The 144,179-nt window shown below is 34.0% G+C and overlaps 2 protein-coding genes across 2 annotated transcripts; both read left to right on the top strand.

Moving 5' to 3' along the window:
* Window positions 1-35,487: 35,487 nt before the first annotated feature.
* LOC133193475 (uncharacterized) lies at window positions 35,488-110,344 on the top strand. Its single transcript, XM_061329439.1, has 20 exons — window positions 35,488-35,769; window positions 51,723-51,926; window positions 56,012-56,141; window positions 62,110-62,754; window positions 65,698-65,934; window positions 66,201-66,309; window positions 71,963-71,973; window positions 72,217-72,288; window positions 76,770-77,060; window positions 85,707-85,813; window positions 87,000-87,168; window positions 87,298-87,383; window positions 88,223-88,536; window positions 94,113-94,237; window positions 96,851-97,245; window positions 97,328-97,507; window positions 99,389-99,440; window positions 101,356-101,630; window positions 109,656-109,680; window positions 109,983-110,344. The coding sequence occupies exons 1-20, from the start codon at window positions 35,488-35,490 to the stop codon at window positions 110,297-110,299; spliced, it is 4,026 nt and encodes a 1,341-aa protein (XP_061185423.1). The 3' UTR covers window positions 110,300-110,344.
* A 4,776-nt stretch (window positions 110,345-115,120) lies between these two features.
* LOC133193349 (uncharacterized) lies at window positions 115,121-117,320 on the top strand. The gene has a single exon (XM_061329291.1). The coding sequence runs from the start codon at window positions 115,654-115,656 to the stop codon at window positions 117,277-117,279; it is 1,626 nt and encodes a 541-aa protein (XP_061185275.1). The 5' UTR covers window positions 115,121-115,653; the 3' UTR covers window positions 117,280-117,320.
* The last annotated feature ends 26,859 nt before the right edge of the window (window positions 117,321-144,179 follow it).

Below are 144,179 nucleotides of genomic sequence, written 5' to 3' on the forward strand. Positions count from 1 at the left end.
AAATGGGCCAATTCAGAGTAAAAAACATGAAAAAAAAAATAATTGTTTCAAATAGCAAAATGAACATCATAATTCTCTAAAGGACCTATCAGTGAACTTGAAATAAGGTTCCGTGGTCACTTTCAGATAAGTTTCAGTTCTTCTTGAAATCTGCATTCTATGCGTGAAATTTAAAACAAAATCGTTACGGAAGTTAATCGATTTTAAGCGATAAATATATTATAGATAAATTCAATTCCTCGCGCTTGCGCGGGATTTCATATAGTGTAGTCTATTTTTAGAGCGTTTTAAAGCAAAGCGAACCTGTACAATTCGTCCCCAGGAGAAAACGGACGAAACAATGGAGGTTTATTTTTCTGTGTCGTACGTCATCAAAAAGTGGTGTAATATGCATCCAAATCATTAATACCATAAACTTCTTTTTGTATCAGCAACTCAGGTCAATGCAAAAAATACAATGCATTGCTGCTATTAGAGATGTTTCTGAATATAAATCTAATACGAATCTGAATTGGACGGATCTCGATCCCGATTTGAAAACTGAGAAACATATCAGCACAGGTAAATTTCTTAATTATACAATGAATAAATAATACAATGTAATAATAATAAAATTATGATTATTGATAGTTTTATGTGATTTATTTTTCACCTGTACGATGACGAGGTATATATGGAATTTAAATTTGAAAAGCATTTGAGCCTCCTCCTCCTTCTTAACTAGTACATAATTACTTTTGCGAAATACAAGTACATGTATTTATGTTTAACATGCCCTAAAAATGCCATGTAACAACATGTCTCGCAGCAATTTTTTTTGAAAGTTTTCGGCGATTGACAATGATGTCTACAAGTTTCTAGCTTAAACGTTTCCTATCATTTCTCGGGAAATTTCCTTGATTGGCGCAGAATGTAGCTTGTTAAAATGAATGTTTAAAAAATAGTTTTTTGTCTCCTACATCTCAGAGATTTTTTCCTGCCTCCTCCTGTCATCCTTTTCTGATGACCACAATTCTCGAGAGGAACGAATATCTAGTGAGTTGAAAAATACAATAATACAAAACTGATAGGTTCGTATGTCTTGGAAAAACCCTTATTACTACATATTTTCTCCTCCCAGAAACTCGAGTTAACGTTCTCAGCACGAGTTATCTGTTCCTTATAGCAGGTATTTTAAACTTCCGGTTTAAGAGCGAATGATGTGGATGACTAAATCAGTCTAAAATGTTGAAATTTTTAAATTAAAACTAGTGAGTCTGAAATTAATCCCTGTAAAAATGTATGATCTGATACAATGTATTACATTTTCAAATTTGATCGAAACACAATTTTACAGTCTTAATGCCTATATCATATTGGTAAAGTTAAAAAAAAATAGATATATTGAAAACAAATCGCGAGACCACAGTCTTGGACCGGAATATCTCTGCAAATTATGTCAAAATTACGGCATCAAATTTCCACAATATTCTTCACATTAAAGATTAGTCTTCGCCTAATATGAAACTCATAACGTAAAAGGAAGAAAATGTCAATTATAAAATCAAGCATCCCTGCCATTAAATGGGCTTGTACAAGTTTCTAAAGAAGTAGCGAAAAGATAATATTAAAAACAGAAATATATTCAAATGTACAACATCCATATTTGAATAGAAGTAGTTTTATTGGAGTGTCTTTTATTGTATATATATGGATGCATACATAGAGACACGTAGTATCCCCCTTTTTTTCTCGGAATATGTTTTATTGTTAATCAAGTATGAAAATATTCATTGAAAAGCCGCCCACACACTTTTTGTTGCCGTCTGGTGATCCTCCAATGTTATTTTTTTTTCAAAGGAAAGGTCAAGGTCAAAAACTATTGATGCAGTTGAATAGTTCTCACCAGTATGTATCAGCATATGAAGTTTGACACTAATTTAAGAAAAGTGAGGTCAAGGTCAAAGGAAAGGTCAAGATCAAAAAATGTTGATGCAATTGAATAGCTCTCATCAGTATGTATCAGCATATGAAGTTTGATAACACTATCTTGAATGGTATCTTTAAAACTGAGCTAAACACTAATTTAAGAAAAGTGAGGTCAAGGTCAAAGTCAAAAAATGTTGAATAGCTCTCATCAGTATGTATCAGCATATGAAGATTATTAAAAATATCTTGAATTGTTTTATTAAAGCTGAGCTAAACATTAATTTAAGAAAAGTGAGGTCAAGGTCAAAAGAAAGGTCAAGGTCATAAAATGTTGATGCAGTTAAATAGCTTACATCAGTATGTATCAACATATGAAGTTTGATTACACTATCTTGAATGGTATCTTTAAAAATGAGTTAAACATTAATTTAAGAAAAGTGAGGTCAAGGTCAAAAGAGACGTCAAGGTAAAAAAAGTTTGATGCAGTTGAAATAGCTTACATCAGTATGTATCAACATATGAAGTTTGATTACACTATCTTGTAAGGTATCTTTAAAACTGAGCTAAACACTAATTTAAGAAAAGTGAGGTCAAGGTCAAAGTCAAAAAATGTTGATGCAGTTGCATAGCTCTCATCAATATCTATCAGCATATGAAGTTTGATAAAAATATCTTGGATAGTTTCTTTGAAACTGAGCTTTGAACAGAGCTAAACGCAAAGTGTGACGGAAGGACAGACGGTAGGACAGAAGGACAGAAGGACGGAAGACGGACATGACAAACACTTTATGCCCCGGCCATATTCATGGCGGGGCATAACAAAAGGATGTATTCGTTATAACAAAAGATATGACCTATAGGAGGGAACAATTTTCCGGAAAAAGTCACATTTAAAAATCAATGTTCTTGAGTTGTTTTCTATCGTATATTTGTCTAATTTTTTCAAATTTGCATTTTGAACCTAGATTTATTTTTTTTCAACTTTGAAATTAACCTCCAAAGTTAATCAAAACAGTATTTTGTCCGTTAAAACACTAATTTTTGTGTGAATTTTAGAATAGAAGTCCTTCAGAGCAGGCCTGCCCCTAAATTAAATTATGAAACTTTTGATAGAATTTGAACTAAGGAATAATTTAAAACAAGATTTTTTTCGGGGCACCCCTGCCCTAGGGTCGAAATTCGTAAAAAACCTACAAAAATGCGAAAACCTATTTCTATCATACTGGTTTATATCTATGACGTATGTATTCATAGTCAGTATAGCTCAGAAAAATAGACTCTCACCATGAACATTTTTAGTGTCCTGGTTCGAATCCACAAGTTGAAATACTTTTATTTTTTCAAATTTTCATCTGTATAAACACGAATTTAATTTATTTTATACAGGCTTTTGCATTTTACTTCTATTTTCTTCATTAAATGTATGTTTGCTGTTGATATAAAAGACATTTATAAAAATGCAGATCATAAAATCTCTTTAACTTAACGCAATCAACCGGAACTATACCTCAGTGTTAGCACACTTTGTTCGAGGACACGAATCATTCAATTTGTGTTTCTCGATACTGCAGGTCTCACGGAAAAAAATCATGCCGAGCAAGAACATCTCTGGGTAATAGTACTGTTGTGCCAGTGGGAGAGATACTGCGCTATGCAGAGAAGACGCAGTTCATTCCTCGGGAAAATTGTGTGCATTGGCGACATGTTATGCCAAAAATGCAGGAGAGAGGTTTACAGATTAGAAAAGAATGTGGTAAGGTCAGTTTAGGTTTTATGTCTCGTTGCCATTACCCAGGCATCAAGTAAGGACCCTCATACAAAGGATGTATCTGTAAATACCGAGGTAGGGTCATATGAACACACAGTTGACTACAACGAAAGCGATACATGAAAAACAAGAAACTACACGCATGTGGCCTAAAGTCAGCGACCGGAAAGATATCGATAACCTTTTCTAAAGACTGAAACCAATATCGGCCCTATAGGTCAACACATATATTTACCTAGAAGTAATCCTTTCTGGACCCAAGAATTTTTTCCACAAATTACATAAAACATTATTCTAAAATAGAGTCATATCATTTCTTGTTTGAGTGAAAAAAAAAATATTCTCAATTATGCCGATGACTTATTAGGTTCAACTTTTTTTTCTTTTATGTTGAAGTAATTGTCCTGTTTATTCAAGTTTGACTACGAAATGAAAATGACCAATAAAATTCCGAAGATACTGGTTCCTTGTACTTTATTTCCATATTATACAAAACCGTGCACCTCAATCAGGAATACTGTTTAAAAATTAACATTTCCCCCCACACATTATAATTACATATTAATGAGAAGCCATATTTTTTTCTTTTCTATCCAGTATGCAAGTCCGTAGTGCCCCCCCCCCCTCTTAAGAATAACTGGTCATTTGCTGCTTATTAAGTATGAAAATTATCATTCGAAGGCAGGTTTGCAGGTCCTCCTTCCCCTCCGCACTTTTGTTGCAGTAAAGTATTGTACTCGATTTTCTCTTAAATAAGGAAATTGAGTGAGAAAAACAGAGAGACCCCTACTCCCCCTCCCCCCAACAAAATATAGTCTTCGTTCTTTAATAGTTTCCAGTTTTCCCTAAAATATTTTTTTTATTTGCTTGTCAATTTTTTTTTCAATTCGCCTTTTCATTTTTTTTTCACCCCCCTTTTTTTGAAAAGAGATGCTACGACTATGTGCCTGCTATGTAGAATATCCTGAAAATGTGATGCAGCAATCAATGATGCAATATGTTCCTCGCAATTTCCAGAGACTTTTTTCAGATTAAACTCGAGTTTTGTTTCCAACACCGTCCACTTTCAAGTTACATAATGTATTGATTCATTAGCAATTTTGTTAAACTTGTGTGTTTCGGTCAAACCTTTAAATTTATAATTATGCATAAGATTACATTTGTCTGAGGTATGATTTTCATACACTTTAAGAAAAGAATTTATTTTAAACATTTAGACAGATTGTCACCAGTGGCATTCTTTTCCTTGTAACTTTTAATCCGGAAGTTTTACAATACCTGCTGTAAGGAAAAGATAACTCGTGTTAACAACGATAACTCGAATTTACGGGAAGAGAGAATACTATGTAATATGGATGATCTGTAGCATGCAATTATAGTACGGGAATGGTGCGCAACTGAACAAAGATTTCCTAATGAGCCAAAAACAAAAGTCTAGAAGCAATATTCAACCGTAGTTTTCATAATTTTGATCGATTATATTGCGTAGTATATACTACACAAAATTAATAGGAGAGGAAACTGCCTCCATGTCTCCCCAAGCTCTTAGGGGCCTGATGTCATACCATTAATTTCAAAGACTTGAACTGAGAGGCTGTTCAGTAGCAATCAAGTGGTGGAAGGTGTCCAGTAGTCCAGACTCCCCCCCCCCATTTTTCAGTTATTAAATTGTATGTAAATAGTAAGCAAAGGTGAACTTGCTACCCCCTCCCTCCCTTGGGAAACACGGACCCCTGGTAAGTTGGTCGAGGAGAATAGTACAAGTCCACTCACAGATAGGTTTTTTTTCACGTCTGGAGAGAGTTGGGATTTTTTTTTGGTCAAAAAATATCCGAGTCGGAGAAAAGGGGGTGATTATTTATCTCCCTGTTGGAATTTACTAGAATGTCTCCCTCCTCACCCTTAGCAAATTTCCTGGTTTACCCTTGCCATTTCACACTTCTTAGCCCCCAAGAAAAAATAAATCTAGCTTACTTCATTAACTTTTTTCACATTGTTACAAGCAATATTTAAATACAACAGCCATTTACGATTTAAATCATGGACTTATTACTTCAAGGATATGGTGGTGGTGTTTTTTTTTGGGGGGGGGGGACAAACACATTATTTTTTATACAGGTTACAGATTGAAATACCAATAAAAAATCAGTAATCATATTCTCAATGTATAGTTTAGAAATAATGTATAAACATGTTAATTTTCAAATCGGTATCGAAATTCCTCCGATTCAAATTCGTTTCATATTCATTTCAGATTCGGATTCGTTTCATTTTCAGAAACATCTCTACAGTTTTTTTTGTCAAAAAATATCCGAGTCGGAGAAATAGGGTGATTATTTATCTCCCTTTAAGAATTTATTAGTATGTTCCCCTTCCCGCCCTAAGCAAAATTCCTGGTTCACCCTTGACATTCCAAACACACTCCCTACCCCCCCCCCCCATAAATCTAGCTTACTTCATAAACTCTTATTTTTTCCACAATGCTACAAGTAATGTACAAATATAACATCCATATACGATTTAAATCATGGACATATTACTCCCAGGATTTGGTGGTGGTGGGTTTTTTTTTTGGGGGGGGGGTTCACAAACACATTTAACCTTTTTTATATACAGGTTGATCTACCAAAGAAAAAAAATCTGTTATCATACACGTGTTCATTTTCAAATTGGGATGGAGATCCCTCCGATTCAGGTTTGTTTCATATTCATTTTCAGATTCGGATTCATTTCATATTCAGAAACATATTACTATATAAAAGAACTATAGAATATGTTCAGACATTGTTGACATTATTTTGAGAGAAGAAATTCTTCGTCTATTTATGATCTCATAAGATATATATTAAAGGATCTATAGGAGAGTATTATTTAATACAAAAATGTGTACCGGGCTTAATTCAACATTTAAATAACATAAGGTACAGACTTATAATTATCTTACCTTTTCAGATCAGCACACTTCTGAGAAACAGACCGTGAACCCGATTAAAAAGGTTAGCTGTTCTCACTGGTAGGGTAGACTGGTTTAAACACAACAACAGACACACTGCTGGTCACGTGCGAATCGAGAAAATCTGGGTTTCGGACACTCCTACTATTGTCCCTGTGGCGTGTCTACTTCAATTTATACTTACACTATAAAAATCATTTTCCAGAAAGCAAATTTATTAAATAGTTAAGCAAATGAACCCGAAAAATGCATTACATGTAAATTGCTATTTACATCGTGTTTTCATGTTCTCGCATTTGAATGATACATACAGGACTGCAAGACTAAGTGGATAATTTAACTTTAATTAAATGTTATTCAATGCTATGGATATAAACAATATTCTTTATATGAATAATTGCCATGGAATTTTCCTCATTTTGTAGGTGCTACAACTGGTTTCTGTAAAACGTTGACACTGCGACTTTTTATTTGTGTAAATACAGAACTACCGACATTTAACGAACGAACGTAACTCGCCCTAACTTCTCATATCTCGGTAGTTTTTCCGGGACCAGTTATTGTATTCCTACATGTAATTTAAAATCGGAACAATTAAGTATAACGGAGAGTGTTTTAATCAGTTTGTAAATGATAATTTCTTTTGTCTAATTTTCTGTAATCACTTAACAACAGTACAATGTAATTAAAAGCGGAGGAAGAGGAAAAAAATAGGCCAATTGCCTATGACGGTTTAGGAAACACGTTTGTAATGCGTCAGTAATTATACGTATATATGTTACATTAAAAGTTTAAATATAAAGTTTAAACTTATCTATAGATAGTTATAGATAAGTTTAAACTTTAGATTTAAACTTTTAATGTAACATATATACTAGTGTGCACTGTGTTCATTTGGGGGAAAGATTACGTTTTATAACTTGAAACAAATCTAAACTCACATCCTGTATAAATCCGTGCAAAGGCAACAAGTTACTAAGTGATGCGCCTACCATGCTTATATAGTGTCTTGTATTAAAGTGTACATTTATGTGTTTATAAGAGAGAGAGAGAGAGCACAATGGACAATAAATTAGCATTGTTTTCCATAGTTTCATTAAACGATTAAAAGTCAGAAGATTGGTGGCACTTCTTTCGGAAAATGCAATATTTCAAAAGTGGGCGCGCGTTGATGTCTGTGTTGGGATGAGGTATAGATGTTTGTGTTTGGGGAGGGGGTGGGGATCTTGCTCAATTTATCGAATAAAATGTCCGTTTTGTTATAGTTAGTTTTAAATTCTCTGAATTCTAAAACATTAATGAAACATCTGTATAGAAATATGTGGATTATGAAAAAAGCTGCTAATCATGAGTTTTGTACTTACTTGTAGAACTAGTTTCTACTGATATTTTTTATACAGCCATTAATTTTCTGGTAAAAGTCGTATTGCTGCAGATTTATCGCGGCATTTTTTCATTAATCGAATCAGAAACACACCATTTTCGTTTTTAAAAGTGATAGGGGGTGGGGGAGCCAGAGAAGAAAATTCAATTTACCTAAAGAAAACTCTGACAGGCAAAAAAAAAAAAGGGGGGGACTGTTTAAACTCGACAATTCAATTTTATTGGGGGATCGAACTATTTTCCAGACAAAATTTTCTTCATACATAATCATATTACATGTAACCTAATTTGACTCATACTACGTTTCTGGAATTTACTCACCGACGCAGCGTTCATAGGAGTTTACTAAGGCCAATTTCTAGTCAGTTAATTTGCATTACATTTTCATTTGGAAAAATGAATATTTTGAATGAAATGTGCATGGGTTTCAGTTGCTAAAACATTCTCATATATCACGTCAGGAATGGTTATTGATTAATTTTCTATAGAGATATTGTCAGAGGTGATAATTCCTCGTAATGGCTTAGAAATAATTGTTCGAAATACTACAATCTGCGAAAATTAAACCCGGCTTCACTATACATGTATCAAAGCCATATCATGAATCCGGAGGAAAAATGCCCGTTCGTAATTTTTCTGTTGATAAAACTTCTTCTTAGATATCTTCATAGGCCTATCACGGATGATTGTGGACAGGACCCCCTCCCCCATCCCCCCCCATATGCATCCCGGGTCCAAAGATATTTTTATTTGTAGTCTTTCATACATTAATCTTCTAGTACACATTTACAATGTATTCCAAAGTCGGGGTGTACTTTTTTCCGAAAATAGTCTTTTGCTGTAGTTTTGTTTCCTGTATATAATTTTTTATGTACATGTAGACCTACTTGCCCACTCCCCCCTTCCCCACCTTTTTTGTAACCGTAAGGTAGCTGCAGTTCTGTAGCTCGCTGGTATGAAGAAAAAAAAGAGACGACCAAAGAGCTGCAGTGCCACCCATACAAAAATCTCAATTTGATAAAAAAAATCCTTAGACCTCTAGCAACTACCTCTCGTAGCTGACATCAGCACGAAGCGTGTTGAACCGAATTGTCCATTGTCATCTTAAAAATGCACAGGCACCTGAAGATTGGATCCCCCCTCCTCGAACTAACTAATAAAATATAAGGTGTCTTTGTTTTCACGAAAATATGTGATTTCTCCGTCAGTTCTATCTGTATATCATTCTGTGTAATTGGTTTGTACTTTTGTTAAGGTTTAAAAATTTGCCAAATACATGCACGGTATAATAAAAATATTATAACATATACAAGTAACAGCTTTTCAAAAAGCTTGCCTGACTATTCAATCAATATCTATGGAACGTATAAGCAAGAGAGGTGCTAAACGTTTACGTCATCAAGGAGCGACATAGTTGCGATACTTCGTTACACAAGATGTACAATTGACTTTCTCATATGTCATAACCAGATAATACAGATTAACGAATATCTAAGACATGCCACTATTTGGTCATTTATTAGTTAGCCCACGGGCTGACTAGTTACGTTGGGATGAAACTGCATAGAAACCATGGAAACTGCGTAGATTATAATTCTGGGGAAAATAGACGATTCGTTTTAAAGAAATTCATATTACATATACGCTCTTACTAGAGGGCGCGCTTCTTCATGCACACTCTCTGGTCAGTGATAGATTGATGAGACGGCCTCTATTTATAGACTGGTCTGTTTTCCGTCGTTCTCGACGACGAAGTAAATCATGAACAGTCTTAACTGGGAAAGTTGTCTTGAAGTGTTTGAGACAAAAATGCTTTAATGCTGCTCTAGGACACAAAGTAAATGACCGGTACACTTTACAGCTAGAGCAAAACAAGATACTAATACCCCCCCCCCCCGGAAAAAAACTCACGCGATAGATGGTCTTACCATATACATGTACATGTATTATAAAAGAGTTTAAAATACATCTTTATGTACAGTTTTAAAATTGTTTAGTTTTTCTTTTCAATCGATTTCAGGACCTTTCTCATAATTATAATAACGTGCTTTTTTTATGAAATGAAAACCAGTACAGATCATGATGCCTTCTTCATTTTGCCGATTCTTTACTTAGAACCTTACGGGAGTGAAGCCCATTCCTCTACATGTACTGACCTACACTCTTGTCACTGTATTAAAAGGAAACCCTTGTTCATCACAAAGCAAAAAATAATATGCTACTGGCTGACTTTCTAAGCTTTTTTAAAAACCTAACCTTGTAACGTACATTATTAATAAATGTAATATTGAAAGAAAAGGTGGAAAACAGACTGAATCAATAGGAAATGTCCCATTTACTAGGTGTAGGGAGTTTGTTTATGATTGGACTAGGGATAAATAGTAAGAATAATCAGCATATCCATTGCTTTAGTGTTGCCTACCCATATACAATGTGTTCTTTTAAAAAAATGAGATAAAATTTACTGTTAATAAAAAATCTGAAGCTTAAGAAACAGGTTAAAAGAATACACGTTATTTATTTCCATAGAAGTTATCACACCCATTCAATAGAACAATCCAAGAAAAAGGCGCGAAGATAATTTACAGTGACACTTGGCGCGAAATGACTTTGTCACCCCTTTCGAAGAAGGCAAATGGACTGATCCAGTAGTTTAGAAACGCAGAAATTTTTTTTAGACGGACATGTCCGTACAAAGAATCGCAAAGAATAAACATGTGCATGCAAAAAAACTGAAGGAATTAAATACATCATTATTTTGCATCAGTAATATGATTCTTTCTTCTGCAAACTGTATTTGTTTAAATGCAGGTAACAAATTCCGATGTAAATCAGCTTGCACAAAATCTAGTTCATTAAGAATGATCGCTTAGTTTCGGACCACGTGGCGTCAGGCATTGACAGTATAGGTTTAAACCTAAATAAAAATTACAAACTAATTGCACAGAATGACATACAGAAGAATTGACAGAGAAATCACATATTTTCGAGAAAATAAAGACTCCTTATATTTTATTAGTTGCATGTAGTTGGGGGATGGAGGTTGGGGTGGTGATCCACGCTTCAGGTGCCTGTGGCAGTAAAAAATGTGAAATTCGATGATCTCAATTTCATATCAAGGAGACAGTTTTGTTGTGGAAATAGTAAGTAAAAATAGTAATATGTTTTGAACACACAGAAATATTTTGAGATGACAGTTTGAAACATGGAGAAATAAATCGAAAAACACTTTTTTGGTCTTGTATTATTCTATTGCAATAGTTCTGCAGCTAACCTAAGATTGGACTCTGGCAAAGGACAAGGTATGGTAACAGCCGAATCTGGCCCCTTATTTGGTGTAAAAATCAAAACACAGTTAAAATTGTGATAGTTTGTAGATAAGAACTTAAAATGATGCTTGTTTTAAAACCAGCACTAATTTTGATTCAAAGCTTACACAGAGGCCACAGGAAGGTGGAGAAGTAGGACATTTTCCCGAATTTCCTCAATTCTGTTGAAATTACGTCCAATTTGAGATACTTTTCACTTCGGGGAACATAGAGCACAAGATTGCCTATCTGAGATTTTTATACATAAGATGCATCTGATACTAGTGTATGAAATATATAAATTATGTAGATAGGCAAGCTTGTGCTCTATGTATTCTGAAACCAAATGTGCTGTAAAATCGATGAAAATTTGTATAAAAATGAGAAAATCAGGAAATTGATATATTTTCTGACCTTCCTGTGACCTCTGTGTATCCCATAACTTAGAACTAATACTCATTTTGTGGCAGAGGTAACAAAAGGTTTTTATTGATAAACTGTTGCATCATTCTAAAAGACACCCCAAACCAGGGGCCATAAAGGGGTCTTAGCCTATCTTGTCCTTTCAGCCTTTGGGAAAATAGAAAAGTTAGAGAAACCCCTCCCCCACCCACACTAAGAAGTAGGATTGTTCTTCCGAGATTAGACGGTTTGTAGGCTTTTTTTTTAAAATTGGCTTGTAAATCAACACTGCCCCTATCCTTACCCTCCAATTACATACTTTGAAAAAATAAAATTTCCACGGGTCTGCATGTTTAATAGCCATTCTCTGGAACCACTTAAACTTTTGTGGCACGCATGGTCATAAATTTTTTTCAAATTTGGCTGGAATTTAGCACCTCATAAACTACTCCAAAAAATATTGTTAGATCATATGAATGTTGAGTTGTTACCATGGAAACGGTGTCTAAAGTTGATTTTTTCTGAAAATATGCAATTTTTAGGAATGTTATTCAATGAAATGCGGCTACTTCAATTCATGATACTCACAGAAACAAAAAGTATGACATCTGATTTTAAAAGGCATTTAAAAACATTGTTGGTATTCAGTCTATAAATATGAGAAATCTATGATTAAAATAGCAGACATTCATTTAAAAATTGAATTATCTCCCTTTGTTAATTGTGAGCTCTTTAGTGTGAGAGATAAAAAAAATCATTGGACAAAACTGACTGGAAGTTGTTTACAATTGTCAACATATATCCTGGATTTCAAGTAAAATCAAATGTTTTTTCTGTTTATTAAATGTGCATACAAATTTTTAACCTCTTTGTTTATTTCCTGGATGCAAAAGAGTAATTTTGATGTGTGAACATTGGCGACATGTACATGATCACACTATAATGTGAGAGAAGTAGGCTATTGATTTCACCTAAATGATTAGATTCAAGCTACATTTAAATGATCATACAAAACTGGAAGTTGAAAGTTGGATAAAAAATAGACTTGGCAACAACAAAGTACAGGTGTATCAAGTTTATATTGAATGAAGTGATGTAAATTGATGCCTGTCATTAAAGGGAGGACCATTTGATTTGTTGGGGGGGGGGGGGGGGTTGACAGATTTTAGAAACTAATAATCTGTTCTTGAAAATGTTGAAAATAAATAATCTGTCCTCTACTGACAGGAAAATAGACAGGAAAATAAATAATCTATCCTTGATAAGTGCTACACAAACCCCACCTCCACCCAAAGGCACTTAATTCGGTAATAATTTTTTAACCCATAGTATAATAAGTATTATTATTATACTATGGGTTAAAAAATTCTTACCAAAACAAGTGCCCCCCCCCTTCCCACGAAATAGAGTTTGGGCGTATTCCTTTTGGGGGGGGGGGGGGGGCTCTTCAGACTTTTTTAAAGGTGAAACAGAAAATAAATAATCTGTCCAGGATCATCTTGGAAATAAATAATAAGGATTTCACTACCACGAAAATAAATAATCTGACTAGGAAAAAACAAACGCTCTTTACACCCCCATCTAAATTTAAAGAACGAAAAAGTATATTTTATCTCTATTTAAAGGCTACATGTAGAAAAAAATCCACACCTAAAAACCAGTTTTTAGTGAAGGATGTAACAGAAAATTCAATCTTTTTAATTCCTCTTACTGTTTGCCTTTATCTGTATCACAAAGAAAGAGAAAAGTTATGTGTGTATATTTCAGATTTTGCTTTTTTATTCAATGATTTTGAAAACATTTAGAAAGAAATTGATAATTTTGCTGAAGCAAGAATTTTCTTTAAAGGAAAGATCTTTACCCAATAAAAAAAAAGAATAAATTGTTAAGGCCAATAATAAAAATGTTTTGTTTAATTCCTGTCGAACAGTCAAAATTATACTTTCATTTTTATTGGGGGGGGGGGGGGTGCATAGAAATACAAATTGTCTGAATCATATTTAAAGTTAACGGTTTATCATTTCTCTAGACTAAGATACATTTAGATTGAACCTTGTAGCAGTAAGATTAATTTTAAATCTGTCTAGCTGTATTTTATTTACAACGAAAACATAAATAAATTTCTGACAAGCCCCCCCCCCCCCTTTCTACCAAAAAAAAAATCATAAAATTAAATTTAAAAAAATCTATACCCCGGGAATGGGGGCAGGGTGGGGTTAATCACTTATGAATGAACCACTTCGGAATCCTTTAATATTTATAAATAACGCTTCTTAACGTTTTACAAGGTTTTTTTTTTTTTTTTTTTTTTTTTTTTTTTTTTTTTTTTTTTTTTTTTACATGGTTCCTGGAAGGGGTGGAGTAAGTCCTGGTCATTGGTTACTTTACTATATTCATTTTTTAAAATAAAATGAAAACCGTAGGAATAAGGCAGGGACAGATTATTTATTTTCAACATTTTCAAGGACTAAACTTTTGAAATTATGTTTACATTACACACCATAAGGTGTACGATTCCATCAAGCTTACCAACCAACTCAAATTAAGCAACCAACATAAATTCAAGAAAACACAAAAACAGATTATCCGGACAGGTTCAGCAGATTTTCACAACCGATTATTATTGATTAAATTTTGGGAAAAAGCAGATATATTATGTGTAAACCCATGCATATTTGGGTTGAAATATTCATCATCAATGTCTCTAAATTTTCAAGTTTTTAAGAATAATATTGCAAAGTAATTTAAAAATGGATTTAGGCTTTTTCTGTCAATTTCTCTGGAAAAAAGTCACAGGAAAACATAATTTGATTGTCACTGGAAAAGAGTGGGCTGTTGAATAGGGTCAAAAATGTACATCTTAGATTAAGGACTTAGTCTACAAAAACAACAAAAGAGTTCTTACATGCATGTAGCACAATTCTCTACGTACAAGTCATTCAATATGGTAAGTGTATAGGCTTTCAATATTTTGACTTGGCTACATTTTTATCAATAAATGACCTTTAAAAAACATTCTCATAGCATTTTCACATTATATATGCATCAAGCTAAAGGTGAGAATGTGATTTATTTACCAGTTTCAGTATAAAACAGGATACGCTTTCACAATATCCAAGTATAAATGCAATACTAACAAGCTAATTCAGAGAATCTGTGTCCCCTGCTTAAGGAAAAAAGAGCATGTACGGATCTAGAGGGGTGGTGGTCGTAGGATGGTGGGGGTGGGGGACGGGACACTTTCAGAGGAGCGGGCTGGACCATAGGGAGTTATGATATAAAATTTCATTGCAAAAGCTTAAAAGCTTCTTGAGATATCGCTCAAATATGAAAGTTTTACACACAAACAGAATGTATAAATTTTTGACATTGACCTTTGACCTTTTGAATAGGGGTCTTCTTTAGTTCATGTGGTTTAAAATTTCAATGCAAAAGCTCGAAGGCTTCTAGAGATATCGCACAGAAATAAAGTGTTTAAACATACTGAATTTATGAATTCATGACCTTGACCTTTGACCTTAAAATCAATGGGAGTCTTCCCTAGGCCACAGGGATTTTTTATGCAAAGTTTAATTGCAAAGGCTCAAAGGCTTCTCGAGACATCGGGCCGAAACTAAAGTGTTACAGAAAGACAGACTGACGGACAGATGGACGGTCAGACAGACCCAAATCAATATCCCCCTTTTTCAGTGAAAGCGGTGGACAAAAAGGCAATTTTTATATACCATTGTGACCTTGAACTTTGACCTTCTGTCTGTATTTACCAATTCAGGTGATGCTACATGTAGTTATTGCCCACCAGAATGGTAATTTTGTTTATTCATGCTGTTTAAAACAAAAGTATTAGTTGGGACACAGAAAAAAATGTGCTCAGTTTCCTTAAATTTCTATCTAAATCGAGCCATTTTGACCTTGACCTTTGACCTTTTGTCATGAAAATTGATTTTTCTCTTTGTTTTTGCTATTGTGTACCACATAACTAGATTTGGTTTCAATTCATTTTAAAATACTCAGGTATTTATATGGAAACTGATTGTAAATACCTATTGCCCTTGTCTGGAATTCTTTAAAAAAAGCATAAGTTTGTAACCATGGTAACACGAAAACAAAATATGAATACCAAGTGTTTCTTTGCAGTTTATATTAGAACTATATATGGACTTTCAAACCAATGTATTTAATTTTTCCCATATGTCCGCAAAATTTTACACCAGGCTTTTCAAAAGAGCCTAAAATCTACAATTTTTCCACAGAAAAATCCTACCTAAAAACGGGCAATATTTTTTCTATTAGGTAAAGTTGCTCAAATACTAGAAATTATCTAAAGAACTATAGAAATGATGTATTTTGGCAAAAAGATGAAGTCATGTAAATATCTTGTTGTGTTAAAGACTTTTAATTAGTCAAAAAGGGTCATTTTTCATCAAAATTTAGCTTTTTTAGGCCATGAAAAATGTATGTTGGTTGCCATGGTAACCATGGACCATAGCAACCATTTTATTATGAATTTTAGTTTCATACATCAATATGGGAATGTGTGCCAAGTTTCATAAAAATCTAAGACCTAGCGTGCCACACTCCCTATATAAGAGTTTAAATGCTTACAGAGAATGGCTATTAATAAGTAGACCGGCCTCTATATGTCATTCAAATATGAGAATATTTTTGTTGAAATTTTAAATATTCCATACAAGTTTATTATCGCAAATACTTATGCTTTCCAAGTCAAAGGTTAAAAAAAGTTAAACACACTTAACAACGCCTATCACCTTCAAATACATGTACATGGCTCTCATTCTTAATTAAAAGATCGAGGTCATCCTTTTTTTCCTTGGTGGGGGGGGGGGGGGCAAGGTCTTTTTCTTGTTTCTTCTGCATAGAAATTTAGTAACTTTGAAGTTCTAGGCAATTGACAATGACTTACAAGATGAAGTGGAATGCATATATATACTGATTAAAATTGAACTATGGAATAGAGCCTTTATGAACATATATTTACATTTCCAATGTCTTTCTCTGGGATAAATCTACAAATAAGCTAATGGCTTTATAACCCCATAAATCGATTTGCTCAGTACTTGACAGAACTGCATGCTTTTTTGCTGCGTGTTGCTTAGTAATACACCTGGTGGAGATGCTGAGATTTCTTATTATTGATTTTTTTTAATTGAATCAAGGATCAGTTAAAAATGTAAATATAAGGAATAACTGTCTGTTTTTTTGGTTTTATGATGATGATCAATAAATTTGTTCGCGTGATAATTTTACGCATAAACGCCTTCGGCGTTTATGCAAATTATCACGCGAGCAAAGTGATTGATCACATCATAAAACAATAAAAACTAGACAGTTATTCCTTAAATAACATTTTTTTAGTGAAAAAAAATGATTTTTAAGGCTGATATCCAATGTAAACTAACCAGAGTAAATTCTGTGCGTTTTTTAATCCTTTAATTTGTTTTTCACAAAATAGAATAATATAATTTGTGCGATTTTTTTTTGTATTTGATAGAAGCTAAAAAACAACCCATCCGGAACCAGGAGGTATATGTATTGGGGTGTATTAAAGGACCTTTGATTTATACCCACTAGCTGTTACGCTATCTAATCTAATGTGTCGATATTAAATCTAAATGTATTTTTTTGGAAAACGATTAATTCATGATACAGTAGTAAAACGTCACACCTTACGAAAGAGAACAGAAGCCAAATGTAGCAATTACAGGTGCTAAGAGTCGCAATACAGCAACCATACTCGCACTGTCATCAGAAAACTATATTGCATCAAAAATTTTGATCTTGTGAAACATTACAAACACGGAAATCATATAAACGATTCAAATTTTATATACTCATATCACTTTTAACACAAATAATGTAGTGTAAATCGTGTTTATCATGTTAACTGCAAATATGAATAGATCCAGTAAAATACATGAAACGGGTGTAACCTAAAGCAGTTACTGGATTGCACCTTACAGGTGTTCAACCAACAAGCAATTCTACTGCATAAAATCATACTGAACATTAATAATTACGTCTTAATCAAATGTACTATCATTTCTGAACCAGCAGTGAAACACAGTTCCTTTTTCACACGACAAATTAATTGTGTATTAAGTATGTTGTTAAAATTTTCACTCTCTATGCTCGGTACAAAGTTGTACTCAGATAAAGTTTACCAACATATATTTTTTATAAAGCTTAAACTTAATTATAGCAAAAGCGCTATACGTGTATATTGCTGAAAACCTCACTGCTGTAACGAGGAAAAAGGAATTAGGAAATGCACAACTATTGGCTTGAGCTGTACGCAACTGGCCACATGTAATTTTGGCAGAGTTTTAAAAAAATGAAGTAAATACACAAACATCAAAGCCAAAACTGTCGCGCATTGAACAGCATAGGTAAAGATTTTGGTGTTCCGTCGGCGCCACTCGCACTTTCGCTTTTAGGGCGAAGATGAGAGAGTGCAAATTTGCATAGGTGAAAGTGCGAAGATGCAACGGCAAAGCGCGAAGGTGCGATGGCGAATGTGCGAAGGCGAAGGAGCGATTCGCATTCTCACCATCGCCTTATTGTGTGGAGCTCTCTATCGTTAGACGTTTATTTAAATTTTGCTTTACATCCATTTTTGTTTATTTTGATAACAAATACGCAAAACCTTTCACTCACCCTTTCATACATGTTGGAAAAGAAGAAAATAAGTATATATGCAATAATTATTCAATTAAAGACACATTAAATAGACATATCAAATTGGACAATCTATTTTTGTAAAATCTCCTTTCTTATAATTTCTCTTCTAAAGTATAGTAATTATATAAAAATCTCAAAATATCATTGAAAGCAATACAGGATTTTTTTCTGGATTGTTGAAATAAGTATTTCTTCACTAACAGAATTATCAAGTTTAAAACTACATGTATGTGATCTTTTTCAAAAATACCAAAAATAACAGTTTTCACATCAAATTCAATTCTTTTACCAGACTTTTGAAAAATCCAATTTAACAATGCTAGCCAAATCATATAAACCTGTGGACAGTAAAAAAAAACGATGTTTAATTGTTTCTGGTTCTAATTCACACAATGAACAAAGTGAAGATTTTTTAATTTTAGACATGTGTAAGTATTTATTAGTACCTAAAATTCTATGAATAATTCTATAGTTGAACTATATCAGTCCTGAATCTTTGGTTAAGTGTTTAAAGTTTGTATAAATATGCTTCCAATTAAAATTTGATTCTTATTTAAGCCAATAGCCCAATTGTTTTCACAAATAGGTCTGTGATGTATTTTTGACATTAAATGATCATAAATAATTCTAGAACCTTTTTTATTCTGACAAAGTATTCTAAAAAATTTAGGTTGGTATGGTTTAACATAAATATTTTTTGACAATTGTTTGACATTTGCCCATGAATACAAAACTGCCTGCTTCAGTCCCTCATACGTGGTGAATGGCAACTTAACTAAATAATCAATTGTGATACTTTTATAACTAAATATATACATTTGTGGTATCTCTCTATTATATAAACATACCGAGAGCAAACATCATACCTGTATGAAGTTTTTCGAAGGTCATAGGTCATTACATGACCTAATCACACAGCGCAGTAATATCTACATAAAAAGACTTACTCTACTTAGCAATTAATATATACATTTGTGGTATCTCTCTCTTATATAAACATACAGAGAGCAAATATCTTCATACCTGTATGAAGTTTTTCGAAGGTCATAGGTCATTACGTAGCCTAATCACACAGCGCAGTAATATCTACATAAAAAGACTTACTCTACTTAGCAATATAGTATATGTTTTTCATGTATAAAAATGTACAAAATACGCAAGTAAAATAATAATAATTTTATTAACAATGTTAACGAGTATTTAACACAGTTCTTGATCGATTTTACATATAGAATAGAAAACTACGTGTTATAAGTTTTATGTCAGAGCTGCATTATGTTTACCCTTATTTTTCTTGTAGACCTCTGAATGCTATAATTTTTTTTCATTAAACTTTACTCAATAAATTTGAAAATCTGTTGGAAAATATCAATGTAATGCAATCACGCCATAAACAGCTGACAAACACTGCACTTCGGAAGTTCGGTAGGCACGCCTCCATCATCGAGATCGTTGTCTTAACAATGTAAGCTGTCGCCAGTGTCTCCATGTCAACATCATAATAAATATGCCTTACTGAAATCGTAGATATTATGTTTCTGATCCAATTTTATACTTGATTTCAATTTAACTGGTCCGGACAAGTGTCTCCATCCATCCCTTTCCGACCGAAATTCCTCCAACATCTAAATATCAAACATCGGACGTGTTTCTTGTGTTTTTTAACATCGAATATGTGTTCTCATGAATACAAAAATTCCCAGACACCAATATGCTCACTATAATTGATCACAAGTAGCCTTTCACAGAATATTCCCTTCAAAACACAATCCTTTGCCAGATGAATTTGAAGCGCTTTTCAAGCCGATTTACACCTTGCGTAATTTGTCAAAATCTACGACGAACAGTTAGTGCAATATTTATATTCGATTGTCCGTCTCAAATGTATATATAAGTAATAAATAACAAGTTTAAAAACTTCACTGGGAAATGAAGTGGGTCGGTACGTGATCAAATCTTCTGAGAATGCCTTCGACCTTCACAGGAATTGATCACGTGACCGACCTACTTCATTTCCCAGAGAAGTTTTTAAACTTGTTATTTATTTCTTAAATATAGCATGTTTTTCATGCATAAAAATGTACAAAATACGCAAGTAAAATAATAATCATTTTATTTACAATGTAAACGAGTAATTGATACAGTTCTTGATCGATTTTATATAGAGAATAGAAAAAATACGTGTTATAAGTTTCATATCTGAGCTGAATAGTCTCAACGTTACTCTTATTTTTCTTGTAGACATCTGAATGATATAATTTTTTTTCATTAAACTTTACTAACAATAAATTTGAAAATCTGTTGGAAAATATCAAAGTAATGCAATCACGCCACAAACAGCTGACAAACACTGCACTTCGGAAGTTCGGTAGGCACACCTCCATCATCGAGATCGTTGTCTGTTAATTAACAATGAAAGCTGTCGCCAGTGTCTCCGTGTCAACATCATAATAAATATGCCTTACTGAAATCGTAAATTTTTTTGTTTCTGGTCAAATTTTATACTTGATTTCAAGTTAACTGGTCTGGACATGAGTCTCCATTCATCTCGTTCCGACCGAAATTCCTCCAACGTTTTATTATCAAACATCGGACGTGTTTCTTGTGTTTCTTTTTTTTAAATCGAATATGGATTCTCATGAATACAAAAATTCCCAGACACCAATATGCTCACTATAATTGATCACAAGTAGCCTTTCACAGAATATTCCCTTCAAAACACAATCCTTTGTCAGATGAATTTGAAGCGTAACCGCTTTTCAAGCCGATTTACACCTTGCGTAATTTGTAAAAATCTACGACGAACAGTTAGTGAAATAATTATATTCGATTATATTCGATTTTCCGTCTCAAATGTATATATAAGTAATAAATAACAAGTTTAAAAACTTCACTGGGAAATGAAGTGGGTCGGTACGTGATCAAATCTTATGAGAAGGCCTTCGGCCTTCACAGGATTTGATCACGTGACCGACCCACTTCATTTCCCAGAGAAGTTTTTAAACTTGTTATTTATTTCTTAATAATTTAATTTGTTTGTATTCTAGCCTTTGGTTAATATCCAAAAAGGAACACAAATTATTTCTGTATAACCTGGTTTGGTATGGGGACACACCCCCCTGACAACCAGCTGAATCGCCTGTATCCATACAATCCTCTCATTTCCAGTCCTTGGGATTCATGGAAAATTCCAGATTTAATGAATGTACCTTTAATTTAAACAATAATTCGATCTTACCACATGTAAACAACCAACATGGCTGCTAGGCCTATGTATCAGTTTTTACCTCCCCTCGATTCCCATCACTTCCGTTACTTCCGTTACTACGGTTGTATTATTGAGCGGCAAATTTGAACTAATAAAAAGCAACGAAATTTTACACCCATAGTTATTTAATGATTTTAAAATTAAATTATAAGGAATGACTCTAATTCTTGGCCAAATTATTCGAGTATATCCTGGTTTGGGTCAGTTTAAGCTGTTTTATAATCCGCTTCGCGGATTATAAAGCGTAAACTGACCCAAACCAGGTTATACTCGAATAATTTGGCCAAGAATTAGAGTCATTCGCGGATTATAAAACAGCGTAAACTGACCCAAACCAGGTTATACTCGAATAATTTGGTCAAGAATTAGAGTCATTCCTAAAATAAAATTGCCTTCTGTATCGAATAAATCATGTAATATGTGGAACCCTTTATCATACAATGTCTTATAAAATACAAATTTATTTTAAATCTTTATTTTATTATTATACCACAAGGGTTCACAAAATGTATCTAAATCAATAAAGTTAAAACTTTCTAAAAATTCAGCAAAATAAAGCAATGTTTCTTTCCAGAAAATATTTTGTATGATTTTTGCCCTTTGTTTACAATACTCAGACCCAACTTGACATAGTTTATTATTATTATACCTCTACTGTTATTAATCTATATAAAATTAATACCATAAAACTGTCTATATCCCTGAGAAGATACTATTTCCTTCATCTGAGGACTACTCCCTGAAAAAAAGCTACTCCCTGGAACTACTCCCTCATGAATATTTATTAATAATTTGAACCAATTAAATTGAACAGTGGGCAGAACGTTCAAGGAATCTCGAGTCTGTGACGTAATGTTATTAGCAATGTAACTATGACGTCAAAACATTTCGACATGCGATGTCAAAATCATTCTAGCAAAATGAAGATAACGATAATCCTTCGAAGTTTCAGTGAAATTATTATATTTTTTTTTTAATAATTTCATTTTCCTCGGTATTGATGCATTAGTTATCTTACATTATTATACCTGAACTGATTTTTTTCCTATATAACATTAGACAGTTACATGTAGACATGACTAGATGTAATTCCCTAGAAATCATTAAGAATGGACTATGTTAGTCAAGTGAGCTAATCCCTGCTTCGAAAGCTAATTCCCAGATATCCGTAATCCTCTAGATTTTACTTTTACATTGGTATGATATGTGAATGGACTAATCCTCGTGTGTTAGTTCAGTGAGCAAACCCCTGCTTTGAAATCACGCTATCTGAATCCTCTAAATTTAACGTTTGTATCGGTATAATAAAACAGTTAAAAGTATGTCATTGCAGGAGTTAGCAAGATTCCAGTTTCCCTCGACCAGGACTATTTCCCTCGGTTTCGCCTCGGGAAAAAGTCCTGGCCTTGGGGAACTGGAATCTTGCTAACTCCCTCAATGATATACTTTAACTGTATAATATTTTTAATCACATGCATTTGTAATTATTATTTAAATGCCTCTATATTGTTTTAAAAAATGTCTGAGTCTCTAGTTTAATAAATCTCCCATGAATGTTTCGGTATAATAAAACAGTTATGGAATGGGTACTCGGGAAATATCAAATTTATGGTTCCCCTCAGCAGGAAACTATTACCCTCGGTGGCTCTGCCGCCTCGGGAAATAGTTTCCTCCTTTGGGGAACCATAAATTTGCTATTTCCTTTATCCATAACTGTATAATATTACAACCAGTAATTTCAGAAATTTTTTATCCAGTTTGAATTATTCGTAAATATTCTTCTAATCCATGTTCATTTTAGGGATTTAATAAATGTTTCTATATTAGTCATTATGCATCCATATTTTATCAATTTTATTTCCACATATGAATTTATACAGAGCTTTTTCAAGTTGCTTTATCTACTGCACACTTGGTTTCGAATTCGGAAGAGAAATAAATAAATGTGCAAACTTTGATAACACTTTTTTTTACTACTGTTATTTTTACTAAACATGAAATATTTCTTTTAGACCAATGATTTAATTCTTTCTGAATAAGTTTAATCTTATAATCAAAATAAGCTCTTCCTTTTTTTTTTTTTTAAAGATTTGTAACATATGTTATGCCTAAAACAGTAAATGGTTCAGTTGTCCATTTTAATCCTGTATCACTAGATAAAGTATTTTCTGTGTTAATTTTAAAGCCAATCCAGACTGCTTTTGTTTTTGAAATATAAGGTTTTAATCCTGAAAATTTTGAAAATTGAAAAAGAAGATCAAGTTCACCTTTAAAACTCTTTTCAGATCCATCCAAAAAACAAAAACAAAAAAAAAACAAAACAAAACAAAACAAAACAAAACAAAAAAAAAACCAAAAAAAAAAAACCCTGAGTCATCTGCATATCGTAATTAACAAACTTTTTCCTTCTCTATTTTAATGCCTTTGATATTTTTATTTTGTCGTATCGTATGTCCTAAAATTTCTACACAAATATTAAGTAAGTAAGGAGATACGGGGTCACCCTGACGACATCCCCTGCCAATTTCAAAAAAAAAAAAAAAAAAAAAATTGAAAAGATACCATTTTGAATAACACATATAATTGGCTTTATTATAAAATACTGAAACCCATTTAATAAGGTCAGGGCCAATATTGAAAAATTGCTAAGTATTGTACATAAATTTCCATGATATGGAGTCAAATGCTTTCTCAAAATCTATAAGTAATATCATGTTAGGAATATGGTTTTCATCTGTGGCATTAATTACATCATAAATCATTCGTGTATTTTCTCCAATAAATCTATATCTTAGAAAGCCCTTTTGATTATCATGAATTAAATAGTCAAGAGCATTTTTAATCCTATTTGCTATACATTGTACATGATGAAGCAATTTTATATGTTGTATTTTAAGGAGGAACAGGGCCTTCAGCTGAAAAAGATCTAGTCAATGAATTTTTTTCATATTTTGTATATTTTTAATTTAGTATGTCCTGCATATCTTAAAGGAATTCTTGACTTGTTTAAGAGATATCGCCATACAAATATCGCTCCGTACAGTGTCTGTATTAAGATTTGGTTCTTCGTGTTTACGGGTCCATTATTGAGTCTTTAATAGGATTTTATGAACACACACACAAAAAAATATGTATAAGGACATGAAGCTCTTCAAATATTCAGAATATAAATAGTGTTTAGAATTCTTACGGCATTTTTTCATATTTTACAATGTATATGGACTGGATAAATTACGCACTTTTCAAGACTGCTTCAACGACAAAAAACGACTTGGGAAAAAATTTTGTCAATAAATATTTTAAAATTTACGCTTGAACTGAGGTCCTTCTTCATAGTAATTAATTGTAGCAATATCGTAAGGTGAAGCTTACCTCATTATCACACAGGACATAGTGGAACAAGACATAAGCGTGGTAAAAACGCTTCATGTTTACATTTTCCGAGTACGGGAAAACAACTGTGACGTCACACGAAAACTTACACAAGCGAAATGGAATATTAATTCAGATAATCTCTGCTACCAAACACGTAAAAATTATTATTGAGATTCCTGCTTCAAAAAAATTTATCACGGTGCATTGACTGTAATCTGTTTTAATATTTTAATGCTAACCAGGTAATCAACGTGTACTTGATCTCACTGCACTGAGAGATCATATATGACGTCACGGACATGTTAGATTGCAGCGTAAAGAAACAGAGGGGTGGATCAATCGATTTCACAATTTTTAAATATTTACATGGTCGTTTGAAATTCTTTAATATTTTACATAAAATGTTTAAGCTCAACAAGCAGCAGGTGATTATAGCAACGTTTAACACCAACATTAACGGTGACTGTGACGTAGTCAATTGAGTCATGTGACATGTGTCCTGTCTCCCCGTAATCTGAGTTACAGATAATTCTATCTCATTAAATCCACAAGAGTTTGTTTCGAAAAAACTCGCGATTATTCCCCATATCGAGAAGAACATTTCAATACCCACGACGCCTGAAGAGTTATGTCTAAATATAGAAAAAGCTACGTAGATGACTTTGAGTTTACGGCGGGTATTTCCAGCTTGATATAGCAAAACGTTTATTTCATGCATGGTTTTTTTAACGTAGGAACCGATCGGCGACCTTTTAATGAACATTAACCTTTTTATTTTTTATTTTATTTATTTTAACATGCATGTGTCACTATTGCCGTTTTGTACGAAAAAGGTTTGAACAATAAAAAGCACATGCAATGGCCAGTGCACCTTGCACAGTATTTTGAAAGATATACGGTAGACAACGTCCGTGAATATTAAAAAAAAAAATAAAACAGTTACTGTGTCCCATAATCACACTGTTTATGCTACATCCAAGACATTCCATTTGTTTCAGATCAAATCTTGGCCACTAAATAACAGACCAAAAATGAATCAAAATGAATAAACAATGTAAAAAATATATTATTTAAAACAATACTTTATTTTCCAAGACATCGCCTTTCAACTAAATAATGGCATTATGTCATTAGTTTTAGGTCACAATATCAAGGAAGACAATATAAATCTGCATGCGTTAAAAATATTACTCATTAACTTCTTGACATTCTCTCTCACACACACACCCTCCTCTCTCTCTTTCCCTCGCTCTCTTAAGATAGATATTTTATTGCACTTCCATACATGAAAAAAAGTGAAGAAAAAAATGCAAAAACGACCCATTCCAGGGTTCAAACCCATTCTCAGGTAAAATAATTCGTTAGGAGTCCACCGGCATAACCACTAGACCATTTCAGACACTATTTATATGTGCGTTATTATATGTACACATTTTGCATTTCGTATGGATAATATTTTTTATTCAATTTTTGTGTTTTTCAAAAATATGCCTCTTTGAAACAAAAATCGGAAATGGCAGTTTTGAAGAAAATCCCTGCCTCTTTGTGCATATATCAAATTTATTTTGTTTCAAGGGGGCAATTTTTCAGAACAACGGGGATTCCCTATTTAAAAAACAGAAAATCTGATATGTTTTGCTGTGTGACTAATTTACACTTCATTTAATGGCAAATTGGAAGTCAATATGTAGCTTCCAAATATTGTTCTACACTTTGCTGTATAAATACCGTTGTGTCTGAAAAAAAAATTAACATCGTTTTCAGTGACTTAAAATTCTTCTTTTAACCTGCTACACATTTAGGGAAAATAACAAAAGAACTGCAACACCCTCTTTATTGATCTGATTAGAAACACCCCTACTAATGTTATTGTGATTTAATTTCAACACACGTGATGTAGGTTGACCCATTCAAAGGTTATAGGGTAAGACCGGTTTTATAAATAAAATTGGCAGTAAACAGGAAATTGCTATAACCTGTTTCTTTTAAAAACATACCCTATGAAAAATGTGTTTCCAGACCTTTCTGAAAGATTTTCATAGTATTAAACAGAAAAGAGTGGGTAGATTAAAAATCACTATCTGCTTAATCTTTGCTTTTTAGATAATTTGCGGCGAAAATTGGAGCTTAGTAGTGACAATCTTTCCAAAATCGCCTGAGACGCTGGTAGAAAAAAAGTGTAGTATGTCTTCTAAAATGACAAACCTTTGTTTACCTTAAATGGCTATTGTTATTAATGCGCAAAGAGAATGTACTACGAACAATTGACCAATCGTTGAATGAATAGCAACGTTTACTGGACAACACTTATATGTTTCTATTTTACTTCGAACACGTGGTTCAGGTCAATCAGTAGACTGCTAAAAACCAATTGTGTTTCAAAAGGTTAGAAACTATAAAAGATCTCACGGTTGTTTGTAATTTTTTTTACGCTGAACTAGAAAATGTATATAATAAAACGTAGGCTGTGCCACGTTAAGAACACTCGCGCTTCAAGGATAAGGAAAACGAGCGGCATCCAGTTAAATGGACAACTCTTATTTACATTACAATACCCGTGATCACATGTTTTTGGCCAGGGAACCCACGTGACAATTTATTCACCGATAGTCAACAAAGGAATACAGACGAAAATCGCCTCACAGATGGTTTGAGAAACCTAGAATTCCACGTTTATTTAACAATAGAATTGTTTGTAATTGTGAGCATGGAAATAAAAATGGACAGATTGCTTTTCACCTACAAAATGCATGGGAAAAAATTCTTTGTGCCTTTCCGATCGCCTGTATATTTGTTTTTTTTTTCAAGCGTAAAATTCTGTTGTATCCGTAGTAACCCACAATGCAGTTCAACTCATTCGGCTGGATTGTTAGTTTAAGCCATGCTGCTACCTCATTTGCTAATATGACGCAAAAAATATAGTCCCAGTTCCCATGCAAGTATGTGTGTCCAAAAAGAATAATTGCAGAATATAATGACATAAAGAATACTAATTGAAGTTTGAATGAAATCAAGAGAGATTGAAGTATATTTCTACAGATATATATATATTATACAGTCGTGAAAACTGAAACGCAGCATAACTTTTCTGTTTACCATGTCTCCACGTGTTAGTCACTTCCTAGCCACATTTCCGTGAATAATTTACCTTATCTCGCTGTAGTCTCGCTAAATCTCGACAAAGCTACTGCGAACACCTCGGGTTTTATAATTTGCAGAACACCGAAAAATAAAAGGTTCCGAACACATAAGTAGGGGTGAGAAAGCTTCCAAGATCCTTCCAAAAAAGTTAAAAAAATTCTAACATAAAGCCATCACTACCTGGACTTTTATCATTATTAATTTGTTTTTAATGCAGATAAAGCTTCTTTAGAAGTTATACATCTTTCTAGGTTATTGAACATGTTGTCATTCAGCACCCTGATATCATCCTTATTAATTAGTTATTCAAGATCCACATCTTGTAGTTTATTATCATAGCAGGAGTATAAGTTCTTATAAAATTTTTCAATTTCTGATAAAATCGTAATATTACCGTTGCTGTGCATGAGTTGGTTCACAGTTTTATTGATAAAATTTCTTTTGTCTAAACTAAGAAAATATCTTGTTGGTTCTTCACCCTGTTCAATCCACTTAAGTTTTGTTCTGACAAAAAGCCCTTTTATATATTCTTTTCTTATTTCTTCCAAAATGTTTTGGGCAGCATTTAACTTTTCTAACATTTCTGTAGAACTACATTGGTATTATTATTTCTCAGTCATTCTAAATAGTATATTTCATCTTCAAGTAGAATTTGTTCATTTTTTAATTTCTTTTTTTATAGATCAATAATGAATTGTACAACCTCATACTCAGCAAAAAATTGTTAAAAAAACTATTGGTCATCTATGAGTAAAGATAATTGATCATTTTCTATTATATGTATACATGCTGGATTATACGGTGAGACAGCATACTGTTCCTTTACTTTTCGTGTTGTGTTTTTTACAATATTTACATAAGACTGATCCCTGAGTCATGAATTATTGAACTTCCAAAATCCTTTACCCTTTTCAAATTTGGCCAATTTAATTTCTATAAGAACCATTGAATGATCAGAATTTTACCCAGGTATACTATTGATTTCATCTAACAAAGCCATGAGTTCATTAGATAATAGGAAAAAGTCAAGTCTAGCTTTTTTATGAGGATAAGTTTTGAACCAAGTTTACCTTTTACGTTGTTCATATTTCACTCTCCAAGGGTCGGTCAAACAATGCACAATTTCATATTCAGAACCGTTTTCCTTCCTTTTTATTATTAACATTATTATAATTAAAAGTAATCTAAATTTACAACTTGAACAAAATTAAAATTTCCAGCCCAAATTAAATTACAAATTCTCCTTGAAAAGAAATTATGTCGGATACCGATTGGAAAAAAGTTTGGATCATCATTATTTAGTCCATATACATTTACGAATAAAATATTATATTTATTAAATACATTTATCTCCAGAACAAGCAAGAAACCTTCTTTATCCTTTTGTTCATTCAGGATTTTATATTCAAAATTATTGTTGAACAAAATTGCGACACCTCTAGAATTAGACTGACCAGGAGATATGTAAACATCGTAGCCCCAAAGAGATCGAACTTGTGTGTAGTCATCAAGAGTAAAATGAGTGTCTTATAAAAAAGTAATCGAAAATTTTTTTCTGCTTTAAATAGTTAAGTACGTCTCTCCTCTTTTCTAGTCCCCGACGACCTCTACAATTAAATGTAATAATATTAAAACACATTTCACTATTCCTTTACCGCCTATATTACACAATCTATAACTGTGGTTTGACATGCTCAATGTTGACATAAAATTAAAAACAATATTGTACGATACAAGGCATTTTCAAGCGGAATAAAATTTCTTTTCCAACAAACAAACATTCATACAGCTTCCACACAAAGACTAACAGACAAACTTGAAAATTAATTTGCATAATTCCTGGATGGCTAACAGGTTGACACGTTTACTGATATATGTACCTAGCTTTCAGTGTCATGGTTACAGACTACTAGTTTAACCCCATTTTCATTGACCACGCAAGTAGTGCCAGTTTAAAAATAGAGGTTTTTTTCTTAAAAATTCTTGGGGATGTATATGGGGTGGAATGGGGTTATTTTAGGGCATAGATGGAAAGGAGAGGGTCTGGAAAAAAATATAAAAATTAGAAAAATGGGAATTTGCTATTAAGTGCGTAGTAGGAAGGGTGTAAAGAGGCCTTTGTTTACCTGTTTCTCAAAGGGAAATGAAAATATGCAGGGTAGGGGTTACTTGCGATGCCATAGCAAGGCTTGTAGACAAAGGATTTTTCTGAGATCTGGAAATATTTTTGGCCTTGAATTGTTCTAGCTCTGTGCCAAATTTCAGGTGAGTAGAGGCGGTGAAATTTTTTAAATTAATTTTTATGTTATAAAGGAATGCATAGCAAAATAATTGGTAGTTTGTGTCCTATCATGTCCAATTTATTTCATCTATGTCACCGGATATGGATGTGTCCGACTTACTTAAGAAACCAAGCCCGGATCACTTCATCTTTTCCGTATTTTCTTATCGATGTCGTCGTAAATATCGAATGTAATTCTTCGACTGCCACATTGTCCATAAATGGATCCGTTGAAATACCAAGCAGTGGATATTCTCTAGTCTTGCAGGAGTCGTGTTATAAGAGCTGCGTTCTCTTGTGTCACGTCATCCGTTACTCTAACCTTGACTTCATTCTGTGAATTTAGGCCTTTACTGTCAGGTCGTTGCTTCATCACCTTTATTTTGGCTTCACTGCTTTTTAACTTGATTATAATGGGTTGGGGTTGGTCTTTCTTCCTAGGAATTCTGTGCATTGCTAAAATGTCATTTTTTCAATCTTTTCACCTACTTCCTCGAGGACTTCATTAAGAACTTGTAAGAGTTCCTCCCCTTACCTATCTTGAAAAACATGGAATTTTATATTATTCTTCCTAGAATATTGTTCATTATAATTTGCTTTAAAGACTGCTGATTTTGTCATCCATTCGTTTTCTTTTGTTCTGTTACACAAGTCATTTAACGCATCTTCTTGATTTCTAATTTCTTTCTGCAAGTCTTTGTTTTCTTGATGTAATTTCTCGTTCTCTTCCCCTAGTTTTGCTTTCGATCTTCTCTTGATAACTACTAAATAATTCTTCTACTACACTTCTAACAATTGTTTGAATATCACTGACCTTTATTGTCTTTTTAAGTTCTTTGTTAATTTCGGTCATTTTGAATTGAACCCATTGTTTTTTTGCATGGAATTTTCCTTCGTAAATTTTGGGGAGGATTCAGAGGGGAGAATTCCCCTTTGGCTGTCCTTTTGACTGACTTTTGGAGATTTACTAGTAACTAGACTCGCACCTTTACGAGTAGTAACACCAACAGTAGGCATCTTCAAATATTTGTTAATAGTATTCATGTTCTGCCTATGTACTGGTTACAAATAGATTTTACTCACTTCAATCGCTTCGATCTAATTCTTTGAAAATGCCACTTTTAGATTATACTTTAAGAAACCACTGCATGTACCAGCCCTCACCAAGCCTGTATCAGTCCCACAAAAACTTGTCAACTCGGCCGCTTCACGCTTCCCCACTCAAGAGCTCCACAAAAGTAAAGTGCGATATTAGTTTCGCTCCCTTGACTTCGCACCTTCATACTCTCGCCTTCGCATCTTCGCGCTTTGTCGTCGCATCTTTGCACTTTTGCTCATTCGCCTTCACAACTTCGCCATCGCAACTTCAACATTGCACTCTCGCATCTTTGCCCTAAAGCCGAGATAAGGAGCTTTACTAATGAATTTTTCTACACAGTGTTTTTTAAATTTAAGTTAATTGGCATTTAGAATAGGCTTGTAGACAGAAATTATATATTAGATGTTGTTACAAAACACTCTGAGGTGAACTTGATAGAAAAGACAATTGACTCTGTAAATATTGAATATCCTATGCTTTAATAATTTTAAGGTACTTTATAATTGTACTGCAAACCTACACTGTATATAGTAAAAACCTCATCTTCAATATTTACAATCCAGCTGTCATCATTTGCAATCATGCTTTCGTAATATTTTTTTCGAAAACAATTGATCTTGGTTTTATTATTTTTTTCCTTTCATTCTAATTTGTAGGGGAATCTATTCGATTACAGATACTTCACAGTTATTTAATGTCTGAACGGTCAATGGACCAGAATATTTTCCCCACGGTTTTGGGAACAGCTCAATGTGTTCTATTGCCAAAGGCCTGTGTATTTGGGCAATGCCAGTTCAATAGATCGCATGTCCGAAATTTGCAAACTATTGACTGGCGGTCAATAGATCGCCGGTCCAAAGGCGCAGACTATTGACCGGTGTCGCATAATATTTGGTCCGCCTCGTTTAAAGGTCCGGGGGGACCTAATGCGATAACATATAAGGTCCGCCTTTTATAAGAAAAGGTCCGGCCCGTATAAGAAAAGGTCAACCGAAGTTTTTAAGGTCCGGGTGGTGCAAAATGTTTTAATCTTGACTTAAACACATAAAATTAAATTAAAGAGAGTTTGTTTACATCATATGTAGAAAGAAGGATTTACCCTAGCTGTTGTGTTTATTTTTTGTACAATATATCTCTTAGGGCAGGAATTCCTACTCCTTGTTAGTGTGCTTTTAGCAATGCCGTTTAGAACAATGATTTTTTTTTTAAAGAAAATATGCCATTTATTGGGCTTGTGTTTGTTTTTCCCCAGGATTTGTTTTTTGTGAATTAGGACGATTAAAGGTGTGAAATCTGCTGGTGTGTATAGGCAATAAATCAATGAGGTGTGTGAAGTATTCGTATACCTGACAGGTACCCGCAGGTAGAGCCCGCGGTAGATAGTGCTCAATGACAATGTAATGGTCATGTGTTTGCATTAAATCAATAGATATGAATTCTTTATTTTAATAAATTAGTGTAATTTTAAATCAAAAATATATTTCTTTCAAAAAGCGCTGATTATTTATTTTATTCTTTTATGGAAAGTGGCAATTCACGGTTATCCGGAGAAAAAAATGTAATTCATGGGTTTTTCCACTTATAAAACTGACTGATCATGAGAGTCCAAGCTCCAGACAGCTCAGTATTACGTTACGCGGTCCGATAGATCACTCTGAAGTTCCTTTTATAGTTCAAAGGAATGAATATACAGAGAAAATATTCAAAATACACTATTTAATAAAACAACAAAATTAATTGTATTAGGTAATGCACTAAATTCATATTGGTTCTTATGTTTGCTATTATTCTTTTCTTTTCTAAAAAAAGTAAGATACCCGCATTAAATAACATTCCACCGTAAATCATATCTCGATACGAAACATTTCATACAATGGACCAGCTCCTGTCAGATACCAATGAAACTGTCCGAATTGCCCTTTAAATATGACAGAGTTTGAATGTCCTAAAGAAAAGGACGATTTAGGTATCTACTGAGCTATACTTAGTGTTATTACACCCCTGTGGTCTATCAGACGCGCCTTTATGCTTCTTCATAATAGATCAAAAGATGTCGGCTCTTATCAATCAAGTTTATGTGATACGTCATTTAAATGGTTTAACAATTAATTAACCTAATTAAATCTATCGCACTTAAAGCACACCACTGGCAGATCTCTTTATGACTGGAGACCATATGCTTTGGTAAGTACTTCGCCTAGATGAAATTTTATTAATTATTAAATTAAATTCTCAACTTGACAAAAAATGAATAAGAAAAACATGGACACTTTTCTACAATCAAATGGGGATTTACATTTTCGACTAAGGGGTTATACAAAACTAGAGTGTTCCAACGATCGCATTTGTCGCCTGCTTTGTCGCTTCATTAAAGATGTAATTAAATCTAAGAGTGGTCAGATATTTATCTACAAATGATAGTTCATGCATTTGCCTAAAAAAAAATCCATGGAGAGTATAAGACGGCGATAGAATCTGACAATCAAAGAAAGTATGGTTCCCAAACCCTCAAATGAATAATTAAATAATTTGAAATAATTATCTGTTATTATTTTATTAATACGCGTCTCCAACAATCCTCCATCAGATACTTCAGTCTGTCTTTACTGTAATTGTCAGTCTACACGATCCATTGTGGAATACCGATCCCGATGTATATTCATAGTATCTAAAGAAGATGGGTGAACATGACGAGCGAAAAGCCTATAGTGTGACAAACATGAAGGTGAAAAATTAAATCTCAATTATATCAAAATTTTCCTTGATATTTCATCTAACATTAAAATATACTTTATGTAAAATCTCTACAATTTGCAAAAATCTTACAAAGATTGAAATTATTTGCTTATGAAATATTGTACACGCACTAAAGAGGGCAAAAAGAGTCATTTTCTCATACTATAACACTATTTTTCGATATGAGTGGGTCTTCGTTCCATTTTTTTAAAAGTTAATCCTCGAAGTTTGCATAAAAATATACATTTTTTGGTTTCCTAAAATATGGAGCAAAGACCCACTATACCTTAAAAATATACTTTTATGACATATCATTCGCATCTTTTCGAGAAATACTTGAAGTCCATTAAGTCAGGGGGTCATATCACAAACATGATTTAAATGCCACTATTTATCAGATCTTGCGTAGTCTAGTGGTTAGCGTGCTAGTCTCGAAAGAAAATGATACTCAGGATTTTTATTGCTAGGGTTCGAACCCCCATGAATATCACATCATTCTTTTTAATAAAAGAATAAATTTTCCGAGAAAATTTCCCTCAGAAAAGTTTTGTTCATCATAATTTCATACATTTCAATAATGAGAACTTTACTCTAAATACTGAATTCACAAACTGAACATGATTTTTTTTATATATTTGAAGCTTTTTTTTTTGGTTGTTGTTTGTTTGTTTTTGTTTTTGGCAAAGTAGGAAAAAATGTCATATTTGACATGTAATATGTAATATATATGTAATATGTAATATCTTATGACAAAAAGAGCACATGCTAAATAGCATAGACTTGCCTCTTAAATACCAAAAATATGATGTATATCGGCACTATGAACTATTTTGAAAATTAAGTCAAAGGTCAAGGGTCACGAGATTGGAAACCATGGTAATTTACAAAATTCATAGTGCCAAGGAATGTATGTGCAAAATATCAAATCCATACTTTTACAGCTCTCGAGATATTAGAAGTGACACACAGACAGACAGATGCCGGGTAGAGTGATCCCTAAGTATCACTCTGCTCTGCAGGCGACATAAAAATGAACGACTACATATGAATAATTACAATATGTTTGCTTTTATTTTGATTTTAAACCTACAGAGCAAAAACATGCTTTAAGAAGTGATATAGATACATCATCAACTGATTAAAAACCTGTAATTGTAGGTGGTGAAATGGCATTTATGCCTAAGGTAGTTGCTGCGGTGGACTTCGGAGGGACTTGTATAGGTTATTGCTATACGTTTTTACGGGAAAACGCGAAAGGGTTGCACTTCCCCGAATGGGGGCCACACTGTTCCAGTAAAACAAAATCCTGTGTTCTCTTAAGCCCCGACAGACAGCTCCATTCCCTTGGTAACGAAGCGGATCGAAAATTCTTGGAATTACTGAAATCTGGTGAATCACCAGCCTGGTTTTACTGCGAAAACATCAGAAATATTCTCACAGAAACTAAGGTAAAATATACGTGTATTAATATTTCATGAACATGTCCCGCAAGAACTTTTTGTCGCTATATCTCTAGAAATTGATGTGTGGTTAAATGAATGACAGGTCCATTTTGAGCTTTTTAGCTCACCTGCGCTGAAGGCTCAAGTGAGCTTTTCTGATCAAACTGAAAGAGTGTCCGGCGTCCGTCTGTCGTCCGTCGTCTGAAAACTTTTCACATTTTCGACTTCTCAAGAAACACTGGGACAATTTCAACCAAACTTGCCACAAAGCATCCTTGGGTGAAGGCCGAAGGGGATTCAAGTTTTTTCACAGGAAGTGTCGCACCCTCTTTCAAGGGGAGATAATTAAGAATTCGTGAAAATTTGGTGGCATCTTTTAAAATTCTTCTTCTCAACAACCACTTGGAAAGAAATGATGAACCTTATGTGAAAGCTTCATTACATAACTGGACCACAAAAGGGGGTCAAAGTTTTACATAGGAATATACAGTGCTACCTCGGTATATTGCCAACATTTGTCCAAGACAGACTTTGGCATTAAAGCGAGGGTGGTAATATAGCGAATTCTGCCATTAATTACAATTCAGTGGGTAATCAAAACAAAATAAATAGGTAATGTAATTTATTTCAGCTACAATCTATTTATGTCACGTGTTTAAGGGAAGCTCTCATTTCTTTTGGAAAAAAATCATTATTGTATTATTTTTTGTTTACAATATTTTGACTGAAAAGAAATATAATATCAAAATATTGAACACATCAATTTCCTTACGTCATGCTCTAAGAATTTAATAACCCGATGACAAAGATATCAGTGGTCGTTATAGCTTCTTGGTACAAAAATGGTTTTGGAGAATTATCATTAAATTTCATGTAAATCGAAAGTAAATCATTCCACGGTCTCAAGAATTTCTGAATCAGTTAAAAAGTTCGGTTGGTGAAGCATCATGACTGACGAATGGTAAGTCACATGTCAGAATACGTCAACCTGTTATATTAAACATGTATTCTTATGTTTGCTAGTACCTGTGTACTTCTCTTTCGATGCTATTTTGATATTTCTCAATCAGACCAATATATGCCCGACAATTTAAGAAAATCTCAGTGCTAACGTAATCCCTAAAATTTTCAAGTGCGGAATTTTTCTAAAAATAGATATGGGGTTTCCTTTTTGATCGATAGAATGACTTCTTAATCTAAGGGGACATAAATGATTTTTGCATTTAATTTATTATGGTTTAGAGCATTATCCATAATACTAGTAGGTATTAATCGGCGATTTACAATCAAATAGATCGAATGTTGATCAATCTTTTCTTTCTTTTTTTCCCCCTAATCTAAATTTGTACGCTTTCTCTCGTCTGACGTTTCCATTATTGTGATGAAATAATTCTTCTATCTTATAAACACACGCCAAAGACATTGCTAACTTTGAGTTTTGTACAACGATTATCTTTAATTTAGCTGAATTCCCTGTCCAGCCAGTCATGCTTCACCGCAAGGTTCCACTGTCAAAGCACGGGTGTACTGTCCAAATTACCGACACGAGCTAGATAATTGGCATTGATATCGAGGGTTTTCCTTACATAATTTGACCTTTTGTTTCCCAAAACCAGTGGCGGATGGCAATAATATATCATACCGATGATTTCTTGTTTAATACTGTTCTCTGGTCTCTTTATAAATGTATCTTTTAGACATCTATGTGTTTTCTGTTTTTACTCCTCGGACATCTAGATGGTTGCGGTCCTGCTGTGTTGTTTACCTCCATCTTATGCCCTCTGATAGAAGTACACGTACAAAGTCTATGAATGGTGCACAAAATTTAAATGATTCTTATTTTCCGTTTTTTATATTCTAAATCAAAAATCTCAAACTTTGAACAAGTAAATTCATTTCCAGTAAACAGAATTTAAAAAAGAGCCCCATAGGCCACATCGCTGAAATCAATTAAGTATTGAAAAGTTTAAATACAAAAGTTGTCCCGACATTTGATCTCCATTGCATTGCCCTTCCCCAGGCAGATGATTTGAACACATTTTTATCTACACCACCTGAGGATGCTTCTCAATAAATTTTACTTATTATACATTACGTATACATAAATTAACGCATTCAAATCGTACACGTGTGTGTTTGTTGTGGGAGAGGGGGCTACAAAATTATCTTGACAAAATGACTGCTTGAGAACACAGTTTTCACAATTTTGTTATTTGATTTATTTTGTTCTTTTCAATATGAGAACATTAACATGATTAAGAAAAAAATCTCATAGGCCTGTCTGCAACAGGTTTGTTCTCTGATTCCAAAAATTGAGTTCTGGATTTTAATGTTCTGAAATTGGTGGAATTTGATTTTCACTTTCGAGGAACAAATTGATTTACAATTATCTACTCTTGTATTTTGTGATTGTGTTGGGCTTTTTACGCGATGTGGCCCATGGGCCTCTTGTTTTCGTCTTGTATACTGTCTTTCGTTGGATATACACTGTAGGTTCTTTCTATTGATATTCTGTCTCTTAATGGGTATACATGTACTGTCTTTCGTTGATTACACTTTCTTTCGGTGGGTACATGTATATACTGTCATTCGATGAGTATACTGTCTTTCTGTGGGTATTATTTATGGTTGATATACTTTCTTATGGAGGGCATACTTTCTTTCGATGGGTATACTGTGTTTCAGTGGGTAAGTGTGATATTGTCTTTCCATTAGTAAACTTTCAGTGGGTATACTTTCTTTCTGTGGATATACTGTCTTTTGGTGGGTATACTTTCTTTCTGTGGATATACTGTCTTTTGGTGGGTGTACTTTCTTTTGTAGGGTATAATGTCTTCCGGTGGGCATATTGTCTTTCCATTGGTAAACTGTCTTATGTCTTTTTTTGAGATTATACTGTGTTTTGGTGAGTATGCTTTCTTTCGGTGGGTTTACTGTCTTTCGATGGGTATATAATGTCTTTGTTAAAGAGAAATCATCAGAACCAGCAGCAATTTATCCTGAACAACAGTAAAAACGTCAGCAATATCAGAAATTATCAGTACCAACAGTATAATATTAGTAAATGTCAGAAATTATCAGTAGAAATTGGAACTATCAGTAAATGTTAAGCCAGTAGTGAGTGGATATTCTTAAAGTAACAATGTACATTAATGTAAGGTTCTTTTTATAATTGTATTTTAGAAGAACTTTGTTTTTAATTCTACGCCTGGAATCTAATTTATACTCGCAGTTCACTTTCATATGATGAAATTCTTCAAAATCACATTTCAGTGTTTAATACTTTTAACATTCCGGTTAACCAAGGTGAGTTCGATCTAACCTACCTATACTGGATTCCTAAAATTCATGAAAATCTTTACAAACAGAGATATATTAGCGGGTTAAGCAAATGTTATGCCAAGCTCCTATCTTTACTCCTTAAAAAAATATTTACTGTTGTATAGAATAAACTTCAGACGTACTGTTCTAAAGCAAAATTTAAAAGTGGTGTAAATCAGATGTGAATTCTCAAAAGCTCCAAAGAACTTTTAGAAAATTTAAATCGCCAAATTTTCAAAAGTCAGTAACATCAAAACGTACGACTTTCGACACTTTATACAATCCACAGGCAGCTAGCTTCTTCAATGCAAATGGAAGTCGGATTGGTCATCACCAAATTAAATTACTTTGTTAAAATCACTTTGATTCTACACACATGTACTCTGAAGTTGATCTTAAAATCATGTAGTCTTCGGAGATTAAGTCTTCCAACAAACTGTTGGAATCTCGATGGGCACTAATTGTGCTGTTATATTAGCTGACCTATTTTTTATACCCCCGCTTGAAAAGTAATGGGGATGTCTATCCGTCCGTCCGTACGTCCGTTGCGCTTTGGGGTATTCATCTCTTATCCGCAACTCCTCTTATACCACTAAATGAAATTTAAAGACTTTCACAGAGTCTTTGTTACATAGTTCCATTGTGCACCTCCTATTTTACTTTTTGATCGGACAAATATTTTGAGTTTTCCATAGCAAGACATGGACTGCCATTCATTCTGTAATATTGAGGGGTACCCATCTCTTATCTGCAACTCCTCCTATACTACTGAATAAAACTTAATTATACTTTACGGAATCTTTATTACATAATCCCATAGTACACCTCTTATTTGGACAAATATGTCGGGTTTCCCATAGCAAAACATGGATTTGCCATAATCATATGGGAGGTGGGGTATCATTTTGTTAGGTCAGTGCTCACAGTACCTCTATATTACTCTGGAAAAAAAACTGCTACGGATGTAAACACTTGCTATGGCTTTCAACTGGACATTTAGATATGTAGACGATGTATTATCAATTAAGTTAGGGTTAATGTACGAGTAGAGCTCCATTCCTTAAAAATAATGGAGTCGAGGCCCCGAAGGGGTCGTAGCCCATTGCTTTAAGGAATAAAGCGCTACGAGTATATTAACCCCCTTAAAACGAATCCACTGTTTTAGATGCTTGTAATTATTGTTTGTAAATATATAATAAAAAATACACAAAATATACACAGTAAATTTATATTTAACATATATGTAATTTTTAATATATATACACTAGGCAAAATTGCTAACGCACCACTTATTATTCTTATTTGTGAATTGACCATTTTCCTGATTGGTACTAGTATATAAAATATGCCATCTTTTCCAAAACAGTTGGATTGACAAATGTCTTGGTGTCATGTTAAGACCCTTAAAGGACCTTTTTGTCCGAAAACCAATGTCCCGACGTGCACTGCGCACCGTTTTTGCCAAGATATGAAGTTGGTGATTACCGATGGTGGTCCGTGACGTTGCGACGGGAGAAGTCTCCCACTTAAAAATGAAATGATATACCCTGATTGACTACCATATCGCTTAGTAGTCATCCAATGCCTTAATGTCCCTACCAAATCCACCCAACTTCCGGTTGCCCCAATTTTGTGGAACAATCTTGAAGTTATTGTGTGGTGCTTACTTAATGCCGTCCATATCTATTGTAAACATTTTTATGATCGTTAATTTATTTTCAACAATTTTTCAGCAGAGAAATGCATAATCTTTGAATTGTTTTAATTTTTCACAAATTTCTTCAAAGGAACCCCCTGCAGACACCATACTGGCTGCCTTAGCACGCTCTTCTAATGTCAAACGCCGCATACGGTGTAACATTTTTCTGAGTTTTTAATTAGTACAAACATAAAGAACACAACCACAAAGAAAAAATTAGAAATTTATTCCACCAAAAAAGTATGTATATGATTTTGATTTTTTCTATGAAGTGGTTACGCTTCAGTAAACATTGCTGCTATTTATCAGTTAAAACATTTAAATGCCTCATTTTTTTACTAAAGTAACATAATTATATATCAAAAACATCATAAACAAGTTTTGAAAAGAAAAATGTTAATTTATTTAGGTGGTGCGTTAGCAATTTTGTCTGGTGTATATATATATAAATATATATATATATATATATATAGAGAGAGAGAGAGAGAGAGAGAGAGAGAGAGAGTAGGGCGAGTAAAGTAATATAAAGTAATTCAAATCTGCCATCTGTCAACAACTTCGATAGCGTAGTGAGATGAGTGTCTGACTACCATGGTGAGGATACAGGGATCAATTCTCGGCGATACCAATATAATTTTTTGTTAATATGAAAATAAACTTAACGAAATTTTCTAAGTTCTTTCCTCGGAAGAGGCACAAAAAAAGAGAATTTGAACATAGCAAATACCATTTTCAATGTAATTTGCAACTCTCCATTCCTGGCAAATAATAGTGCCCTCAAACAATGAGTGACGCCACAAGTGGATTTTAACAATACATGTAGTTACTTCGATTCAGTGAACTTGAAATAAAAGACATCACAGATTCTGCCACATCTGTTTTATATATGGATGTTTTACTGACTATGGACGATAAACGCAAACTAACAGCTAAATTGTTTGACAAACGAGATGTCTTCAGCTTTTCCATCGTCAATGTTCCTTATTTATATAGAAATGTCCCGCTATCAACTGCATGAGGTATTAACATCTCCAACTTATTCAATACTCAAGAGCACGCTATGAGTACGATCAAATTTTCAACCAAGGCAGGCTACTGACAGATAGGTTGATGTCACAGGGATTTCAACAACCTCGTTCAATGACAGTATTTCGTAAATTTTATGTTCGTCATAATGACCTTGTTAGCAAATATAACATATCATTTTAGCTGACGTGTTTCATTCCAATTGTTTGGCCTTTGGTTTTATATTTTATTTGACTACGGGATATTTCTTCTATCTGATCAATACATAAGGTTCACGGCGGGTGCGACCGGTCAACAAGGGATGCACAGTCCTCCTAGGCATCTGATTCCACCTATGGAATATCCAGGTGTCCGTATTTTATGCACTCTTCACAGATTCATATCGCTTATACATTTTTTTTAGATCGATCACTGTTCGTTATCTTCTTTTTCATTCTCTCGTTGGGTATCGATGGAAATACTTTCTTTAGGTGGATATACTTGTCTTTTAAAGAGTATACTGTACGTCTCTTGGTGAGTATACTGTATTTCGATGGGTATACTTTCTTTCGTTGGGTAAACTGTCTTTAGGAGAGTACTCTTTCGACAGGCATCTAATGAGGGATATTGTCGTTCGGTGGGTATACTCTCTTTTGGTGGGTATAATAGAGAGGTTGAGATTTTAAACTTGTACGCGTACGTGTACGTGTGCACATGCAAACTTTGACGTACACGTACACGTTTTTTGTAATATGTCTGTTGAGATTTTAATGACGTGTAACATGAACGTGTAGTCTGTATTCGATGTCTCTATTTCAACTATTTAGGTACGTCTAGTAGGGGAATTCCCTAACTTCCTCGTGTATTACGTCATCAGTTTTAGCGTTGACAAGTTTTCTACACGTTCCTACAACTTGTAGAATTGCATCTACACGTAAGTGTAAACTTGTAGCTTTTATAGTAAAAATTAATCAAATTATGTGTGAAAATGTGATGGTTGTTAATTATTTAGGATGTTAAGTTTCAGGAACACTTATTTTAACCATGTTTTGTTCACTAACTTAAGTCAAACTAATGTCACAAAACTACTAAATAGTTGAAACAGAGACACCGGTTACAGTCTACACGTTCATGTTACACGTCATTAAAATCTCAACAGACAAATTACAAAAACGTGTACGTTTACGTCAAAGTTTCTGCACACGTACACGTACGCGTACAAGTTTAAAATCTCAACCTCTCTATTAATTTGACTTTAGTTAGTGAACAAAACATGGTTAAAAAAAGTGTTCATAAAACTTAACATCCTAAATAATTAACAACACTAACAGTTTCACACATAAATTGACTAGGTTTTGTTGAAAAAGCTACAAGTTTACACCTACGTCTAGATGCCTTTTTACAAGTTGTAGGAACGTGTAGAAAACTTATCAACACCAAAACGGATGACGTAATACGCAAGAAATTTAGGGAATTCCCCTACTAGACGTACCGGTACAAGTACACGTATGAAATCTCAACCTCTCTACTGTCTCTCAATTGGTATACAGTCTTTCACTTGTTATACTGTCTTTCAGTGGGTATACCGTCATTCGATTGAAATACATTATTTCACTGAAATGCTGTCTTTCGGTAAGAATACTGTCTTTTGGTGAGTATACTGTATGCCATTTAATAGGTATTCTGTTTTTGGTGGTATACTGTCTATCGTTGATTATAATTTTTTTCAATGATTGTACTATTTTTCATTGGGTATAATGCCATTTAGTGGGAATACTGTCTTTCGATGAGTGCACTGTATTTATTTTGGTGAGTTTACTGCCTATCGTGAGTGCACTGTCTTTCATTGAGTTGGATATACATGTACTTCTTTTGTCGGGTATACTGTTTTTCAGTGGGTATATGTCTTTCGGTGTGTGTACTGATTTTCATTGAGTATACTGTCTTTTGGAGAGTGTACTGTCTTTCGTATAGTACAATGTCTTTCGGTGAGTGTACTGTCTTTCGTTGAGTATATACTGTCTTTCGGTGAGTGTACTGTCTTTTGCTGAGTATACTGTCTTTCGATGAGTGCACTGTCTTTCGGTGGGAACACTATCTGTCTTTTGCTAAGTATACCGTCTAATAAGACCTGCCTACCCTTTTTATTGCATGTGTGTAATTCAGGGTTGGCAAAAAACTGGGAAATACTCATATTTCCCAGGACGGTGGGAAATACTGGTAATTACCGGGAATTACTGGTATTTCCCGGGAAATACCGGGAAATAAGAAATAGCTACATATTTCATTCATATTGACATGTAGTACACCTTATTGGCTAAGATATCCACCTGGTATCACTGTCGCTGATTTTAAAAAATTCTGGTTTCCAAGTAATTCATTTTATATGATCATAACACAGTATATTCATATACCAGTCTTGAGTGTCATTTGTTTCATGCTTGAGTCAGATCAGTAGTCTATAATTGAAAGGTCCATGAAAGAAACCCAAAGATCCCATTTGTTTTTTTTTATGTAACTAAACTAAAGAAGGATCTAAGAAAATTCTTAAATGTAGAGTATGGTATAAATATCAAAGCTAAGAAGAAGCCATTCAGTTCTACTCAAGGTAATTATCTCTCAAAACAGAAGCACAAAACTGTCCAGAGCAATTTGTTAAAACAACATGATTGTTTGTAATAACTACAGTGTTTATAGAGGGATTAAAACAATTTTTTTTTGTTCTTGGATTTATAATTAATAAACTTAATAATTTTACGAAAATGAAAAGAAACTTGACTTGGAAAACTTCAGTTTTAGACAGCAAGGGAAATGTTTCAGAATGCTTATGGGTATGGGACCTGGAGTAGTGATACATTCTGAATATGTTAAATTCCAATTAAGACATATTCCTTATTATTCATCTGTTTTTATGTTTATTTTATTTTTGAATTTTGTATAAGATTGAATGAATTAAAGAAATAAAAAAAAATTTAACTTTGTATTTCCAAGTATTCCCCAGTTACAGAAAATTTGTAGTATTTCCCGGGACGGGAAATACCGGTATTTACCACTGGTAATTCCCACCACCGGTATTTCCCGACCAACAATGGTGTAATTTCAATACACGTAAAGGCGTGATCATTCATGCTTCCCTAGTTTGATGTTTTAGTATGGTACTATATATTCTCTATTTTTTACACTGAGGTAGCAACAGCACACATTTTTTAAATTTTATTTTTTTAAAGAATTGTTTAAGAAAAGAGACAATTTGATTTTTGGTATGTTATATGTGATAACAGAGAAAGAAGAGTAAACGCTTCCCGATCATTTCACTTGCAAAAACATCTCTGGCTGACGTGACGTTAAAATGACGTAGCGATGCTGCTCCAGGTCGATAGACATATGCATGTTTATAATTTCACCGGAACTCGTCTAATTATCCTATAAATTAGAAATTTTGCACATTTCTTTTATTCGTTATTTATAAAATGTTGACGAAGTTTCATGAATGTATCTCTGGCCTTTATGGAGTAAAAGTAAATGTCTCAATAATTTCCGAACAGCCCTCGTATACTAAATCATACTAACATCATTATGTTGTTCTTGTCTCCCGACAGACGTATGTAATCTCACATGGTATCCAATGTGCTATTTATATAGTCTAAAATTTAACGTCACTTTAACATTGAGGAAGATTAACAGAAAAAAAATTATATGCGCTAGTACACCTGAAAAATTCAGAATATTTTAATATTCCTTTAAGATAAAGGATCATACACACAAAAAAGTATACCAACCAAAGAAAATAGCTTCATATTTTTCGATTGTGTAAATAAATTTTACCTACACGTCCTGTCGCCCGCTTGGCGCAGTGGTTAGAGCGTTTGCTCTAGAGTCGTGGAGTTGCTCTAGAGTCACCGGCATTGTTGTGGCGTCTCCATATGAGTGAAATATTCTCGAGAGGGACGTTAAACAAACAAACAAAACCTACACGTCCTCCACGTCTTATACATAAATCGAACGTAATTGATTCCATATCCATAAATTTGTACAGATTTCCAGATGTAGTAGTTACCCCATATAATATTGTAGGTTATGTGCAAATATCCGATGGGTGTGGTCATAATGACACGAGGGAGCTCCCGAGTTGTCATTATGACCACGTCAATCGAGTATCTTCACATACTCCACAATATTTTATGGGTAAGTCACTTGTACCAGAGTTTGCTTTAATTGATTGTTTCTGATTTTAGTCTTACATATAAATGTAGTACTAATTATTTTCGCATATTCAAAATATGACAATTAAGGATATCCGATCCTCAGCCAGGAAGGATAACTCTTAAATTTATCATTTTATTTAAAATATCTCAAAATGAAGCTTGAAATTGGGATCTTTTTGAGCAACATTTTTCATTTTATGCATCTCAAAAGGATTCAAGGTTTTTTGAAGTCTTAGAAACAGTCTTGTAAAAAGTTGACATTTTTACCCCATAAAAGACGAAAATATATTCATTTTTTATAGAAATTGAATTTCCTTTAATGTATCATTAGATACCAATGCTCATTTGCATGATATGAAATTACACATGCTATGTGATGTCTAGCAGTAATAGTGCAAACTTTTTACACTATGTATTATATAACAATTGAAGTAAATAGAAGCACTAAGATACTACATAAGCATAGAAAAGATGCAATTTTCTCCAAATGCCTGGATACCTATATTTTCTAGGTCACCTGAGTCACTCAGGTGACCTATTGCTGTTTTCGTCCGTCGTCGTGCGTCGTCAGTCGTCCGTCGTGTGTTAACATTTGAACATTTTCAGCTTCTTCTCTGAAACCGCTGAACCAATTTCAGCCAATTTTAGCATATAGCATCTATGTGTGAAGGGGAACAAAATTTGTGAATTTCATGGTCCCTGCCCTCCTTGGGCTTGAGGGGTGGGGCTAAAACCACCAAAATTAATGTAATCTTTAAAAATCTTCTTTACTCCTGGACATCAAGCAGTCAAACTGTTGGCATGGTGGTGATAAACATTGAGTCCTCTACCAAAATTTTGAAATTCATGGCCCCAGGGTCAGGGGTTCTGGTGCTAGGGTGGGGCTATATAGATCATGAAAATGCATTATTTCTTTGAAAATCTTCTTCTCTGATCCTGGGTATCATTTAAACAAACGAAGTACCTGGTTATGATAAGCAAGGATGCCTCTTTCAAAATTGTGAATTTCATGGCCCCTGAGTCAGGGGTTCTGGTGTTGGGGGGAGGGGGCTATTGATTATATTGTGAAAATGCATTAATTCTTTGAAAATCTTCTTCTCTGCTCCTGGGTATCATTTAAACAAACGAAGTACCTGGTTATGATAAGCAAGGATGCCTCTTTCAAAATTGTGAATTTCATGGCCCCTGAGTCAGGGGTTCTGGTGTTGGGGGGAGGGGGCTATTGATTATATTGTGAAAATGCATTAATTCTTTGAAAATCTTCTCTGCTCCTGGGTATTAAACAAAGTAACAAAGTACATAGTTATGATGAGCAAGGTTGCTTCTTTCAAAATTGTGAATTTCATGGCCCCTGGGTCAAGCGTTCTGGTGTTAGGGTTGGGCTCTATTGATTATAGTGAAAATGCATTAATTCTTTACAATATCTTCTTCTCTGCTCCTTGGTATTAAACAAAGTAACTAAGTGCATAGTTATGATAAACAAGGCTGCCTCTTTTAAAATTGTGAATTTCATGGCCCCTTGGTCAGGGCGGGGCTCTAATGATTATATAGTGAAAATGCATTAAAATGCATTAATTCTTTGAAAATCTTCTTCTCTGCTCCTGGGAATTATTGAAACAAACTAAGTACATGGTTATGATAAGCAAGAATGCCTCTTTCAAAATTTTGAAATTCATGGCCCCAGGGTCAGGAGTTCTGGTGAAACGAGGGGGGGGGGGGGGCTCTATTAATTATATAGTGAAACAGCATAATATCTTTGATGGTATTCTTTAATTTTCTGCTCCTGGTTATAAAGCAAAGAAACTAAGTGCATAGTTATGATAAGCAAGAGTGTTTCTTCCAGAATTATGAGTTTTATGGCCCTTGTGTCAAGTGTTCTGGTGTAAGGGTAATGCTTTATTAATAATAAAGTGAAAATGCATTCATAGTATTAAATAATCCTGTCTGCTCCTTATAGTGTTGAGCAGATAAACAAAGTGCATAGTTATGATGAACAATGCGCTTCTTACAAAATTTATAAAAGTTGTGTGGTCCCAGGGTCACGGGTTCTGGTGTTTCTCGGGGGGGGGGGGGGCTATTTTGATAATTGATATATAGAGTGAAAATGTGTTAATTCTTTGAAAATCAACTAAGTGCATAGTTGTGATGATGAGGGTACCTCTTCCAAATTTCTGAATTTCATGACCCTGGATCATGCGTTCTGATGTTAGGGTAGGGCTATGTTGAATCTATATTAAGAATGCATTGTTTCTGTAAAATTCTTCTCTGCCCCTGGGCATGTCGGAGGTAAACCAAGTAAAATTTTTAATAAGCAAGGGTATTTTTACCAGATTTTTGAACATCTGGACCATTTGGTCAAGTGTTCTGGTCCTGGGCAGGGCTGTATTTATTATCTATTCTACTGAGAGAAGTTATTCTCCCTTGCAATTCACTTTTGATAATTAATCACTGTAAATAAAGTATTTGAAAGGTTAACAGAATAAGAAAATTATGCAAGAATTTTTATTGTATAATACAAAAAAGTACTTTCAAAGTTTTAATGATCAAGTAGACTTGTACTTAATAGATAAATAAAAATGAGACAAAAATAACTTATCAAATGTTCTTCAAAGACCAAGAGAGGACAATGTGAGGAGTTATAATATGGGGTTAAAAATAGTACAGAAGCACAAATAGTTTCTTAATAGTCTGCATGGTAATAGTGATAAATGGGGGATTTAGAACTTAATTTATTAGTTGTTACTAAATACTAGACTAATTATTTCGTTGATCCTGATCATCCTCTTTCTCTTGCTTTTGGGAATAAAGCTTCATCTATCAGTTTATTTTATACTCTATGGATCCTCTAAATTGTTGTATTTTACTCAGGTGACCGTTAAGGCCCTTGGGCCTCATGCTTATCCTAAAATATATTTGTTGATCAATTTTCAATTAGAAAATGAATAGCTGTGTTTTTATTCGCATTTCCTGAAAATATATTTGAGATTTGATAATTTTCCCTAAATAAATTGATCAACTATAATGATGAACTTTGAAGAAATACCATGGGTAAATTCATGTTACTATATGAAATCAGGGACATTTTTGTGAGCATTTTCAATTACCTAAAAGCTGCTTTCAAAACCTGAGGACTGAACTACCTTAAATGATTCAAACCTTTTTCAACTTAATTTTGATTTTTACAATAATTTCAAACATTTGATAATGTAAAGAACTTCGTGTATTTAGAGTAGTTGCAATATAAACTTACATGTAATTAATTAAGTACTTCTTCTTTATATCTTAGGTTTCTTGTTCGAACTATTATTAATAGAACAATATTGGAATCATTAAGAAATACCGATGATGCCATTAAAGACTCGTAGAAAGTGGCGGAGGGTTGGGGGCAGGCCCTCCCCACTTTTTTCTGAGTATAATATTCTGATAGTGTAAATTTTCATTTAGATGCCCCCCCCCCCCCCTTATATCGCTATAAGGTCGAGCACTGGCAAATTCCAGGATTTGGGCAGTTAAGGAGGTTTTTCTTTTTCTTTTTTAATTTTAATTTTGTTTTCTGCTTGTCAGATTTTTTTTTAGGATATTGCCCCTCCCCCCCCCCCCCCCATGTTGAAACCATTGCTACGGGCCAGCATTACCAGGCAATATTCTCAATACTAAGGTTATGTCTTCAACAATATGAAAACCACAAGAATAGTTTTCAAAGATAAATTGTGCTTTTTGTGCATTCCTTGTCCCCGCTTTCGCGAAAGCGAGGGGAATTAAATCTTATTCGTCTGTCAGTCAATCTGTCTTTCTGTAAGTATGTCACAAAAACTTTAACCTTGGTCATAACTTTTGAATGAGAAAAAGATAGGGGTTTCATATTATATATGTATATTACCTGTGGCAAGATCTTTCGAAATATACTATGGTTTCTGACACCTTGACCTTGAAGTTTAACCTACTTTTCAAAAATTTTATCTTTGATTATAACTTTTGATTGAAAAAAGAAAGGCTTTCATATTTGACATGTGCATTATCTGTGACAAGATGTTTCCGAGCATGCTATGATTTTTTACCCCTTGACCTTGACCTTCATGTTTGACCCAATTTTTAAAAGTTTTAATTTTAGTGATTACTTTTGAATGACATATGATAGGGCGTTCATATTTGACAAGTACATTACCTGTGTCAAAATGTTTCCGAATGAGCTATGTTATTTAACCCTGTGAACTTGACTTTCAAGTTTGACTTAATTTTCTAAAATCCTAACATTGCTGATAACTTTTGATTGAGGGAAGATATGACATTTACATTTGACAAATCTTTTCCACAGCTAATTCAATAATTCATGGGGTTTTTATATGATGCACAGACAAGACAGGACACACAAACAAGACAGTTACAATATGTCATAAATAATAGCATCCAATCCACTAAGGCACCGAAAGCGGGTGACCACTATACTTTGAATTTGCTTGCTTTTGATTTGTTAACGAAGGTCAAAGTCTAGAATGTTTTCAATTAAAAATGATCTTTCAATGCTTTTCATTTTTTTTCTCTTTAATTTGGTATATCTAATATAGATGATTTTTGACTTTGAAAAATTGTCTTAGATCTTTGCAGTGTTATTTTGTCTCGACTCGACTGGCGGAATTTATCGAAAAATGCGAGTTATGTACAGATACCCCGCACAATTAACAAAATGAATCACACCTAACTTCGATACAATGATGTTAAGAAAATCGCCAATCTCTCACAAGAGGGCGCAACTACACAAGCTTTACTTACACCTGTTATCGTGTCCAAATTAGTTCTTATGGATCACATTTAGTTGGTGCAGATTTAAGGAACGTAGTTCCATACATGTGTATATCTGTTCAGAATGAAGGACTCAATTAAGATGATACATGTATAGGAGAAGTATCTTTACGTCAACCGAAATGAAATTTTTTTAAGAAAATTAAGATTTTTTTTTTACTTTTATGGGGATAAATATACAGATTGGTCATGTGATCAAATTCCATAAAGCCCTTCGGGCTGTATAGTAGAAATGTTTAAAAATGATAAATCTACCTTCTTAATTATATTTACATATGAATCTGAAGTATAACAAATATTTGTGTTCTAACAAATATTTGTGTTCTATGGTTTTAAACCCATGAAATGAAATATTTTTTGCAAACCTCAACGGTATAAATTGAATATGTTGAACGCGTCTAGCACTCATGATGTTACTGTGAAATTACGTCAATCGTTAGTGCGTTACGATAATTTGTCAGCACGGACAGGTTCTGTTATAGGACCGACGACATCTAAAAATAAGAATTCAATGCTAATATTTGCATATTCTAATTTTTTCTTTATATTTGTTAATTTCGTTAATCTTATAAATTAAGCGCCCATCAGAATTGGTGTGCTTAGAAGACGTAAGAGTCGAATCAATTAAATTAATTTCAAACGAATAATTGTTATACTTTTACAGTAGTTTAAAATAAATAAATTGATCCAAAACAATATACATTTCGGTGTTCCTAGAACACGCTTATTGCATATTGCATATAGTTCCTAATATTTATATTTTACCGCGCAGTGACAAGATTTCATGAGTGTTGTAGGGTACTGAATGTTGTAGATTTTCAATGGGTTACATAAAGAGACCTACACTGTAAATATTATCCTTTACCTTTTTACGTGAGTTTGTATAAGCGAAGCTTGTGCTTATTTCTAATTAAAGGATTTTTCCCCAGGATTATGTGACATGTAGGAACAGGCAATCCCTAGACGTGACAGAGATACTGTCTGGTGTTCTTCAGTTCTTCTTTAATCACCTATTCAAGAGATGTGAAGAGGCGGAGGAAACTGTTTTACCAGCCGATGTTCGCTGGGTTTTCAATCTCCCAATCAGAGCCAGAAGGGATATTATGATAGTTCTCAAATCTGCTGCAAGCAAGGTTTAATTGATTTACAATTTAAGACAGACAAAAAAAAAATAATTGTATATACTTGTATAACTTTTTGTAGAATCTTTTCTGTCTTGAAAAACTAGAAAAAAAAGAGTTACCGATTGTATTGAATTTGCTACAGGTGCGAATGACAAAACAATATTTTTCGATCATTCACTATTAATAAGATGTCCATCATCGCGCCTGAAGAAATTATCGGCATCATCACTTGGCATCATCAGTCCAGGGTATAATTATCAGCAAGTGGAACGTTTGCGGCTGATTTGATGCTTTGCATCAATATATTATCTTGTTTTGTATAGCAGTATAGAAGAAGTATTACTAATACTATCATTCCAATAACAGCTTGCCACTTCGCTTGATCAAGCGTGCTAAATTTTCACACGTTGATAACCATATTACTCAGTAATTGGCTGTTTCAAGGTATCAAAAATGCATACTACTTTGCGTATAAGATACAGAACCCCAAATCCCACCAAAAGTATTTATCAATCGCATCGAACACGTTGAGTGCATGATTGTTTACTTCACGGAAACACGTGGTCAGTCAAAGTCTTTTTACTTCCTATAATCATAAGTGTCATGTTAAAATTGTGAATTGATTAAATAAAGATGATTTGAGGAAATTTACAAAAATTAAACTATTAAAGCAACATAACCACTAGCATATAGATGCATTATGCAAGTTTTAGGTAAACTAGAGTGTTCCAAGGAATGTATGTCGCCTTCTTTGTAGCTTCATAAGTGTCGTAAGCTATTTATTTACTACTAGCTTGATAGTTCATGAAAAAAGCATCCTCTGATAGTATGACTGCGATAGAATCTGACAATCAAGGAAAATATGATTTCAACCCTCAAATGATTAATTAAATTGAAATTATCATAACTATTCATCATTTTACATGTATCAATTCCTTACTCCAATTGTCAGTCCGTACGATCCATTGTGGAATACCGATCCCGATGTATTTTCAAATTATTTAAATATCAGTTTGTGTGGTAACTGAATATTATATAATTTCAAAGTACACTATCATGAGCTCAAAAACATGCATAGATGCTAATTATCAACACCTTGCCTCTCAAAATTCAAAAGACAAAAGTTAGATTAAACTGTTCGGGGTATTTTTTTACAAAGAGGGTTAAATGTCAAGGTCAAGTGGAGTGTAACGCTGAAATTTTTCATAATGTTTCATGACAATGAGTGCACATGCTAAATAAACCTCTTAAATATAAAAAAATATTATGTATATTGTCACTATTAACTATTTTGTAAAGTAGGTCACATGTCAAGTCAAGGGTCACGAGGTCAGTAATCATGGCAATTCACAAAAGCCATGGTGCTAAGCAATATATGACTGTGCAAAATATCAAATCCATATCTTTTACTGTTTTTAAGATACAAGGTGTGACAGACGAACAGACAGACGCCGGGTAAAGGGATCCCTAAGTATCGCTCTGCTGTGCAGGCGACACAAAAATACATCATTTTATACATTGTAGCTGATGTTCCCTATATTCTCGTTCAAGAAACTCTAGCACTTTGTTGTGTGAATTAAAAGGAATTGAGATAAATCAAAATATTAGAAGGCCCTTTCCTTGTACTTACATGTAGAATATCTGAAAACTTATTTGGAAGGCTTGTGTTATTGTTCTCTATACGTACTCACCAATAAACAGACATACAATACTATTGGTCAGTGCATTTTTGTCACCCCTTGTATCTCAAGAACTGTGAGAGATATGGATTTGATATTTTGCACATATATTGCTTGGCACTATGGCTTTTGTGAATTGCCATGGTTACCGACTTCGTGACCTTTGACACACAATGTACCTTAATTTCATGTATTTCAAACACAAATATCCGCATACTCCTGGGTAAATTCCAATAATGCAACATCGGTCATGTGAAACGATCAGAAACTGCGGAGGTGTACTTTACAGAAAGTGAAAAGTTCCAATATACAGAATATTTTTGACATTTAAGAGATAAGTCTATGCTATTTAGCATGTGCACTCATTGTCATAAAACATCATGGATAATACCACCGTTACAATTCTCTTGACCTCGACCTTTGACCTACTTTGCAAAAAATATCCAAGACAGTTTAAATGAAGTCTTCTGAATTTTGAGAGACGGGGTGTTGATAATGAACATTTATACATGTTTATGAGTTCATGATACTGCACTTCGAAACTGTTTGATATTCAGTTACCACACAAACTGATATTTAGATACTATGAAATTACATCGGGATCGGTATCCCACTATAGATCGTGTAGACTGACAATTGGAGTAAAGACTTTGAAACACGTATTTATACATGTAAAATGATAAATAACGTACAATAAATTCAATTTAATTATGCATTTAAGGGTTGGGAATCATACGAGGGGCATTTGAAAAGTTCTGAGAACTGCTTGCTAAAATATCAACCATTTCACAGAAGTTAATAAATTTGATAATATTGAACAGAGCTGGAAAATTTGCACTTATATTGACTTAATTTTCTTATATTTATGACGAAATAGATCCAAAAATGACGTCAGAATCTCAAATGTTTAGCATACGGAAAAATCTCGAGTTTTATTCATATGAGAACATTGAAAAAGTGCTGTCAAAGGCTTCTTTGAACAGATATTTGAAAGTATATTTGCATGGAGGTAGAGTAAGACTGTAAAAATGTTTCGGTAAATCAGCAATTCCCTTTTTTATTTTTTTTGCATTGTTAATAAACACGGTAATGTTATCTTAGGCGTTCATAATTTTTTTTATATTTAGATGACATAGCTGGATTTTCGGTCTATTATATAGCTCTCCTCTATATTAAAAAAAGATATTCTATATAAAACTGAATGTAACAATGCAGTTTTCCACAAATGTAGCTTGAGTATCAGGACTCTTACCGTTTACGAATAAGATAAACAAAAGTGTTCCCCCGGACTTGTTTCTATGCGTATCATATCATATTATTTCAACTTCCGACAATCCAAAACTCACTATTGCTTTTGACTTTCGACTCAAGAAAATAAATAAATCAGAGTTTCATTGCCATGTACAATCTTATTTATTTTCCATGATTTAAAATCTTCGAACATATCGACTTACGGTGGGGTTAGAACTACACCGACGCCAATTCGGTTATTACAAGAAAATATGGGACACCCTTAGCTTAACCTCTCTTGAGCTTTAATCGTTCCCGCAAAATTGGTTAAAACACCTAAAGAAGTAATGTCAGCAAATTCTGTAACACCGTCCACTATTCTCTTGTGATTGTAAACTTTGTGATTTTCTCACAGCAGCGTCTATTTTTACCCAATATTTTGAGCGAGATTCGATAATAACATGCTATGTTTGACACACTCTTAAACCACCTTAGAACTATGAGCTCCCGAATATAACTCCATATGATAGACTGGTCGATGTAAACATTCTTCCAACTGGTAGTTGTGTCCGTTAGCATGCATCCGAGTAATGAACAAAAGTTGACTTTAAAATATTACTTCACTAAAATTGTGTCTCTTGTTACGTCATTTTTATGGTCAATATGCTAGACATTCAAGATTCTGACGTCATTTTCGGAGTTATTACGTAATAAAAATTACGAAGTGACGTCACAATATGTGTATATTTTTAATCTGTCCGATGATATTAATTAATATATCGGTTAATATTTTATCAAACAGTTCTCAGAACTTTTCAAATGCCCCTCGTATTTTCTTTGATAATCAGATTCTCTCGCAGTCTTATACTATGTGTGGATGCTTTTTTCTGCATGAACTATCATGCTAGTAGTAAATAAATAGCTAACTTCACTTAGATTTATTTACATCTTAATGAAGCTACAAAGCTGGCGACATATGCGTTCCTTGGAACACTCTAGTTATACCGTGTACATGAATTTACGTTAGAATTTTTTTGTGGATTTACTTTCATTTTTTATCTTAAATATTTTTTTAAGTTTATTTTTCTGAATACATTTTAAGCCTGAAAATACAGACATTATAAATATCTGGATTAGAGGTTAAATTTCATACATTTCAAGGTTCTAATTTATGGATTTCAACAGGCCAACATCGACACTGAAACAATCTACTTTATTTCGGAAACAGAGGCAATAGTGGTAGCAGCTAAAATACTTCATCAAGACAGAGTTATACCAGAGACTGATAATCAACTGTGTGTGTGTGATCTCGGTGGTAAGTAGGATTTATTATGTGTCAGGTGATATGTAGGATTTATTATGTGTCTGTCTCAGGTGGTATGTAGGATTTATTATGTGTCAGTGTCAGGTGGTATGTAGGATATATTATGTGTCAGTGTCAGGTGGTATGTAGGATTTATTATGTGTCAGTGTCAGGTGGTATGTAGGATTTATTATGTGTCAGTGTCAGGTGGTATGTAGGATTTATTATGTGTCAGTGTCAGGTGGTATGTAGGATATATTATGTGTCAGTGTCAGGTGGTATGTAGGATTTATTATGTGTCAGTGTCAGGTGGTATGTAGGATTTATTATGTGTCAGTGTCAGGTGGTATGTAGGATTTATTATGTGTCAGTGTCAGGTGGTATGTAGGATATATTATGTGTCAGTGTCAGGTGGTATGTAGGATTTATTATGTGTCTGTCTCAGGTGGTATGTAGGATTTATTATGTGTCTGTCTCAGGTGGTAAGTAGGATTTATTATGTGTCTGTCTCAGGTGGTATGTAGGATATATTATGTGTCAGTGTCAGGTGGTAAGTAGGATTTATTATGTGTCTGTCTCAGGTGGTATGTAGGATTTATTATGTGTCTGTCTCAGGTGGTAAGTAGGATTTATTATGTGTCTGTCTCAGGTGGTATGTAGGATATATTATGTGTCAGTGTCAGGTGGTATGTAGGATTTATTATGTGTCTGTCTCAGGTGGTATGTAGGATTTATTATGTGTCTGTCTCAGGTGGTAAGTAGGATTTATTATGTGTCTGTCTCAGGTGGTATGTAGGATATATTATGTGTCAGTGTCAGGTGGTATGTAGGATTTATTATGTGTCTGTCTCAGGTGGTAAGTAGGATTTATTATGTGTCTGTCTCAGGTGGTATGTAGGATATATTATGTGTCAGTGTCAGGTGGTATGTAGGATTTATTATGTGTCTGTCTCAGGTGGTATGTAGGATTTATTATGTGTCTGTCTCAGGTGGTATGTAGGATTTATTATGTGTCTGTCTCAGGTGGTAAGTAGGATTTATTATGTGTCTGTCTCAGGTGGTATGTAGGATTTATTATGTGTCTGTCTCAGGTGGTATGTAGGATATATTATGTGTCAATGTCAGGTGGTAAATAAGATTTATTTTGTGTCAGGTGATATGTTATAGTTACACTATAGATATTAATTGGTTAGCTGTAAATACACTCACAGTTTTTCATTCACGAGGGGCGGAGCCCCGAGTGAATAAAAACTGTGAGTGTATTTACAGCTAACCAATTAATATCTATTGTGTAAGTTACTTGTACCAGAGGACCAATGAAAGAAAAGCAAGTTGATAATTAGCCCCACCTACTACGAGGTGTCAAACCACGGTCCGGAGTCTGTATAAATAGCTGTCTCCATCTGCAAGGATCATACTTAGCTGCGTCACTGCTATTGCAAATTGTTGATAAAAAATTCGGAATTGGTGTACGTGTGAAGACATTGTACCTTTGGAATGTTGAAGATGCAGAAAACATGATTTTTGTCAGGTACAGGTACAGGGGTAGCGATTGTAGGCTTTTATATTCAAGTCGTGAACTCTGAAAAAAATTTATCTTTCTAGAAATTTTTTTAAGGGGGGATGGGTATGGGAAACATCGCCATTGAACTTTTTCTATATGGCAATCGGTGTACAGAAAAAAACTGAAATGATTTGTGACATTTTAATGAAAGTTTGAAATGGTATTGGAAGTAAAAAAAAAAATGCGGGGACTTCTGGTGTGAAATTGCTATTTGTATTTGGAGACGGGAAAGAGAATGACGAGAACTCGAGATAGGACGTATCATTTACTGATTAAGGATACGCGGAGAAAACATACAGAAACATTTATGAAGCGAACATCGACAAGCTAATGTTAGTATTTTTGAAATTAAAAATGTTGACTTAATTCATTCATCAGCCAGGTCTGGAAATTGACATCATTCATTCATCAGTCAAGGTCATGTCACGGTATGGCTTGATGCCAAAAAGTGGGCGTGACTTAAAAAACTGTGATTCTTCTGGCAAATACACCACAGCAACATCAAAGCAAAATCTAAATTTACCGCCAGTCCTATGGTACAAGTAGGATTTATTATATGTCAGTGTCAGGTGATAAGTAGGATTTATCATGTGTCAGTGTCAAGTGGTGAGTAGGATTTATTATGTGTCAGGTGGTAAGTAGGATTTATTATGTGTCAGTGTCAGGTGATAAGTAGAGTTAATTATGTGTCTGTGTCAGGTGGTTAGTAGGATTTATTATCTGTCTGTGTCAGGTGATAAGTAGGACTTATTATGTGACAGTATCAAGTGGTTAGTAAGATTTATTATGTGTAGGGTGGAAAGTAGGATTTATTATGTGTCTGTCTCAGGTGGTATGTAGGATTTATTATGTGTCTGTCTCAGGTGGTAAGTAGGATATATTATGTGTCAATGTCAGGTGGTAAATAAGATTTATTTTGTGTCAATGTCAGGTGGTAAGTAGGATTTTTTATGTGTCAGGTGATAAGTAGGATTAATTATATGTCAGTGTCAGGTGGTAAGTAGGATTTATTATCTGTCTGTGTCAGGTGGTAAGTAGGATTTATCATGTGTCAGTGTCAAGTGGTGAGTAGGATTTATTATGTGTAAGGTGATAAGTAGGATTGATTATGTGTCTGTGTCAGATGGTTAGTAGGATTTATTATCTGTCTGTGTCAGGTGATAAGTAGGACTTATTATGTGACAGTATCAAGTGGTTAGTAAGATTTATTATGTGTAAGGTGGAAAGTAGGATTTATTATGTGTCTGTGTCAGGTGGTAAGTTGGTTATATTATGTGTCTGTGTCAAGTGGTAAATAAGATTTTTTATGTGTCAATGTCAGGTGGTAAGTAGGATTTATTACGTGTCAATGTCAGGTAGTATGTAGGATTTATTATGTGTCTGTCTCAGGTGGTAAGTTTGATTATTATGTGTCAAGTGGTGAGTAGGATTTATTTTGTGTCAACGTCAGGTAGTAAATAGGATTTTTATGTGTCAGGTGGTATGTATGATTTATTATATGTCAGTGTCAGGTGGTATGTGGGATTTATTATGTGTCTGTCAGGTGGTAAGTAGGATTTATTATCTGTCTGTGTCAGGTGGTAAGTAGGATTTATCATGTGTCAGTGTCAAGTGGTGAGTAGGATTTATTATGTGTCAGGTGGTAAGTAGGATTTATTATGTGTCAGTGTCAGGTGATAAGTAGAGTTAATTATGTGTCTGTGTCAGGTGGTTAGTAGGATTTATTATCTGTCTGTGTCAGGTGATAAGTAGGATTTAATATGTGACAGTATCAAGTGGGTAGTAAGATTTATTATGTGTAAAGTGGAAAGTAGGATTTATTATGTTTCAGTGTCAGGTGGAAAGTAGGATTTATTATTTGTCAGTGTCAGGTGATAAGTAGGATTTATTATGTGTCTGTGTCAGGTGATAAGTAGGATTTATTATGTGTCAGTGTCAGGTGGTAAGTAGGATTTTTATGTGTCAGGTGATATGTAGGATTTATTATGTGTCTGTCAGGTGATAAGTAGGATTTATTATCTGTCTGTGTCAGGTGATAAGTAGGATTTATCATGTGTCAGTGTCAAGTGGTGAGTAGGATTTATTATGTGTCAGGTGGTAAGTAGGATTTATTATGTGTCAGTGTCAGGGGATAAGTAGAGTTAATTATGTGTCTGTGTCAGGTGGTTAGTAGGATTTATTATCTGTCTGTGTCAGGTGATAAGTAGGATTTAATATGTGACAGTATCAAGTGGTTTGTAAGATTTATTATGTGTAAGGTGGAAAGTAGAATTTATTATGTTTCAGTGTCAGGTGGAAAGTAGGATTTATTATGTGTCAGTGTCAGGTGATAAGTAGGATTTATTATGTGTCAGTGTCAGGTGATAAGTAGGATTTATTATGTGTCTGTGTCAAGTGGTTAATAAGATTTATTATGTGTCAATGTCAGGTGGTATGTAGAATTTATTGTTTCTGTGTCAGGTGGTAAGTAGGATTTATTATGTGTCAAGTGGTGAGTAGGATTTATTTTGTGTCTGTGTCAGGTGGTGAGTAGGATTTATTTTGTGTCAGTGTCAAGTAGTGAGTAGGATTTATAATGTGACAGTATCAAGTGTTAAGTAGGATTTATTGTATGTGAGTGTCAGGTGGTAAGTAGGATTTATTATGTGTCTGTGCCAGGTGGTATGTAGGATTTATTATGTGTCAATATCAAGTGGTGGGTAGGATTAATTGTAAGTCGGTGTCAGGTGGTAAGTACGATTTATTATGTGTCTGTGCCAGGTGGTATGTAGGATTTATCATGTGTCAGTATCAAGTGGTGAGTAGGATATATTATATGTCAGTGTCAGATGGTATGTACGATTTATTATGTGTCTGTGCCAGGTGGTAAGAAGAATCTATTATGTGTCTGTGTTAGGTGGTAAGTAGGATTTATTTTATTTTGTGTCTGTGTCGTGGTGAGTAGGATTTATTATGTGTCTGTGCCAGGTGGTAAGAAGAATCTATTATGTGTCTGTGTTAGGTGGTAAGTAGGATTTAAGAGGTATAATTTATTATGTGTCAGCGTCAGGAGCAACATAGATTTATTTTGTGCCATTGCTATGATTCAATTTGAGTCTGGCGGCAAAATTTTTTAAGTCATTGTCAGGTGGTTAGTAGGATTTATCACATGTCAATGTCAGGTGGTAACAAGGATTTATAATGTGTCAATGTCAGGTGGTAAGTAAGATTTATCACGTGTCAATGTCAGGTGGTACGTTGGATTTATCTTTAGTCAGTGTCAGGTAGTAAGAAGAATTTATCACGTGTCAATGTCAGGTTTTAAGTAGGATTTGTCACGTGTCAAAGTCAGGTGGTGAGCTTGACTTATTACGTGTCAACGACAGGTGGTACATGACAGTAGGATTTATCACGTGTCAGTAACAGGTGGAGAGAAGGATTTATCACATGTTAATGTCAGGTGGTAAGTAAGATTTATCACGTGTTAATATCAGGTTTGTTTGATTGTTGTTTTATCCCTCTCGAAAAATTTTCACTCATATTGAGACGCCACCACTTGCAAATTTATACATATACTCGGCACTCAGGGCTATTGAGCAGTGAGAGACTTTTTCGTGTCTTCACAGGACCTCAGTTTATACGGTCTCATCTGAAAGACCGGTCTCCAAGTTAATGTCAGGAAGTAAGAAGGATTTATCACGTGATAATCTCGGATGGTGAGTAGGACTTATCATATATCAATGTCAGGTGGTACATTTAAGTAGGGTTTATCACATGTCAGTGTCAGATGGTAAGAAGGATATATCACGTGCTAGTGTCAGGTGGTGAGTAGGATTTATCACGTGTTTATGTCAGGTGATGAGTAGGATTTATCTCGTGTTTATGTCAGGTGGTAAGTAGGACTTATCACGTGTCAATGTCAGGTTGTAAGATCCATTATGTGTCAGAAACAGGTGCTGAGTGAAATTTATAGAATGACATTTGAACGTTAGTTAGGTATTTTGTGTCAGTATCAGGTTGTAAAGCGTTTTTTTTATGTTTCAGTCACAGTTGGTAAGAGTGACTCAGTGTCAGGTAGTTAACAGGATATTTTATGCTTCGATGTCAGGTAGTAAATAGTTTATATACTAGATGTCAGGTAGTAAATAGTTTATATACTAGTATTAGCTTTATTATGTCGTATTCACGTAGTTTTGAATTTACTATGTTGGTGCAAAATTTAGAAATGATAGCTAGTTATCAATTTTGCATTTACATACACCTAGTAAATTTAAATTTACAACTTCTCAAGTCTAAGATAGCGTATGCAAGGCAATAAAATTGGTACGAGTACGACATATACAACTGTCCAAGACATCAGACTCACCATCTGTCCTAGAACTTTTCTGCGACGTATTTGAAAGGGTCTAAAACATGTCTACATTATGTAATTCATAGGTTCATCTGTGAGTGTCGCGAAACTTGATGTGGAAGAGGAGGGAACCATTAACATGAAGGAGTACGAATATACAGATAACTTTGGGGGTCAGAGTTTAGATAAACATTTTCTAAAATTTTTGAGAAATGTTCTTGGTTCGCACGTCATTCAGGCGTTTGAGGACTATTTACCGTTACAAATGCGAGAGTTAATGAGTTTATTTGAACTTAGCAAGTCCAATATGACACCAGAGTTCACCCGGAAGTTTGTTTTTGGAATTCCTCCCGTGTTGGTCAAAAGGTTTAAAGTGTTTTTTCCAACATTTCAAGAGGAAGAGCAGTTTGCTCCAAATTCAAAATACGGTGAAAAAATTATCATGTCTCAGAGCAGCCTGACAGCAGATGAAAAAATCGTGTGGCCCTTCCTTAAAGAGGCTGTGGAAAATGTCACAGAATACCTCCAGCATGCATTCGAAAATCTTCAAATACCTAAAAGCACGACAGTCCTCGTCACAGGAGGCTTCTCAAAATACTGGAAGCTGAGTGACCGCATGAGACGGAAATTCTCCACGAGGAGCATGCTATACATAGACGCGCCTGCGGAAGCGCCACTTATAGGAGCAGTTATGGTTGGCAGAGAGATAGAGGCTAATAAAATCTTTCAAAGTATGTGCATAACACTATTTTACGTTTTTTTTTACTTCAAAACACAAAGTGATAAGACATTGTTGCGGATCTTGAGAAAAAAAGGTGATAAACATCTTTCGGAAGTCTCAAGGGAATACATTTGTAAATAATAATCATACTATTAAAATCTTGGATTATACCTTTATAACGAGATAACGAGATTAACTCTATTGTTCTCTTTATTTTGTTGTCAGTATATATAACAGAGTAAATAAACAATATTTAAAACTGATTTATCGGCGGAAAAGAGAGGGTAACACCATTTTACTTTTTATATTTTCCTTGGAGAATACTTTTATAATTCTAAGAAAATTAAAAGTTGACACTAGATTTTCAATATTGAGCATGTTGATTTTTGATATGTTCCATGTCATGAGGTATGAAGACCGCTGCTACAGTTTGGTTTATTAATCAGTTTAAATCTATTTGAGCAGTGATCATTACGAATGATTTCTGAGTTATATCTAAATGCAAGTACCATATTTTGCAGCTATTATTGTTTAACTACAACTGTTTTGTTTCAGTTAACAAAATGCCTCAAAGGTTCTTGTAACATTAGTTTATTCAAGATTCAAAGGTCTGGAACAGACATCATGGTTCTCTTGTGAGACATTCTGTGAAAGCTATACAAAGTAAAAATACAAAAGAATTCATGTAGCTTCTGATGATGATAAAAAAAAATTCCAAGAAATCAATGTAGATTCACATGTAAACATTAGGCCTACCAAATTATTTTGACACATTCAAAACTTTGATTTAAGATTCTAATGTAAATTCTCACACATCATCAATAGTTAAACAGCACATAATCAGTTTGTATAGCTCAATTTTCCACAAATAAATTTACTAAGTTTAACATTAAACTGACTTATTAACAGTTTTAAAGATTTTAAATCTAAAAATAGCATCAATTGCAAGTTGCATCTGCAGCATACGAAAAATTACTAATATTATGCACAATAAAAGGTTTGCATAGTAAAGTATAAACATAACAATCTATTATTCAGACAATTTTTAACGATATAACTTACATGGTTGCCGCTATCTAATGACTAGAAATCTTTTCAATGAAAATGCTTGTGCATTAACCTCGTGCAGATTACAGGAAATGCAGATATACAAGAGAAAACAAAACTAAATAAAGACGGACATAAAATTTCCGGATTGATCCGGTGTGGTAACATTACAACAACTTTTGCCTTGCTGTAGTGTACAAAAACGTTAATGTTGATTTTCGAAATTCTGTTACTGATTACATTCAGAAAAATCAATCTTGACGTGTTTTATTAATTTTTCTGTGCTTTAATTTAAACAATATGGCATAAAATACATACGAATGAATCGGAACTGAGACAACCCTTAATCAGCTGGTAATTGGCGACTTCACTTAACGTAGACAAGCTATATAGATGTAGCTAAATATATAGTGATTGGACAAGTGCTGTTAAGAAGTAAATGTTTACATGCTTAAAAATATATCGACTATAATCGTAGATGCGTAAACCTGTAATTGGAAACGTCACTGTAGGTAGATAATTCAAGCTACGAAGCTAAATATGATTTTAACAAAAATTTCGAACCCGATTGCAGACAACTCAATTATAATTTACACTTGGAAAAGTAAAATACTGTATGTTATATTTTATTATCCCCTTGTTCAGTTTTACTTATGTGATTGGAATATGAGAGATTCAGACAATGGAGGAATAAATTAGAAAAATCAAGGCAACATATGATCCCGGTGCAAATTACGTCACTTCCGTTTCGCACACAGGACAAACTAACCCACTCACCAACACACACACAGCGCATGCTCCGTGATCGGAAGGTCTTGAGTTCGAATCTCGGCCGCGACTGACCTAAGTCGATAAAAAATAGGTAGCAACTGTTCCTTCGCCACTTTGAAGTGAAAGTTGCGGGTCCTTCAGATGAGACCTTAAAAACCGAGGCCCCGTGTCACGGCAAGCGTTGGCACGATAAAGATCCCTCACTGCTCAATAGCCCTGAGTACCGAGTAAAGGTATAAATTTGAAGCCCTTCACCGGTATATGGTGATGTCTTTATATGAGTGAAAAATTCTCGAACGGGACGTAAAACAACATACAATCAATCACACACACATCCTCACACACACACTCGCACACACCCACCCAACCACACACAGCGCATTACTATATCCCCTCTGGAACTCCGTTGAGAGGGGATAATTACATGAAAATATTATAGTTCTCTATTCATCACTAGATACTAGATGGCAACATAATAAATATTTAATTTCTGTATTCCTGACTACAACAGGTTTACGTGCTGTATATTACGGGTTTACATTATCAGACTTGCTTCGGATGTACCTATATTTGCAGAATGAGTAACCAAGCTAAACTTGCATTTATAAATGTACTATTAGATTTGGATGCTACATCTGACATATTTTATGGATGAGTAATTAGGATAAAATGTTTCCGAATTTTGCACCTGATTTTGTAAACGCCTCAAAATGACTCATTTCAGTGGTTATTTTCCTTGAGAAAATAGTGTCCACAGCCGTCGCCCACTTCGTATTCGGATATGTAAAATTCTTTTAAAAATCACTCTTCTCAAAATCTTTGCGGGCGATGTATGTGGTCTATAATCTGAAAGAAAAAATCACTGAAAATTGATGTCTACTGCAACTTTTTAAGATAGTACGGAACCATTAGCTTTACAGGGAAAAATACAGGGACAGATTTGTACTGAAACTGTACCTTTTTCTTTTTTCATTCAACATTATTCATTTAAATAGTTCTGTAAATAAAATATTTAACGAATAATTCACAGACAAACAAACATACACAAACGTAACATAGAATATTGCATTTCCTGGTGAAGGGAAATAATTCATTTTCCTCATAATTACTTTAAATATATGTTATTTCATCGTAGGCCTACCATCCGAAATCCGGCAGATGTCAGGTGACGAACAAGACGTTTTGAGTACTTCATTGCAAAGAGGTCGATTTGCTGTTCGTGACGTCAGTATTAATGTCATAGGTCACGTCGGATCTGAACCAAAATTACTAATAAGAAGCTTTGTCATGGGCCAGAAAAGAGAAAACAAAAATGTTAAGGAAGATTTGTGTATATTAATCGGTAGAAGAAAGCATTCAGTCAAGAAAAAAAGTGAGATATGGATTTGCTCAGAATATTAAAAGATCAAATTCAATATACTTTGAATACACTAATTTCTTGGGGATTTTATTTCGTTTTTTTTTGTGGTACAGGTACAAAGAGACCCATGTGCTAAATTTCTAAGATAAAACATCTTAACATTTCTCTGTTCACGAAATCAAATCCCCACGAATCCGAAGACCACAAAAACTTAACCATACGAAAATAAGTAATGTTACACTAGTCTTTCAAATGATTATTTTAAATTATTTTTGCAGACAGACTAGATTCTTCCTTTACTACATTTATGCTTCCTGTCCCACAGAATTGGAAATCTCTCTACATGGCTGGTAGACCTGTTATAAACACCCAATACAGTACAGCAAGGTGTCAATTTCAATGATTTTGTTTGCTCACCTGAGCCAAAGACCAAGGTGAGCTCATCTGATCGAAATTCGTCCCTTCGTCTGTCCGTTAACTTATATATATATATATATATATATATATATATATATATATATATATATATATATATATATATATATATATATATATATAAAGCACTAAAAACCAACAACACTGTATATCCTAAGTGTCGGATCTACTACGTAGACGTCACGCACGGCCAGGAACACGTTAAGTTCCTAGACAGTACCGTTGTCAGAAACCTTTAAAGTTAAGCACTGAAAGTGGTTCGTTGTCATGAACATACAGGTGAGGTTATGATAAAATCCGTCCGGTGTCATGCAAAAGATACAAGAATTTATAAATAATGCCTAAAATTTAACGTTTTTGACAAATTCTAAGAATAAATTTGAATTTTGGGAAACAGATACAACATTCAGTATTCCATACAAAGATTTATGTATTTGATATCCTTAATACATTTTGAGGAGTTTTGGTTGGCGATCATATGCCAATGTGTGAGGGCATGATCGTGAGCTGGAAAATTATATATTTCTTATATTTAATTCATCGAAATGGTACTTTTATTTTAAAATATGAAGAGAAACTTCATTTTAAATGTATTAGGCAACTGACAGCCTTTTGTAGCTAACATGTTTTAAGAAATCGCAATTTATAAGCAAAAAGTCCGTTGTCAGAACATGTTAAGTTTATCTGGTCCGGTGTCATTTTTCTTAACATGCAAGTAAATCAATAAAATGCAACAGAAATGATCAAATATATGCTTAATTTAAAAGAATACAAATCATATTACAGATAATATTGAATCTAGGGTTCGTCTTAAAGCAGCTCACGCGAACGTGCTAACTATTCTGCGATGTTTTTATTTTCAATTCATTTTCTCTAAGGAACCTTCATCCTAGCTAGTATGCGCCGGTGCTAGACCCGCCTTTGGTTATTGAGCAGATTTTTAAAGAATTTCTGTATACCGTATATTCCAACTTTTATCACCAATTATGCCCCCACCCTACCCATGAGGGTCATGATTTGAACAAAATTGAATTTGTTTTTGTTTGTTTGTTTGTATTTTTAATATCCCTCTAGAAAATTTTTCACTCATAAGGAGACATCACCACTTGCCGGTGGAGGGCCAAAAATTTAGACCTACATTGTATTCTCGGAACCCAGGGCCATTGAGAAGTGTGGGATCTTTTTCGTGCCAGAGTCTACAAAATTGAAAGTACACTATGTACTTTCACACAAGTATCATTTCTTCTGATCCAGAAGTTCTTGAGAAGAAAATTTGGAAAGAGTTATTCTTAAATATTCTATTTAAACTTTGATCACCTATTGTAGCCCTACCCTTCCCCAGATATGATCTGAATAAAAATGAATCTACACTTTATAATAAAGCTTTCACATAAGTTTCAACTTTTCTGACACAATGATACTTGAGAAGATTATTTAAAGATGTCAGTAATTTTACACTAATTCTTAACTATACATGTACTTCCTTGAAAGAGGGCATGACCATTAATTTGAACAAACTTGACTCCCTTTATCCACGTTTGCTTTCTGGCAAGTTTGGTTGAAATTGAAATTGGCCAGTAGTTCCTGAGAAGAAGCTGAAAATGTGAAAAGTTTACCGACAGACAGACGAACGACACAAAAATGTGATCAGAAAAGCTCACTAGAGCTATCAGCTCAAGTGAGCTAAAAATGTCAACCCCTACACCAATTATATCGGCACTCGTATGAGAATTAAGCAAAAAAAAAATGAATTCCAGATAACATTACTACTAAACAAATAACTTTCAATCTAATATCCATGTATATGTAATGAGAAAAAAGAATAGACTGATTTTTCAGATATCTCAAGAACTACGGTATTTTAATATATCATAGTTAAGTAAACCATTGCTGGACACAATTTTCTGAGCAACACCATTTCTCCCTATACAGTATTGCGAGTAATGCTAAATAAATACAACTTGTTTACTTATTTATCAGCCAAACACTTTGTCTATTCTTCTGTCTGTCTAGCTGTTTGTCTGTCTGTCTCTTTCTCTGTGTATGTGTGTCAATCTCTCTCTCTCTCTCCACGAGCTTAGGCTGTCCGAAGTTAATTCTATGTTTAACGTCATCCGCGCGCGTAGGTTTCAGAGAAATTTGGCACTTTGAAAAAACAAGCAAATCCACATTTTTTTAATGTTTCTGTTCCGGTTTGCCCTTACTTTTAGCACCTAAAAAACTACATTCCATAGAGATAGACAATACTTGGACCCTCTATGAGGTATATTTGAGCTGAGTCTAATCAGTCTATCATTTAAAGATACAGGTTTACTGAAATGATTATTTAACCAAGAGTCTGTACATGATTACAAATACTAACAGTATTTTAATTCATGTAGATGAGTAATGACTCTTTTGTTTGAAAATTCTGTTTAATTTTTTCCTCCCGCCCTCGTAGGTTTTGAAGTTTATAGGTGACGTTAAACGTAGAATTAATTTCAGCCAGCCTTAGTAAATATTCAACACAATATATCGGCGACAAAATGTGCAAATGTTCACAGTACATATTGTCGCCGACGACAAAACGTGCCCATGCTTGACTGTACATTTTGTCTTTCATTAAATAGGAGGAAGAAAAGGCTCGTCTCGGTACAAATTGTCGCCGGCGACAATATGTACTGATGGACGACGATATGTGCAGTCAGGGTAGGTACATTTTGTCGCCGACGACAATTTGTACAATACAACAATATGTACCGTCACACTCCTCTTTTTGATGGCATGCTTAACAATACCTAAAACAACATAAGATCGTCCTTCGTAGTGTATAAAGTACAGTAGCGACAACGGACCGATGACAACGGACTGAATTTTCGTATCTTGTCATGACAACGGGCAAAAAATGAAATAAATCAAAATTTTCAATTTTAATTTGTTCTCATTTTTCTGTAAAGGCTTACAACATGTCTTGATACTGTCTGCACCAGTTGGTGTGTATATTATATTTACGAAAAATATAACATCTCAATAGGAAAATGTATCAAATCCACAAGTGATTTCAACAGGGTTAATGTCGCCAACGCAAACTCTTCTTTTATTACTTCTTTTTAACGGCTGAAATTCATACAACACCAAATGAGGTGTCAGCCCTGTTTCCCCTTGTAATTTCAGACATTGTTATAGATAATTTAACTTGAAAAATGAAAAAATTCTCACAGTCTGTCTTCTCAAGTCATGACACCAGACAGATTTTATCATAACTTCACCTGTATGTTCATGACAACGAACCAGTTTCAGTGCTTAACTTTAAAGGTTTCTGACAACGGTACTGTCTAGGAACTTAACGTGTTCCTGGCCGTGGTCACGGTCACGGATAGAAATTTAGATAAAGTACTAAAAATGACCAACGACACGAACAATAATAATTGTCAAATTTTCGGGACGACCTGTCCCTTTCTCAGGACAAAGAAAAAAGTTAAGAAGTCATAAAAACAAAAGAAATAGAGAAACAAAAACAATTGGCACTACTACTAAACTACCAAAATATTTACAGTGTTAGCTGTTTAATTTGAAGTTTATAAACAGTTGTGAACAAAGAAATCCGGAGCGCTATGAATTGCGTCCGGTCTATCGGGTGTACTCTGGTGAAGTGGCACCCCGGGGTTGGATGCAAATACAAAGCGGAATCAAAGTTTAACATCAAAATATATAAAGTATGTAGGGAAAACATAAACAACTTTAGTATTCTTGACACAAAAAGCAGGACTTTTTTTAGTCATGTAAGTGTGTATCCTCATGTATACGTAGGCGTCGCGGGTTCGAATCCCACTGCGGGACGTGGAGACCGGTCCTTCGGATGAGACCGTATAAACCGAGGTCCCGTGTCGCAGTAGGTGCTGGCACGAAAAAGATCCCTCACTGCTTAATGGCCCTAAGTGCCAGGTATAGGTCAAAAATTTGTAGCCCTCCACCGGCAAGTAGTGGCGTCTCCATATAGGTAAAAATATTCTCGAAAGGGACATTAAACAACAATCAATCAATTAATCAAGATCATGGGTTCGGGCGTGAGATTGGCCCACAATAGGATGTTTCCTTCACGTCAAGGATTTTTCACTGAACGGGATGTCATCAATTGCCAGTAGAATGCTGCAAATTTATAACTGTACTTACGGTCTCTGAGTAGCAAGAGAATTTTTGCGTTCAAGCATCTACATGTACTTCGATAAGGGACCTCAGTTTAAATTGTCTCATCCGAAGGACTTATCTCAAAATTCCAGATAGAATTCAAACCTGCGACTCGAAAAAGGAAGCGAGAACTTAATTAACTATAATCACTGCGTCATGCGTATACAAAAGAAAATGATAGGGAGTTAATAAATTTAAAAAAAAAACTTGAATAATTTCATGAACAGCATCTTTCATATTAACTGAAGCATTCCCAGATAGCGCATATTTGAGTTGGCTCAAATCGTGACGTGGCCGGGGGCAACAAAAGGGGATCAAAGGCTACTGGGGACACATGTTGAAAATATTGATGAACAGTAAGGCCATGATCAGTTACACTGATATGCAAGCATCCACAGATCATGAAGTGCGAATTCAAGTTTGATGAAACCCCGGGAGTTCAATAGGGAATCAAAAATGTAAGAAATTTAAAATCATCTTTTAAAATATTGGTTATTCCTGGACATTAAGCAAGCAAACCTAATGCATGATGGCAGAAAGCTATTTGTCCTTACCAAATTTCTGAAGTGTGTGTCCTGAGAGCTCACCTTGTTCGTGGGGCTCATTTCATCATATATTTAATATATGCTTAATCTTTAAATATCTCTTTTACTCCTATGACAGTCTCACTAAAATGTAATAGTTTTGTCACATGATTCAAGAGGCCCTGAACCAAATGGGACAAAGTAAATATCAAGGGAAACACGTGTTACATGTTCTCAAGTGACGACCATCAATATTGATACATGTACAGCGTACTTAGGTGATGAGCAATGCATTGTACATGTACTTAGGTGACCAGCAATACGTGGTACATGTACTAAGGTGACGAGCAATGCGTGGTACATGTACGCAGGTGACCAGCAATACGTGGTACATGTACTCAGGTGACCAGCAATACGAGGTACATGTACGCTGGTGACCAGCAATACATGGTACATGTACTCAGATGACCAGCAAGGCCCATGAACCTTTTTGTTTTGTAACAATGAGCCTTATAGAGTCCGGATAGGACCATGTAGTTCACATATTGAATATGGATAGGACCATGTAGTTCACTATTGCATCATCGAGGTTTGGGTCGATGGTTTGTTTGGTTTTTTTTAATGTCCCTTCGAGAATTTTTCACCCATATTGAGACGCCACCACTTGGCGGTGAAGGGCAGCAAATTGAGACCTGTACTCGGGACTTACGACCTTTGAGCAGCAAGGGATCCTTTTTTTGTACCAGCACCTACTGCGACATGGGGCCTCGGCTTATACTGTCTCATCCGAAGGACCGGACTCTACGTCCCGTAGTGGGATTTGAACCCGCGACTTCAGGGTCATATTCTTACTCCGCGACTTGGGTCGATGGTGCAATGACAAAAGTGCGATAGCGCATTTTTAAAATGCCTAGTCGTTGGTGCAATGACACGATGGAGTAATAGTGCGACGACGAGATGATACGATAGCAAAAATGACGATGACACAATGACACTATACTAGCTAGTTATCGCACCATCGTCTTCGCACCTTCGACCCAATGGTCGATGCATAGTGGTGCGATAGTGAACTACATGGCCCTATCCGGACCCAATTATTGAGAGTCTTCTGTTAATAGATGATATTCAATGTCTTTATTATTTCTTACTTTTTACAGATCTCTTGGACCTAATGAATCTTATCGAGATATTCACAAATCACATCCACAGGCAAGTCCTAGACAGCAGGAAGTTACTGTTGGTAAATATTGTTATATAATCCTTAAATTACGGGGGGAAATGACTCAATTTTGATTACTGCGCAACTATAATCCTACCTCTAGTGCATGAGAGGTGTGAAAAATTACTTGTCAATGGTTTGTCATTAATATTTATGCGAGTAAAACTATAAGGATTATACCTTCATCAACCACATGTAGTTTGTGGTCACCTATGAACTGTTAAATTTTCAGGTGACCTATTGCTATCTTTTTCGTTCGTCGTCGTGCGTTCTGCGGTCGTAATTTTTAAAAAACATTTTAGCTCCTTCTTTTGAACCACTGAACTAGTTTCAACAATTTTTGGCATATGCCATCAGTTACGAAAGCCCATTGAGCTCATTTTCGTAGGTAAAAAAAATATATTTTTCGCGTTAAAACGCGAAACTTTCGCGAATAAACTCGAAACTTTCGCGAATAAACGCGTACCTTTCGCGTTATAACGCGAAACTTTCCCTGTAAAACAGAGACATTTGCATAAGTTTCCATTTTCTTTTACTTTAATGATCTAGTTTATTCATTACAATAAAAAACGAAAGACTATTTTGAACTTGGATTATCACAAGCTGAAATTTTATGTTTTCTCGCCATTGAGTGTGTCTCTCCTCTTTCTAAATCTTTTTTTGTCGTCACATTTTGTCCTTCTTAACGCTGTCCAAACAATTTCAAAGTCTATGCGAGTTTTTCCATAGTGAAACTTTCGGGAAAATGATCCCTCTTTTCGGCGTCATTTTTAACACCCTCTATAGAATTTGAAGTAAAATTAAAATCTCAGAAAATTGACAACAATGAGGTAAATTTGTATATTTTACGGAACAATTGTGTCACATCATATGAGTTACCTAATTATACGAAAATTGGATGACAAATATTCGTATCCAAATTAATGATTCATCTCCGGATCCGAAAGACTCACTGTAGAAATACAACATCATATTTTTAGGTTGCGCCATGTGGTCATACCATTACTTACACAATATTATATATATATATATATATATATATATATATATATATATATATATATATATATATATATATATATATATATATATATATACAAACTCTTCGCTGTATATATCTTAAGCAGTTTTAATTTATAGCGCTAGTCTTTTTAACAATCCCTTGTATAAATTATGGAGAAAATCAAGAAAAGAAGACCCCTTCTCCCTGATAAATTTGTGATTAACAGTATCCTATTATAATTATTCTTTAAAGCATCATATGACACGTTAAACTCATGAAATGATACATTGTTCACTCACTTTTAAGCAAGATTTCTAAAGTGTATGATTTATAGTCTAGAATTATGGATTTCTTTACTAGTAGTAAAGTTAGAGTGAACTTTAATGATAAAAAAAAACAGCCTTGAAAAAGAAAGCGACGAGTGGAGATCTTCCTGGAAAAAAAGATCGTCTAAAGAATTTCTGGGATTCAACAGGTGAAAAACAAGAAAATATTTTAAGGAATATTCATTTTATTAATTTGTAGGGTTTTGTGAGATTAAATGCAAAATCAACACTAATCTGTCCATTTCTCGCATCAATTCTTTTTTTTACATCTGAAGAAGAAATGTCATTTTATAAATTCATAGAAGTTCCCGTCTGCGTTCATGTTTCTTATCTGTCAGTCAAGATCACAGGTTCCTGAGTAACATGACTATATATGTATAATTTCGCGTTATAACGCGAAAGTTACGCGTTTATTGGCTAAAGTTTTGCGTTATAACGCAACATTTTTTAACCTATGAAAATGAGCTCAATGGGCTTTCGAAATCAGTAGGTGAAGGGGTTCAAAAATTGTGAATTTTATAGTTCCTGCCTCCATCAAAATTAGTGCTATCTTTAAAATTCTGTTTTACTCCTGAACACCAAGCCATCAAACAGATGGCATCGTTGTAATGAGCACTGAGTCTCTACAAAAATTGTGAAATTCATGGTCCCCAGGATCAGGTGCTCTGAGTTAGAACGAGGGTCTTATGACACATAGTGGAAAATCATGAATTCTCTGAAAAATCCCCCTCCCCGTGTATATTTATCAGATAAACTAGGTGCATGATGATGAGTAAGGGTGTTTTTTCCATATTGTAAAATCTGTGGCCCCAGGGGTCAGAGGTTCAGGTGTAAGGGTGGGTTTCTTTAGATTATATAGTGAAAACGCATTAATTATTTGAAAATTTTCTTCTATGCTCCTGGGTGTTTAGCAGATTGTGTATATGGTAATGATGAGCAACGATGCTTTCCAAAAATTATGAAATTTGCGGCCCCTGGGTCAGGGGGTTCTGGTGGGAGGGGGGCTCTTTTGATAACAATGACAATGCTTTATATCTTTAAAATCTTCTCTTCTCCTGGGTATTAAGCAAACAAAAAAAGTTCTTAGTTATGCTTAGCAAGGGTTCCTCTTCCAAAATTATGATTTTGATTTTCATGACCCCTGGGTCAGAGGTTTTGGGGTAAGGGTGGGTCTGTGTTGAATCTATAGTAGAAATGCATTATTTCTTTGAACATCTTCATTCTTCTTTGCTTCTTGGGATGTAGGGGGCAGTCAGAGTACAAAGTTGTAATAAGGAAGGGGTATTTTTAGTAGATATTCGAAATTCAGGACCACTTGGTTAAGTGTTCTAGTGCAGGGCAGAGCTCTTTTTTGTATTCTACTGGGAGAAGTTAATCCGCTTTGCTATTCACCTAAGATAAATAATCACTGTAGATAATGTAACCGAAAGGTCAATTGAATAAGAGAATTGTACAAGAATTTTTATAATATATAATACAGAAAATACTTTCATAGTGTTTAATGGTCAGGTAGACTTGTAAGAAATAGATAAATAAAAATGAGAAAAAAGTTCCTGTCTTTGTACATTAAATGTTCTTCAAAGACCGAGAAAGGCCAATGTGAAAGAAAATGAAGTGACTTTTCTAAAAGTACTCAAACTCTAGTGTTTTGTTTAGTCTGCAAGGTGATAGTGACAAATGGAGGCAAGTCAGGCAAGTAGATATATATACTTTAAGATTTTTTATTGAGTACAAGACTAATTACTTTGTTGATTCCAGATTATTCTATTTCTTTTGCTGAATGCCCTGTTCATACGGAGAGTTAAATTCAAATTAAACAAAGTTACTGTGAATTAAATTTGAACCGTGTTCACACGGAGAATTTCGCACAAATTGGTTTAATTCGAATTAATTTAAGTACTGCGCATCAAATTACTTCGCATTAGCACTGTGTGAGCGAAGCTAATTCGAATTAAATTCCGACGCATGCGTTATTGGCAAAATTAAATCACATGCCACATGTCAGCGGTCAAATATACGTGCTTATGCTTATGCTATTTTTTAGTGAAAAATATAGAAAAAAAAATGTTAATCTCCAAAATGTGTACAGACACTACCCCATTGTGTCAAATGGATCTACTGCTCTGCATAAGGTGACGTATGAACGCAATTTAATTCGCATTATTTTACTTCGAATTAGATATTCAATGCGCATTCGTGTGAACAGGGCATGAGTAACTGAGCTTTATCTACCAGTTTATTTTGTTTTATTTGATACTTCTCTGGATCCTTTACAGTGTTGTATTATGTTCAGTTGACCTTTTTACCTTTCAGTCCTTATTTGGTTATCATTACGTCAGAAAGTGTAGCTAAGATTTGAATAATATATATTTTCTAACGAAATGAAATTCCCACGAATCAGTATTTTTTCGTAAACCGAAAATTTGACCCCCACGAAAATAAGATTTAACAGAAGCTTTAATTTGATGGAAAAATAATTTCGAATGATAGTTTCTTCTAAGTAAATTATGTTGTCAAGTTTGATCCCGAAGTAAGATTATGATAACTTTGAGATAAAAAAGAAACATAGCAAGTAAATGTCCATTTCTTGAGTGTATTGAGATGGAAAAATCTACATGAAGCACATGGTCATATACGAACTATCCCGAAAGTCCTTGGTGTGGTGGAGGGAGAGGGTCAAGAAGGGTTGCAATAGGAGACCAATGTTAAAAACTATAGTACCTTGAAACATATTCTAATTCTAGATTTTAAGAAGGAACATTTTCAAACTATTATGGAAATCTGTTAAGTGGTACATGTACGATTTGTAGTACGATTTGTAAATGTGTCTCATAAAAAGCTTAAACTTTACTTATAAGTTTGGAAATATCCTTTTGTAATATGGATTCGAATTCAAATCATTTCATTTTGAACCATACGGGGATGATTAGGGCTTTAATGTTTTTTTAAATAGAATAAATACTAAAAATGCACATTATTATATTTTATTACATTATATGAATGACAATGCATGTAAGTGAATGTTAAGTTATTTCTTATATGATCCCGGTGTAATCATATATAGAAGGCGTATATCGCTCTAAAAAGACCAGAATAAGAAATGGTTACGTGACAAAGCTTTTTGATGCAATATATCTAACCGGTAATTGGAAGTACAGAATTCATTTTCCCAGGTGTATCTCCCGAGATTTATGACCAAGAAGTAACCCCTACCCCCCGTCCGCTGGATGTAGAAGTAGCCCCTACCCCCCGCCAGCTGGGTGTGCCACATGAGAAGAATGTAGATCAATTGTATCCTCTCCGAATCCGAGAGCTAGGCTCCGAGTATGATGTGTTTCAAAGCCGGAAATCTTTGCTGGACTGGAGACCAGTGTACATCCTGATATATAGCCTGGCCCTGAAAACTACAGACCTCGTACTGGAATCGGACAACGGTCCCGACTCACGAAAGAAAACTCTACTAGGTATTGACTTTTGAGTATCATAATCTATTATCACTATCGCATCACTATCTTTTGCACAGAAAAGAAGAAACATGGCTTTCATATCCGTGGCTAGACCTTTTCGGATGTAATTTATTATGCTTTTTGACCTTGAAGATTTGTCTTTCACAAAAACATTTAGCCTTGGCTACAACGTTCGAATGTCGATTGAGAGAATTTATATATAATTAGGGCTTTCATGTTTAATATGTGCATCACCTGTGACAAGAACTTTCTGAAAATACTATTTTTGACCTCTTGAGGTTTGACCTACTTTCAAACATTTTATCCTTGGTCGTATCTTTTGTACCAGAAAACTCAGGACTGTCTTTTTTCACATGTGACAAGATTTTATCGAATGTATGATTTTTGACCTCATGACCTCGACCTAAAAGATTGCAACATCGTAAAAATTAGGTATAGCTACATTATTGCTGCTTGGTTTACATTAATATAATTCAATTTTGGGAAATATATGTTCAGAATTCACAAAAAACTTTTCAAAATTGAAATATATTTTTAGTACGATAAACAGACAAGACAGTTACATTATGTCACTGTAAATTTTCCCTCTATCAATATAGGATCCTGAAACCGTTGAACCAAAGTTCTGTGAACTTACTTGTTGTCCTCTGCTTTTGCAAGGGTGCGGGGGATTAAAAATCTTTCGTCTGTCACCTTAAACCCTGATCATAACTTATAAATGGGAGAAGATATTAGGGCTTTCACATTTCACAGTACATTTCTTGTAACAAGACCTTTCCGAATACACTGTAATAAATGAACCTGTAACTGAGGTTTGACCTACTTTAAAAAAATAACATTGGCAAAAAATTTTGAATGAGAGAAGATAGGGATTTCATATGTGGTTTACCTGTGACGAGACTTCCGGATCTCCAGATTTATCACTTCTTGACCTTGAGGTATGACCTAGGCCAAAATTCAAAAAATGTTTGTTTGCCCTTTTCCGACCCAGATTTTTAACAATCGGTAGGTAGGTAGGAAAAATATTTTATTTTTTCTTCTAAAAATTATACCAAGAAACATACATGTAAGTGCCACAATGCTTATTTGAGATACTTTCGCTTAATTGCTGCTCTTTAAAAGGTTATTTTTGAAAGATTTCCTTTCTACATCCCCATGAAAAATTGTAGGTCCAACCTAGGCCCAAGGACTCATGAAATAACCAAATTTAATCTAAACTACATGGGAATTCTGAATATTAGTATGACTAATGTGGCCGTGCTATTTTAAAGGAAAAATGATTTTTTCCCCTACATGCATTGTACATGGTCAGAAAGCACTTTATGCTGTAATAAGAAGAAGGAATAGACATGTTTTCTGTTACATGCCTAAAGTTTAAAGGTTTTGAAGTTGTTTTTTTTTTTGTCTGCTTGTATTCATTTGTGTAAACAAAACAAAAAAAAAATCAAAGGGGTGGGTTAAAAATCAGAAAAAAAATGAAAAGAGCATTTTTTTTTTCAATGGAAAATAATATATCAAGTGAAAACTCATCATATCAAAAATTTAAAAAAAATTATATTAAAAAATGACGTAAATCCTATTGAGAACTTCTTTCTGGCTTAGAAACATTGTTAATGTACTTGACTTTTGACTTAATACTCTGTGTTTCTAAGCCCATTTCTCTTCCAACTTTTAAGTTTTAGTACATCTATGTATGCTGACTTAATGTATATGAATGCAAAATCAGCAGCCTTGTTTGCCACTTTTCCTCATCAACGATGTTTTTTTTTTTACTTTCGGTTTTAAAAATCATCTCCAATTTTTATAATTCAATTAAATTTATTTAATAATAATTTATTTTTGATGTCTCTAACAAATCATGCTCAAATTCTCAGTCTTTTATTTTCTATCCCCTATTACTACTTTTGTCAGCTGTGTGCGTTCAAGCGAGAAGTGATCGCACAGCTTTGCGAGCATTAAATATCTAAGGCGGTATTGCTGCATGCACCGAATAAACAAATAAAGCTAGTGTAGGATTCACTTACATTTTATTTTTAACGCCACTAATCAAAGGATCTAAATGACTCTAAAGAAGTTTTAACAAGATTAAACAAACTGGTTTGTACGAAAGCCGGATAGGCTCATTTTTGACAAGATAAAAAAAATTAACTCGTTATAACGAGATACATGTAGTTATCTCGTTATAACGAGTTAGTATCTCGTTAGAACGAGTTAGTTATCTCGTTATAACGAGTTTGTATCCGGCTTTCGGAGGTTTGAAATTAATATTCAAATTAAAAAAAAATTGTAAATTAAAAGAGCAATAAAATATTTCGAGTCGGGCTAATTTTTGTGGGTCGGTCAAACAAACAAAATTTTAATTTAGGCCCTACTTTTCAAAAATTTTGACATTTGTCAATATGTTTAAGGGTTTTCATATTTCACTCGTGCAATACCTGTGAGAAGACCTTTCAGAATATTCTATGGTCTTTGACCCCATGAACTTGAAGTTTAACCTATTTTATCAAAAATTTTAACATATGTAATAACTTTTCATTTTTTTTTTCATATTTCACACTTATTATAATGGTTAGGACATTTGCATAAAACGCATTGAAGACTTCAAATAGTGGAATGATCTGACAACCCTTGGAATGGACTAGTCTATGGGTATATAAGGCAAAGCTTGGGGTAAGTCAGGCATTCAGAAGTTAGCTGAAGAAGTTGGCTGTTGAATCAGCAATAAATAAGTTAAAGGTAAAAGCAAAATAAAAGTATAAATGTTATAAGCACCAGTGGCAAGTATCCTAAGGAATAGATGTTAAGGGGGGCCGACCCTCTGATAAGAGAGATAACTTTCCAAGTAAAATATCCTAGTATTACTCATAGTTTAATTTATCAGAGTTTAATTATTGAGACCTTTGAGCAGTCAGTTCGATCAAACTTAGTATATGATGGAAACATTGCCTTATATTTCCTTTCACTGTACTTTCAAATTGTTTTATTATGTTTGACAAAAAAATATTTAAATCCAGTTTTAAAACCCTTAAAAATTGAGTAAGTTCTATCTTTTAAATGATCATTTTAAAAATGGTTTAATGTATCAAGCACCAAATGTAGAATTTTTATTAGTATTACATTTTTTTTCCAATGAAAAAATATTTATAAGAAAGATAACTCTTGCTAATAGATGTATTGTTTTCTTACAACCACGTATAACATTGTGATATTCTGACTTAGGAAGCAGCGCTTCATTATGATTTCTAATATGAATTTAGTAGGTATGACACTAAATATTATTTTCATATACACCGCATATTTCTAATTTTATGTTGTGATAATAAATTATTACTCTTCCTAATCTCTGTGTTAAAATTTCTTCATATTATGATCGGACATAAAAATCATTTCTGAAAAAATAAGCAGCGCTTCATACCTCATACTATTTTTCATTTGATTTTGATGCTGTAGCTCTTGATGAAAATCAATGGTGGGAAGTTTAAAAAATTTTCGTGAAATTTGGAGCAGAGGGTCATTAGTCCTTAAGTTCTGGGTGTAGTAAATCTAAAGAAGATTGAGACACCCTGTTCTTATCTATCAATAAGAACCTAGGGGAGAAATACGATGCAAGTAGTACCTTACCCGGTCCCCGTCTCTAGATGAGAGAAATTTTTAGTACTGTGTGATTTACCCTCAGACAGAGCAGTCTTAATAATCATTCCAATCATCAACTCAGAGTAAAAGAAAAACTTACACATCCCTTTGAAGAACCCGATTATACACATTACGGTATATTTCCCTTCACTATACATTTATCTTTAGAAGTACTACTAAAATGGAAAAGTGATGGCATTGTCACGGCTACTCTATATTAGTCAACTCAAACAACCCAAGAATTCAAAAGTACAAGTCATGTCCAGGCAAACACAGTATACTAAAGCGGATTCAAGGGAATCCTCAACTTTCCTGGAAACCATGTCAGCTCAAACAGAGCAGAAAACTCGCAACAGACCGGGAAAGAACCTACGACTGGTGTCTGAGGTTCCATCTGGAAAGACTCCAGTGAATCCGAATCCGTGGATTACTGTGAAATGATGCGACCCGTACAGGTCAAGGGGCTGTCCGATATTAGGCGGATTCTTCAGGGAATTGACCTAACACCCTTCCAGTCAATCATTATCCTTGCTGGTGGATCATTTATCCAACAAGGGAACATCATCTCATGAAAGCCTACGACACAAATGTTCCAATCATTAAAATGCGTCGTTTAAATAACACAAAATATGCCTGGAAATGTGAATGTTTGTTTCTTTTGTGTTGAAACTGACCATTCATCTCAGAACACTTCATATCGCGATTTCCTCGCAGTTATCTAACTAACTGCCGTTCTTTTTGGGGAGTCGAGGAAGCTCTTAATGTCGCAAGATTTCTTGGGCATAACATGGTTTACAGTAGTCACAATCGAATGATTCGAACAATCATTATGCGAAGGAACAATGTATGGCGGAGGGTTGAACTCCAAATACAAATGTAGTAGGCTGTCATGGAATGTTTAGAGTATTTCATCAGCTTCCAAAGAGTAAAAAAGTATTGTAAAAAATGTAACATATGAGGACTAGCTCCTCTCAAAGTTTTATTAGCCTGGTTCAGCGAATGTTCAGCAAGATATTGCACCAAGATTTCTTTCTTATCTGTCCTTATAAAATCCACAGTGATCTATCTCGCACTGTATACAATAGCATATTGCCCCCATCCAACAGACGCTTCCTACCTTCACCGCGAAAGAGTTCCGCTAAGTTAAGTTATCGCAATGTCAAGTATTGTCGGCACTTTTTTACAATTCAATTTCGACAAAGGATCTTAGGAACACAAAATGTGAACTTGCATGTCTTTATATATTTTAATACCATGTAGTATTGACAGATTTTTGAAACATTAGGAAATGTGATTTTAAAATAGTCTCAAATAATGTTTAAATTCTAAAACTAGTATTAAAACCAAAGAGTTTGGTATCACGTTTTGTCTTAACCTCGACACATGTAATAACGCAAAATGTAAAAAGCCAAAAAAAGTGTCATCTTTTCTAAAAACAAATCATCTTATCAGCAAGTTACAGCGGGAGCTCCACAGGGGTCTATACCAGGACCTCTTCTGTTTCTATAATCACCTTTCATTACGTATTAAAAAAATCCAATATAGACTGCTGATGATGCCACTCTACATGCATCCAGCAAAGGTTCCCTATCTATTGTGAATGCATTATCAAAGGATATTGCTTGTATAGAAAAATGGTGTTCGCAGAATCAAATGGTTTTAAACGCTTCAAAAACTATAATGAATGTTAGTCGGTAAAAGATCATATTTTTCTGAGCTTAAATAATCTATCCACTAGACATTGTATCAAATGAAAAAAAAAAATCCTCGGAGTTTATTTTGGACAGTTCCTTACAATACAATACACATGTTTGCCATGTGTGTAAATCACTGTCACATAAAATTTCTGTCCTCTGTAGGATTAAAAACAAATCTTCCGATTTAAACACACAAGCTGTTTTCCAATACATATATTATACCTTCAATTGATTAATGTTAACAGTGCGGGGTAATACATCTCACAAATCTTGATAATTTAAAAACTGCAAACACGTGATGCGAGTATATTTTAGATGCTCCCCCTGATGCACCCTCAACCTATCTTTCAGAAACTAGATTGGCTCACAGTCTGTGAGCAACTTACTGTAAATAATTTTTTTTTGTATAAATCACTGTTTAAAGGTGCTTAGACACGGATTTGAAGTTAATTTTACTCAAATTTTCTGTATAATTTCATGACTTATATGTTGCTATAGCATTTCATACGAAAATTTGATAAAAATCTTAGTTTATCTGGAAGTTATTGAAACTTCGAATTTCTGGACGCGTTTGATAGACACATCCTTGCACTTTCACAAATTTTAACCTCATTCTTATTACTTAGGAAAAGTAGCAATTTTGTTTTTTATTAATGAAAAATATTAAAACTATAATGCAGAAATTTCAGAGAAGAAATGTAGAAAGCAAAATCCTCTCACCAGTATTGTCAGTCCGTGCTCAGTGGTGTGTGCAGAGTTTAACAATTGAACACACCCGGTGAAACGAAAGCATTAACAACAACAGAGCTCGTGCCCTGTTTACAAAAACAGTTTACGTTTCACGGGTGTATTCAATTTGTTAAACTCTGTACACAACTACACAACACTGAGCACGGTCTGACAATACTTAAGTGAGTGGGTTTTGCTTAAGAACATTTTTACTCTGAATTTTCTGAATTATAAATTAATTTTATTCATTAATACACAACAAAATTGCTACTTTTCTTAAGTATTCAGGATAAAGTTAAAAATTGTGAAAATGCAAGGATGTGTTAATCAAACGCCTCCCGAAATCCGTAGTTTCAATAATTTCCAGATTAAATAAGTTTTTAATTTTATTTTGGTGTGAAATGCTATAGCAACAAATAAGTTGTGATATTATACAGAAAATTTGAGAAAATATAAACTTCAAATCTGTGTCTAAGCACCTTTAACTCTAGTCCTTTTTATATAAATAGTATGTTTAATTTCCAATGTAAATCCAAACAATCTTCGATATGAATCCAATTTAGACTTGTGTGTTCCAACTCATAACTATAAAACTTTTGAAATTTCCTTTCAATATTCTGGCGCTGTTTTATGAATTGATGTACCTGTATACACACAAATGTCCCTAACACATGCTTTCAAGCGACAAGTCCAAAAATATGGAAATCAAGGTCACATTAACTCATGATTATTATTTGTGTATATTTGCATATATATGTATGTACAGGATGTTTCAGAAAACATGCAACCATTTTGATTGATTACAATTTAATGGTGTTTTATCCAATACCATCTACCAACCTGCTATATTAAAAGGCACGACTTCAACATTCATTCAGATAAAAATGAATTTAATCTGACAAATAGATAAGGAGTTACAAAAAATACAGAAAATGTGTAAAATTTCACTTAGTTACAAAATATGTTCTAAGTGGCGTCATTTTTGCTGAATCAATAAATCTATCCAATGCAAGAAATTTCTCAATACTAGTGCACAGATTTCCCGCGTAATGAGCCTGGTCTCATTTTTTTTGAGCATTTTGAGTTCTCGTGTTGTTTGGGGGTGTGTTTTATAAAGTATTACCTTTAGAATGTCCCCTGAGATAAAAGTCAAGGGGGTTTTAGTCAGGTGAGTGTGCAGGTGTGGAGGCCAAATGTTCTTGGATTTGAAAGACATGAGTCGTCATCAAAACATTTGTTCTAACCAGTCCAAGCTGTAAGATTCAAATCATATTTCAGCATCCAATATACACTTGACTTGCTTACTTTTAAGACACATTCGTCTAATTATTTTCGCTCAATTATTTTTACTTAATTTCATGGGAGTCTCTGAGAGGTCTCTAACATTCTCAATATCTTCATGTGTTATAATTGTCTTCTTCCAATTTTTAATCAACAACTTTCCACATGTTCCATTAGCTTCAAACCACAGTACATGTATCTTCGAACGTCTGCTCAAAATGCTATATCTTAATTATGTTGGTATAAATATCAATATAATTGGTACACAGAATACAATTAAAAATGCATTTCAGTTTTCCGATAGTAATACATTTTTATATAAAATAAAATGTAGTAATTTTGCCTGTGGGCGACGAACTCTAGAGGATGTAATCCCTCACATGGCGAGCAAGAATTTTAACAACTTTTCGGCCTGATCATTCTTTAATTCTACAATTACATGCACTTTCATTTTCACTGTTTCCTCCTACAAAATGTTTTCTAGACTCTGAATCGCCTTAACGTTATGACTGTGAAATGAAGGAAAGCAAAATTTCATGCAATTTCATTCATTTATGGTGTCAAAATCTTCAGAAAAATGAAAGACCGTGAACAGCAAAGTATAATTCTCAGAGATTAAGATTAAAAAAAAATCATTTTTTTTTTTTTACAAAGTGGAGAAAAAATAGTTGGCCCCTAAAAATATATGTGCCTAGTAAAACTTGAAAAAAAAAAGGGGGGGCCACATGGCCCCTAAGGTTTTAAATGTTATTTCCAACTCTGCAATAGCATTGTAAAACAAAGTTGAAAGCAATGAAGTATGTGAAGGAGGATAGATTGATTATATGCTGTTTTACGTCCCATTTGAGAATTTTTCACTCATGTAGAGGCTTCAAATTTAGAACCCTTACTCGGCACTTAGGGCCATTGAGAAATGAGGGTTCTTTATCGTGCCAATGCCTACCGTGACACGGGGTCCCGAATTTTAAGGTCTCATTCGAACTTTCAACTTTCACTTCAAAGTACCGAGTGCTTGGCGAAGGAACAGTTACTACCAATTTTTCATCGACTTAGGTCGGTCGCGGCCGTGATTCGAACACACGACCTTCCGATCACGGAGCGAGCGCTCTACCGACTGAGGTACCGTGACAGTTTGTGAAGGAGGATCAGATGTGTGTATGTGGGGGGGGGGGGGACTCATTGTAACTCGAGATATTAATATGGTATTGATAGTACTGTACTTTCAGTTATTATATACAAAAAAGAACCAATTGCTAGTACGGCGAAATCTTGTAGAAACTTAATTTTTCATTTTGTACTGCAGATTTCATCATAAGATGGATAGAGATGATTTACATGTTCACCTCTCGAACAAAACAGGGACATCCATATATAGTAGTGTTCGGCAAGCACTGTAATCAACAGAAAGAGGTACTTCACTAAGTTACCTTTGGTTATTTTTTTCTTTATGTATTATTAAGGTGCGTAAGATACAATCAAGGTAAAAAAAATGCAATTAAAAAGAATTTATATTAGTATTATTTCTTTAGTTATTCTCTGTACTTAAATTGTTATAAAGCAAAACAATGGAAAGATCACACTATTGCAAGCTTATCCTTTTAATTAAAAGTAATTAAAATATAGCTTTCGATCGCGTTGAAAAAAGAACGTGCATTTTTAAAATTTTGTACAAAATCTGAGTAATCATCCATGAGAAAATTTGTTTTTATCATACATGTAACACATTGTCAAAGACATGGGCGAACAAGGCGTGCAAAATGCCTATAGCTTCAGATGTATAAAAATCATATTCAAATTGTGAATTCAGAATAAGAATAAAGTTCTTATTAATGAAGTTTATGAAATTATGACAAACAAAACTTTTCTGAAGAAAATATTCACGGCAAAATTATCCTTTCATTAAAAAAAATAATGTGGTATTCTTGGGGTTCGAACACAAGCAAGAAAAATTCTGCGTATCATTTTCCTTTGACACTAGCACGCTTACCACTTTATTACACAACTCCTGATGAATATTGGCATTTAAATCTTATTTTTGATATGACCCTTGACTAAATAGACTTAAGTATTTCTCGGAAAGTTAGGAATGTTGTGTCATAAAAGTGTATTTTTAAGGTAAAGTGGGTCTTTGCTCCATGTTTTTATTAACCAAACAGAACTCCATATTTCATGAACCAAAAAATGTATATCTTTCAAAAAATGGAGAGCAGACCCACTCGTGTTGAAAAATTGTTATAAGAAAAATGATCGTTTTTGTCCTCCTCATTGTGTATCCTATTTCATAGACGAATTATTTCAATCTTTTGCAGATTGTGGAGATTTTACATAAAGAATACTTTAATGTTAGATGAAATATCAAAGAAAATTTTGTTACGATTGAGATTTGATTTTTTAACTTCATATTTGTCGCATCAAAGGCATTTCCCTCGCCTTGTTCACCCATATTATTCCCTATGTAGACAAGAATTACGAAAGACTGTTCTGAGATACAATGAAAGCAATCGTCCAAATATCCAGTCAAGCATAATCTAAGCTGAGATTATTATGTTTGTGCATTAATGCATTTAAATAATGAAATTTAGATTTTATTTAATAGACTATGCATCAGTCTCGATCTGACATTATGATTCGGCAGTTAGACAAATATTTTTCGGGGACTCCTGTTCGTAACTGGTTGATCTTAGATTCTCTCCTTCGGGGGGATGTTGGGGATGAGCGGGACACAGGGCTAGAACGTCTTCGACAAACCATCATGGACATCTCAAGTGAGTTTTAGAACAAATAATAAAATAGCTTGACACTATATAAAATGGTGCGCAAAATATACTGACCTTCTCAATTTTAATTCAACTCATATTGTAAATAGTCTACTTCCTTTAAATTTTGTGTTCTAGACAAATATCGAACAGCAGAATTGTTTCCTCGACACTGGATTACATTTTATGACCGATTAATGTCAAAGAAAAGGGAAGGTCACAAGGTATTTTGTTTGCTGTTATAGATCCTTTTCGCAAACTACGCTCCCAAAAACCCTTGGCAGATTACATAACTAAAATGATGGCCCATATTTCATTGTATCAAACCTTTACCCTTTGTACTTATGAAACAACTGAAATGTTACACACTATGAACAATTGTATTGATACAATTTGCCACATCTATCTATCTTTCTATCTTTCTATCAATCTATCCATCCATAATCGAATGAAATTTTGAAGCAAAAATAAAAAAAAGTCATGTCAAACCTCGTATATATATATATATATATATATATATATATATATATATATATATATATATATATATATATATATATATATATACTCTATTTGTCCGAAACTATTCTGCGGTTTATGTACCTTTCCTTACTCCATCTCTGGTTTTCGTATGTATGTACTAATGACTGATACGTTTGGCACAAAACCCTGTATGTTCTTAATGATTGTTCAAAATATCAAGCGTTTTCAATTATTCCTTACTCATAAAATGCATTGAACCTTTAAGAACAATACTATACAATTAATCTATCAAATACTTGACCGTAGTCTCATAAAGTGAAGACACCTAAAAGGGTACGCCTCTGGACTTCATTCAAGAAAAGTCTACATTTTGAGTCCCACATAGACAAATCGAGCGACACATAAGCTGCTAGATGAGGAGTTAAAATTCAGTACACTCAGAGTTTGTTAAAATTTTAGTGCCAAGGGTTTCTAGGGGCGTATAACGTTATAAAAAATACCTTGGCTTAAACTTTGTTATAGATCTGCTTCGCTAGAATTATATATATTTTATGCGTTAATTAATGATGATTTACTTTAGGTAATTTCGTCAAATCTTCTTCGGAAATTCAACACGGAACACAGCGAACCCTTAGGAGCTCTTGAACTGGAGGTGTTCCTGAAATACCACCTGACTGTGGGAAGTCTCCTTGACTTCCCACACAATGATCATCAGGATTACGTGTTTTTGGATCCTAGTGTTCTTTCTGAGGAAGTACGTGTGATTGAAAGTATAGCACAGAACAACAAACGATCGAAACCAGCTTCCTTCAAGCATGTCGTAATTCCGAACACTGTGTTAGCACAATACCTTGCTTCAGACAGAGTCAATGGGAAGGGACAGATTATAATCAGGTAAACAAAGTCGTTGATTTCCTGCAAATCACTGTACCTCCAAGGTAATTATTGATAATCTACTTTACATACTAATTGATATAATTGTTACCAGTCATGAGGTTTTAGGTCCAAATGAGGAATTTTTTAAAAATGACATTTTTACTTAATATTGTAGCTTAGATGTCCAAAATTACTAAGACGAAGTTTTACCCTCATATGCACACTATTTTTTTTAGAGATATGACATCACAATTGGATTATTCGGACAATCGACAATCGGATTAATAAAGGCCATTTGTTGTTTTCATGCAATGCAATACATCACTATTTTGTGATACAGCTTCTTCAGAAGTTATGATTTGGGTAATTTCATAATTAATTATACACTAGACAGATTGTTTTTTTTTTTTGTTAAACATACATAGAATAGATCTAGAGAGGGTGGGTGGTAGTGGGGGTGCCTTCCAACCCCCCACAACCAACACCCAACAACAAAGAGAAACATTTTTTCTCTAAATATTTGGACAAATTTTTCTTCCCTCTAACTTTATTGACTCATCGGATAAATTTACTCCTTACACTCGTCGTTGTTAAAAGGGAATTGTACTGGCACTACACAATAATATTTTGGTTCATTCTGTCAATTTACGGAGGAAATTGAACAGAAGCTTGTTTACTTTGACAACGAAGTAACTTTTTAATAAGGGAGATAACATCATAGTGGGGTGTTGCTAAAATGTTTCACCCTCCTTCCCCTCCCTCCAAAAACAACGGACCCCTCTTAAATTTGGTAAAAAGAGAATTTTTTAAAAAAAAAATGTCCTAGGAAAGTATATTTCGAACAGGAAATTATTTTTTTTACTTTTAAAGATTGAAATTACTATGTGGTTTGCACGAGATATGATCTCTTTCGCACGACATTTTTTCCTTTTTTTTACTTAAATCTGTGCAGCGAATTTTATTACTAAACAGCACTGTACATTTCTTAAATATGAAATTTAATGGCTGAAATGATTTGTAAATCATGACAAATTAAACTTTAGTAAATAATATCATTAGTTTTATAGTCTTCAGTGAAAGCCCTAGCTTAGGAGAATATACACATGGGAGGGGGGTTGTAGAAATCAAACAACGTTAAGTTTAATCAAGAGTGAGAAATCAACCTACTCGAGTATAGTTTGAGGCTATCGATGTTAAACATGACATTTGCTTTCCACTCCTTGTTTGCCATATGTGTAACGGGACAGGAGAAAAATGCGACGAATCAGGCCGGATTCGAATCCAGGCCCTCTGAATCTCAAGGCAGGTCCTCTACCAACTGAGCTATCTGGCTACCGGGGATCGAACACGTCTGACTGCCACATTTACCTTCAGACATTACAATTCTAGCAGATCAATCAAATTAAAAAAAAATGGGTCCAGACAGATGATATAAGATCCATAGTAGATTGTATCGTATTAAACATTGGGATTTCTGTTAAATATAATACTTGTATTTCTAAACAGTAAGTATAAATAGAAATTTTAATTTTCGAAAAGCTAAAAAAAATGTCCTAGAAAAAAAAACATGGGAGGTAAACCCAAGGCTAATCTCCATTCTTTTCGTTCCGCCAATGCATTGGTTACCATGCTGTCTAATCCTGTTTTGTTCCCTTCCAAAATATGAGATACAGAATATTATATATTTATTTTTGAGTGACAGCCCCACCCCACCCCCACTCCCGTTTGAATATACAACCTAGATCCAAGGATAATGAAATAATTTATTCTACATTTTTTTTTGGATTTTTTTATATTAAATTCCTTGTATCCGTGTGCTAGAAAAATAATTCTTGAAAGCAGAAAAATAAAAATATCCTTGACCTGTCTTGTTCAACGACAAGGTACATAATCAGTTTTGAAATTGGGGCAGCCAGAATAAAAAAAAAATCTAAACTGAAAAAGTTTAGAAGGAAAGTAGGTAGGTTAGTTCCGAATTAATTTCACGACCAAATCTTTTAATACAATGATAATTTACTATGATTTAACTAAACAACATGAAAAAGAGAGTACCAGTCTTTCGATGAACATTTTCAACAGGAAAATGTTAGTGGGGGTATGCCACCCTTCCCCTCCCCTGATACTACATATTTTTTGTGCGAACAAAATTAATAAATAATGCGAATGCGATAATGATCTCCAGCGAACGTGAAAATTATATGGGAATGAGATAATTATATTGCACGAATGAAATAACTATCTCGTGCAAACGAGATAAAAATTCGTGCAAATGACATAGGTTGTATGAACGAGATTATTAGTTTGCGATCATGCGAACGGCATTATATTTTGTGCGAACGACATAATATTTTCCAACATAATAAGAAACAAAAATATTTGCATGACCTTAATATACCAACGTTAATTATACCACCGTATATTTCCAATGATTTTAACACAGGCTTTTTTGCATTGGATATACTGTAAATAGACTTCGAATATATTTTGTAAATATTTAAGTATGATCCTGAACAACGACAATTTGTAGCCCAAAGCTACCCTGAACCAGAAAAATAGAATGTTGTTTTTCACTCCCCCCCCCCTCCCCCCCAAGATTTTCCCATGCATGGATGAAATATATGGAGATAACGAACAGTATTCATGCTCAAAAGTCCATTAAACATTACAAAATAGGTGCAGAGCAAACACGGACCTCCAAAACATCAGAGCTGGGATCAGGTGCCATGGAGTAGTGAGCATCCCCTGCCGACCGGTCACACCCGCCGTGTGCTCCTTGTCATGATCGGGAAATAACGGAAAAATCCGTCGACAATTCAGTGTGTAAATAATGGCCTAACAATTAGTATGAAAAACGTCAGTCAGCATTTGACTCAATGATAAATTGTATTTGCTGACAAGGTCATTGTATCGACCATAGAACTTACGAAATGATGACTTTAAACGAGACTGCTGATATTCTTGTTTCATCAACTTGTTTGTCAATAATTTACCTCGTTTTAGAAATTGTACATGCATGCTCTTGCTTATCGAATCAACTGAGAGATATAAACCCCGTATGCAGGTGATGAAGGTATATTGCTGCATAAGTAAGGGAAGTTGACGATTGAAAAGTTAAAGCCATCACGTTTATCATAAAGCTTGGTTGTTAGATTACCATTTACGTCTTTTTCAAGTAAAATATCCAAATATGAAACAGATGTGTCAAACTCTTTAGTATCTTTTATCTCAAGTTCACCGGGATATATCGTATCGACATAAGAATGGAAATAATCATTTTTAATTGACAATACGTCGTCGATATATCTAAATGTTGAGTTGAAGGCTACAGCAAGTGTTTTCTTCTTTTCACGTATAAGATTTTGGACAAATTCTGCTTCATATGAATACAAAAAATGGTCTGCTAATAACGGGGCGCAATTGGTACTCATGGGAATTCCAATAGATTGTTGGAAGACCTGGTCTCCAAAAACCACAAAGATATTGTCAATCAGAAACTCAAGCATCTTTTAATGTCAACCTCAGAGTACTTGTGTGTACAATCAGAATGTTTTTTAACAAAATAATTTTCCAAATGACCAATGACAAGGTAAGTAAATTTACGAGTTCCGTTTTTTATTGAAAAAGCAGCTATCAATGATATCAAAAAGCCTGGATTTTAATTTATCGTGGGGAATGGTTGTGTATAAAGTTGAAAAGTCGTAAGTTTTTAAGCTGTTGATTTTGGTAAAATCTTGTGAATTCAAATTTTCCAAAAGTTCCTTGGAATTTTTAAGTATCCACACCTGATTTACACCACTTCTCGAATATTTTGTTGCACAGTACTCTTGAAGTTTCCCCTTCACTACTGTTAATATCTTAGTGAGGGGTTAAGAAAGAGGCTTGGTTGAACATTTACTGGAACCCGCTATGTATCTTTGATTGTAAGGATTTTTATGAAGTTTCGGAATCCAATATACTAGATATGGTAATTCGAATTCTTTTTGGTTGCTTGGAATATTAAGAATATTCAAAACTGACGTATGATTTTGAAGAATTTCTTCCTTAGAAAGAGAACTATGAGTATAAGTTGGATTACCACTTGTAGAATTAAATCCAAGTTCCTCTAAAATACATCTAATATAATGAGCCTTACAAACAAAGACAATGTTGTTACTTGGATACACAATTTTTTTCCCCAGAAAAGTGGGGGTGGTTGAAGGGGCTTCCACATCAACTCAATTAAATGTCGGAATCTTTAGACATTTAAAAATATAAAACGCGCAAACCAAACAAAAAAAAATTCTCAAACCATAAAGTTCAAATCTGAGAAACCTATGTCGTAAAAAGAAGGGATGCCAACGATTTTCCTTCAGGTTTCTTCAGATAAAAGACTCTTCTTAACATATATAAGAAGGGTTCGTTGTATGACCTGGAGGGAGTGTTTCTAAGGTTATTTTTTCCGTTACTCTGCATCGAAATTTATTAACTCCGAAAAACCAAGACCAATATCTTATTTTCGTGTCATTTATTTTCCACATTCTTTTAAAATTTTGTATATCTCTTTTGAAAACAAATATTTCAAACTTTCCTGGTGTGTTTACTCTTGAAAAAAAACAATGCATTTATTTATTAGAATCGTTTTAATTGATATAGAAACAAGTGTTTCCCGACTTAATTGCTGACGTGAGCATGTTCTCGGCAAGGAAGATATAACTCTTTTATTAGGATTGATTGATTGATTATTATTGTTTAACTACGAGTCGGCAATATTTCAGAAAAAGTACATGTATTTAAATTTTCACGTTTTTGGACAAAGACGCTGAACTGTACATCTTAAAAAATGTTAAAAAGATCGGAGAGCTTTGACAGTCATCATCCATTAAGGACAATGATTGATTGTTTATTATACTTCTTTTGTACCCCCCCCCCCCCTTAAGAAAGAAAGCAAAACAAAAATTTTATAACGTAAGATTTCTTTTTTAGTGCAAAATCTTTTAATTAGATATTGTCAGGGACCTATATACTAACTGTGTAACTCAACTGTTTATGCATACATGAAATGTCGCCGAAACCAACGAATTTTTCGATTGCTTAAAAAGGCAAACTCCCTTATTGCTCATTGTAAATTTGTAGATCATGCTGCTACGAAAGAATTAACTTATTTGTTTTTTAAATATATTTAAAAATTCATTTTTATATTTTCTTTCGGTTTTCTGTTCCGTTTTCCGTTCCGCGTTTTAGCAACACGCCATCGTAGTGTAGTTTCACTTTCGATTCTTTTACCAAAGAAGAACCTAAGTCATGATCTCTCACAAAATTCCTTGTCAAATAAAATATATGATAGTTTAAATATTAAATAAATAAAGATTTAGAATTTTTCTCCTTTATTATGTTCACGGGAAAGCCCATTATGTTTGACAGTTTTATTATTATTTTTTTACCGATGATGAAGTAAAAAATGAGGGAAAACCGAGAAAAAAAAACGTGCGTTGATTATGACGTCAATTCTCTGTTTTACCAATGCCGCATTTGGGCCAAAAGTCTCACGACGCGTCACATATGTCGACAGTTTCTCCAAGCTTATAAACTATGTTTTGGTTTGATTTTGTGGCTAGGGTCTTGCTTGAGTTGGGAATTTTGGCGAAGCCTGTAATGTACGACTACCATGGAAATTTAACCGACCCGGAATACCTAGTTTTAATGGATTCTCTCCAAAATATGAACACTTCACCACTTCGAGGTAACCAGGGTATATTAATTAAATTGTTACTTATGGAATATGTTTTGAGCTTTGTAGTGTGAATGTGATCCCTAATACATTGAGTTACTCTGCTACTTTTGAAGACATATTCAGTCAATATTGAAGACACTGAATTCAAAATTTTCACGAGAGGTCCATGGACCTTAACAGTGACTTGAGTTTTTCAGGCCATGATCATGATACGATCTTGGTTAGGTACTCTGCATTCATGAAACATAGATTTTGCAATTCGGAAATGGAATCGTTGTTAAAGAATTGTATGAAGCCTGCCTCAAGGATAAGGAAAAGTCGGATGATTTTTAGATATTTAGTGTATTTTCAGTATAAGATCAACTCTGCCTCTTAGCCCTGGATTCATAAGTTTTCATAAAAGCAATAGATTAAATGATTAGTGTTAACTTGCATACTTGTTTCTAAATTTTCTCATGTAAAGAAAATTTTCTGACAAGTATAGAAGTTTAATTGACCAACTCAGCCCAAGTCTGCGTTGAATTCTTGTACGTAATGTATGACCAACTTACTCCTATCCTGGAGCTGAACCAAAGACTGAAGTGACATGAATTTCACTATTTTTGTAGAAAGCTAACCATGCAAACAGTTTTCTTGCTTGATGTGCAGGAGTACAGGATTGCATTTAGAGTTTCGGCCAAATCCTCAGGCCTCGGATGGGAAGGGGGGTGGGGGTGGGGTTCTTAATAATTTCACAACTTCATAATTTTCGTTTCCCGAAATGAAGTGAAATTGTTCAGCTATCTCAAAAGTTTACGACTAACGAACTTTGGAAGACAACAGGAAAAAATTAATAAAATACATGTAATTCAGAAAATTTTTGTGCCCTGATTAAGGACAAAAGTTTACCTAAGATATCCTGAAAAACCTTGTAACAAAATGCAATAGCAAGCTTGTTACCTGGACATTTTACCTCAAAATAAGAAAAAAGAAATAATTTAGAGTTACGCAATATTGTCCAGTATTGATCTGGACACCGTTTCCTACCATGTATGAACGTGACCTTGACCATTCACTGTATCCTCAAAATCTATAAAGAGGAGACCTTGTAAGTTTTTGTTCCAAAACGCTCAAAGAGAAGTAAAGTTATCATCTGGAAACCATTTTATTCAGTATATAAATTTCTTATCTCCAAATTGGTCATTGTTGCTTTTCGTTGTTTTGGGCTTTCTCATACATCATGGCGACAATGACGCATACGTGTAAAAGAAAGCCCATCAACAGAGGGCTGTTCAACAGAGCGAACGTTCGCGAGCGCTCGCCAAAATTCCTTATCTTTCCAACAGGAATGTTCGCGAGCGCTCGCGAACGTTCGCTCTGTTGAACAGGCCTCTGGTCGCCTATCAGCTGCTATATTAGGAAAAACTATGCATTAAAAACGTAAAATGTGATGTGTTTTTGCTTTAACGAGCCGGATAAATAAATTCATCTACGTAGCTGTATCTATAATTTATGCATCAAGGGTATCTAACGCCCTTCTTGATGTAGAGAATAATCGCAGATTTCTGCAACACCCTCAAATTTTCATCAATTTCAAAGGATATTTTGTTTCTGAAAAACACAGAGCGCACGCTTAACTATTTACCAAATCTATGCATTTGATGCACCGGATGCATCTTTTGCATGAAAATCAGTTAGGCAAGCTTGTGCTCTATGTTTACCGAAATGTTTGTTTGTTTGTTGTTTAACGTCTCTCTCGAGATTTTTTCACTAATATGGAGACGACACCATTTGCTGGTGGAGGGATGCAAATTTTGACCTATACTAGGCACTTAGGGCCATAGAGCAGTGAGGGATCTTTTTCATGCCAGCATCTACTGCGACATGGGTCCTCGGTTTATACGGTCTCATCCGAAGGACCGGTCTCCATGTCCCGAGACGTAAGGATCAACCCCTTACACCGCGGCTCTTATAGCAGATGCTTTACCCACTGTGCTACGCGGGCAACTATTTCAAATTTGACGAAATTCTACCAGAAATGAGAAAATTCGATAGAATTCCCTACTTTGCCACCTTCTTGTGGCCTCTATGTCAAAGCTAGTGTTGGTTTTAAAACAAGCATCATTTAAAATTCTTCACTACAAACTCACAATTGTACGTGTATCTGGTTTTTTTAAAATCATTTAATATATTAAAATTTTTAGATCAAATAAAGGGCCAAATTACGTTGCTACCTTTTCCTTTCTATGGAAAAGCTAAAAAAGAACTAAAGTTATTATCTGTAAATAATCGTCTGCAATATATTAACTTGTGACCTTCACCCTTGATCTTTTGATTTCAAAAATTAACAGCGATCTTCTTTAAGTCAAAGGGATTTATTATATAGACTGAATTTCTGTACAAAAACTGTAGGACTGTAAGAGATATCACCCAGAAACTATTGTTACACACAAATGACGGACAGAAAAGGAACAGACAGACTCACATACTTGTTTTAGCTAAAGCAGAGGACAAATGTTTTTGTTTTTGTTTTTTGAATTACTGAAGGATCTTTTATTTAGTTTGAATACAACTGAAATTTGAATCTATGCGCTTCAATGAAAATTTAATTAATGATTTGCATTAAAATGTTTTAACAAATAGAAAAGCTTTTTGCCGAGAAGAAATGCATAACAATGAGATTCCGAATGAAGGGTTGTCTACCTATGGCTGTGTTCCAACGCCTCCTATCGTCAGCAGTCTCACTTTGGTCAGTTGTTCATTACTCTGCCAAATATCTGATGATGGCTAACATTGCAGCTTTCTCATTAGACCATTACCATCGACTCATTTTGGCTACTCATGGTAATACAGTCGACGTCTACATCTATCACAAGACTGCCAGCATAAATATAAACCCAAGTGTCACTCAAAATGTACGGCATTTTCTAGAACTAAATCTGAGACGCATTTTGTGTGTGACTTCTTCAGTAAGACAGAAAACACAATTTGTTCAAAGCACAGAAGATGGGATCGTACATATAACTACAAAAAATAAGGTGGGTTCTCTTAGTAAATGCAGAATTTTTCAGCATCTAGAGTTTGTGTACAGTTTGTTGAGGGTTTATTCTTTAATTTCAGGACAAAAATGAGATCCAAGTAAATGAAGGAATCTATATAGCTGAGTTAGCAACATGTAACAGTTTTACATCCTGCTTTGCAACAGTTGATGAACTACAGGACAAAGAGGAGTGGAAATGTGAAAGACATGCTGTTGGTGGAGAATCACGTGACCTTCTTGGAGTCTGGTATTCCACCGAGGTATTGTATAGCATTTAGAATGATTACTTATTTTGTCTGTAAAGGACTCTCATAGAAATTTTGAGTCAAAATCAAGATGCTGCTATTTGCAATGATTAGGGCTTTTTAAGATGAGGCAGAAAACAGTACACATGATGCTTTTTTGAATGGTGGTTTGCACTAGATGTCAGATTTTTGATCTAGAGTATGATTAGATCTACTTGTAATTATTTTGAGTTTCATTGGTATTCGGATAAACTATAGGTCTTCTGATAAATATGGAATGCATTTCAAATATATGTTCTTGACCGATAAACACCAGCCTACGACTCATGAATTTAACAATTTTTGATAGAGGACATAATTATTGCTTTTAATTATAATAAAATATTATTGGTCATTTTCAAACATCCAAGGCAAAATTTTATTGTTAAAATGGCATTCCATTGTAAATCTTAGCTTTACCTCAGTGTTAATTATTGATGGTTCATCAGAGTTTAAGTTAAGGAGGTTGGATCCTGCCATCAAAAGTAATGAGAATTTTTTATCAAGTATATTTTTAGAATTTATACACATAGTTTAATTAAAAATCAAAACAAAAGATGGGGGTCAATGCACTTCTTTTGGCGCTACAGAGCATTTAGTTTGACTTTTTGCACTGTAAATACGTCTTACACATAAATAAATTTTTAAAGTTTTTCCTCTAATATTTTTTTATTCAAATAAATTATGGTAACAAACACATTTATATTTCATCTTGAATAGACACATTAAAATTTGTGACAACGAAATTTTTTTCAAATTACTCAACATGTTCAATTATTTGACCTTTTTGCACTCAAAAAATTTCATTTTTCTGGCATTAAAAATTTAACAAGCAAAAAAATCATTTGAAAGTAATTACATTTTACTGAATTTAAAAAGAATGGTTAAAAGTATTTTATATATTCAGAAAAGAAAATAAAAAGTGGGGTTCTGTGATGTTAATTGTTAGATATTATTAAAATAGTGCTAATTTTAAGCTTAAAATGGGGACATTTTTTTTCTTGATTTTCACAATATATTTGCTATATTTATCAAATATAATGATAGAATTCATGACAGTTTATTTGATATATAATTTAGGACCAGTATAAAACAGTTCACTACACAAAATAACTCTGTGTGCAGACTGCATGTAAAAATAGGAATCCAAACTTAACATACTTTAAATACTTCGAAAGAGAAAAAAATGATCATTTTCTTCTAAAAAACCTTCCGCCACAAAATATAGTTCCTCACTTAATGCTTTTGGTATGGAATTTTATCATGAAGTTTTAACTGAATATAGTTGAATTGGCATTGTAGAATTCAAATTTATTGTAAGAATTAAAATTTTATGCAGAATTTTTGAAATATAGGTTAAGATATAAATCTGTTCAAACGCTCAGGAGCGAACCTCGTTAATAGTGGATCACCTGAATGTTAATCATTGGTAGATCACCTGTGTTATTTATTGGTAGATTACCTGAGTGTTAGTTATTAATGGATTATTTGAGTGTTAGTTATTGGTAGATCATTTGAGTGTTACTTGTTGGTAGATCATTTGGGTGTTAATTATTGGAGGATCACCTTAGTGGGTTACTTACTGGTGGATTATATGAGTGTAGGTAATCGGTGGATCACCTAAGTAATGGTGGAATACCTGAGTGTTAGTTATAGGTGGATCACCTGAGTGTTAGTTATTGGTAAATGATCTTAGTATTAGTTATTGGTGGATCGCCTGTATGTAAGTAATTGGTAGATGATCTTAGTATTAGTTTTTGGTGGATCACGTGAGTGTTAGTTATTGATGGATCATTTTAGTTTAATTGATTGGTAGTTACCCAAATGTTAATTATTGGTCGTAAATTTTTTCAACAGGAGGCTTTCCAGGACCCTGTACATTCCTGTATATGTGAGACCGACTGTAAAGGTATGCACTACACCTATTGACAAGACAGATTCCAACTCAACTTTTCAATAGGGATCCACCTTATAAAGTTTCAAAGGAAGCTAACTTAAGATAACGATTTCTAAAGACAAACTTAAAATTGGGAAAACTCAATGAAGACAGCTGCACAGAATATGAGTTTAATACCTCAGCCTCATGCCCACTTGTTACATGAACGAATTTGTTCGTTTATTTTTAATGCATGTCAAGTGATTTATTTTATTAAAAACATTTAAGTTAAAGTAGATAGCAATTCTATCAAAATTTATAAAATTGTATTTACATTCATACTATACAAACTCCTATTTGTTTCAGTTCCACTTTCGCTTTCACGCTTGGGCATTTTAACAGAAATAAGACAAATATAGTATGTTAAATTTATTCATTGATAAGATTGAATCACGCATTGGATTTCACTTATAATTCAACCTTTATTAGCCTGTGCTAATCAACAGTTCAATCAGCTATTTCCTTAATCGACAAGGCAAACAGGTCAATATTGATTACGATGCGTGCGCATTCTTAGCAAGGAAGTTTAACTGATAGTTTAACTGAGCCTACATTTAAACATCAAAATAAAATAATACGACATTAAAGACATGGACTTTGGAAAAAGGGCAGGGCGCCCTAAAAAGGGCAGAGGGTGGCAGTAGGGAAAGGGCAGGCGGAAGCAATCAAGCTGGAACACTGCGTGTTAAAAAAAACTTTGTTGAAAAAATTATGTAGTCTTCGGAGACCGTGTCTTCCAACAAAGTGTTGGAATTTCGATGAGCACTAATTGTGCTTCTTAACTATCTGACCTGTTTTTATATTCCTTGAAGCAGAATTTATTTAAAAACTTCTACATGGGAAGAAGAAAACACTTGCTGTGGCATTCAATTCGACATTTAAATAATTATATCGACTTACCAATTAACAATTGTTAATTCTATTCATATGCCGACTCGATATATCCCAGTGAACATAAAATAAAAGACACCACAGAGTCTGTCACATATGTTTCATATTTGGATGTTTACTGACTATAGGCGATAAGAGCCAGCTAACACTTAAATCGTATGACATCGAGATGACCAACTTTTCCATCGTCAACCTTATTTATGTAGTTATATCCCACTATCACCTTCATATGGTATTTAAATCTCCCAACTTAATCTATACTTAGGGGCATGCTCTGAGTACGATCAATTTTAAAACCAAGGCAGGCTTCTGACAGATAAGTTGATGTTACAGGGATTTCAACAACCTCGTATAAAGTCAGCATTTCATAAATTTCATAAATTCTATGAACGTTATAATGACCTTGTTAGTAAATATAACCCATCACTGGGGGATAGTATTTTGGCTGACGTGTTTCTTTCCAATTGTTAGGCCTTTGTTTTTATACTGACTTTTTGACTACGGAATGTTCCTTCTACCTGATCAATACACAGGGTTCAAGGCGGGTGTGACAACGGATGCTTTCTCCTCCTAGGCACATGATCTCACCTCTGGAATTTTCTAGGGTTCGTGTTTTATGCCCTTTTCTCAGATTCGCATTGTCCATAGATTATTTTTAGATCGATCACTGTTCGTTATCTTTACCTATTTCATTATGTTGATGCCTCTGAAGCCCATCACTTGAGATACGTCAGGTCAACTGCAATTGTGTTATTTAAAATAAAACGCAACACTCATAGAAAAGTGTGAAGAGGAGATATCTGTTTTTCAATTTAACCTAATCCATTATTTCCTTCAATTTATTCTATTCATACAGTATAATTTTACAGTACACATTCATTCAAATTTGTGACATTTTTGATAATATTTCCAGGTTAAAAATAATCATATTGTTCTCAAACTCACCGTTCATTTCACCAATAAGATGAAATACTGCTATATGACAATGCTAATTTAGGGCTGAAGGAGTATCTGTTGTCAAAAACCCCATCAGAACAACTTATAGGACGACTGGCGAGGCGACTCGATCCAAAGGGTATTCTTTCCATCTCACAAAGACTAGGTTTGAGCCAAGTAGAGGTACGGCGTGTCCGAGACCGGACTGTTGGAGCGTCGTTGTGGCGAAGGTCATTTAACACTCTCAGGGCCGCAATACTAGACCAGTCGTTGACCCTTGGTCAGCTACAGGCGGCAATTATCGCGGAAGGAGTTGGGGAACACATACTTTGTCAGGTAGATTATATGTTACAGTAAATATGTGAAATCAGGAATTCCATGTATTTCCTTAACCATCCAGTAAAAACATGTATTTACTGGTCGTTTTAGGAAATACATGTAACTACTGAACAGACTAGGAAATTCATGTATTTACTGAAAATTTTAGCCAATTTTACACATTTTTACTGAACTAAGCTGGATGACTATACATATGCTTTAAAACATTCAAGAAGTATACAAATACAAGTATCCATCCTTTTTAAGCAGCGATTAATAAGAATTGTTAGAAAACTGACGTTATACATTAATTTTCAATTCTAGGCAAGACTCGGTGCATTATATTTCTGAAATTCCATTTAAGGAAGAAAGCCTTCACGTATTTCCATCCTCCTTGGATGGCACAAGTTTTTATAGAACCTTTTTATAATTTAAATTCATACCCAATAGAAAAATATCTTTTAAAAGAATGTTTCCAGGTGTGTTGAAAAATATTGTAAAGTAAAAGAATATTAAAAATATATATTTTCTTCTTAATCAATTAATCTTTAAAAAAAAATATTGCTAAGGGCAATAACTCCTTCTCATGTATCTTCATTCAGGCATTTTCTTTGTAAAATGGATTCCCTGATATTCACAATTCAATTATATTTATAAAGAAGCAATTATTTTGGAGTTTTCAACACCAGAATGATGGATTTGAGCCAGTTTTTACCATTTTTTTTATTAGAAAATTTAAATTATTTAAAATGTTCGATTTTTTAATTGCGACATATACGGTACTTCTGTTTATTTAAGTCTTAGATTTTAAAAAAATGTTACCGTAACATATACATGTATAAGTTTTGCAATTTTGTTTAATTTAAACTATAATAATTGAAAATAAATGCAGTTTTTCTACTTTGAACCATTTAAATTGTGAGGATGGAAAATGCCTTAAAGTAAAGTTTCATCATTGAAATAATAACTTTAGTTTCTTTGCATTGTACGTATTTTATAAATTTTTTTTCAAGAGACAAGATAAGAATCGTTTTATTTGCAAATCAGAAGCTTCAAGGTTTAAAATTTACCGTCAATAAATGCAAAGTAGCATTATATAAATATCTAGTATAATAAGAAATGTCTGTAAGCAATTTTAGTTTTTTAAATTAAGAAAAGTATATAAAACAACTTAGTTAAAGTATGTTGTGAAATGAACTCCAGAAAAATGAAAGCATTGTATAATTATGTTTATTTTTGTTAATATTCACAAATAATGAATCTTTTATCTTATAAATAAATAAAGGTTTATTTCAAATATTTATTTACATGACATGCTATCCGATATAAGCATCGAATATACTGTGCATCTGTTCATATTTTATGATTCATATTTTAAATTATCTCGCCAAAACACAGTCAGTAAATACGTGTAAAAAATACGTGTAAAAGGTATTGAAAAATTCAGTAAATACCTATATTTCCTACCTGAAAACAGTAAATACATGTATTTCCTAAGCAGAACAAGAATTTCATGTATTTCCTGAAATTCAGGAAATACATGAAATTCCTGATTACACATATTCACTGTTACATATACACTGTAGCCTTTACCATACCTGCGTTGTATGAACTAGGGAAATTTTGCCTTGTGTTGATTTTTTACTCAATAAATCTAACAATCTCTCTGAAGCAGACACACAAATTCTTTGCAAGTGTATATAAAAGAAAATTACATTTCAATTTTTTTTCCAACATAGATATAGTAATTGTAAAATTGTGCAATTATTGTAAAATATGAAATGTCACATGATATTTATTTTTGCGGCGATAATGAAAAAAACTTGAGCATAGTTTCCCTTCTTGACTAAAGTTATGGCGATTCTGAAAATTCTTCTGGTATAATTGGAGAAGGGAAAAAAGCTTTGATGACCTCAACAACACCATCCATGTATGGAACATAGGGACAACATTTTCAAAAAAATACTTTCAAATATTAAATGAAAAGGATGACACAGCATTTTCGTAACGTGTTAAATACCCTTTTTTAAAAACATTTTTTTTGTAATAAATATTCATCAATTCTTTGTCTACCATCAAGCTCTTGTATAATTATGTATCTTGGCTTTGCATGTTAGGATTATTAAAATGCCAGTCTTTAATTTCTTGACATTTTTTGCATACCTCACCTTACATCCCTTTTTCCCTTACATCACGTTTAAATATGTTCAAACACCCCTCACTTTAAAGCAACACTCATTTACACGCACTAAAATTTTTGACGGAGCTGACTGGCATAATATAATTCAGGTAGGAGTAGTTGATGACTTACCGGTATGTCGCAAATACATTTTAGATCACCTGAGTAACCTATTGTATCTATTCTCTTTTTGAACATTTTCAGTTTTTAGCTCACCTGAGCTGAAAGCTCAAGTGAGCTTTTCTGATCACCCGTTGTCCGTCTGTCCGTCCGTCCGTCCGTCTGTAAACTTTTCACATTTTCAACTTCTTCTCAAGAACCACTAGGCCAATTTTAACCAAACTTTGTACAAAGTATCCTTGGGTGAAGGGGAGTGTAAATTGTTAAAAAAGAGGACCAAGTCCCCTTACAAGGGGAGATAATCAATAAAAGACAAAAATAGGGTGGGGTAATTAAAAAATCTTCTTCTCAAGAACCACTGGGCCAGAAAAGCTGAAACTTATATGGAAGCATCCTGGGGTAGTGTAGATTATAAATTGTTCAAATCATGACCCCCGGTGGTAGGGCGGGACACAATAGGGAATCAAAGTTTTACATTGAAATATGTAAGAAAAATCTTAAAAAATCTTTTTTTCAAGAACCACTGAACCAATAAAGCTGAAACTTATTTGGAAGCATCCTGAGTAGTGTAGATTCTAAATTGTTCAAATCATGACCCCTGGGGGTTGGGCGGGGCCACAATAGGTATATTAAAAGGGGGAAATCTGGTAAAGAACAGCATGGCCAAAGTTACTCAGGTGAGCGAGGTGGCCCCTGGGCCTCTTGTTTTGAAAAGGCTAGACCAATATCATTCAATAATGGTATTTAATATTTGTTTAATTAACAATAACTTTTTACCAAAATTGTTTAAACTCCTTGTCTACCAGGTCCAACGTTCAGGCCCAAAGTTGAATCGAAGCTCTGTTGAAAGGTTATTATTCAATGAACTGTTCAAAATTTTTCTATTAGGTCATCTGAGTCACTCAGGTATCGTTTTGCTATCTGTTGTCGTTCGTCGTGCGTCGGTAGTAAACTTTTGAACATTTTCAGCCTCGCTCATAAACCGCTGAACAATTTTTTTCATTCTCCATGGCACCTGATGCCATCTCTGATGTTTTAGGGGTCTATGTTTGCACTGCTCCTGATTCGTATTGTTTGGATGGACTTCTGAGCTTGAATACTGTAATACTGTTCGTTATCTCCGTATTTAAGATCATCTATGGGCAAAGGATGACAAAAAATGTGAATTTCATGGTCCTTGCCTCCCTGGGATCTGAAAGGTGGAGCCAAAACCATCAAAATTAATGCAATTTTCAAAAACCTTTTTTACTTACTCCAGGACATCAAGCTGTCACATTGTTAGCATGGTTATAACAAACAATGAGAACTTTACCAAAATTGAAAATTTCACTTCCTTATATCAGGGGTTCTTTTGTTAGGGAGGGCTCTATTGCTTATATAGTGAAAATGAATGGATTCTTTGGAAATCTTCCTCTTTGTTCTTGGATAATTAGCAGATAAATTAAGTACATACATGTAGTTATGATGAACAAGGGTGTCTCTTCCAAAATTGTGAAATTCCTGCGAAGAGGTTATAAAAAAGTGTAAACTGTTCCCACTTTACACCGTATAAAATGGGTAGCTAGTAATTTCAGTCCTTATAATTTAATTTTCATTCATTAAGTGTAAGAAAAAAGATGATTACCCTTCAAAAATGACTTCAAATTGTACAAAATTTAATTGTAAGGTCAGGCTGATCGATACGTTTTTGACGCGCATCATTGTGATGTAGGCAACCCAATTTATACCATAAAAAGTATTTTTTTTATCCAATAAAATACCGCGTTATAACTACAATTAAATTATTATCTTGTAAGGAAATATGTACTTATCTGAGATAATGATCACGTATGATAATTAATCACTGTAAATGATGCAATTGATAAAGTCATTTGAATAAAAGGATTATACAAGAATTTAATGAATTACAACAATATAAAAAGTACTTTCATTGTTTTAATGGTCAGATAGACTTGTAAATAATAGATAATAAAAATGAGACAAAAATATCTGATCTTTGTATATTAAATGTTCTTCAAACACCAAGGGAAAACGATGTGAAGAGAAACTATACGGTTGAACACTATTGTTTTGTTAGTCTGGTGATTAGTGACAAATGGAAGTGTATAGCTCTGTAGTATTTTGATTAGCTTATGAGTACTACACTAACTATTTTGTTGATTTGCGATCATCTCTTGTTTTTTTTTCCAACATATCTTTATTTTTATTTTGTTTTATACTTCTATGAATCCTTTACAGTGCTATACTCAGGTGACCGTTAAGACCGTTAAGGGCCTGTTGTTCATTAATATTAAAGAAAGCAGAGACTTCATGCATGGTTTCAGTAAGCTATTTACATTTGTGAAATGTGTGTCGTGTCCAAAGAGCTTAAGCCCAAGGGTGGGTAAAGGATGACCAGGAGTTTAAAACGCACTTCATCTTTAAAGTCCCTAATCATTTCGAAAATGAGAGAACACACACAATTGTGCAAGTCGTGTCATATGAGTCTTATCAACAGATATCAAGGCCAAAGTGCATTGATTTTTTTTTAATTTTGTACTTTAATTTTTACTTTTTCTTTTTCCAATTTTATTTCAAACATTTTTAATTTTTAGTTCCTTTTTAAATTCTAACTTTTTGTATCAATATTCCAATATCCTTATAATTTCAATTTATTTTCGGATTTTTACAAAATTTAAAAAAATTGTTTCTGTATGCCTACTTTAATTCTAATTTTAATGGTGCAATTATTAGTAGAAACGAAAATTAGAATGTGTTTGTCCATATGAAATCGATAGAATAAAGAATTCATACATTGATTGATGCCGAGGAACTGATTCATAGAGCTGTAATAGCAATTCGTTGAAAAGGATCGTCGAAGATTATGAAATTGCTTTTCTACACTCAATATGAACGATTTTCCAGATACTCTCATTATGTAAAATGTTCAGGTCAGACAAAGGACTGCAGGGAATATAGGGCCCTAATGTCAATATGCGTGTTTTTTTAAAGTAATAAATGTTGTAATACTACAGCCTGATTAGAGAAGCAGAAGAAATATTTAATAACTCACAATAAATGTTTATTAACGTCAATACTTACCGTATCAAATGAACCGTTCAAGGATATTCAAAAGTAACGATTATTAAATATACATATATCAGTCATGACAGAATCATTAAAGATCAAAGCTAAAAACCGCATATTAAGTTTTGGAAAGAATATGGAATGAAGTGTATTTGGTTTGGCGACTTTACGTAGAAACTTGACGATGTCTTTCTCTTATTTCCTCTGTATTTACAACATTAAAAAAATCATGAGTATTCTTTATTGCCGATTGTGTTTTTTTTTCATCAAAGTTGTTTAGGATGAGTTGTAATGCTCAGATACTGATAAATGTAAATGAATTCATTGGGGAGTAATATACAGTTCCTGTATTGAATACCTTTAGATAGTAGAACCATATTACGTTTTGGTAACATTTTAATTCCAAAAAACTTTACCATGAAAGATTTCCTTTACATGCTGGAAGGTTTTTTTCTTAAAGAAGAGTTTACTTATATCATGCGGAAATTGTAGGTTAACAAACAGTACTAGTAAATAATACTAAAGTTATGCCTATAGACTAATGCTCAAACGATTCATCGTCCTCTTCCGGACAAAACATTTAATTTTTGAAGTTATCTGAACTGAAGGTTCAAGTAAGTTTTTCGGGATCATGAAATATCATAAGCTTAATTCAAAATCTTTTTGTTGTATTGAAATGTTGTAGAGGTCAAAAAGTTAAAAACAAAAATATGTTTCAATATTGTATTACCAAAATGCTGTTATCTGCAAATTTATCTAGAGATAAAAGTTGACAATTTACAACATCTTACAGGTGATTGAAAATTAGACTTAGTCTAAGTCTATATCATGATCCTTGGGTCTGATCTCATAATGTCTGTGTCTGTATGTCTGTTTTCTGCTCACCAATATCACTAAACCAATCTCAACCAAACCTGCCAAAAACATCCTTGGATGAGAAGGAATTTCAGTTTGTTAAATTGCTTGAAAGGGGCGATAAAATGAAAAGGCAAAAGAAGGGTGAGATCTTTTTGATGTCCTATTTAAACAGGAGCACGATATCTGAGGACATTTGTCATAGATTTCAAAGAAGTTGTGTGTTTAATTTTCTGATCCAGTGATTGAAAGGCCCCATCCTATTTTCACCATTTCCTAATTTGTTTAAAGTTGAGAAACAACAGATAGACCAATTTTGATGTTTTAAAAAATTAATTGAGATTTAAACTTAATAGTTAATGCTGTAAATCATGTAAGGATAGCTGGCGGTCCACTTTTAAATGATAATTGTCGGCATTACTTCATTTGAAATGGTCTGTTCAGGATATATTGAAACTGGGAAAGAGAGATACATTTGTTTCTCGATAGAAACCTACTCTATTTCAGCTTTATTCCCCTCCGATTTACAATTTAAAATAATGAATCATGTCAAAAATTTAATAAACTCTATGGTCTTTGTTATGAATACAACCATCCACTGAGTCATATTTTGACAATCATGTTTCATACCCATTGTTAGGCATTTATATGCAAAATTTGACTACGGTTAATCCGTCTACCTGATCGATACATAGGGCTAACGGCAAGAGTGACCGGTCGACAGGGAATGCTTATTATACCCCCGCTCCGAAGGAGAGGGTGGTACACTGTTTGACCCTTGTGTGTCTGTCTGTCTGTCTGTCTGTCCGTAACAAATTTCTCGTTACAGTTTTCTCAGCAACTACTCATCGCAGATGCTTGAAATTTTAGCACACACTTTGTTGAGGCATGCCATTTTTGTACGAATCCGATGTCAACTTCATGTTTATCCGTGCGTCTGTCCGTACCATACATAACAAATTTTGATCGCAGTTTTCTCAGCAACTACTGATTGCAGTTGCTTGAACTTTTAGCACACTCTTTGTTAAGGAATGCCATATGGTGGGATTCATTTTTGTACTAATCTGATGTCAACTTCCTGTTTATCCGTGCGTCTGTCCGTATCATACTTAACAAATTTTGGTCGCAGTTTTCTCAGCAACTACTGATTGCAGATGCTTGACATTTTAGCACGCTCTTTGTTTAGGCATGCCATATGGTGGGAATCATTTTTGTACGAATCCAAAGTCAACTTCCTGTTTATCTGTGCGTTTGTCCGTATCATACAGAACAAATTTTGGTTGCAGTTTTCTCAACAATTACTAAATCTAGATGCTTGAAATTTTAGCACACTCTTAGTTTAGGCCTGCAATATGGTGGGATTCATTTTTGTACGAATCTGATGTCAACTTCATGTTCATCCGTGTGTCCGTCCATAACTAAACTTGTGTACATTCACATCAAAGCGGGGGTATTACTAGTGAGCATTGGCTCACAGACTTCTTGTTCCTCCTAGACACCTAATCCCACATCTGACATTTCCAGGGTTCTGTGTTTTATTCCCTATTCTTAGATTTGTATCGTTATCTAGGTTTTTTTTTTGAGAATGATCACTGTTCGTTATTTTCACTTCATTTCATGAACAAGAGCACGTGACAAATTCTTGAGCTTGTTATTATAGCCTATCTTTAATTCCTAATCTAACAAACGTTTTTGTCAATTTTATTTTATTATGGACAAAAATTTAATATAAGAATTGTAGAAATTTCATTGGTAGAATTTTTCTGTATTTATTGAACATCATCAGATTTTAAGCTTATTCTTGGTTTCGATTTTTCTTTTAGGGATTACGGGTTAATCACAACACTGGTGAGTATTTCCCATTTCTCTTCATAAGCATCGCTAGATCACACACTATAAACAAATTATATACTAGATGCTTACAGTTATTGGAAATTATATTGTATTAATGCTCTTGAGAAAAATCAGGTAGAAACTACTAATGAATGTTTAATGATACGTTTGATTGAATTTCATATCAAATGAAAACTAGAGGCATTCAATATAATTTACTTTTAGTAAGTTCGATCAAAATAAACACACAAGTGATTGATCAATAGATGTAGAGTGTTTAGATGGCAAAAAAGTCTAAGGATTTTCCTTTGTTTTAGGCTATGTCCCAGAGGAATACCTAGATCGAAGTGTGAGCAGACGAGAGCTGGCAGCCATTGGATTAAATATCAACAGGGACATTTTTCCACTGGCTGTCGAACTTGATATTTCTTCACAAGACATCATGTCTATTCTGCAGAGACCAATAGAACGTGACCCTACGTTAAATATCCGAGACATCTTGTTAGAATGGTATTTGTATTCAGAGTTCAAACCTACATTCAGGGTCCTTGTTACCGCATTTATTGAGGTCGGATTAGATCTGGAGTATATAACAAATGCATTTGATCAAAACACATATAACGATCTATTTTAAGAATTTTGAATTTCAAGTAAAATATTACATACGTTTCAGGATTTGTCAAAGAACACCAAATGTTTTGAAGTATTTTGTTCAAGTTATGTTACAAAGACGAAGCATTTTTCAAATATCTACTGTATATACACAAGGCCTAGTTAGTTCTGTTCTTTGGTGTGTCTAGCAGCTATTGGTAAAAATGATTTGGTAAATTTTATTTTGTTTATATGGAACAGATTTGGACAATTTTCTTGCATATATAAATGTAAATAATCACTGGTACACTCTGTTACTTTTATCTTTGATCAATAAAAACTTTTTTACCAACCAGCATACCAGAAAGAATTTAACACCAGCGCCCTTGACCCAGGGGCAGAGAAACTTTGTCCTCTTCTGACTCAGAGTTAAAAAGTTGGGTCGGTAGGTAGGTGGAGAAATTTTTCCTGAGAATTTCAACGTACTTGTTGACAGAATGAGAAAATTTCTCGGGAAAAAAAGAATAATTGTTCCTGGGGCTTAAGAAAAGGTTTTGAGTTGAGCCGTTTTTAGCTAGTCGGTCGGGAGAGAGCAAACAAACGATTTTTTTTTAGAGATGGCCTCAACCCTCGTAAATGCATGAAAATCAGGTATTTTAGGTGTTACTCAGAAGTTTACTTCCATATTCTTTTACTGTGGGGATTCAGAACTGAATGACAATCATCCCACTGTGTTGGAAAAGAAACAACAATTTCCGATTGTGCAGCCAGTTTGTAACACTTGCGTTACTGCTGGAAAGTAGCCTGCTTGCAGAAATGCACTGAAAGTAGGGCCAAAAGAAAATTGATAATAAAGTGTATAACTCAAATCAAATTCTTCAATTTTATTACCAGTACTTTAGTTTTTTTTCTTCCTCCTCCTCCTCCTTACTGATTTCAAAATTTCGAAATCCGTAAACCAATTAAAAAAAATGGCCTAACGTTGTGCAAACTTGTGCTAAAGACAAAAGACGCATTATACATTTAGAAAACTTGTGTGAAATTAGGAAATTTGCACATTAGCTGGTACTTTTAAAACTGTATGAAAGTTCAACGTTTTTCCTATAGCAAGCGAGAGCTATTTACCTGTGTGGCCTTTGTTGACCCCACCCGTGCAATAAGTTATTATATTATACTTTCATGTAAATAAGTTGAATCTGATTCGTTGAGAAATATTTCTTAAAAAAACACTATTACCCGCTGAATGATGAAGCCACGCCCTCCAGCGTAGCAACAGTCAACAATGCTTGACGACGGGTGATATTCCAAAAAAATAGTGACTGCGCAGAATTTATGCGCGCAAGGTTCACTGTTATATGTATTTGTATAAAACATTCAGTATTATATAATAAACATGTAGTTGAATGTAACATTGAAAATTTTCACCCCTCGAAAACCATTGTTAACCTCGGCTGCGCCTCGGTTGACAATGATTTTCTTAGAGTGAAAATGTTCAATGTTACACTAAACTACATGCAATATTTACATATTAAACAGTCACTTGAGTTCCACCCAGGTTTTTTTTTTTTTTGTTTGTTTGTTTGTTGTTTAACGTCCCTCTCGAGAATTTTTCACTCATATGGAGACGCCACCACTTGCCGGTGGAGAGCTGCAAATTTTGTCCTATGCTCGGCACTTACGGCCATTGAGCAGTGAGGGGTCTTTTTCGTGCCAACACCTACTGCAACACGGGACCTCGGTTTATACGGTCTCATCCGAAGGACCGGTCTCCACGTCCCACAGTGGGATTCGAACCCGCGACGTAAGGATCAACTCCTTGCCTCGCGACTCTAGAGCAGACGCTCTAACCACTGCGCCACGCGGGCGACCGTTCCACCCAGGTAAACATTCCTCAAAGGTATTCACTGTAAAACACAGCTACGTTTTATATCGTTCGCCAAAGTCGTGCCATATTGTATGTATTTGGCTGATGAAATGGGAGGTAGAGAGTTTAGTGTCGTTTAAAATATCATCGTACATAAAAATGAAAAACATGTTTAACACTGATATCGAAAGATATTGAAAGCAATAATAATATGTATTTATAAATAAATACAACAAATATCTTACATGTCTGTACATTTATTTGATACATTGTATTAGGATAACCCATTACAGCTCCAAAGCTTGTTTCCAATGGTGTTCTTAAAAATACAGATAGAAAAATAATTAATCAACAATGATTTCAAGCTAATTTTTACAATACTATATGAAAATGAGTTGCACAATTTTTTTGACTCAATATTTAGCTCTACTGGTTTCAAATAACATTGATAAATAATATGTTTTTAAATGGCAGTACAGTAAAGCAGTTCGCCCTTTACACTAAATACCCTTTTGTAATTTAAAATTGATGAAGAAATTAATGTTAATGTTTATTGTATTATTTCAAATGCCAAATGTTTAGTCTGATCACTATGGCTATAGGCAACTACAAAGCTTCATTCGATTCTTGTTATAGGTAATATAGTATTTCGTCAAACGCGCCCGTCGATCCACCACCAGATTGTTAAAGTGTCGATTTAAATGATTTGAATAGGCGAAACTCAAATAGGTTCGGTACGACTTTTCCGGATTTGGAGTATCTATATGCATTTAAAAAACCCCAATTGTTTAAAATTCATGCTGATTTAGGTGATGTTTAACGTGATCCCCAGTGTTTAAGAATTGCCAAAAGAGAACGATTCGGTAATACATTCTGGATTAAAACAGCAGGGTGGCATCCAGAAAAAAGGAAAAGTTAACTTACGCAATAGAAAATGGGTCCTTGTCTCAGTGGTTTATTCCCCGGACGTCTACAAAAGAGCGCACTAAGAACTATAACTCTTCTCTGGTGGAAATAGAACGTATTAATAAAGATTTTATACTTTAAGTTTTAGGCATTTTGTAACCCACCCCCAATGCTTATTTATTTATTTATTTATTTTGGAGTTAGAAAAAAACGGACATAATATTTCATCAACAGTAAAATACATATACATTATTATAACAGTAACTTCATCCGAAGAGTCGTATCACGTCGAGTTGACAGGCGCGGATCATCAGATCAAACTCGACGCGAACATCAGATCAAACTCGACGCTTCGCGTCGAGTTTGATCTGATGATCCGCGCCTGTCAACTCGACGTGATACGGCTCTTCGGATCAAGTTACTGTTATAATGATAAATTTATTATATACCCCCTTTACAACTAGCAAAATATAGTTTAAAAAAAATTTTTGAGATTAATTATATAAGATTTTTCCATTAAACAAAGCATTTTGTCAAGGAACTTTTTGATGCAGATGAAAAATAACGTCATGTTTCTGTGTACTACGTCATCAATTTCAGAGAGAGGTGATATGGATTCAGAAAACCACAGTGTGGTGATCCAGAAAGTCGGATCACACCGTCACGTAATTGTACGAAATCTACAGTAGAATTGAGTGATACACACTTGGGTATATAACAAATCATATTTTCATTGCGTTTAAGTCAACACAGCCATCTTACATATCCTTAAATTACTTCCAGTACAACTTTCTATTATCAACTTTTTGCGATCACAGTTGATTCCATGTTAGGATCCGGAAAATGTTACCATTTGCGCACGTATGTCGCGATACTCTGTTGTGATCTGTTTCATAAGATCACTGTTGATTCCATATGAGGCAAATGTATTTACGCAGACGACGCCCTGCACTACACTGACAACTCTTAGTACTACGAAGCATTATTCTGATGCATTTACCTTGAGATGCAAATAGTTAAACAGTTACATGGTGAATAAACTGACGTTTATTCTTTATATGCGTAAGAATTTCATTATGTCACAACTCCTATATTTTCTGTCTATTCATAGCATGATGGAATTTTAGCATATTTACAAAACAATCTCACCGATTTCAATTTATTAGATTATTATGAATAACCTGTGTTTTGTAATGATGGTTTTTAATAAAGTGCTTGAAATATCACATCTTTAATGACGCTATATCTAATAATGGTTTTGCACACGGCTCATAAGTTTGGAGTTTAGAGGGAAACATTATGACAAAAAAAATCTTTTACAAAATTGACAGATGTAGAACTGAGCAGAATACAAGCATGAGTTAAGTTATATTTCCCTCCAATATTGATTTCTCTGTAAAAAGTTTTATAGTTATAATTAATCCTTCTGCAGAGTTAATTTTACTTTATTTTTTACAGAATCCTTGCCTTTATACATCATATTCAGTTGAGAATTAATGTGAAAAAAACAAACTCATAGGAATATAATTAAAGTAATATTAATTAAAGTCGATGGAATTAAAAGAACGGTAATTTTTACAAGGTTTAAATGCTTACAAAATTACTTTAAGATAGTTCATGATGCTGACTATGATAGTCTATGCTGATCATTCCTTTATCAGGAATACTTGTATACTAGGCACTGACGGCTTCAATCATATAAACCTATCATATCATTTTGAGAACTATGGGTCTTTTCTTATCGCATTTACTTGGAGATGCAAACATGTATACAGTAACATGGTGAATAAATCTGCGTTTTCTTTATGTGCGCATGAATTTCTTTAACTAATACACCCTTTCCCTTTAGTGTATTTTTTTTCGTTCATTGGTGTGTAAAGCAAATCTAACTTTTTGTAAGTTTATAATTTTATTAGGTAATTGACTGTTCTGTTCATCGTGTGCCATTACGTAAGTCACAATATTATCCTTTTAAAAGGGAATACTTGTTTAGACCTAATATGAATAATTGATTAGTTTCCAATTTTATCGTGATTTTAACGTGTTCTCTCTGTAACAGTGACAATGTGTAAATATTGATGGACCCTAAGAACACAATAAGCCTTAATAAATTCTCAGTGGATTTAAACTTTTGTAATGTATTGATCCATTGTATTCAGTGTCAGACAACTGTTTGTCTATCAAATCATAACTTTCCGCGTTGAGGAATGGACTTTTTGAAATCATTATCTACTCTTTGACTGGGATTTCTCTCGCTGACATTCCGTTGTCATGGTGGCGCGCTGTCAAATTGATGCCCGTGTCGCAGTGTCTCTTCGACAAAGCAAGTATGCACCTGAAATTGATCTGTTTCTACAGCTTTCATTACTTCAGTTACATTGACTCAATAAATGTTAGTCTGCATGAAAACAAGCGGAAATGATCTCAATAGGAAAGTAGAGATTTAATGCTTTCAAAAATACGTCGTGCATTTGTTACGGTGCGTTATTAATTTATAAGACTCTGTAGCTTTCAGGAAGGATGTTAGTAGTTATTTCCCCAGAGACTTCTTTGATGACCAAATTCGCCTGAAATTTAATGAACCATTGTGACATTACAGCCAGGGAAAGGTGCGCTTGGTCTGTAGTATGGATACCACGACACTAGAACAGTGGAACACTTCTCTTTCGAAAAAGTTCACGGTCAGCACAATTCTTCAGTGCTGTTACCTTGTTGTCGGAGTGCTCGGAAACTTACTGGTGATATCTATGTATAAATTCAAAATGAGGGGCCAAAACGAGGACCGCTTTTTTATCCCAGTGTTGGCAGTGGTTGACCTGGCAGGATGTCTCACATCAGCCTCGCTATCCCTGACTCGTAACTTGTTTCCAGTGATGTTTCCAAGTGAAGTTATTTGTAAGCTCCTGTTTTTTAGCACCTCTTTGACCATCATAAGTTCTTTACTTCTTTTACTAGTCATCTCTGTTCAGCGCTACCAAAAGATTTGTCGACCATTCGGCTGGCAGATGACAGAGAGCCACAAGTACTGCTTTGTGGCGATGACTGTGTGCTGTGCCGGACTGTTGTCCATTCCTGTCATTGTTTTGTATGGAAAGCACCCAATTCAAAGGGCCAACATCACCGGCGTTCAGTGTGGGGTCGGAACAGGTAAACATGGCGATCTGGCTATCTACAACTACATTATTTTGACCTTAGAGTGTATTGCCGTTGGTATAATGACTTACCTTTATTTCTTAGTCGGTAAGAGGGTTTTCTACAGTTTTAAAAGTATGAAGAGTTACAGACGTAATTTTTCAATTTCAAAGAACTCCAATGCAGCTGTACACTGTCCTTCAGAAGATGAGAGTTTTATCTCTAAAGAAAGTGCAGATATTTGTACAGACAGGAATGAGGAGAAATTGAAGGAAAACCAACCAGTGACAGAAAATTCATCAGATCTCAAGAAAGAAAACAACAGCCAGGAACTCATTCATATTCTTGTATGTAACGCAAGCACACAGACAATGCCTAGACGAACAGCGAAAAAGTCATTGAGCATTGATACGCAGTGTAGGAGGGATCACAATGACAGAGAACTACTGGATAACACAGACTGTTCCGCTGAGGACGCTCCGGTATTTATCTGTGATTCGGTGGATCTTCCATCCGAAAAAGGGGAACTCGATTCTGTACAGGAAAATGGCGTAGATGTAAAACAATTGTTGAAGAAAAACATCGACAACAGCTGTACAGAAAAAGCAGAGAACCAGGATGCTGTGACGAAGAAAATTAGAAGTCAGAGTGTAGTGTCACTTACTAACAAGAGAAATCAAAGTGTTCCTTGTTTTGGCAAACAAAGAAACCAAAGTATTTCATCTTTTAGTAAAAGCAGAAATCGAAGTGCACCATCCTTAAATAAAAACAAAAACCAGAGTGTAGCATCTTTTAGTAAGGACCGAAAAGCGTCAAATGTAGACTCTATATATAGCAATAAAAACACGTGTACGGCTCATCGCTATACAATTATGTTCATCGTCATATCGTTCGTGGCTATTGTTACGTATATTCCACCGTGGATATTTATCATCATGGAGACACGGGACCACGACTTTTGGAGTGAGCTGACATACAGCGAGAGCGTTACCTTTATCATCATCCGCCGGATTTACATTATCAATCACGTGATTAATCCAGTCATATATGGACTTTTTGACGGACGATTCCGGTACACACTTAAGAAAATGCTTTGTCCAAAGGTGGATATAACATTATGACATTGTAAATTAGAACTCTATTCTGATAAATGTCAATCAAGTAAAACGATAAAACGAACAGCAGACGTTGTTGAAAATTTGTGGCTTCTCTCCCCTCGGCCTAATCTGGCACACTTCATCAATAAGGTGTGCATGGGTAAATGTTAACCGAAATTTCTAAGTGAAGTAAAAAAAAAAAGATCTTTTAAAAATCCTTGTTATGAACACATTTTCTCTCCCCTTGACCCATTCCTGCTCAAACTTACCGTACCGTGCCTGTGGATAAAATATGTGCAGTAATCTCGGAACCAATTTTGTACATCAAATGTCAAGGTAATTAATTTTTTCCCGCCTTGCCCAGTCTAGTACATTTTTAACCCAAAGAGTGCTCGTGTGTAAAGGGTATGCAGTAACATGAAACCAAGTGTCATAAGCCAAGATCAAAGCTTATATCTGTATGAAATCTTTGTCGTGATATACCCCCCCCCCTTCTTTGATTTATTTTGCACAAACTACATCCAAAGAGTACACATCCGTAAATCAAATGTCAAATCGTTTTGGACACGTTTTATTCTATGATCAGAAAGACCATATACGGTAGGCAAAGTTACCATATGCACACGAAACGTTTCTCCAGTTTTTAAACATCATGAACACTTTGTTAACCTTGCAGTATAAACCTTTTTAAAGAGTTTTTTGGGCACCATGCTATTTATCCGTTGTTTTCTTGGTAACTTTTTGTTCCTCACGTATCACACTTTTTACTAAGGTGCAGACCATTTGATTTTTAGAGAGGGGGGGGGGGCAGATGTTGGAAATACATGTAAATAATGTCCTCGAAAATGTAGAAAATAAATAATCTGTCCTCGAATGGCAAGAAAATAAATAATCTGTCCTTGTCTGGTACTATTACGATAGAACCCCCCCCCCCCCCCGAAAATAGATAATCTGACCCGAAAAAATTTCCTACCCCCCCCTTTCAGAATCAAATGGTCGTCCCCCAAAGTCTGTTAAAGTTAAAACAGAGCTCTGAGTTAAAACATCAGAATTCAATATCAAAGAATGCATCTATATAAATTCCTTGTCTGGATTAATATTTTTTGCCCTTGGAATCGTGTGGCTAATACTAAAAGCTAAAAGTGGCCTTGAATAAAGGGCATCAATTGTTTGAACAAAGCGAAATATTCAAACTCCCCCCCCCCCCATTTCAGTTAAAAGAGAAAGAATAGTAATAGTGCAGAAAGCTTTTTCATTTACATAAAAAAAATCGGAATGATCAAATCTTTTCGAGTCCAAATTGGTCTTTTCCAAGTGCTGTCATTTAGAAGTACCTTTCATCGTTATGTATCTTACTTTTAAAACTAAAAGTGGGACCCTTCGACATGCTCACCATCACAATGATCAATGATATCTAGTTTATCACGTCAAAGAAGAAGGAAAACCTTGAATGTTGATTTTTATACAAAGAAAAAAATAATAAAAACAATCCCTACAAGCAAGATTATGTACAGATAGGTACTTATGTTTGTTTATTTTGAAGTATAAAATTTATGTAGGTGATTTAACTCTGCCGGAAAGGAATCGGAATCTGACATTTAAAAATTTAATGGAGACTTCATGGTAAGTGATTGATTTTTTTTAACCTCATTGAGGGATCCAGGATTCTTGAAAAAATAAATTTATTCAATTTTATGCATATTTTTGGACACAAAGGGGAAGGGGCTCTATTTCCGCCATTGTACCTGTAAACATATACGTGAAAATGATGCTGAAATCCTGATTTTCTGATAATTGAACAGAACAGACCGCTTCTCCATGAAAATGAGTTTATTTGATGAACACGAGGAAGCCAGACGCTAATCTCTTACTAAAACCGTATTGAAATATTACTAAGTACAAAAGTACTCTTGCGGTAATCAATTTCTTTGTATTCAAGTTCACATTATTCAATTCTTATATTTACAAGTTTAACGTCACAATATTTTGTTGTTGTTTTGTTTTTTGCAATACGCTAGGTTGACTTGAATGCAAATTTTTCGGATCTGAAATGTGATATCTACCAAGAAAATCGATTGACACAAATTGCGCAAGAATCGAAACCCAACACTTCTAATCAAATATTTAAGCTCTGTTACGGAAATTAGTGTTCGTTTCCCTGAACTGTTTGAACAGTGTTAATTATCTGCATTCTGTATAACAATGGGAACCATCATAAATTTCAAATAATATAGCTGATTCTCGTACGTTCTTTTATATAATTTTATTAACATTGTCACGTGGGCTCTTATTATTGAACTTCAATAAACCATTAATACCATTAATGTTTAAAGAGTTAGATACAGTTCCTCTTAGCTATTGCAGGACCATATATAAGGTTGGCTCAAATCAATTCTATGTTTAACGTCACTAAAAACATCAAGACCTACACAGGGGTGAAAAAATTAAATACCGGTAAACAAAAACTTCAAACAAACGAGTATTATTTACTCTTTTACATGAATCAAAGTACTGTATATCTTATTTGTTCATCATGTAGACATATTGTTTAATGATCGTAGTAACTATGTCGGTATAAATGATATAAGATATTTATAGATTTTGGGTCAAAGAATGACTTCCCGTTTTAGTTGCACTTTCTTTTAGTTAAAACTCTGAAAGTTTAATCGTAGAATGAATGCGGGCGCATAAAATTATTGCTGTATAGAGGGTTATTTTAGCCCCGTGTTATTTTTGCCTTTTCACACTTGCATGCAATTTTGCACCTTTTTAAATTCGCCTAGTCACAGTTCTGTGTAGGAAATTATACTGTGGTCTTTGATTTCGCCCCGTTTTACTTGTGAGTAGGGCGAAACCGAAAGGGGAGAAAATAAAACGGGGCGAAAATTTCCCTGTATACAGTATTACCAAGTACTAGATTAGTTGATGTGATTGTCCTTGTTTATTTGAATATGGCCGATATCTTTCCTTTTGGGACGGTGAATATTTATATCAACAGTCTTGCATGTATACTGTTGTTCTGGCTTATGAATAAACATCAGTGTATCCTCACGGGGACCTTAATGGCGTTTTTTGGCACATTTTTAGACAAAATATTGAAAACTTAAATGTACATGGTTAACAAATACTCTTAAGTAATATTTCAATGACTTTGTTGATGTGCGCGAAGATTAATTCATAATACTCGCGCAAACATTCCTCATCTCATGAATATTCATTAATAACATCATGAAGTTTCAACATACTACTGGATTACACTTGTGCAAAAATAACAGTTTTAACGATGAAAGAGTATATAGTAGTTCTCCAGAATTGTGTTACTATCGGGGGCATAGTGTTTCACAAACACATCTTGTTTTTTTTTTTTTACTAAAGCAATACAAGCTGTAATTGACGTGTTTTATGCCCCGTATCGAAGATTAGGGGGTATATAGTTTTTGCCCTGTCCGTCTGTCTGTCTGTTTGTCCGCAGAAACTTTAACATTGCCCATAACCTTTGATTGGTTGGCGCTATGGGTCATCAGTGTTTCACAAACACATCTTGTTTTTTTTTTTTTTTTTTTATTTTTTTTTTATTTTTTTGGCTTGACACAAAGAGTATAATTATGTACTATATAATACCTAGCCGTAAAAATTAAGACAAGAAAGTTCTAGTAGGAAATTTAGAATGCTAAATAAAGTAAGACTGCTTAATCTGTTACTTGCATGCATGCTGAGCATTTTATGCACCCGTAATCGAAGATTCGGGGATATATAGTTTTTGCCTTGTCCGTCCCTCTATCTGTCTGCCTAGCTGTTTATCTGTCCGCAAATACTTTAACTTTGCCCATAACTTTTGATTGGCTGGAGCTATGACTTTCATATTTCACATATGTATACCTTGTGAATTGACCTTTCTTTGGGTACCTTCATATTTGACATTTTGACCTTGACCTTGGAGTTGGACTAAGTTTTGCAAAACTTAAACAAATTTTAACAATGACCTTAACTTTTGAGCAATTGGTGCTAGGGCTTTCATACTTCACATGTGTAATCCTTATGACAAGGCCTTCCTTTGGATACCAACAACTTTGACCTTTTGACCTTGACCTTGGAGTTTGACCTACTTTTGAAAAACTTTAACCTTGGCCATAACTTTTGAACGGTTGGAGTTAGGGCTTTCATACTTCACATATGTAATCCTTGTGACAAGACCTTCCTTTGAATACCAACAACTTTGACCCTTTTACCTTGACCTAGGAGTTTGAACTACTTTTGAAAAACTTTTACCTTGGCCATAACTTTTGAACAGAATATCAAAGAAAATTTTGTTATAATTGAGATTTAATTTTTCACCTTAATATTTGTCGCACCATAGGTATTTCACTTGCCTTGTTCGCCCATCTTCTTTAACAGAAAGGATCAGTGCACTTAAGCTAAGAGAGTTGGGTCCCGATGCTTTGCCTAAAATAAATTTCCGAAATTTATAAACTTTTTGAATCAGAATTATTAAACAATATCTTAAGAGCAGGATTTGATATATTATATTACATGGAAATATTAAATAATGCCGAGCGATACTGGTTTTTGCGACGGGGGTCTAGCAGTTTTGTCACATTTCTATTGTTATTCATATGCATACCAGTTTTCAACGACATTGTTTACATCGAGCCGCAACTCGTCCATTCGTCTCATTTGCACAGAATGTGTATTTTGATCTAAACTTATACATATCCAAAAGGCAATGTTGGACAATTTACGGCTCATATGTAATTTTTTGAAAAATTCTCCAAACTTCGGTCGAGTTAGCTAATAAATTAACAGGTCACCGAGTGTCAACCTATTTTGACCCGTTTGATATTATAATCACTTCACTCACGTGACATTCCACTGTTTGATATGCTTTCATTGTGTCTGTCAATCGAGGGCTGTACACACGGATATGTATTTAAGTACAAAATTTTACTATGTATATACTTTTAATACAGTGAATCATAAGATTTTTCGAACTTTATAAAACTGTATTAAGAATAGGGCAATGCTCTGTTTCTTATACAAGTCTTAACTTACCTTTCATTTTTAAACCAATCAAAAGTACCCACATTGGGGTTATCCTATTTTTATCATAAAAAAAAAGCATATGGTTAATATTGGTCGACTTTAGCAGTAAACATATGTTTTATGAGAAGGAGATCAAAAGGAGTAACTATATGTGATTGTAAAAGTTGCTCAAATGCTGCATTATCTATTCTAAAGAAGTTTATGTAACCTTTGGGGTATTCTCTTTGCACCTCATCTAGCGATGCATCATGTGCACGAAGTACATGTACGAGTGTTCCGCCGCTGTTTTCATTATTGAGAGAGAGAGAGAGAGAGAAATATTGCGAGGGAAACACGTAGTAATACATAATGTCTATTATTCTAATAAGACATGTATAAGCATGTGTACAGGAAAGTATGATAACACAAATATTATAATACTTGCATTTTATTACAAATCTCGCCGTGTGTACTGGATTCAAAATATTGAAGAATTTTGCGAAAATTTTGTTAGGGTCTTAAAGTTTACATTGTCCTCTTTCAATTGTGTTTTTCGTTTTGAATTTTGAAGGAAATTCTGGTATTGCCAGTACAAATCAGGTGCACGATTAGTAGGTAGCTGTGCTAGCTCATGTCGCCTCTGTATTATGGTCTGCAGGTATCTACAGACACATTCCTAAACACTAGTATCATACCTGACAATATTTGGATTTCCGAAATGAAACAGATATTGAAGACATAAGCGAGTGATTATCGACATAGGAACGTTGTCGAATTTTCTTTGACCATGGTTTTTAATATAAAATATACTTCTTCCGTCAATAAAATGTTAATTTAAATTACATTTATAGTTTCTTTATTGCATAATACACCCATATGGGACAAGCAATACAATACAAAAAAAAAGAAAAGAAAACAATGAATGTTTATAAACAATAGGCGCAATTTAAGTAATTTACTCAATATATGTTACACCGATGTGGACCTTTTATTTCTTAATTCTGATGATTGTTTTATGAAAGTGCAAACTTCAATTGTTGGACTAAGTATATATTCATGTTTCTGTATGGGTGATTTGAGACAGAATGAGGAACAATAATTATATTGCATGGTTTGTAAAAGTATATTCCTTGCTTGTATATTACAATTACAATTGTAAAAAGAAATGAAATTCATCATCAATAGCATTACATGAAGTGCATAATCTTTCCAGATAGTTTGTATTTCTTGGGATTTTCATGTTAATATAGCAACTCAATTTTTTAGTTCAAATTTTATATTTCATTTCCGAATGTTGTTTATCTATACATGCATATAATAAAATATGTATCACCGTGAGAATTACATACAAGTTAACTTTAATTGTTTCACTACACGTTTGTATTACTACGTACTGCATGTACAGTGAATTACGATTAAATGTAGTGTGACATCGAAGTCATGTAAATGTGAATCTTTCCTACAACATACATTCATTATTTGAATTGAAAAGCATTCAGCATATAAAACGCAAAATGATAAAGCTAGAGTAAAAAAAAAGGGGGGCATTTTTTATACATAATATATATACGAAAACCTTAAGATTGAGCTGAGTCGGTGCTAGGCAGCAAACATATGGATACGAATCATGAAAATGATCAATATGTATGGCCATGAATCATTAATTATTTGTATAAATCTCTCTCTCTCTCTCTCTTCCATTTAAATTCATACTGTATGTGGAATCAATCTTGAAATAATGTGCAAATGTTTACATTCCACCTCCATGCGATTTAAATATCTCTGCCCATTTGCGGGTACCTTAAATTCGAAATTGGTCCAGTTCAAATTTCCGGAATTTAAGGCTTATACATGTTCTTTTCAATGACGTTGTGTGGAATTATAGAAATATGTTTAACAAAAAATTCGAAGTATAAATATCAAAAGCATATGTATGCACAATAATCATAGATTAATTTAGCAATATAGTCTAATTCAAGGCTTAAAATGGGTGCCCGAAAAGGTTCCAAATGACACTCTAAAGTGCACTCATTCTTTATCTACGTCCCATTAGTTTTCTGCATGGATATAGAATACCAGTACTATACATGTACTTTAAAATGAATATTTACACTTCGTGTTTATTGTTGTGAAGGAGATTCCTACATGACATACAAAACTGATATATTTTATAACAATTCATGCAATCAAGATTTTTGTCTCATTGAGTTCAAATTTTACAATGCCATGTGAGAATAACTTTAATCACAGTATCCACAGATATGAACCGCAAAATTCAGTATTTTTCTGTTTGGTATGCTTACTTCGTGTGTCCACATTCGTTGCAATTTTTTTGTCCTCCTTTTTTTTCCCTAAGATATGTCAATTTACCATTTTAAGGATAAGTTCTTGCCCTTTTTCTGTTCACTTTATTTAATACATTAAAGGAAATTTCTGTGTCATTTTGACTGGTTTTAGGCTCATCTCTGATTGAACATTTCTTTAGGTTTTCTTTTCGAACTATATGTATGTATTACCTACATGAAAATTAAGACTACTGTTCAATTCTTCAAGTTGTTCAATCTTTTAAAATAGGTAAAATAAATACAGGAAATTTGGTAAAGATAGGAATTCAAAGCTTTAGTTTGTTTCATTTTATTTCTACAGTATATAATGTATGCCCCACAGTATACAGTACATTTGGCCATTAGTAATTTTTGTAAAAAAAAAAAAAATACATTGTGCAGTCAATTTATCCTAATTTCAATATTTTTTTAATAAGGAAAAATTGATTGCATTTTCTTTTTCTCTGATGCTTAGCAAAATTTGCTAATTGATCACTAAGTATCAGATAAGAAACCATAAAGTCAAAATTTCTAATTTCAGAATACTATGACTTCTTTCTTAATTTGTGTCGTAAAATTTGACTTTCTCATTTGGTATGGGATATCACTGGAATTCCTGCTGATAAAAGTATTTTGCAATTATGTGAAGAAAGTGTAAGAAAAATACTGCATTTTATGACATTCTTTTCATATTAAATAAACGACATATAACTTTGCAGTAAGTTTTTACAAAAGGCAATTTTCAATGAAGTGTAAGTAAAAATCAAATGATGATTCACAATAAATGTCCCATAGTTTGAATTGAATTGAATTGAAATAAATGAAATATTTCTAGCTCATTTGACGAAGCAATTCAACCCATATTTCACAAAATATTTAAATAATTATATAATATATATTGGAAGAAAGGTATTGTCTTAATTCCTCATGAGACAAATGAAATTAAATCAATATAATTATAATGTTCCTTACAATGGGACCAAATACATGTATTTTGTCATTATACACCTTTCCCTTTAAAAAAAACAAAATAAAAAAAAAACTTACATCTGCACCCCACATTTCTGTATATTTAATTTATCGAGAACAAAATATTTCAACATGAAGATTTTAGAATCCATTATTATATATAAGATCAATCTGCCCATGCACTGAAATGCGGTCAAACTTTTGTTTCTGATATTTTATTCCATTTTTATTATTTAAAATTTATTTTAGAATAAACCTTATAAAGAACATTTTATATAAAAAATTCTTTAACATAAACTCATACATGTACATGTATTCATCATAATGACGCTATACTAAAATGTGTTTATTTAGCAAATATGTAATGTAAAAAATTGCAAAACCTTTCATAATTTTCACACTTTACAGATTCTCATAACATTTTATTTATATTCAATAAATATTCGTCGGTAGAGCGTCGGAAGGTCGTGTGTTCGAATCACGGCCGCGACTGACCTAAGTCGAAAAAAAACAGGTAGCAACCGTTCCTTCGCCAAGTGCTCGGCACTTTGAAGTGAAAGTTGCGGGTCCTTCGGATGAGACCTTAACAAACCGAGAGCCCTTGTCACGGTAGGCATTGGCACGATAAAGAACCCTCACTGCTCAATGGCCCTGAGTGCCGAGTAAAGATCTAAATTTGAAGCCCTTCACCGGCATGTGGTGACGTCTCTATATGAGTGAAAAAATTCTCGAATGGGACATAAAAAAGCATACAATCAATTCACGCCACCGTCTATCGGTACTCTCAGTACTTTGATTTTAGCGTCACCGTTGTTCTGATACAAGGCTTATAAATTATCAAACTTTTATGAAAGCATCTTCATGTAGTATATTTATAAAGTTTCATTATCCTATGAATGGGTCAACTGATTCAAGTGCGCTTAGGAAACCTCGCCATTTTTCTTTGTTGGCCTCAATAGGGGTTCAAAATTTTTGTTTTTGTTTATGATTTTTTTTTTCAAGAAATACTAAGCTAAAAGTCGTCCAGCTTATTGGCAAGTATTCTGAGCTCAAATAGTATGTTCAAAACATAGTCCACGGGGCACACATTGGGTTCGAAATTTCAAACTGATTTTTTTTTTCGTATTGGGAAAACTCTGTTAGTATAGATTCAAGTTTGATAACACTGCTGCCCAAAGAGCAATAATTATTGTGCGATCTTGGAAGGGTACTTCAATGAAGGACAAACACAGGTTCATCTGTAAGAGCATTCATAATTAACGACTGTCATGTCAAAAAAGTTTCTCTCTCCTACTGGGGGCATAATTTGTTTTACAATACATGGCTAGAAATCTTAAAATTGGGTTTTTTAATATTTATCGAGAAAAATGTGTATTTTCAATGCACATTAATATACGATCAATAGTACGTATTCAGAATTCAGATATTAAAACTACAAATTCAAAACATACATGTACAGTGTAGTCCCTATTATATTGTTACAATCAATGCTGTGGTAGAATTAGCCTGATGAAATAGCATAAACTAGCAAATTTTAAAACCAATAAGGTAAGCATTTAAGTTGCAATATATAAAATCCTATAAACGAGAAAGGTCCCACAAATCGAAAGCATAAAATTAAAGGAATTCCAGAACTTCATAATGTAATACTGTTACACACCTACGGCGTCGTATCAACTCAGGACACTACATGTATACACCTGGGGCTCGTTTCTCAAAAAGGCCTACGACCAGGCGTAAGCTTAGTCCGGACTAAGTCAGTGACTAAACCCCAAAATCGGACTAAGTAGCGTTTCACAAATAGGTGCAGACTTAGTCGAGACTAAAATTAAGCTTAAATCTAGGCCTGCTCATGAGTAGGCGTAAGTTCTTAGTCTGTACACAACTTGAAAAAAGTGGCAAGTGTTTTGATCATAAAGAGATAAAAGAATAATTATTTTGTACGTAAACGATATATAATACCTATTCATGTACATACATAATATGTGAAAAATCGTGAAATATATAATTATTATGTAGGTAAATAGAAAGGCAGTAAAAATCCAGCGAGGATGCAGAATTTTTTCTTCCGTAAAAAGATTTGATGAGCTAGACATTTGTAAGTTAGAATTTTGAATTGTGAAACTGGGTAAGCTTAAGATATTAAGAAGTGCCCGATTATTAAAAAAAAAAGCAGGCACGCGTAATATGGAGGAGGGGGCCGCTTTTTCCAGTAATGATGTTTTCTGTTAAAAATTAAGTTGTAATTTAGGCTGACCGACACTTTCAGTATTTTTCTTGTACTGTCAAAGTTTGCTGAATATTTTCTGGGGGTTACTCAATTACCTACCCCCTTCCCCATCTCCCCCACACACTGGGTCCCTGATAATTTTTTATTTTTTAAATGGATAATGTTTTTTGATAAAAAACCCCTCCTCAAACAATATACATTTAATATACTTACGATAAAAAGAAATATTCGGTAATTATGCCAAGTAAATGAACCTTTTACCTTAATTTCCCCTTTAATTCAATATAAAATTTATAGAACAGAAAAATATGAATTTGCAAATGTTCCAGTAATTAATTATCTTGTCCGTAATACTGTTTTTTTTCCCTATTTCAAAGGAGTAACTGTCATGGCGTATAATATGTGCAGATGGGTCTATCATTTTTTAAAAATACGTACTTGTTTTTAATAAAGTTACAATCTATCGTACTTTTCTCAGACGAATTTTGTTTGAGAATGTCTTTTGATGGATTTATGAACAGATAAACACTTTATATTACATGTATTTGAAAAGAATATGGTCAATTACGTGTTAAAAATGTTTTTATAAGTAAATGAGAGACAGAGTTTCAAATTTGCAGTCATTTAATGCATCATACTCATAAAACATATCAAGAAGAAGAAATATTTTGCTTATCTAAAAATATTTATGAATATGAAAATCATGACTTGGTAATATCTTTATATCGAGATAAAATCTTCAAGAAATATTCTGCATCTTTAAAAGAAATATTATATGACCATATTCTTCATAGAAATCGAAACTGAATTACTAGATTTAAAAGAAAAAGGATGGTGATGTTGAAATTTATACCTTTCCCGATCTAAATAAATCTGATCCCGACTGGAAATATATTAAGTGAAAATATTTCAGAAATTTATAAAAGAAATACTAGATTGTTTGCCTGTAATATGGATTACAAGAAATTTATTAAAAACTAATTAAGCTTTTGCAAACCTTTATTGAGAATGCGTGTGATAATGGAAATGTTGTATAATTATGCATATCTTTACATGGACTGTGTAAATTATCATATCGATATCAATGTTATACTGTATGTCCAAAGTATAATACATGTATTATAATACATGTATCAGCTTGAATGCCAAGAAATCTAATTCAGTTAGAATTGATTATTCTGTTATGAAATTATAAATTCAATACAACTGATAAATTTTCAAAAACCTCATATCCATATTTCAATAATATATGATTTTATAATTGTTAAATTTTCCTCAGGTCCGTAGAAGGCGAAGGGGCCAGGAGCCCCAGCCCTCCACTTTTTCTGAGTGTAGTTTTTTGCTATATTAAATTTTTCTTCAGATGCTGGTTGCACCCCCCCCCCCTTCCTCCCACTTTCTGTTGCTGTTGATTAGCTTTTTGACTTGGCAAATTCCATGACTTGGACAGTTAATTAGGTTTTCGATTTGGACAGTTAATGAAGTTTTTTTGGTCACTTTAATTTAGGAAGTTGTCCCCCCCCCCCAGCAACCCCTAATTTTTGGTAGTTTAGGTTTTTTGGCTTGTCAGATTTTTTTGTGGGAGATCCCCCCCCCCCACTTTTTAAACCGTAGCTACGAACGCGTTCCAGGCCTTTGCCACTACCTTATATGTATTTATTTTAATGTAAAACATAGGTGAAAAAGACGATGTGGCTTATTTTCAAAGGAAATTATTTCAGTAAAATTCTTTATGCTTAATGTATTCCAATTTTTCCTAAGTTTGTATCAGGCCCGTAGGAAGCAATTTCAGTTTGGGGGGGGGGGGGGCACAGCCATACATTTTCAGTTGAGGGGGCACTATCTACTACCAAAAAATTCTTGAAGAAAAGGTCATCAGACGTTTTTATTGAGGGGGCACAGGCATCTAGTATCTATGTTTTCTATAGTAATCTACATATCGGCAAAATTATTGCATTCCCCCTCGTGCCCCCCGGTTCCTACGGCCATGCTATGTACATCGTTTGGGTTTTAATGTACGATTGTATATCGAAATATCACATGCACGTTTATGCTTTTCTAATGTAATTTGTACCTATATAGATTATGGCGTAAGCTTAGTCCGGACTAAGTCAGTGAATAAACACCCAAATCGGACTAAGTAGTGTTTCACAAAAAGGCGCAGACTTAGTCGAGACTAAAGTTAAGCTTAAATCTAGGCCTGCTCATGAGTAGGCGTAAGTTCTTAGTCTGTACACAACTTGAAAAAAGTGGCAAGTGTTTTGATCAAAAAGCGATAAAAAATTATCATTTTGTACGTATACGATTAAATACCTATTCATGTACATATATGAAATGCGAAAAATCGTGAAATATACAATTATTATGTAGGAAAATACAAAGGCAATGAAAATCCAGCGAGGATGCAGACTTTTCTCCGTAAAAAGGTTTGATGAGCTAGACATTTTTAAGAATTTTGAATTGTGAAACTGGGTAAGATATTAAGAAGTGCCCGAGCTTAAAAAAAAGGCAGATAGGCGTAGTATGGGGGAGGGGCTGCAACCCTCCAGTTTTTTTTTTTTCCAGTTTTTGGTGTTTTGTGTTAAAAATTAAGTTGTAATTTAGGCTGACCTACACTTTCAGTATTTGTTTTCTTGTACTGTTTGCTGAATATTTTGGTTACTCAATTACCTACCCTCCTTCCTCGTCCCCCCCCCCCCCCACACACACACTGGGTCCCTGATAATTTGTATTTTTTGAAATAGATAATGTTTTTGAAAAAAAACTCCTCAAACAATATACGTTTGATATATTTTCGATAATAAGAAATATTCGGTAATTATGCCATCAATTAAATTAATGCACCTTTTACCTCATTTTCCCCTTTAATTAAATATATTTATAGAACAGAAAAATATGAATTTGTAAAATTTTCAAGTAATTAATTATCTTGTCCGTAATAGTGTTTTTTAAATTCCTTTTTCAAAGGAGTAACTGTCATGGTAAGTATAAGACTTGCAGATGGATCTATCATTTTATTTTTAAATAGGTACTTGTTTTTTTTATTAATTTACAATCTATCGTATTTTTCTCAGACGAATTTTGTTTGAGAGTGTCTTTTGATCGATTTATAAACAGATAAACACTTTATCTAGATAAAATCTTCAAGAAACGTTCTGCATCTATCAAAGAAATACATGTGTTTAAGAGATGACTTTTTGAGAATTCATGAGGACATGAACTACGACGCTTCACGCCGGCGTATTTCATGAAGCGCATTAGCGCTTCATGATAAATATGCAGACGTGAAGCGCTCTAGTTCATGTACCTCATGAATTCTCAAAAATAAATTCATATCTTATATTTACATTATTTTTCTGATGACTTGCGACATATTTTTGTCATTCAACGATCATTTTTGAAAAAAAAAAATTGCACTCAAATAGTTGACTTTAATCACATCACAATGGAAATATTCTTACTCATCCCACGGTAGTCCATGAGAACATGAATTTTTTTTAATTTGCAAAGGATCTTAAGGAAAAATATTTGTAAAATGTAAATATAATATGATCATATTCTTAAAAGAAATTGAAACATAATTACTAGATTTAAAAAAAAAAGATGGTGATGTTGAAATTTGTACCTTTCCCGATCTAAATAAATATGATCCCTATATTAAATGAAAATATTTCAGAAATTTATAAAAATACTAGACTGCTTGCCTGTAATATGGATTGCAAGAAATATTATATTATATCATTATATATATTATATTATTGATAAACTAAAAATAATTGACTGACTAATTAAGCTTTTGCAAACCTTTATTGAGAAAGTGTGTGCTAATGGAAATGTTGTATATGCGTATTTTTTATGGACTGTGTAAATTATTATATCGATATCAATGTTATACTGTATGTCCAAAGTGTAATACATGTATTATAATACATGCATCAGCTTGAATGCCAAGAAATCTAATTCAGTTAGAATTGATTATTATGTTATGAAATTATAAATTCAATACAACTGATAAATTTTCAAAAATCTCTTATCCTTATTTTAATAATATATGATTTCATAATTGTTAAATTTTCGACGGGTCCGTAGAACGCGGTGGGACCAGGGGCCCCGACCCTCCACCTATTCTGAGTGAGGTATTTTGCTATATTAAATTTTCCTTCAGATGCTGGTGCCAACAAATCCCCCCCCCCCCCAACCACACATTTTGTCGCTGTAAGGTCGATCACTGACAAATTCCATGACTTGGTCAGTTAATTAAGTTTTTGAAATGGACAGTTGATGAAGTTTTCTTGGTCACATTACGTATAATTTCATTTAAGTTGCCCCCCCCCCCCCGCAACCCCAACTCAGATTTTTTTTTGCAGGGGGGGGGGGGGGTCCCCACTTTTGAAACCGTTGCTACGAACCTGTTCTAGGCCTTTGTCACTACCTTATGTGTATTTATTTTAATGTAAAACATAAGTGAAAAGACAATATGGCTTATTTTCAAAGACAAATTACTTCAGTAAAATTCTCCATGCTAAATGCATTCCAATTTTTCGCAAGTACGTATGCTATGTACATTGTTTCTGTTTTAATGTACGATTGTATATCGAAATATCACAATCGAGTACATACACGTTTATGTTTTTTCTAATGTAATTTGTACTTAAATAGATTTTTTAAAATTTATTTGAGCATACAAAAAAAGTAATTGAATTTTAATGCTTTAACCTTGAAAATATAGATAGGTTTGCGTACATGTAATATATCTGATTGAAAGATGGTGAAGAGGGAAAACATGCACGCGCGCTAATGCTTTCCGTGCCTTATTTCTGTATTTAGGGTTAAGTTTGATATTAATTTGATCCGCCACATGTAATTGTAGTCTCTAATCCAAATAAACTGCGCTTGCTTAGTACTTAGCGGATAGGTCTTAGCCTTAGACCTAGTCTTACGCCGCTTTCTGGGGCCCGTTTCTCAAAAAGGCCTACAACTAGTCAGTGAGTAAACCCGGAAATCGGACTAAGTTGCGTTTCACAAAAAGGCGGAGATTTAGGTCGAGATAAAACCTTGGTTTAAAGCTACGCCTGCTCATGAGTAGGCGTTAAGTTCTTAGTCTGTACACAACTTTAAAAAGTGGTAAGTGTTTTGCTCAAAAATAATTAAAAGAAAAGTTATTATATAGGTTTATGATAAAACCTATTTATAAGCAATTATGATTTGCAAAAAAAAAAAAAAAAAAAAAAATAAAAAAAAATAAAAAAAAATTTAAAAAATCGTGAAATATATAATCTCATAGGTAAATAGAAAGACTTTTTTTCGTAAACGGGGAATGGACGAAATAGCAATAATTTTAAATTGTGAAACTGTGTAATACATTAAAATGTGTCGGAGAATACAAAAAAGCACGGGGAGGGGGCTGCAATCCTCCCTGCTTTTTCCGGTAATAGTGTTTTCTTTTAAATTGAGTTGTAATTTAGGCTTGCCCCCCCCCCTTTTTATTACTTTTCTTTTCTTATACTGTCAGAGTTTGCTGAATATTTCATAAACTTGTTTTTTGGTTACTCCCCCCCCCCCCACATATATACACTCTTTGAAAAACGATGATAGGTCCCTGAGGCCATCATTAAAAATATCTCTGTTTCCCCTAACCCGACCCAAATATCTAGAATTGGGTAGGTAGGTAGGCAAATAATTTTTTGACACAAGCTTTGAAAATACATTCTTAAAATTAAATGGAATGATACCTTTAAAAAGAAGTTAAGTACAAAAGAAAGCGATTTGTAAACAGCTAGAATACCATACAAATGCCGTTTAGACTCAACATTTAAGGTAAATTTATTCACAACTTTTATTCAATCGAACTTGTGAAATATCTCATACCAGAGTAAATTTGCTGAAATTGAATGCATCTGTTTAAAAGGTTCTCGGGTACGCAAAGACTGGACATCAGAATATATTTTTCATACCTATTTTCAGCTTCCAGTGCTTACACATGCAATGTATTTTTCAGGGCTTTGAAATATGCAGTTCATTTTGGAGTCTCGAAATATGGAGCTATTTCTAAGTTGCAGGTTCAAATATCAATGCGGGACGTTGAGACAGGTTCTTTGATTGATTGTAATTTGTTTAACGTCCCTCTCGAGAATTTTTCACTCATATGGAGACGCCACCACTTGCCGGTGGAGAGCTGAAAATTTTGTCCTATACTCGGCACTTACGGCCATTGAGCAGTGAGGGATCTTTTTCGTGCAAGCACCTACTGCGACACGGGACCTCGGTTTATACGGTCTCATCCGAAGGACCGGTCTCCACGTCCCACAGTGGGATTCGAGCCCGCGACGTAAGGATCAACTCCTTACTTTGCGACTCTAGAGCAGACGCTCTAACCACTGCGCCACGCGGGCGACACAGGTTCTTTGAATGAGACCATAAAAACTTAGGTCCAGTGTCGCAGTAGATACTGGCACGAAAAAGATACCTCACAGCTCAATGGCCTAAAGTGCCGCGTACAAGTTTAAATTTGGAGCCCTTTCAGCAAGCAAATACAAAAATGTTGTTGTCCCAATAATTATCAAAAGGATTCAAATCAAAAGAACAACCAATCTTCAAGGACCTTATTAAAGAAAAATACATGGACGTCTCAGAAAGCCTGTATCATAATTTCAGATCTATTTGGAAAAAGTATGTTAACAATATTTATTTGAGACAAATCATATCTAAAAATGATAAAATGTCATACACAATGTCAAAGTCTTGAAGTTTAACCCATGAATAAAATGCATGAAGAAAGAACATTTGAATTCTATTCATTAGGATGAAATGTGCAGACTTATTTACAACTCCTTTGATCCCATATTGCAAACATAGGAATATTGATGAACTGTTTATAAGATCGAAACTCAAATTAAACAAGAGGCCCAAGGGCCGTAACGGTCACCTGAGTATAATACAACACTGTAATAGGTCGATAGAAGAATAAAACAAAATTAACTGACACACGAAGCAATGTTGCCCAAGAATTTCAAAAATCTGGTAAAAATACTCTTGCTTATTGTAACATGCTAGAACTGAGTGATCTCCTTAGGATCATACTTGGTTTGTCTAAGTCTTACAGGGATGATAATGAATGCAAAATATACAAATACAATGGACACTTGCCTATTGTGTAAGGTATTCAATATATACAGATATGCTTTTGTCACTTGTCTAGTGCTACAATTCAGTGCACACAGACTTGGATATACAACATGTCTATTTGCCACTTGTCACTGATTACAATAAGTCGCCTGGCTCTCTGTGATTCTTTGTTCACTTTGATAAAGTATGAACAACTTAATCCAGTCTATTGTCCACCATGACTTCACCAAAGACCTCAACTAATCTACTGTCAAATAGATCACCACAGTGTTATCATACGTGTACATTTACAACTTTTACTAAATATATAAATAATCTTTATGTCAATTTTTTATATTGCTTTCCAGAAAAGAATCTGACTTTGAGCATGCTTGCTCATTTAAACCAAACATTCATTTTTATTTTGTTTCTATATATTTAACATTCTTTCTTGCATTCTCATTCAATCAAATAATCCTGTTAATTAAATTATACACAATGGTTTCTTGATCAACAACATCTAGCAAAGGGGAGTAACTCTCATTTGCTTAACTTATTTCAACTGTGTACTCTGTTTGCCTCATAGATACCCAGGAGCAAAGAAAAGACACATATACTTAAAATAATATTTAATACATTTACATTGATAGTATTGCATTTAGTTTGTTTGCTAAGTACTCATGGGCAGATGAAAGGATTTTCAAAGCATTAATGCATTTTTGCTCACTAATGAATAGAGCCCCACCCATACATAAGAACCTCCTGACCCAGGGGCAATGAAATTCACAATTTCGAAAGAGGCACTTTTCCTCATCATAACTATGTACTTAGTTTGTTTGCTTAATTCCAAGGGGCAGGGGAGAAGATTTTCAAAGCAACAACTTACTTTCAGTATAAAATAGAAAAGCCCCCCCCCCCCCCGAAACCTCTGACCCAGGGGTCATGAAATTTATAATTTGGAAGAGGCAATTTAGTTCATCCGCTTAATACCCAGGAGCAGAGGATAAGATTTTAAAAAAATTAATGCATTTCCAATATATAATCATTAGAGCCCCGCCCTAACACCAGAACTCCTGACCCAGGGGCCATTAAATTCACAGTTTTGGAAGAGGCACCATTGCTCTTTATAACCATGTACTTATTTCATCAGATTTATACCCAGGAGCAGAGGAGAAGATTTTTAAAGAATTTATGCATTTTCACAATATAATCATTAGAGCCCCGCTCTAACAACAGAACCCCTGACTTAGGGGCCATGAAATTCACAATTTTGAAAGAGGCACCATTGCTCATCATAACTATGTACTTATTTCATCAGATTTATACCCAGGAGCAGAGGAGAAGATTTTTAAAGAATTTATGCATTTTCACTATATAATCATTTAAGCCCCGCCCTAACACCAGAACCCCTGACCCTGGGGCCATGAAATTTACAATTTTAGAAGAGGCACCATTGTTCATCATAACTATGTTCTTATTTTATCAGATTTATACCCAGGAGCAGAGGAGAAGATTTTTAAAGAATTAATGCATTTTAACTATATAATCATTAGAGCCCCGCCCTAACACCAGTCCTAACACCTGACCCAGGGGCCATTAAATTCACAATTTTAGAAGAGGCACCATTGCTCTTTACAACAATGTACTTATTTCATCGGCTTAATACCCAAGAGCAGAGGAGAAGATTTTTAAAGAATTTATGCATTTTCACTATATAATCATCAGAGCCCCGCCTTAACACCAGAACCTCTGACCTAGGGGCCATTAAATTCACAGTTTTCGAAGAGGCACCATTGCTCATCATAACTATGTACTTATTCATCAGATTTATACCCAGGAGCAGAGGAGAAGATTTTTAAAGAATTAATGCATTTTTATTATATGATCATTAGAGCCCCACCCTAGGGCCAGAACCCCTGACCCAGGGGCCATGAATTTCACAATTTTGAGAGAGGGTTCAATACTTATTACAAGCATGCCAACAGTTTGACTGTTTGATATCCAGGAGTAAAGAAGAAGATTTTTAAAGATTGCATTAATTTTGGTGGTTTTAGCCCCACCCCTCAGGCCCCAGGGGGTCAGGGGCCATGAAATTCACAATTTTTGTTCCCCTTCACCCATAGATGCTATATGCCAAAATTGGTTCAGTGGTTTCAGAGGAGAAGCTGAAAATGTTTAAATGTTAACGCACAACGAACGACGAACGCCGACGGACAAAATCGGATAGCAATAGGTCACCTGAGTGACTCAGGAGAAATAAAATGCAGTGAAATTGATTGGTGTGTTCACAAGGTGGGTCCCTTGTCTGCTCATGAAGGGTATCATGGGGAGGGCCTACGGGCCTAAGCATGCTCTCTACGTACCTTAATTTTAAGACAGGTAAGTAAATACAACCGAAACACTCTTAATAGGTTATTGTATATTATATTTTATTAACAAAGTGTTTCAAGAGTGTAGGATTCTTATATGCTAAAGGCATAAGGTTGATACGTCGCCTTTCTTTTAAAACAGGAACTAACCCTCTGTGACCACATATTGTGGGAGCCCATTTTGTTTCCAATAAACGCTTGAAAATCACAGAATAAAATCAGTCGTTCTGATAAAAACGGATTTTGATGGAATTCTATTTTATAATAAATTAGTTATTTAAATAAATAAGTTTTTTAAAAAAAATATTGGAATAATCTTATAAAAAAAAATTCCAGTCGGTGCGTTTTAATTGGGTCGGTCGCGTTTGGGGAAACAAAGGTATTTTTTATTTTGGTCTGCCAAAATAATTTTTGAAGTGGATAATGTTAAAATAGGACTCTTCAAACAATATACATTTAATATATTTTTGATAATGAGAAATCTCCGGTAAGTATGCCATTCAACTAAGCTAATGCAGCTTTTATGTTGATTTCCCCCTTTAAATAAAAATTATGGAACAGAAAAAAGTTAATTTATAAAATGTTCCATTAATTAAAATATCTTATCCATAAAACTGTTTTTCTATTTCAAAAGAGTATACCTGTCATGGCGTAAGATGTGCAAATGGGTCTATCATTTTCTTTAACACGTACTTTACAATGTATGATAATCGTACTTTTCTTAGACCAACTTTTGTATGAAAATGAATTTCTGAATAGAAAACACTATACATTTGAAAAGTGGTTCTTTAATATCATCATCGAAAATAGCTATTTTCAGGGGGAAAAAAATGTTGATATTTAAACTTAGTCTATTTTGAAATATGATTTTATTATTTACATTATATTAATTAATTTTTTTTGTATTTTTGCTGATCTAGAGAAAATGCAAAAAAATTGTTTTTTCTGTAAAAAACTGTTTCAAATTTGCGGTCAATTAATGCATTATATAAATACATGTATCTCATAAAACATATCGAGAAAAAGAAATTTTACTTATTTATATAAAAAAAATATTTACGAAAATCATGATTTGTTAATATTTTTTTAATATGTGGATCAAATCTTCAGAAGACATTCTGCAAATATAATAGAAATATTAAATGATCATATTGTAAAGAGAAATTGAAAGGGAATTGCTAAATATTAAAAAAAAATATGGTATTGTTGAATTTTGAATCTTTCCCGAACTAAATAAATCTGATCCCGACTGGGTATACATGTATATCAAATGGAAATATTTAAGAATTTCATAAAAATACTACATTTGATATTGTTTAAAAATTGATTAATAACAAATTAAGCTTTTTCAAACCTTTATTGAGAATTGTGCTAATGGAAATATATGTGTATATCTGCATGGGCTGTGTACATTATCACATCGATGTCAATGTTACATGTACAAAGTGTAATATTATAATACATGTATTAGCTTTAATGCCAATAAGTCTAATCAATTAGAATTGATAATTCTTACATTAAATTGTAAATCAATGCAACTGATTGTCAAACATATCTTTTTCATATATTGATAATATATGATTTCATAATTGTTCATTTTCTACCCCTTCGCTACTACGTCATATGTACTTATTTTAATGTAAAACAATAAGTGTAAAGACAATATGATTAAATGTTCAACGGAAAATTATTTAAAATTCTCCGTGGTTTATTTCAATTTTTCTCAAGTACGTACGTATGTATGTATGTTTGAGTTAAATGTATACCGAAATATCACAAGCATGTCAAGTAAGCCAAATAAAAGTTCACTAGCTAAAATTAGTTTTATGTTCATTTTTTCGAGCCCTTCATTAAACAAAAAATGCAGCAGGTTCATACTGTCAGGTTTTGATCCAGGAAGACATACATGACCTTATACATGTACTAGTATATACATAAAAGACCTGTTCCAAACCTTTGACCTGTTCAAACATCCAAAAAGTGTAGTCGGTTGCATCGTCGATTGTTTTAAACAATCATTTCTCTATTATTTCTAAAAGTCCCGTTTCCCTTTTATAACATTTAGAAGAACCATTGGGAACAAGACAACCCCTAAAAATCTTTAAAACGTCTATATCTCAGATCCTGAAGTGACGTCATCATGGAAAAGTAATCCAACCAGGTTCAAATAATTATTTATCATACGTAATATTTGCAAGAATATTGAACAAGCCAGGCACATTTTTTCAAATGCGTTAATATGGTCGATATTAACGCACTTTGAAAAGATTTTTTTTTTCTAAGTGCGTTAACTTGGTCCCAAATTTAACGTACTTTAATTTGAAAAAAAAAATTCAACGTGCGTTGTAACAGTCTACGCAGGTTTGGTTCAGGAAGGGTTCAATTTACTATCATTCCAATAACAGTGTGTCAGTTTGCTTAATAGACCTTGGTGAGATTTCACAAAGTGATTACCATTTTGCTCATAGATTGGATATTTGATTTCAATGAAATGAATGTATTACTATTTTACATATGAAATACCACTGATAATACTGACCAATTGCATCGGGTATTTTCGAGTAATACCTTTAGCAGCGACGAAGGCCGTTTTGCTTCGTAAAATCATGTATTATATTCAGTTGAGAATTAACCAGGTGGAGGTAACACACACAAGGGTAACACTGCTACAATTAAATAGGCGCAAGTTTACAATGAGAGTTAAAGACCTAATTCGAAATTTCACGCAACTGCGCAGAAAACTGCGCATATGCCTTGAATCAAATTTAATTAGTTATGTACTAGTATTGCAAAAGATAAAAATATACATTTTTAATTATTTTAAAGATATTCAAACGTTTCCTCTCAATTCAAAAATATTGTAAATATTTCGATTTATATTCATTTGTTGGTTTTATAAATAAATGATTTATTTGGCCAAGGTATTTTCATTCAAAAATTTCCCCCAAAATGTGCCCAACACCTGAGTGTGACATGCCCCCTGAAAAATCTAAGCCGATGACCCATTTATTTTTATTTTTTTTTTTTTGGCATAATTTGCTGGTAAATTGTCTTGTTAACATTGTCCTTTAATATGAATAAAGTCGCCCTCGTGGCACAGTGGTTAGAGCGTCTGCTCTAGAGTCGCGAAGTAAGGAGTTGATCCTTTCGTCGCAGGTTCGAATCCCACTGTGGGACATGGAGACCGGTCCTTCGGATGAGACCGTATAAACCGAGGTCCCGTGTCGCAGTAGGCGCTGGCACGAAAAAGATCCCTCACTGCTCAATGGCCCTAAGTGCCGTGCATAGGACAAAATTTGCAACTCTCCACCGGCAAGTGGTGGCGTCTCCATATGAGTGAAAAATTCTCGAGAGGGACGTTAAACGACATACAAAAAATATGAATAAAAATTCTATTGCAGAATTTTTTTTCAATGATCACTCTTATACCCTACACTAGCAATTTCCCATTACTTCCTATAGTAATTATCGATTTCCATTGCCAACTTTTGAAACGCTCCCGATTAAAAATCTACATCAATGACCATATGATTTTTTTATTAGTCCCCTACCGGTGAAACCGGAGGGGACTATAGGTTTCCTCTGAGTCTGTCCGTCCGTCCGTCCGTCTGTCTGTCTGTCCCTCTGTCTGTCTGTCAGTCTGTCCAACTTGGTTTTCCGCACTTTTTTCCTAAACGCTTGTAGATATTGAGCTGATTTTTGGTATGTGAGTGTATCTTGATGAGTTACAGATCAAGTTTGCATTTCGTTCCGCTTCATTGATTTTTGATGGAATTACGGCCTTTTCAATTTTTAGGGGGTTTCCGCAATTTTCTTCTAAACGCTTTCAGATACTAAGCTGATTTTTGGTAAGTCACTTTACCTTGATTAGTTATAGTCAAGTTTGCATTTCGTCCCGCTTCATTGATTTTTGACGGATTCATGGCATTTTCAATTCCTAACGGGAACCAGATTACACTTGCCGGTAGGGGACTAGTATTGCTTATGCAAAACTCTCAGAATGCTTGTTGATTTTAACTCAACAAAAGTCACATTACCTCATATTAAAAGAATAAATAATATATTGCAGAAATGAATTAGGTCCGTCGTCGTTAACTTAAACATTTTACTTCTAAGTCCCGTAAAGGAAAAGGTAGTGGTTCAAGTGATGTTAATAAAGCTAAATCTTTAGAAGGTTCTTTCTTCGTATTTGTAAAAGAGCAATGCGTATTTGGGAGATTGCTTTTACAATAAATGACTGATCACGTGTAATCGTTATTTAATGCTATACTCATAAACAATTATATATTCAATGCGATTGGTCAAACCTGTTAATGGTATCACAGGGTTTTGTGTTTGGGACTGGATTTTTTTTTTATATTTTCACTTGTGCGAAGCACGAGTGAAAATAATTTAAAAAAAATCCTGTCTCAGGAGTGTGTTACTGATATGTTAAGTAAATTATTTAATTATGAAATTTTACCTGTGAACTAAATTGAGAATATATACAAGTTAAACAAACAGGATTTACAAAAGATTTGATTAAAATTGATTCTGTTTTTGTTTGTTTGTAGTTTAACGTTCCTCTCGAGAATTTTTCATCCATATGGAGACGCCACCACTTGCCGCCGGAAGGCTGCAAATTTTGACCTATACTCGGCACAGAGGGCCATTGAGCAGTGAGGGATCTTTTTCATGCCAGCACCTACAAAACTGAACCTACTCGATGTAATGAAGCTTTCACTTAAGTATCATCTCTCCTGACCAAGTAGTTCTTGAGAAGAAGATTTTGAAAGAATTTCTCCTATATATTCTATGAAAAACTTTATTCACTTTGATCACCTATTGCAGCCCCACCCTTCCCCTGAGGGACATGATCTGAATAAAACTGAATATACACTTTATAATAAAGTTTCCACGCAAGTTTCAACTTTTCTAACACAGTGGTTCTTGAGAAATTTTTTAAAAATGTCACTAGATTTTCACTAATTCTGAACTACTTCCCTTGAAAGAGGGCATGACCCTTCGTTTGAACAAGCTTGAATCCCCTTTATTCGCAGATGCTTTGTTGCAAGTTTGATTGAAATTAGCCCAGAAGTTCTTGAGAAGAAGCTGAAAATATGAAAAGTTTATAGACAGACGGACGACAGACAATATGTGATCAAAAAAGTTCACTTGAGCTTTTCGCTCAGGTGAGCTATAAATGTTGAACCTAGCACCATTTAAATCGACACATCTATTTAAATAACGCAAGGAATAATTTCCAGATATTCATTACTACTGAACAAAAAAGTTAACATTCAGTCTCCAAGTATATATAACGAGAAAAAAAATGCTGATTTATCAGATTATTCAAGAATTATGTATCTTGACATATCACAGTGATATACACCAATCGTGGAAACAATTTTCAGACCAAAACCTTTTCTCCCTACAGTATTGCGATTAATTCTAAATAAATACAGCTTTTTTACTTATTTATCTGCCATACACTTTGTTGTCCGTCTGTCTGTCTGTCTGTCTGTCTCTCTTTGTGACCTTAGTAAATATTCTTTAACAAAATATATCGGCGGCAAAATGTGCAAATGTTCACTACATATTCTCGGCGACGACAAAATGTGCCGGTGCGTGAATGTAAATTTGGTCGTCCATTATATGCAGGGGGAAAGAAAGTCTCGTTTCTGTACATATTGTCGCCGGCGACAATATGTACCGATGGACGATAATATGTGCAGTGGAGGTAGGTGCATACTGTCTCCGGCGACAATATGTACAGAACGACAATATGTACTGTGACACCTCTTTTATTTTGTAGTCAACAGATCAATTTCACAAATTCCTACATTGGCAAAAGCAGTTTCCAGATGACAACTTTTTAAAAGCTTTTCTCAACAAAATTAGATATCATAACTCCCAATAGCCTTAAAAATACCATTTTTTTGAGGTACACCTTCGTTTCCGGGCGATATTTTTAGAAGCCTTGAGATTTTACAATGAAATATTACATCATAACTTTTATGATCTACGAAATACCCCTGATTTGGGGGTTAAAGGCTAATATCATAAATTTTTATATTGCAAATAATGAATTAGTTCTCATTCAGCTTTTTTTTAAAATGAGTTCTACATCTTAACTCTTAGTGATTAAGGAGGAACTCTTTTGATTTAAGTCAATAGATCAAGGTCAAAAATCTATATCTTGCATAAAATGGTTTTCTGGTGATAACTCGAATTCTTTTTGAGGTTTTGCAATGAAATTTTACATCCTTAGTCAATATGACTGTAAAAAGACTCCTACTGATATTAAGGTCAAAAGTCAAAGTTTATATGTTGCATGCATACATTTCATGTAATGACTTCCGTTCTCTGTAAGCTTTTGCAATGAAACTTCGGGTCATGAATTTCTTTAACTTAAAAAAGACTCTTGTTGACTTTCAGGCCGAAGCTGAAAGGTCCAGGTTGTAATTTTTTCCTATCTTCATATGCATATTTTTTCACTTCTTCCCCTTTCTTTTTTCCTTCGGGAGGGGGCACATTCTCTGAATTAGCTTGTAGGAATTGTTGACAGCGGCGCCTTTTGGCTAAAATGAAATGTATCAGTTGTGGATGCGTACATTTTTCATTTCACTTGGATGAAGCCAATAGGCTCATGTTATATGCAGGATTAAAAAAAATCATTAATAATTATGCGTTAATAGTTCAAATTACTTTTTGATTAACCAGTACACATTCGCCCTTTGTTTTAATTTTGCATGCCAAAAATTAAAAACGATGAAATGAAATCCGACAGGGACTTAGTTTAATGTGTCAGGAAAAGGGGGTATTGCAAAAACTATAACGGTTAAACTAAGCAAGGAGTTATCTTTCTTTTCACTGACTAAATGGATAGTAGATACATTGTTTTGGTCATATACATTGACTATTTTGTAT

Source organism: Saccostrea echinata, unplaced genomic scaffold (genome assembly GCF_033153115.1).
Source record: "Saccostrea echinata isolate AGI-Se365-2 ecotype Australia unplaced genomic scaffold, CSIRO_AGI_Sech_v1 ptg000027l, whole genome shotgun sequence".
NCBI classification, from domain to species: Eukaryota; Metazoa; Mollusca; class Bivalvia; order Ostreida; family Ostreidae; genus Saccostrea; species Saccostrea echinata.

Excerpts from the sequence above, each read along its gene's own strand:
- LOC133193475 (XM_061329439.1), top strand. The coding sequence starts at position 35,488 with ATGGCATTTATGCCTAAGGTAGTTGCTGCGGTGGACTTCGGAGGGACT. Across the intron at positions 51,927-56,011 it reads TCAAATCTGCTGCAAGCAAG|GCCAACATCGACACTGAAAC; the intron begins GTTTAATTGATT and ends GGATTTCAACAG. Across the intron at positions 72,289-76,769 it reads ACAGCAGGAAGTTACTGTTG|GTGTATCTCCCGAGATTTAT; the intron begins GTAAATATTGTT and ends TCATTTTCCCAG.
- LOC133193349 (XM_061329291.1), top strand. The coding sequence starts at position 115,654 with ATGGATACCACGACACTAGAACAGTGGAACACTTCTCTTTCGAAAAAG.